Source organism: Neofelis nebulosa, chromosome X, assembly GCF_028018385.1.
Source record: "Neofelis nebulosa isolate mNeoNeb1 chromosome X, mNeoNeb1.pri, whole genome shotgun sequence".
Lineage (NCBI taxonomy): Eukaryota > Metazoa > Chordata > Mammalia > Carnivora > Felidae > Neofelis > Neofelis nebulosa.
The window spans coordinates 59,698,267-59,842,445 of NC_080800.1; the positions used below are offsets into that span (position 1 = coordinate 59,698,267).

General features: G+C 41.1%; 2 protein-coding genes across 10 annotated transcripts; both read left to right on the plus strand.

Moving 5' to 3' along the window:
• Positions 1-5,189: 5,189 nt before the first annotated feature.
• On the plus strand, positions 5,190-16,271 carry LOC131502844 (rho-related GTP-binding protein RhoG-like). Of its 2 annotated transcripts, none has more exons than XM_058713917.1 (5): positions 5,190-5,998; positions 11,377-11,474; positions 11,879-14,269; positions 14,300-15,879; positions 16,123-16,271. In XM_058713917.1, the coding sequence occupies exons 2-3, from the start codon at positions 11,463-11,465 to the stop codon at positions 12,467-12,469; spliced, it is 603 nt and encodes a 200-aa protein (XP_058569900.1). In that variant the 5' UTR covers positions 5,190-5,998; positions 11,377-11,462; the 3' UTR covers positions 12,470-14,269; positions 14,300-15,879; positions 16,123-16,271. The 2 variants fall into 2 exon arrangements, with proteins under 2 accessions (XP_058569900.1, XP_058569901.1); XM_058713918.1 differs by having other exon boundaries at positions 11,879-14,263.
• Positions 16,272-19,513: 3,242 nt separating this feature from the next.
• Positions 19,514-103,166, plus strand: TAF1 (TATA-box binding protein associated factor 1). Of its 8 annotated transcripts, none has more exons than XM_058713911.1 (39): positions 19,517-19,939; positions 21,023-21,137; positions 21,284-21,400; positions 25,477-25,596; positions 26,714-26,955; positions 27,357-27,575; positions 27,971-28,189; positions 28,532-28,739; positions 29,990-30,166; positions 30,660-30,787; positions 30,887-30,994; positions 31,119-31,292; positions 31,751-31,924; positions 32,155-32,259; positions 34,537-34,737; positions 34,911-35,052; positions 35,870-36,000; positions 36,654-36,734; positions 41,078-41,227; positions 41,391-41,510; positions 42,048-42,223; positions 42,826-43,004; positions 44,702-44,912; positions 45,369-45,534; positions 47,384-47,595; positions 51,293-51,401; positions 51,621-51,719; positions 52,019-52,196; positions 59,035-59,102; positions 60,458-60,580; positions 61,354-61,446; positions 61,529-61,613; positions 92,360-92,427; positions 92,767-92,883; positions 96,046-96,174; positions 97,024-97,125; positions 97,392-97,548; positions 98,598-98,775; positions 101,366-103,166. In XM_058713911.1, exons 1-39 carry the CDS (start codon positions 19,760-19,762, stop codon positions 101,583-101,585), a joined length of 5,781 nt encoding a protein of 1,926 aa, XP_058569894.1. In that variant the 5' UTR covers positions 19,517-19,759; the 3' UTR covers positions 101,586-103,166. The 8 variants fall into 8 exon arrangements, 7 of the variants coding, with proteins under 7 accessions (XP_058569898.1, XP_058569899.1, XP_058569894.1 ...); XM_058713910.1 differs by having other exon boundaries at positions 19,518-19,939; positions 44,699-44,912; XM_058713912.1 differs by having other exon boundaries at positions 19,520-19,939; positions 26,777-26,955; positions 44,699-44,912.
• The last annotated feature ends 41,013 nt before the right edge of the window (positions 103,167-144,179 follow it).

The window sequence follows — 144,179 nt, forward strand, 5'->3', positions numbered from 1 at the left end:
GTTGAGCGTCCAACTTCGGCTCAGGTCATGATCTTGCAGTTCATGAGTTCGAGCCCTGTATCGGGCTCTGTTGACAGCTTGGAGCCTGGAGCCTGCTTCGGATTCTGTGTCTCCCTCTCTCTCTGCCTGTCCCCTGCTTGTGCTCTGTCTCTCTCTCTCTCAAAAATAAATAAATATTTAAAAAATTTAAAAAAAAGATAATTGCCCATTTGGGCCAGCAATCACACTCAATTTGCCCAAATGAGCAAAACTTATGACCACACAAAAACCTGTACTTAGATGTTTATAGTGCTTTCTTCATAATTGCTGAATCCTGGAAGCAACCAAGATGTCCTTCAGAAGGTGAACAGATAAATAAACCGTGGTAAATGCAGACAAGCCATCAGTCCATGAAAAGACATGGAAGAACCTCAAAAGCACATTACTAAGTGAGAGAGCCAATCTGAAAAGTCTACATATTTTGTGATTCCAACTGTATGACATTCTGGAAAAGGCAAAACTATGGTGACAGTAAAGAGATCAGTGGTTGCCAGGGATTGGGGGAAGAAGGGAATGAATAGGCAGACCACAGAGGATTTTTAGAAGAGGAAAACTATTCTGTATGCTGTTATAATAGTGGATATATGTCATCGTATATTTGTCAAAACTCATAGAATATACAACACCAAGAACGAACTCTAAATTATGGACTTTGGGTAGTAATAACGTATTAATGTAGGTTCATCAACTGTAAAAAATATGCCACTCTGGTGGTGTGGGATGTTGAGATAGTGGGGTAGGCTATGACTCTTTTGGAGGCAGGGGGTATATGGAAATTCTCTGTACTTTCTGCTCAGTTTTGCTGTGAACCTAAAACTGATGTAAGAAGTGAAGTCTACTGGGGTGCCTGGCTGGCTCAGTCTGTAGAGCATGTGACTCTTGATCTCAGAGTCATGAGTTCATGTCCCATGCTGGGGGTAGAGTTTACTTAAAAAAAAGTCTATTAAAAAATAACTGTTTAAACAAAAATAATAACAGTGTATTGTGGGGTACAAGTAAAATGCATAACAATAATGTAAAATCCAAGAAGACAGAAATTGAAGTACATTAACATAAGTTTCTTATAACTCTTCATGAAGTGGTATAACACTTGAAAGTAGACTGTTAAGTTATGGTTATACATAATAAACCTACAAGCAACGACTAGAATAATAAAACAAAGATGTAAAGCTAATAAACCAATAAGGAGATAAAATGGAATTAAAATAATATCGATCAATCCAAAAGGAGGTAGAAAAAAGAGGAAAAAGAGAACAAAGAAGAGATGGGACAAAGGGAAAACAAAAGCAAGATGACAGACTCAAATTTAGCCATATTGGGGTGCTTGGATGGCTCAGTGGGTTAAGTGTCTGACTCTTGATTTTGACTCAGGTCATGATCTCATGGTCGTGGGATCAAACCCCGCATTGGTCTCTGTACTGAGCACAGAGCCTGCTTGGGATTCTCTCTGCCCTTCCTCTACACCCTCTCTTAAAATAAATACATTAACATAAAAAAACCCTTAACCATATTAACAATTACATTAAATATAGATTGGTCTAAGGGTGCCTGGGTGACTCAGTTGGTTAAGCGTCTGACTTTGGCTAGGTCATGATCTCATGGTTCATGAGTTCGAGCCCTGCGTCCGGCTCTGTGCTGATAGCTCAGAGCCTGGAGCCTGCTTCAGATTCTGTGTCTCTCTTTCTCTATGCCCCTCCCCCACTCATAATTCTCTCTCTCTCTCTCTCTCTCTCTCTCAAAACATGAATAAGCATTTAAAAATTTTTTCTTTTAATGTAGATTGGTCTAAACACCCCAGTTACAGAGTAGAGATGGTAAAGCTGGGTAAAAAAAAAAAAAAAAAAAAAAAAAAAGCAAGACCCAACCATATGCTGCCTATAAGGAATGCTCTTTAAATACAGAGACAAAAATAGGTTAAAAGTAAAAGTATGTAAAAGAGATGTGCCATGATAACACTGCTCAAAAGAAAGCTGGGGGGGGGGGGGGTTGCTATATTAGTATGGAAGAAAGTAGATTTCAGAGCAAAGATACCAGGAATAAAGAAGGTAGGGGCACCTGGGTGGCTCAGTTGGTTGAGCATCTGACTTCAGCTCAGGTCATGATCTCACGGCTTATGAGTTTGAGCCCCTCACGGCTTGTGAGTTTGGGCCCCGCGTCGGGCTCTGCTGACAGCTCAGAGCCTGGAGCCTCTTCAGATTCTGTGTCTTTCTCTCTCTCTCTCTGCCCCTCCCCCACTCACGCCCTGTGTCTCTGTCAAAAATAAACATTAAAAAAAGAAGGTAATATCATAATGTAAAGGGGTCAATAAATGAAGAGAACATTCCTAAATACATGTACACTTGATATAAGAGCTTCAAAATACATGAATCAAAAACAGATAAACTGCAAGGAAAAATAGACATCCACAATTCTAGTCAGAATATTCAGATATTTCAACAGCTTTCTCTCAATAATTGATAGAAAAAGTAAGCATAAAATCAACAAAGATATAGTAGAAGTGAACAACACTATCAGCCTCATTGACCCAATTGACATTTTTAGAACACTCCATCCATTAAAATCAAAATACACATTCTTTTCAAGTGCACATGGAGTATTTACCAGAATAGACCATGTTCTAGGCCACAAAAAAGACTCAATGAATTCAAAAGGGTCAAGACATACAAAATATGTTCTCTAAAAACAATGGAATTAAATTACACATCAACAACCAAAAGATCTCTGGGAATTCCTCAATATTTGAAAATGAAACAATCTACTTCTAGATATCCCATGGGTCAAAGAAGAAATCAAAAGAGAAATTAGAAAATATTTTGAACTCAATAAAGATTTAAAAAACCACACTGTATAATTTATGGTATTTTGCTAATGCAGTATTTAGGGGGTAATTTTTATGTACTAAAAACCTGTATTAGAACAGAAGAAATGTCTCAAAACAATGACTTCAGGTTTCACTTCAGTAAAAAGAAGAGCAAATAAAACTCAAAGTATAGTAACATAATTAATGGAGATCAAAGTGGAAATCAGTGAAATAGAAAACAAAACAATAGAGAAAATCAACAAAACCAGATTCTTGTAAGGCAATATTCATAGCAGCATTATTTATAATAGTCAAAAATTGTAAACAACCAAAATGTCCATCAAAAGATGAACAGTAGCGAGAAAAGTCAAATTCATGGAGACAGACATTTGGTTTCCAGAGGCTGGGGGCAGGAGGGAATAAGGTGTTATTGCTTAATGGATACAGAGTTACTATTTGGGGCGATAAAAAACGTTTTGGACATATCAATGGTGACGATTTTGCACAACATTGTGAATATACTTAATGGCACTGAATTGTACACTTGAAAATGGTTAAAAGGGCAAATTTTGTTATACATATTTACCACAATTTAAAAAATGAATAATGTGGGGCACCTGGGTGGCTTAGTCATTAAGCATCTGACTCCAGATTTCAACTGAGGTCATGATCTCACAGTTGGTGAGATAGAGCCTGCTTGAGATTCTCTCTGTCTCTCTGCCCCTCTCCTGCACTCTCTCTCTCTCTCTCTCTCAGAGTAAATAAAGAAACTTAAGGGGCGCCTGTGTGGCTCAGTCGGTTGAGCATCAGACTTTGGCTCAGGTCATGATCTCACTGCTTATGGGTTCGAGCCCCGTGTTGGGCTCTGTGCTGACAGCTAGGAGCCTGGCACCTGCTTCGGATTCTGTGTGTGTCTCTCTCTGCCCCTCCCCTGCTTGCACTTGCTCGCTCTTCTCTCCCTCTCTCTCTCAAAAAGGAATAAACATTAAAAAAATAAAAATAAATAAAATGAAATAAAAACAAAGTAACCTAAAAAATAATGTAACATACAAAAACTGCATTGAATTGTACAGTTTCTAAAAAGATTTATTGTTATTTTTTTTTCAGTCTTTATTTTCGAGAGACAGAGCATGAGTGGGGGAGGGGCACAGAGGGAGAGAGAGAATGAGAGGGAGACACAGAACCGGAAGCAGGCTCCAGACTCCGAGCTGTCAGCACAGAACCCGATGCGGGGCCCAAACTCATCAACCGTGAGATCACAACCTGAGCCGAAGATGGAGCTTAACCGACTGAGCCACCCAGGCGCCCCAAAGATTTTTTATTTTTAAGTAGTCTCTACACTCAACCTAGGGCTTGAATTTAGGACTCTGAGATCAGGAGTCACATGGTCTACTGACTGAGCCAGCCAGGTGCCCCTGAATTGCAGGATTAAAATTAGTGAATTGTGCAGTATGTGAATTTAGATCTCAACAAAGTTGCTAAAAAAAAGAGTGCATACTATATGATTCCATTTACAGAAAACTCTAGAAAATGCAAATTAATACATAGTGACAGTAACCCTAATTCGTTCACTAGCTCATTTTCTTTTTATAATTTTTTTTAAACATTTATTCATTTTTGTTTTTTTTTTTATATTTTTTTATTTTTTAAAAAATTTTTTTTTCAACGTTTTTAATTTATTTTTGGGACAGAGAGAGACAGAGCATGAACGGGGGAGGGGCAGAGAGAGAGGGAGACACAGAATCGGAAACAGGCTCCAGGCTCCGAGCCATCAGCCCAGAGCCTGACGCGGGGCTCGAACTCACGGACCGCGAGATCGTGACCTGGCTGAAGTCGGACGCTTAACCGACTGCGCCACCCAGGTGCCCCAAACATTTATTCATTTTTGAAAGACAGAGAGAGACAGAGTGAGAATGGGGAAGGGGCAGAGAGAGAGGGAGACACAGAATTCGAAGCAGGCTCCAGGCTCCAAGCTGTCAGCACAGAGCCTAATACGGGGCTCGAACTCACAGACCACAAGATCATGACCTGAGCCAAAGTCGGCCGCCCAACCGACTGAGCCACCCAGGCGCCCCATCTTTTTTAAAATATTTATTCTTTTTTTTTCCTGACAGGCATTTATTTATTTATTTATTTAATATGATTTATTGTCAAATTGGCTTACATGCAACACGAGTGCTCATTCCAACAAGTGCCCTCTTCAATGCCCATCACCCATTTTCCCTCTTCCCCCACTCCACCCTCAGTTTGCTTTCTGTATTTAAGAGTCTCTTATTTATTCTTTTTTAAAAATGTTTTATTTATTTTTGAGAGAGAGAGAGAGAGAGAGAGAGAGAGAGCACGAGCAGGGGCGGGACAGAGAGAGAGGCAGACACAGAATCCGCAAAGCAGGCTCCAGGCTCTGAGCTGTGAGCACAGAGCACGACACGGGGTTTGAACCGGTGAACCCTGAGATCATGACCAGAGCCAAAGTCAGATGCTCAACCGACTGAGCCACACAGATGACCCCAAATGTTTATTTATTCTTGAGAAAGAGAGAGACAGAGAGGGAGACAAAGAATCTGAAGCAGGCTCCAGGCTCCCAGCTGTCAGCACAGAGCCTGCCCCCAGACTCTAACTCACAACCCCGGAGATCATGACCTTAGCGAAGTCGGTGGCTTAACCGACTGAGCCAACCAGGCACCCCCCACTCCCAGAGCCACTCACACGCCCCTCGTTTTCTTTTATCGCCTCCGTTTCTCCTAATACGTCAGTTTCCCGAGCGCCTCCTTATGTTAATATTGGTCTTGAGGAGGAAAAGGGGGCCTGCGGAGGAGGGGGTGGCCTCACTTGCCAAGGGAAAGATGAGCCTTGGGGACCTCTGAACCGAGTAACTCGTTTTGGGGTCCGCACCTGGGGTCTGGAGCTAAGTAATCCTCGATCACCCCCAGGGTTATTTTAGAAGCCTGTGACTGGCAGACAGTGAGGTTGGCCCAAGGACTCCACTTCCCAGGAGGTGTCGGGGCACCGTGCCGAGACTGCGTGTGACGACGGGGTGGGACTCGGTAGCTGCCCGGATGTGGCGCTGAGCCCGCCGAGCCTGCCCACCCCGGGCGAGAATTGCCCTGGAGGCTCTGCCCGCATCGGTGAGCGACGCGGGGAGGACGATCGCTTTGCCAGGTAATCTTTTTGGAGACCCTTCCCCCCCACCGGGCGGTACCCCTCGCCGCCCTTTTCTTGAGTCTCCCCATCCCCGGACGGTTGGTTGCCTTAGTCTGTGAGCCATTCCCTGGATGGAAGGCATTTGAGGGTGGGATGAGGTGTATGTATGTTATGGAGGAGACTGAGCCAGCTCTTCCTGTTTGTGAATCCTATTTGTGGGGCACCTCTCTGTCCCGGGCTCACCACTCCATATGAAGTCCCGGATTCAATTAGCCTTGGTGAAGAAGGATGTGAGGGAAGTGCTGAGTGGGCTCGTGTGGTATTGATGGGTCACTACCACTGCCTCTGGGTTGGGGAGTGTTCATATGGCTTCCTTCGGCCCCCAGTCCTAAAGCCTTCTTCGACTGGACTTGAACCAGAGAAGTCTGTCTTCAATGTGAAAAGGCTTCCCGGATTTAGTAGATAACTAAGTTGCAAAGTGTGGTAAATAAAAATGGGTGGGGCGGGGGGGGGGGCTTCTGCTGAATTGATTTAGTTTCAGAAAGTTACAGAGTGATTTCAAGTACATTAGACTCAGACTTATGGAAAGGGTGAGACTTGGAGGAGAATGTGCTAGAATTACTAATGCTTTTAGCTGCATTCTGGTCTCTGCTGCTATTGGGTCTTTTACATTGTGTTTCAACCTGGGAGAAAATGGACTCCTACGCAGACTATACATGTGAAGAAGGATGCCTTGTCAGAGGACATTGGAAGATTTAGAAGAAACTGTAATTCCAGTTAACCGCGAATGACTAACTCAGAAGGGAACTTTCTGGGGGTGCTGATTTCTGCAGTGCCACACCTCTCCCAATTTCTGATCCTAGAGGCATACCTAAAGATCTCTGAGCTGCTCTGATGTCTACTCCACAGTGCTACTGGGAGGCTTAAGATAATGTGAAAGTATTTGGCACAATGCCTATAATAAGCTCTCAAGTTTTAGATTCCCTTTGCTTCCCCATAGCAACTTTTTTTTCCCCTCTAAGCCATGAATTACTTTGTATTATTATTTGCCTTTTCACAGAAGTTTTGTCTTGACCACAAGATTGTAACTTCTAGCATTCTTTCTTTTTACTTTTTTGAGTCCCTTCTAGTAGTGTGCTGCCCATAGTAGTACCTGGGAGAGTGTGTGTAGATAGTGGTGGTGGTGAGGAGGGGAAAGATGAAGGTGGCTCTTAACAGCACAGCATTGTGCTAGATCCCAAAGCTGAGGTAGACAAACTTGTCTCATTTGCCTTTCTCTTATAACTTCTAGGCTTCTACCAGAGCTCCAAAACCTTGAAGAGTATGTTTGTTTTTAGTAATTTAAACCATTTTTAAATGTACAGTACAGTAGTGTTAACTGTATTCATATTGTTGTGCAATAGATCTCTAGAATTTTTCTTTTTTTTTAAAGTTTATTTAGGGGCGCCTGAGTGGCTCGGTCGGTTAAGCGTCCGACTTCAGCTCAGATAGTGATCTCATGGTTTGTGATCTCACGGTTTGTGAGTTCGAGCCCCGCATCGGGCTCTGTGCTGACGGCGCAGAGCCTGGAGCCTGCGTCAGATTCTGTGTCTCCCTCTCTCTCTGCCCTTCCCCTGCTCATGCTCTCTCTCTCTGTCTCTCAAAAATAAATAAACATTTAAAAATTTTAAAGTTTATTTATTTTGAGAGAGACAGAGAGCACAAGTGGGGGAGTAGCAGAAAGAGAGGGGGACAGAGGATTCTATGTGGATTCCACGCTGTCAGCACAGAGCCCGATGCAGGGCTCAAACTCACAAACCACGAGATCATGACCTGAGCTGAGGTCAGACACTTAACCAACTGAGCCACCCATGTGCCCCAGATCTCTAGATTTTTCATCTTGCAAAACTGAAACTTCATATCCATTAAACAACTCCCCATTTCTCCTCCCCCAGCCTTGGCACCTACCATTCTGCTTTCTGTTTTTATGTATTTGACTACTCTAGATACCTCATGTAAGTGGAATCACGCATTATATGTCTGTTTGCGACTGATTTCACTCAGCATATATCCTCAAGTTTCATCCGTGTTGGAATGTATGAAGATTTCCTTCTTTTTGGGGCTGAATAATATTCATATATATATATATATATATATATATATATATATATATCACATCTTTTGAAGTTTATTCATTTTTGAGAGAGAGAGAGAAAGAGAGACACAGAGGGAGTGGGGGAGGGGCAGAGAGAGAGAGAGGGAGACACAGAAGCCCAAGCAGGCTCCAGACTCCACACTGTCAGCACAGAGCCCAACGTGGGGCTCGAACTCACAAACTATGAGATTGTGACCTGAGCCGAAGTCTGATGCTTAACTGACTGAGCCACCCAGATGCCCTGATCACATTTTTTCTTTATGTGTTCATCCATCGATGGACATTAGGTTGCTTCCACCTCTTGGCGCTTGTGAGTAATGATGCAATGAACACTGGTGTGCAAATATCTCTTTGAGATCCTGTTTTCAGTTTTTTAGATATATTTTTTGTATTATTTTTTAATTTTTATTATTTATTTATTATTTTTGAGATAGAGAGGGTGCAAGTAAGCGAGGGGCAGAGAGAGAGGGAGAGAGAGAGGATCCCATGCAGGTTCCACACTGTCAGTGCAGAGCCCAAAGCATGGCTCAAGCTCACCCGATGCGGGGCTTGAACTCACGAACCGCGAGATCATGACCTGAGCCGATGTCAGATGCTTAACCAACTGAGCCACCCAGGGTGCTCCTTTAATATTATTTTTAAACTTTTTAACCATGGATAATTCCAAACATACACATAAGTAAATAAAATGTATAATGAAGGGTGCCTGGGTGGCTCAGTCAGTTGAGCGTCCAGCTTCGGCTCAGGTCGTGATCTCACGGTTTGTGAATTTGAGCCCTGCGTCGGGCTCTGTGCTGACAGCTCAGAGCCTGGAGCCTGCTTCAGATTCTGTGTCTCCCTCTCTCTCTCTGCCCCTCCTCCGCTCTCACTCTGTCTCTCTCTCTCTCAAAAAAAAAAAACAAATAAACATTAAAAAAATAAATAAAATATGTAATGAACATGCAGGCTGAAGAAATTAGTCTATTAATTGTACAAAGTAACACCCCCAAAACACCTGGGACTTTTCCTGGGCACTCCCTTTCATTGAAAGTCTGCTGTGGGTGAGGATGTTTTGGGTTATGTTTCAGACCTGGGATGTTCTAGCTGCACTTCATCATCTAGGCCCCCAAGCATCAGTGTGACTTGAAAGCCCATCTGCTTACAGAGATGAGGACCTGAGCTTGGGGTGCAAAGTGGTCTTTGTGCCTAAAAGTTTTGCTCTGGTTCAACAACTCCATCAGGTGCACAATTGTCCTGAAGGCAGTCACTCTGAACAGAGATGTTAGACACTGGATGATACCTATAGCAGGCTGGGAAGCTGAGTTGTACAGGCAGTAATTGCTATAGGAATTCAGAGGAGGAAGAAATGAATCCAAACTGGGAAAATCAAGGAAGGCTATTCTCAAAGAAGGTGGTGGTGACCTTACCCTGTTTCCATTGAAATGTATGTATGGGGCGCCTGGGTGGCTCAGTCGCTTGAGTATCCGACCGGCTCAGGTCATGATCTCACAGTTCTTGAGTGTGGGCCCCTCATCGGGTTCTGTGCTGACAGCTCAGAGCCTGGAGCCTGCTTCGGATTCTGTGTCTCCCTCTCTCTCTGCCCCTCCCCCACTCGCGCTCTCTCTGCCTCTCAAAAATAAAGAAATGTAATAAAAATTTAAAAAAAAAGAAATGTATGTTTGATCCTTATGTCTATTCCTAGATGCAAAGAGATTCCTAGATGAAAAGAGCTGATGATCAGTGGATACCCTGGGATGGTTGCCTACTGGAGCTGAATTACACTCTGAACTTTTAGCTGTGGGACCTGTGCTAGTGAAGGCTTCTTGGTGGAATGCCTTGATGGTCAGAATTGGCTGTGCGCGAGGATAGCTGCCTCCAGTGTGCCTGTGTGAAGCATACTCAGAAGGCCAGCTTTTCTTTTTTTTAAGTTTATGTATGTATGTAATCTCTACACCCTACGTGGGGCTTGAACTCACAGCCCCAAGATCAAGAGTCACATGCTCTTCCAACTGACCCAGACAGGCGCCCCAGAAGGCCAATTTTTCTTGATTCTGACCCAAAATAAGGTGTTTTGTTTTATCTATGATATGGGCCTGATGTAGACCTTAGCTAATAAGACAACAAGATGGGGGATGTATCTATTCCCCCAAATTCCGAAGGTGAGAAACTAACAGACTCTCAATTTTTTTTCCATAATCAAATACATATGACAATTTATCCCCATTCCTCCATGTTCTGACACTTGACGAAGCTAATGCTATCAGGATCAGGTCTGAAATTAGTATAGTAGTTAAGAAGCTAAAAGGAAATGGAGTGTTTTGGGGGACACTGACAGGGTAGGGCATTGATAGTAAACATGCTTCTTGGAGATCATCTGTACCTTACCATTAACTTTCAAATGCTTGATTCATGAAGAAATGGATGAGAAAGTATGGTGCTGTTATGACCTATGGTTTTGCTTAGATGGGGTAGGAAGGGATGAGATCCCTGCTTTGTCTAGCATTGTAATCATATTACAGAACTGTTGCCTTCCCCAGAACAGAAGAATTATTATGAAGTCATGGTAGCTTCTAATACTTCTAATGAGTATTCCCTATGTGGCAGGCACTAAGGAGTACTACACGTACATTGTTTCATTTAAAAACGTGCCCAAATTTACAAAGCTTAGGAAAAGAGAGGACTGGGTTTAGACTCCAGGTGGTCTGACTTCAGAGCCTGGACTCTTAACGACTTCTGTAGAGGGCTATGTCTGACTGGCCTACCTTTCTCTCCAGTATTACAGCGTCACTGTTTGTTAGGAACAGAGGTTTCTTTGCTGAGTCCATAGCCACATCCCCAAAGTAAGAGCCATGTCTCTTTTGTTTCAACCTTTAGAACCTTCTTTCTATATCAATGGTTTTTTTATTTTTATTTATTAAAAAAATTTTAATGCTTATTTATTTTTTTTTGGGGGGGGGGAAGGGGCAGAGAGAGGGAGACACAGAATCTGAAACAGGCTCCAGGCTCTGAGCTGTCAGCACAGAGCCCAATGTGGGGCTCGAACCCATGAGCCACAAGATCATGACCTGAGCTGAAGTTGGACACTCAAAAACTGTATCAATGGTTTTTAAAAAATTAGTTCCCATTTATTGAGCACCCACTATGTTTTAGCACCTTTGATAGAGTATATCCAGGTGTCATGACAATGATGTAACATAAATACCTGTGTATATGAATGCTTTTTAATCTTTACGGGCTCAGCCCTTTTTGACAATCTGATGACAGTTTTTGATCTTCTTTCCAGAAAAATTCACTTACGTACATTCACATCATATTGTATACTTCAGAGGTGGCTTCTAGGACCTACTGAAGCTTATTGTCTAGCAGTCCATGGACTCCGCGGTAAGAACCCCTACCCTGTACAGTCTTTCCCAGCTGACTCTTATGTGGTGTTAAGGGGATGGACAGTGTGTGTGTGTGGGGGTGTCTTCCTCAATTTCTCAGAGGGAAAGAAAGGTTTATAAAGCATAGGCTCCCAAAATTAACCAAGCATCTGTGAACACTCTTTCTTCTTCTTTTAAATGTTTTATTTATTTATTTTTGAGACAGAGCATGAGCAGGGGAGGAGCAAAAAGAGAGGGGGAGACAGAGGATCTGAAATGGGCCCTGTGCTGACAGCAGAAAGCCCGACATGGGGCTCGAATTCACAACCCATGAGATCATGACCTGAGCCAAAGTTGGACGCTCAACTGACTGAGCCACCCAGGCACCCCTGTGAACACTCTTTCTTTCTCTCTTTCACTTAGGACTCCAAGGGAAGAATGCAGACAATCAAATGTGTGGTCGTAGGAGATGGGGCTGTAGGTAAGACCTGCCTCCTCATCAGTTACACAACAAATGCTTTTCCTGAGGAGTATATCCCCACCGTCTTTGACAACTACAGTGCCCAGACATCTGTGGACGGCCAAATTGTCAGCCTGAACCTGTGGGACACAGCTGGCCAAGAGGAGTATGACCGACTGCGAACGCTGTCCTACCCCCAGACCAATATCTTTGTCATTTGTTTTTCTATTGGTAACCCATCGTCGTATGCCAATGTGAGGCATAAGTGGCACCCAGAGGTGTCTCATCATTGCCCCAATGTACCTGTCCTGCTGGTAGGCACCAAGAGGGACCTGCGGAATGACATTGAGACAGTGAAGAAGCTGAAGGAACAGAGCCTAGTGCCCACAACTCCTCAGCAAGGCACTTCCCTGGCTAAGCAGGTGGGGGCTGTGAAGTATCTGGAATGTTCAGCCCTGATGCAGGATGGGGTCCATGAGGTATTTTCAGAAGCTGTCCGCGCTGTGCTTTACCCTGCCACAAAGAAGAACACCAAGAAGTGTGTCCTCTTATAGCTTTCAGGGTGCTACTTGGGGCTGCACCTAAGGAGAATGAGGGGGATTCCTTTGATAGCATTTAACAATGCCAGCACAAAGCGATTTGTCTCTTTTCCTAGAACCCGTAAGCTCCAGGTTGTTGGGCTTTTGGAGGAACAAAGACAGCCTAGTTTGTACATGGCTGCTTTGAAGTTTGGTCTGAATCTTCTGGAAGAAGTTTGGGGAGAGAGAGAGAGACTGACTTTTACCTCTAAATTTAGCTTTCCTACTTGTATTTACCATTGAGCAAGTGCCTCACAGAAGGACAAGTTTCTACAGTTTTCAGATCATTGCCTTAAACTTTCTAATATGCTAATTTTGGAAAAGCATTTTATATGTGATTCCTGGGTGTTCCCAGTATTGGCATGTTCTTCCCATTCTTGAGATCAGATATTTTTGCAAAAAAATGGTTAAGCAGCATTTTTCAAAGTTCTGTGAGATACTAATAGATGTTCCTTAAAAGGGTTCTGTGGTCAAGTAAGTCAGGAACCAGTGATTTTTTTTTCAGTTTTTGTTTAAATGCCAGTTACCACACAGTATAATATTAGTTTCAGGTGTACAATATGGTGATTGAACACATCTGCACAACACCTGGTGCCCATCACAACAAGTTCACCCCTTAACCCCCATCACCTATTTAACCCAGCTCCCACCCACCTCCCTTCTGGTAACCTGTGATTTAAATAAAGCTGAATAGGTTCCTCTACTGCAGGAATTTGTAACTTTCAATAAGTAGGCAACATTTCCCAAAATTATTTCACTGAACTTTTTTTGTTTTGGTCCCATGCAACACCTGTTAACATCTCTGGAAACACATTTTCAGAGATACTCAGTTAATAGGTACTAGAAATTCCCACAGAGGCTGCAGGGGGAAAAAAGCATAATGTGATGCTGTTCTTTTTGAGGTTTCCCTCTTTTTTAATGTTTATTTATTTTTGAGAGGGGTGGGGTAGGGGCAGAGAGAGAGGGAGACACAGAATCTGATGAGGCTCCAGGCTCTGAGCTGTCAGCACAGAGCCTGACATGGGGCTTGAACCCACTAACGTGACATCGTGACCTGAAGTCTGATGCTTAACTGACTGAGCCATTCAGATGCCCCTCCCTCTTTTTAAAAAAAGTTTTATTTTGAGAGGGAGAGAGAGAGAGCGAGAGAGAGCTAGAGCACACACAAGTGGGGGAGGGGCAGGAGGAGGGAAGACAGAGAGAAAGAGAGAGAGAGAGATGCAAATCTGGAACTCAAGAACCTTGAGATCATGACCTGAGCCAAAATCAAGGGTTGGCTGCTTAACCTTAACTGACTGAGCCACCCATGTGACCCACTGATGTTTCTTTCCCTCTTTATGCCTTTGAGAGGAGTATTCATCCACTATGAACTTGTTGTTGGTTCCTCTTCCACCCTCAGGAAATGGGTTTGGCACTTAGTCATGATAGTGCCTTGGGAGTGGGGTCTTGATGGTCAGATCTGCTATCAGATTATGATAGCACTATGGGCTTGGTGATGTGGAGTTGATCCCTCCATAAAACTGTGTCCCTGAGGTGTCTCTTAGTCCCTGTTTTTCTGTCAGCTTTCACTTTAGGGAAAGATCACTAAAGGTTAACCCCATAAATAAAAACTAACCAACCAACAAACAAAATGTTCTGGTAGTCATTGTCAGGGAGTTCTTTGATTCCCTCAGACTCCTCAGCGTCCTCTGAGTTACCATAAAGGCTACCTTGCTCTCTTCCTGTTCGTCCCTCCTCTGTACATCTGCATCTGTGTGTGTGTGTGTGTGTGTGTGTGTGTGTGTGTGTGTGTGTGTGTGTGTTTAGTCTTGGTTGCCTTTGAGGTCTTGTAGTTGCTCCAAGAGACTTGGAGAGTATGTTGTATCTCCAGACCCTGGGGCTGTCACATTTGTGGGGATTTTGCTGGAGTTGCTCAGCCTGCTCTGGAGAGTAGGAGTCAGATTCCTTACCCTGGTAGGCCTGCTTCTCCTTATCCTCCCTACTTGTAGTTTTGACCTTCTTCATCTGATATAGAAGGAAAACATAACTTCTCCACCTGGCAGATAGTGGTTGAGAACTCCGCTGTGCACATACTCTCTCACCCTGCCAAAATAAGCATTGGATCTTTGAGAGTCTGGGAAATGGGGTTAAAAGAATCACATCCCGCCTTCTGTGGTGGGTGAAGTGCCTGTGTTTTGCTCTGTGATGGTCTTACTGTTGCTCTTTGACAATATATGATCAGATTAGCCCTCAGGTAACTGAACCTCCTGAATAGGGTTGCCAGATAAAAGGGAATACTTTTTTTTTTTACAAATAATTTTTTTAAGTTTATTTATTTATTTTGAGATAGAGATTGTGAGTGAGGTAGGAGCAGAGAGAGGGAGAGAGAGAGAATCCCAAGCAAGCTCCATGCTGTCAGCGCAGAGCCCGACAGGGGGCTCAAACTCACGAACCATGAGATCATGACCTGAGTCGAGAACAAGAGCCAGACACCCAACCGGCTGAGCCACCCTGGCACCCCTACTTTTTTATAAGTAATTTTTTACCGTAAGTATGCACCATGCAATATTTGGGACCTACTTAGAGTAAAGCATGATTTGCTGTTTATCTGAAATTCAGATTTAATGGGTCATTCTGTATTTTTATTTGCTAATTCTGGCACCCCTATTTTTGGAGAATCTGAACCCTGGAGGTCAGGCAGATACCAAGTATTGTTAGAAGGTAAAAAGTCATGTAAGCTCACTAGTCTAACTCCTTTTCTTCTGGTTTTCCTTTCCCTCACCATGGGCAAAAGTGTTTTGTTTTGATTTTCCTTTATCACTGCACCCTCCATTCCATACAGTAATTCAATGGTGTATATTTTTACACCACTGATTGTCTAAAGCTGTGGGGGATCCAAGATGGATATTGTCTGGTAGATGTCTCCTATCTCAATTTCAATGTACTGTATCTATTTCCGGTGTGTGACCCAGGGCCCCAGGGTTGTAGGGGCTCTGTGTGAACAGGGTATTACCTGGAAGAAGGTGAGGATGGGCCAGTAACACATTGAAAAGTGGGGGTCTGTTAGAGTAGTGTGACTGTAGGAGTCAACTGGATGCTGAGTTTTCCCACAGGCAGCCAAATGAAAGCACCAATTGCTCGAGTGTATTCTAGTCTCAGGATGTTCTGATTGATGCTGCCTGAGGTGCTCACAGGACTTCGTGGTTGAAAGGGGCTAGAAACGTGGCTGACGCTTGTGTCTCTGGGAACTTTCTGTGTAGCTACTGAAATCTCTTAAATTGGCTTTTAATTTAATTGTGGCTCCTGCTCCCACTTTGCCTGGCAAATTCCCAAATGTAAGCCTGGGTTGGGTTTGGTCAAAGTTGTGTCCTCTAATGAACGGAGATTTGATCCACAAGTCTGAGAGTGTGGTTTTGAATTGGGCTGTTTTTTTTTTTTTTTTTTTTTTTTTTAATTTATTTATTTATTTTTTGGGACAGAGAGAGACAGAGCATGAACGGGGGAGGGGCAGAGAGAGAGGGAGACACAGAATCGGAAACAGGCTCCAGGCTCCGAGCCATCAGCCCAGGGCCTGACGCCGGGCTCGAACTCACAGGCCGTGAGATCGTGACCTGGCTGAAGTCGGACGCTTAACCGACTGCGCCACCCAGGCGCCCCTGAATTGGGCTGTTCTGATGGTCCTAAACATACACTGGCATCTTGATTTTTTTTACTTAAAAGGATTTTGTATCAAGACTAACATGCTAATATCACTTTTTAAATTGTTCATAATGGATGGTAATAAACTTTTCTGATTTTACTGGGTCTGTTGCTTTCTAAAGATTGAAGCAATTCCTCCATCCCCCTCCTTTGTTTTGAGTTGCTTCTAAATGCCTTTCAACTTGCAAAGGATGAAATAACTTTAATTGTCATATTTCACGTCGCACCTGTGTGTAACCGTACTTATTTTTCTACCTCAGACAACCAGGGTAGGGAACTGTCTTCCCTGTTAACATTGATTCTCTAGTTCTTGCCTTACCCCAACCACCTTTGTATCTCCATGATTTAGCTTCATTTCCTTTTAGCTTTTCACTAGTGACACACCAGTTAGTTCCCTGTAGGCAATTATTACACTACATCCAGTAAACAATTATCAGACTCCTGGTGTGTTAGAGGTATTACTGTACTAGTGGCTAGGGTTGTAGACATGAGACATAACATTTAATGTCCTTTGCCTCTTCCAGTTATCTCAGGAAAATATCCTTCCTCTGTTTGTCATAAAAATGAATACTGACTTAATTGTATATGGTGCCAATGCACTATTGAGTGGTAAGGAAAAGCAAAACAGGGTTGTGTTTTGTTTTGCTTTGCTTTGAAAACAGATTTATTGAAGTATAATTTACATACCAAAAAAATTCACCCATTTCAAGTGTACAGTTTAATGACTTTTAGTAGTGACTGAGTCCTGCAGCTGTCACCAAAATCCAGTTTTAGAACATTTCCATCACCCCCAAAAGATCCCTCATGCAGTTAATTCCTGTTCCCATCCTCAGCCCTAGGCAATCAGTACTCTACTTTGTCTTTCCTGAACATTTAGTGTACATGGAATCAAACAATACGTGATCTTTTTTTTTTTAATTAACATCTATACCCAGCGTGGGGCTTGAACTCATGTGCCTGACATCAAGAGTTGCATGCTCTACCGACTGACCCAGCCAGGTGCCCCCAATATGTGGTTATTTGGAACTCGTTTTTTAAATTTTTTAAAATGTTTATTTGAGAGAGAGAGAGAGAGTGTGCAAGCTTGGGTGGGGGAGGGGCAGAGAGAGAAGGAGGTACAGAATCTGAATCAGGCTCCAGGCTCCAGGCTGTCAGCACAGAGCCCAACACTGGGCTCAAACCCATGAACAGTGAGATCACGACCTGAGCCGAAGTTGGATGCCCAAGCAACCACCCAGGCACCCCTGGAACTCTTCTTTTATTCAGCATAATATTTTCAAGCTTCATTCATTTTGCAGCACACATGGGTACTCCATTTCTTTTTATTGCTGAATAATATTCCACTGTATGGATATACCATATTTTATCTACTCATAGTTGAGGGAAATTTGGATTGTTTCTACCTTTTGGCTACTATGCATAGTGCTACTGTGAACCTTTGTGCACAAGGGTTTGTATGGACAGGTTTTCAGTTCTCTTGTGTATATACCTAGGAGTGCTGGGAATTCCTGGGTAAACTTATGCAAAACCACATTTTAAGTCAAGAATAGCATCTTTAATATTTATAGTATCTGAATCCTCTTTCCCCATTCTATAATCCTCCATCTACCTCTTGCTGAATCTGCTTTTCCTTAAGCACAAGCAGCCAAGCAGTATAAAGTACATTTAAAAACATATTCCATTCTTCTTTTTTGCCTTAACCATTAGGATAGCAAAAGTATTCTCCTAACTTTTCACTACCAAAGTGCAGCATCTCAGCTACTATGCAGGTTTTGGCAGATCTTTGTCATCTGGCCTAGAAATGTAACTACTGTTCACATTCCAAGGGACGTCCATGCAGTGAAGTACTAAGCAGCCATAAAAGTGAATGAGGAAGAGTGCTATTAAGTGGTACACTGTGATTTCCAGGCTAAATTATTAAGCGAAAAAGCAAGGTGAAAGAGTATATATAGTATGCTACCTTTTGTGTAATGAAAAAGCAGAAATAACGTGTACTCATTTGCTTATTTTTGCAAAAAAGAAATGCAGGAAGTACAAATACCAAATCATTATATTGTACACCTGAAACTAATAGAATATGTCAATTATGCCTCAATAAAAAAATAAACACAGGAAGGATAAACCAGAAATTAATGAATGGTTACTTAAAGGGAGTGGCTGGGAATGGGGTAGAGAGCATAGGCCTGGGAGCAAGACTTCAATGGAAATAGCTTTTTACATAGTTACATACTTATATAGTTACATAGTTTTTACAGTACAGTTACATAGTTTTTACAGTACAGTTACATAGTTTTTACATAGTTACATAGACTTTGAACCATGTCAAAATTTACATATTTTAAAAATTATATAAATGGATAATAAAAGCAAATCATATAGTTGAATACAAACAGAAACAAATCCATAGAGAAAAAAAATGATTCAAGTAATTTTTTTATAAACTATTTTTAATGTTTTATTTTTGAGAGACAGAGAGACAGAGTGCAAGCAGGGAAGGGACAGAGAGAGACACAGAATCTGAAGCAGGCTCCAGGCTCTGAGCTCAAATATAGCATCATCAATACTGGGACAACCATTTGTGCCTTCTGATGGCCAGCAAAATATTGAACCTAAATCAAGTTGAAGAAACAGACGAATTCAGAAAACGGAGTATTTTCAAGACAATTTGCCTGGATTCTTAAAAAAATGTGTCATTTTTTTGAAAAGGCTGGTGTTTTCTGGATTAAGATTTAAGAGAAATTACCAAATGCCGCGCATTGGGAACCCTGAGCGGATCCCGGTTTGAAGTGTAAAATGCTCCTACTAGGACAATTGGGGAAGTGTAAATATGAACTGTATGTTAAGTGATACTGAATTTAAGACTCATCGCACTTAAAGATGCGATAATGGTTTTGTAGATATGTAGAAAAACGTCTATTTTTAGGGCTGGGGAATCCCATATTTGTGTAACCTACTTTCAAATAGTTCAGAAATTTTTAAAAAACCCTGTAAAAATGTTAACAATTAAGAATCCAGGTGGGGGGTCGGCAGTTCATTCCACTCTTTCGTTTTCACATTTCTCGAAAAAAAACGGGGCGGGGGGAGGACTCCACTTCCACGGGGAAATGGTAACTCAAAACAACTAACGTGCAAAGGTAGTTCTGGCACAGTGCAATTCACAGCCAGTTTCTTCTTGACAGGAAACAGCGAAGCGGGACACCCAGGGCTACTTCTAGCCTCCACTTCCGTGTACCCTGTCGTGGACGCCCGCGGTTTACCAGGTCGTGCCTCGTCACCAAGGCAGTTCCCCCTAATTGGAAGGGCCATAGCACTCCAAGGCTCTGAGAAGGGTCGCGTGACGATAAGTGGAAGGGGCGGGACCCAACCGTTCCTTTGACCAACCGCTTGCGAGATATGTAACCTCCTGATCGTGTACTGTCGAATCAAAAGCCGTTAGTAAAGTAGTGAAACAAATTCTCCTTTTTCGTAGGACGGCCGGTCTTTCCGGTTTCCGTCTCCTCCCCCCCCATTCCGCTTCCGGTAGGGCCTGGTTGGATCAAGGAGCTCTCTAAGTCACTTCTGGGCGACTGATATTTTTGTTTCCGGTCTATGGGACCCGGCTGGGATTTGCTGCTACCCGCAGCAGCTAGTGACACCACGACCGCCATCATGTCTGACACAGACAGCGATGAAGATTCGGCGGGAGGAGGCCCATTTTCTTTAACCGGTTTCCTTTTTGGCAACATCAATGGAGCCGGGCAGCTGGAGGGGGAAAGCGTCTTGGATGATGTGAGGGCGTGGGCGTGGGGATAGGGTTGGGGGTGGTGCAGTTCAGGGGAGCAGGTAAGATTGAGGACAGTAGAGGGTGCTTAGGGTAGAGTCTCTGGGAGACGGCGCAGTTAACCTAAGAGGAGAGGAAACAAGCCGGCACTGTCATACTAGAGTGTGCATAACATAGAGTGGGGAGGCTTGGTTCTGTTTGAGGGTAGGGAGAAGAGAGAATGGTAGGCTAGCCCTCGTAGGTCAGGGGCGCTGATGTGGGGGCCTTTGGGGGGTAATATTCATCCTAACAAGGCAGCAGGAAAAATAGCGTAACTAGTGACATTGTTTTTAAACTGTTGCTATGAGAACTTTGAAGATTTTTGAAACTGCATTTCTGACATCATTCACCTGACGTGGTTCTAGAGCCAGAGAATTGGACCTAACCTGCAACAGATCATGTAGTTCAAGCCTCCGTTTTTAGAACAGTGAATGTTCGGATTATTTGGGGCAGACCTCTTCTGGCGCAGTGCACTTCTTAGGTAGTTTCCCCTGCTCACTGACATTCATGGAACTGTTTCCTGTGCCTAAATGAACCTTCCCTACTTTGACCTCGGTTCATTTTCTCAAGGAGAAAACACTGATCAATATTCTTCTGCCATACATGCAGACACACAAAAGGTAGTAAAAAAAAGTTGTCTTCCGTTTCTAATCCAGTGATTTGCCTTAACCTTTTTTTTTTTAATTTTTTTTAAATGTTTTTATTTATTTTTGGGACAGAAAGAGACAGAACATGAGCAGGGGAGGGCCAGAGAGAGAGGGAGACACAGAATCGGAAGCAGGATTTGCCTTAACCTTTAATCAGAGAACTGTTCCATTTGTTTAGACTTGATGATGGTTCTTTGAATAATCTTTTCTTATATTGAAGTATGGTGATGAAATTGGACAGCATATATATATATATATATATATATATATATTCATAAAGATCTGATCAATGTGGAGTTTAGTGGAAGATATACTTTACAGTTCTTGAATGTGATGTTCCTAAGCTTTGTGTGGGAAGCTTAGGTTTAATTGTTATCTTTGACTCTAGTGCTGTCCCTTTTTCAGGAATGTAAGAAGCACTTGGCAGGCTTGGGGGCGTTGGGTCTTGGCAGCCTGATCACTGAACTCACGGCAAACGAAGAATTGACTGGGACTGATGGTGTCCTTGTAAATGATGAAGGTAAGTCTGGGTCATGGGGAGTAAGGTGGAGGAGGAGGCTAGCCACTTACTGTATATGCACTTTTCAATGGGAATTATTGGGAGTGAGAGTTACTTGCTCTTAGTTGAGATATACCTGCTCCCCCCGCCTCCGCTTTTATTTATAGGATGGATCAGGAGTACAGAAGATGCTGTGGACTATTCAGACATCAATGAGGTAGCAGAAGATGAAAGCCGAAGATACCAGCAGACAATGGGGAGTTTGCAGCCTCTTTGCCACTCAGGTGATTCTTTAGTGTCCTCAGTAGAGCATCCCAGGTCATTTTCTTGCTGTGTAGTCCATTTTGTTTCTGTGTATGCTTTCTGCCATTGTTCTTGTTCTCCATCCTTTGCTTCTCTCTCTTTGTCAGCTCAGTTTTACATAGTCGCTGTCCTTTTTGTGTGTGTGTTCTGGGGCAGTGTTATATTCAGGCTTTTATTCCTCATACTGGTTATTCCCAAATTATTGGTGAACGCCAAGTCAGGATGATAATGCTTTCTTTATCATCTGGTATTTAAGTTCATGACACTGTTTTGGATGCTATTTTTTAAAAATTGCTTTTTCATTTTATTTATTTTAGAGAGAGAGAGAGAATGCCAAGCAGGCTCCCCGCTCAGCACGGAGCCCCACGTGCCGCCTGATCCCATGACCCTGGGATCAGGACCTGAACTGAAATCAAGAGTCGTACAGTCAACTGACTGAGCCACCCAGGCGCCCCTGTTTTCAGATGCTATTTAAACACAGTCTTTGCCCTCAGGGACTTGGTAGTTCAAGGAGGATTAATATATACTATGCCCTGTATAAATGAGCATATGTATTTATTGGCTCACCTTCTGTTAATCACTCACCACCTGTATGCTGACAGAATGCACTTAATGCTTGCTCACAATATAGGTTTTTCTCCCTTGTATAAAGTGCTACATGTAGAATCAATCAAAGCTGAAAGGGGTCTTAGTGATTATTTATTCTTAACCTCATCATAGATAAGGAAAACTTGGGCTTTGACTTTAATAAGATGTGGGACTTTAGTAAAAGTTCTGTAAGTTAGCTAATGGCAGACCTTGACGAGTTCAAGTCAGGTCACTAGACATTTATCGAGCACCTGTTATGGACTATAAACTGACAGTATGGTATGAAGATAATAAAATCCACTTTCTGATCTTGAGGAGCTTTCTTCTGTGGTCTGGGACCTAGAGCTACTGATCGTGGTTCTTTTTTTTTTTTTTTTTTTTTTTTTGACTTTTAATTTTTGCAACTTTTAAAGGGTAGTTGACACATATGTAATTCATTGTTTCCACTGCCTTACACTACCTCTCACTGCCTAACATATTGTGTGAAGTTGCTCATTGTTTACCTCTTTGAATCAGATTTCAGGACCAGTTAATGGGCTTCAATGCTGCTTATATAACTGCTTATATAATTTAAGGAGAATTAACTACCACATACACAAGAGGTAACCCAGAAAAATAGAAGATATAGGTCTTACTGTCAGGGATATTCTTATCATTTGGGGAAGATGGAATAAATAAGTACAAAGCATAATTATTCATAATAAGACATAAGCCAGCTACAAGCTCAATTTCTGTATGGAATATTGTATTTCATTTTGAGAGGTTGATATTGTCTAAGACAAATATCATAACTAAGTGCCCTGACTTAGATAGCAGCTCTGATTTTCAGGGATTATTGTAATTTTCAGGTTTGGGTTTGTTGTCTTGGGTAGGGATGTTAAGGAAGAAGATGAGTGGGGGTTTCCTAGTTGGGTTTTATGAGCTGACCTCCTGGAAAAGGGTGATGCTGCATTTGATAGTGTTAGTGCTCTGGGATACTCATTTCCAAGTTGTCTTGTCCAATGAAGGTGCCTTCATCTATGCCCCTAGCTTCCTCCTCCTCTGACATTGGCCCCTGCACATGGCCTGATTTACAATGATGCTTCTGTGGAATAGCTGGAAGTCAGTGGAGGTCATTAGAAGAGATGTCGTGGAGGTGAATTTTGAGCAAAAATTTGAAAGACAGGGTTTCATGGGGAGGGAGCAGCAGGGCATTTTGGTTTGGAAAAATGGCTTGTCTAAAGGTTTAGGAGGTAGAAGTAAGTGACTAGTGTGGGGGGAATTGGCTAGCAGGTTTTCTTAGAAGGAGTGGAGAGCCACTTGGCTGGCTCAGTCCGTGGAGAATGTGACTGTTGATGTGAGTTCGAGCCCCACATTGGTGTAGAGATTAGTAAAAATAAATAAACTTTGAAAGGAGTGGAAAACATACTGCTAGGTAGCAAGAATTGATTGAACAATTTGACAGCACCTTCACTTGGGATTTGATGCCATAAAAGGTTGTAAACCAGCATAGATTGGTGCAGTAAGGGTAGTATAATAAAAAGAAAATGGGGGTGCCTGGGTGGCTCAATCGATTAAGCGTCCGACTTTGGCTTAGGTCATGATCTCGTGGTTTGTGACTTCGAGCCCCATGTTGGCCTCCCTGCTGACAGCTCAGAGCCTGGAGCCTCTTTGAATTCTGTCTCCCTCTGTCTCTGCCCTTCCCCAGCTGGTTCTCTCTCTCTCTCTCTCTCTCTCTCTCTCAGTAAGTAAATAAATAAAGTTGAAAAGAAAGAAAATGGACTTTGAAATCAGAATGATAGCTTCAACCCCCAGCTTCATATTTAGTTTGACCCTGGGAAAATTGCTCAGTGTTTGAGGCTTGGATTTGTAATAATCCTTCAGTTTTCTTGTTTGCAATAAAGATGATAAAACCTGCCTCATTAATTAATAACTCTTTTGTGGGAATTTAAGTTATTATCATGTGGTGTGAAAGCACCTACATAGTACAGTGGCATGGTAGATGCTCTGTAAATGTTAATTGCGTTTCCTTCCTGAGTGGAGATGGAAAGTGATACCTGTGGCTTTGGGGTTTTGATTAGAAAAAGGGTAAAGCGGGGGGTGGGGGAGGGGGTGGGAGCATGGGTGGCTTAGTCAGTTAAGTGTCCCAGTCTCAGTTTCGGCTCAGGTCGTGATCTCGTGAGTTCGTGGGTTTGAGTCCCACATAGGTCTCCGGGCTGCTGGTGCGGAGTCTGCTTGGGATTCTCTGTCTCCCTCTCTCTCTGCCCCTCCCCCATTCACGCTGTCTCTGTCTCTCTCAAAATAAATAAATGAAAACTAAAAAAAGGGTAAAGGGGCAGACAAACTTGGAGACTTCTTGCAGGCTAGATGTCAAGTTACTCTACACCTATGTAAAGGTGTGGAGTAAGGTGACAATTGTGGAAAATGCTAAGCAGAATTAAATTAGAGAGTTGCTGATAAAACATGAGTAGGACTGGGTAAGTGAGGAAGTGCATTGGGGAAGAGTACAAGAGTTTGTTGTTCAGCCAGCCTTGGATTCTAACTTTGTCACTTAAAACTGTGTGATCCTGAGTAAGTCAATTCACTATCTCAGAATAATTCCTACTTTGCCAACGTGGTTGGGAGGATTATAGATAAAATAGCTATAAATACCTGGCACGTAATGGGAGCTCAGTAAATGGAAGTTGCTATAATGACCACTGTTAATGATTGATTGGAAAAGGTGTGTTGGGGGGGGGTAAGAGATTGATGGAGAGGACAGGAGACTTAAAATCATAAGCTGGGAAAATGAGGATGGAGGTGGTGTAGACAGAAAGGAAAGGGAGTTGGAAAGTGGTAAGGATATTCCAATGTGATGACAGATACAGTTGTGGAATATCTGAATGGAAAGGTTCTTTAGGCAGCAGAACGTGGTGGTGTGATTGTAGAGGGGTTAAGTCAGGGCAAGAGCTACAGATTTGGGTTTAATCTGGATATGGGTGATTCTTGAGTAAGGGAACGGAGCTTACTTAGAGGAATAAAAGCAGAGTTTCACCATCAAGTACTGAGTGATGCCAGTGGCTAACGGGCAGTGAAAAGAATAACACAACTGCAGAAGGTAGGTAAAAAATGTGTCAAAGATTTGGGAAGTGAGAAGAGAAAAAGTCCAGCCTCAAAGGAAACTGACAGAGAAGGAAGAAGGTTCAATTGAATTATGAGATGGAGCAGGATGAAAATAAAAAATCAAATAGGATTTGATCAGGAGAAGGAACACATGTTTTTAAACCATTCTTGGGAGCTCAATTCCTGTATGAGGTAGCCATAGTGTTATAGCATTTGGGTATATTATACCGTGACATCTCTTTCTGAAGGCAGAAGCCACATCTCCTGTGTGTTCTTAAGGGGTCTGTATAGTGTTTTCACGTGCTGCTTTAAATTCTTGTGTGATGGAGGAACTCAGGGCTGTTGTGTGACATTCTGGATGTTGAGGTGATCACCTTGGTTTTATTAGATTATGATGAAGACGACTATGATGCTGATTGTGAAGACATTGACTGCAAGTTGATGCCTCCTCCACCTCCACCTCCAGGACCAGTGAAGAAGGATAAAGACCAAGATGCTATTACCAGTGGTAAGTAGAGACTGTCTTCTTTTGTCCAAAGAGCAACTTGCATTCATAGGTCGAGGCTTTTGGCATACCCATAGGGAGCTGTAAAAGTGCAGCTGCTAGGAAAGGGTACTGCTTCTGGAAGTGATTCCTACAATTTCAGTGGTAAAAGAAAGTGTTACTTTTGAAACATTTGGCAACAGTATTTTAACAGGCACTGGAGAAAATGTAGTTTAGGTCAGTGGTTCTCAAATCTGGCTGCCCATCCCAGTCATCCCAAGCCTTTAAAGAAATACAGATTCCTGACTCTCATCCCAGAGTCTGATTCAAAGATCCAGGATAGAGCCCAGGAATTTCAAAATGTTCTCCAAATAACTCCTGATGTAGCTGATCTGTATACCGGTATTTGGAACCGACCTGTTTAGATGACTCTCTTTAAAAGAAATGATTAAATGGGGAAGGCACACTAGAATGTGTATTTATAATCATCTAGAGCCAACTGCCAGATTCAGAGATTTCCAAGGCAAGGGCTTTAGTGATCATCTCACCTTTCCTGTGTCTGCCACAGTAGTAACCCTGTCCTATCCTAGGCTAGGAGATTGGGGAAGAGCAGTGTCTTTTGATTTCCTGTATTTTGGGGATTATGTTAATCTAAATTCCTCCTGTTAGAGTTTTAGCTGTTTCCTTTTTAGTCTACAGGCTAAGTAACATCTGTTAACTTTATGTCATAGATCTGATTTCATGCTACATAATTTCATTATTCTCCTGTGAGCTTAAAAAATTTTTTCAGCTTATGGGCCCCCGAACTGCAAATTACAAGGCCTGATTGGTATAAAAGTGTTATTTAATTTTGCTGTTGGTCATATTCCTTTAACCTAATATATGTATAGAAAGTAGTGAACGTAGTAATAGTGTTTGTTTTCTCTCGTCACAACCCTAGGGTACCAGGTACAAGGTGAGTTGGGGATGGTGGGAGATACTGAGTGGAGTGAGTTTTCTGGGTTGCATACTAGTAATCTGGGTGCTTGGAACTATACCCCCTGCCACCGAGCCATGCATAGAGCCTAGACTGGGTACTGGCTGAGTCGGAGGAGATATGCTCACAGTTACATGCCAAAGGGGTTTCTCTTCCTTGTTGCAGTGTCTGAGGATGGAGAAGGCATCATCTTGCCCTCCATCATTGCCCCTTCCTCTTTGGCCTCAGAGAAAGTGGACTTCAGTAGTTCCTCTGACTCAGAATCTGAGATGGGACCTCAGGAAGCAACACAGGCAGAAAGTGAGGATGGAAAGCTGACCCTACCATTGGCCGGGATTATGCAGCATGATGCCACCAAGCTGTTGCCGAGTGTCACAGAACTTTTCCCGGAATTTCGGCCTGGGAAGGTACTTTCTGTGGAGAATGCCCAAGTTGCAAACCATTGACCTCTTCTAAAATACTGAGTTCTGTTGTTAAGATGTTGAATATCGAATGGATGAGATTTAAGTTTCCTTATTCAGTGACGTTGTATTGGTTCTTTTTTAAAAAAGTTGTATGCATTCATGATAGTACGTGTGATTTATATGGTTCTCATTAGAAATTGTCCTTGTCGTCTTAAAAGAACTAGTCCAAATTATTAAGGGATACTTCTTTGCTTTCTTGGTAGATGTTATAAACCTGAGTTCAGCACTCCTTGGTCCCTCCCCCACGGCTGAGTAGACCCCTCAGGGGAGTTTGCAGACCCAGACACCACTGTTTTCCTATGGGATATGGAGTCTTTGACATAGTAGCATGTTCTGCGTTCTAGGTGTTACGCTTCCTACGTCTTTTTGGACCAGGGAAGAATGTCCCATCTGTTTGGCGGAGTGCTCGGAGAAAGAGGAAGAAAAAGCACCGTGAGCTGTTACAGGAAGAGCAGATCCAGGAGGTGGAGTGCTCAGTAGAGGCAGAAGTCAGCCAGAAGTCTTTGTGGAACTATGACTATGCTCCACCACCACCTCCCGAGCAGTGTCTCTCTGATGACGAAGTAGGCAAAATAGAGTCCTGGGATTGAGGTCTAAGAGAGGAACAGTGGGTTCTCCCTAGCTTATGTCTAAATTGGAAATAGCACCTTAGTAGAGTCCTGTGCCAATTATGAGTGCGTAATCATGAGTTTAGTCTTAGTGGCTGTCCCTTCCCTGTTATAATAGAAAAGTACCGAAGACAGGCACCTGGTGGTACACAAACTGGTGGGTAGGAAAGTTTGAATGATAGGCCGAGGGTGTCACGATATAGCTCCATTATTCACATTCTAAATCCAGTCCTGTTGAAGAATCATCTTTATGGCCCCTCTGACTTCCCCTCCTGACTGTGGACTCCCTGTAGCCTTAGGACATCTGGGATCAGGAAATCCTCCTCCCTTCCTACTCTGTTCTGTTACAGATTACGATGATGGCTCCTGTAGAGTCCAAGTTTTCCCAGTCAACTGGAGACATAGATAAAGTGACAGATACCAAACCAAGAGTGGCTGAGTGGCGTTATGGGCCTGCTCGACTGTGGTATGATATGCTGGGTGTCCCTGAAGATGGCAGTGGGTTTGATTATGGCTTCAAACTGAGAAAGATGGACCATGAACCTGTGATAAAATGTAGAATCATTGAGGTAAGTGACACTGGTACCCGAGAAAGGAATCTGTGCCCAGGGCCCTGTCAGTTTTACTTAACTTTGCTTTTCGGTTGGGGAGGGTGTCTTCGGTGGGAGATGGAGGTGTCGAAGCCTTTTGCATGTTACAGCATATCACCCTGGCAGCTAGGCCCCATTGCAGAGATTCTGTTTGTGGAGTGAGTGCGGTGCTAGGCTAGGTAGAGGAGGAGGAGCCGGTGTTGCTCTATCATCGGGTTCTTCTCTTGAGGACTACATTTATTGTATCTGATGGGGGATTTGGAGTGAGAACTTTGACCGGTGACCGTTCAGAGATTTGTTGTTCCTTCCCTGTTTCTGTAGGACTTTAGGAAACTTGAGGAGAATGGTGGCACTGACCTTCTGGCTGATGAAAACTTCCTGATGGTAACACAGCTGCATTGGGAGGATGATATCATTTGGGATGGGGAGGATGTCAAACACAAAGGGACGAAACCTCAGCGTGCAAGCCTGGCGGGCTGGCTCCCTTCCAGCATGACTAGGAATGCCATGGCCTACAATGTCCAGCAAGGTGTGTTTCTGTGCCAGCTGTGTCTAGCACACTGCCCTTCATCTTGGTCGTCCTGAGTGGGCCCAGCTGTGCTCTGGGACGGTGCCGAGGGACCGTGAACATTCTGGGACGGTGAAATGTTTTCAATCTGAGCCCTGATTCTAGTCCATAATAAATCTTTACAACTATTAACAAGCTAGGGTGGACTCTGATTTCTCATGAAAAAAATGGGAAAACCACTTTGAAGTTAAAGATCTTTCTGAACTAGAACAGTGCTTTATCTCTATACTTTTGTTTTCAAAGCCAGCCCCTCTGTCTTTGTCTTTATCATTCTAGAATTTGCTTTTTCTCTCCTTAAATATGCAAAAAAAAGGTATTCCATGCTTAACGTAGAAAACTTTGAAAATAGAATACAGTGTCAAAAATCACTGATAAATCCTACTATCCAGAGATGATCAATTATTAACATTTTGGTGTACTTCGTTTTTGTTTTTTTGTCTTCTGTGTGTATGTGTAGTTGAGCTCATTTCTTTCATTTTTAAAAAATGTTTATTTTTGAGAGAGTGTGAGTTGCGGGGCAGAGAGAGGGAGACAGAGGATCTGAAGTGGGCTCTGTGCAGACAGTAGAAAACCCGAGCTCGAACTCAGGAACCGCAAGATCATGACCTGAGCTGAGCCAAAGTCAGACACTTAACTGACTAGCCATCCAAGTGCCCCAGTTGAGCTCATTTCTATAGACAGTGTCGTACACTGTGCTTTTCAGTTGGCAAATATCGTATATCATTCAAAGTTCTTCATTAAAATGTCTAATAACATGGGAAACTCAAAAAACATGAAGTGGAGGGTGCCTGGTTGGCTCAGTCAGTAGAACATGAGACTCTTCGTTTTTTTAATGTTTATTCAGTTTTGAGAGAGCGTGAGTGGGGGAGAGGCAGACAGAGAGGAGGAGAGAGGATCTGAAGTGGGCTCTGTGCTGACAGCAGTGAGCCTGATGCAGGGCTCGAACTGAGGAACCATGAGATCATGACCTGAGCTGGAGTCGGAGGCTCAACTGACTGAGCCACCCAGGTGCCCCTAAACTTTGATTCTTCTAAAAAATATTGGAATGAACATTTTGTCTGCAGCTTTCTTTAAAAGTGTGAAATATACTGTGTGCACTAGGTTCCTTTTCAAGTAGCCACATGAATAACTTTACTACCATTTGCTCCTCTTCCCTTTGCTGGAATCATGATCGAAAGGGGAATAAATGTTTTGTCTGTTATTTTGACTAGGTTTTGCAGCCACCCTGGATGATGACAAGCCTTGGTACTCCATCTTTCCCATTGACAATGAGGAGCTGGTGTATGGACGCTGGGAGGACCATATCATCTGGGATGCTCAGGCTATGCCCCGGCTGTTAGAGCCTCCTGTTTTGACACTTGATCCCAATGATGAGAACCTCATTTTGGGTATGATATTGGTAGGGGCCAGTGTTCCCTCTCCATAATTGACAGCTTGCTGCTAATGTCAAAGGGCAGGGGGAAATCAGAAATGTTGGGCAGGTCCAAGACTAGCAGCTTCTTGGGGTACCTGGGTGGCTCAGTCGGCTGGAGCATGTGACTCTTGATCTCAAAGTCGTGAGTTCAAGTCTCACATTGGGTGTGAAACCTACTTGAAAAAAATAAGTAAAAATAAAAAGACTAGGAGCTTCTAGGTAGCAGTTTGAGAGAGCAAAGTTGTGGCTGTTAGTGCCTAGTATTTCTGTTTTGCTTAGGGAAAACTCCTAATGTAGGAACATTGGAAAGTAGTACCTTTGAGATTCTAGGAGTGTAATTCAGTTAGAGTGCCTAGAAGTGGTCTGGGATATGATAAAAGATCTGGGTAGGAAGTGTAAAGGTATCCGTAGGAAAAGGTGAGTCTTCAGGGATAACATCTCCAGAGTGACTTTTGTTTCATCCTTAGAAATTCCTGATGAAAAGGAAGAGGCCACCTCTAACTCCCCCTCCAAGGAGAGTAAGAAGGAATCCTCTCTGAAGAAGAGTCGAATTCTCTTAGGGAAAACAGGGGTCATCAAGGAAGAACCACAGCAGGTCTGTGAATGGAAAAGGGACTTGGGATGTTTAGAAGAACAAAGAAATGCAATGGAGAAGGGTAGCCTGACTAAGGTTTATTTAATGTCCTATCATTAGAACATGTCTCAGCCAGAAGTGAAAGATCCATGGAATCTCTCCAATGATGAGTATTACTACCCCAAGCAACAGGGTCTTCGTGGCACCTTTGGAGGAAACATTATCCAGGTAAAGGTAGCATTTTTTTTCTATGATGGATGGGAACTGCTGCCTTGTTTTGATGGAGGATGTGGGTAAATCTTGTGTAGGCTGAAGTTAGTATTTAATTTGAACTGTGTGTTTCCTGTCTTAGCACTCAATTCCTGCCGTGGAGTTACGACAGCCCTTCTTTCCTACCCACATGGGGCCCATCAAACTTCGGCAGTTCCATCGCCCACCTCTGAAGAAATACTCCTTTGGGGCGCTATCTCAGCCAGGTCCCCACTCAGTCCAGCCCTTGCTAAAGCACATCAAAAAGAAGGCTAAGGTATGATTGAACTCTGGTTACAAAAAAATCGCTATAAAAGACAGAGTACAAATTCGGGGAATGGACTGGATATTAGATGGTATTTGGGAATTACTATTTCCTCAGATGTGATAGAATGTTATTGTGCTCATTTAGGGGAATGTCCTTAATCTTAGGAGATGCACATGAAAATACTTAAGGGGGATGTGTCATAATGAGTGCGACTTTCAAAAATGATTCAGCAAAATCTATAGATGTAGTTTTAGACAAAACAAATAAGGTAAAATGTAAAGTTGTATCTAGGTGCTGGGATAGTAAGTGTTCTCAGTTTCAACTTGATGTTTGAAACTTTTGGCAGTGAAGTTGGAATAAAAGGCAAGGTAAAATCATTTTTGGTGGCACTGTCTTAGAGTGAGCAGCATCAGTTTGTAGTCATTGTGCTGTTGGGAGCTGGACTGTATTCTCTTTGTTCTGGGCAGATGAGAGAACAAGAGAGACAAGCTTCTGGTGGCGGAGAGATGTTTTTTATGCGCACACCTCAGGACCTCACAGGCAAAGATGGAGATCTTATTCTTGCAGAATACAGTGAAGAAAATGGACCGTTGATGATGCAGGTTGGCATGGCAACCAAGATAAAGAACTACTACAAGAGGGTGAGTCTCTACTCAGAAAATCTTTGTTATCAATATAGCTGTAATTAGGTATCCAGCAATAATTCGCAAACGTGTATTTTGTCTTTTTTATACTGTAAATATCTTGAGAAAGAAATGGTATCTTTTTTGTAGCTAGTAATATTAGTGAAATGCCGTGCTCGAGGAATATTTTGTGTAGGCTTATTGATTACATTCTGTGATAGTAGCTGGGTCTTCTGTGTTCCTTATAGAAACCTGGAAAAGATCCTGGAGCCCCAGATTGTAAATACGGAGAAACGGTTTACTGCCATACATCTCCTTTCCTGGGCTCTCTCCATCCTGGCCAATTACTGCAGGTAAGGGATTCTTTCCTGTTAGAATTCTTTCCTAAGGACCTTGACAGGTGAGGCGCTAATCAGCCCAGAAAGAACCAACTCTAGTTGATTGAAGTACTGCTTATATATCAAGTATGGAGATGATCAGTATGATCCCAAATGATTATAATCATCCAGTTTTCTTTTGGTCTATTTTTTTTTTTAATTTTTTTTTTTAACATTTATTTCTTTTTGAGACAGAGAGAGACAGAGCATGAACGGGGGAGGGTCAGAGAGAGGGAGACACAGAATCTGAAACAGGCTCCAGGCTCTGAGCTGTCAGCACAGAGCCAGACGCGGGGCTCGAACTCACGGATCGCGAGATCATGACCTGAGCCAAAGTCGGCCACTTAACCGACTGAGCCACCCAGGCGCCCCTTGGTGTTTCTATTAAAACTGGTTCCTAATAATGTTGTAAACTAAATTTGAAATAGTTTTTTGAAAATATACACTGGTAAGAAATCCAGAAACATCTGGGTGGCATAGGGGAGTCAAAATGGGATTAATAATTTACTGTAGTTAATTAATATTTAATTTGTCTCTGTACATTTGGTATGTTTTTATTGGTGTCATTTTGAGTATTAAACCACACCTGAACCATGCCATCTATAGTCCCTGGCTACGGTGGAAGTATTTTTACCTACCTCTTTGTTCTGATGGGTGTAGAGAGGCCCTCTGGTAACCTAGCTTTATACATGTTTTGTTAAGGGGAAGTACAGAGGCACACACACAATGATGTGAGGACATCTCTAGCACTACCTTGTGTTTTGTCCTCCACCTAATTTCTCTTGGTAGTCTTAACCATTTTCCTTCCTCTTATACCTAGTTGCATTTTTTTTTTTTTTGAGCACTTAAAAATTTTTTTTAATGTTTATTTATTTTTGAGAGAGAGAGAGAGAGAGAGAGATCACGAGCAGGGAGGGACAGAGAGAGAGGGAGACACAGATCCGAAGCAGGCTCCAGGCTCCAAGCTGTCAGCATAGAGCCTGACATGGAGCTTGAACCCATGAACCATGAGATCATGACCTGAGCTGAAGTCGGATGCTGAACCGACTGACTCACCCAGGCGCCCCTAATCCTAGTTACATTCTATCACTACTATTGCTTATTCCCCTAAAGCATCTGCAGAGCCCATTGTTTTCTTTATCCTTGACATTCATAGTCCATTTCCCACCAGATTTTGAGTATTATCTTTATACTTTTCCTGGCTTTCCTTTCCCTGTTCACATTCTGTTGAGATTTTCTACCAATCCCTCCCTTTCTTCTGTGACTACTTTTATAGTCTCTTGAAGATCCTTTTTATCTTCTGTAATGCTGTTTTTCCTCTCCATTTCACACTTACAATTTTCTTTTTTTCCCACACTTAGAATTTTCTATACTCATCCATACATTGAAGGTCTCTCTGTCCTCCTGTCTGATTTTCTGAGAAGTCTTTCCTTAGAGTCACAGGCTTCATGTGACAGTTGATCACCATATGGCTGCTACTTAAAGAAGCTCAAATGTTTCTGTCAAATGTTTCTGTCCTGTGTATTTAGTTTGTCTTTCCAGCATGCCTTCATTTATTTTTGTTTTTGTCATTTTATTAACTTATTTAACAAATGTTTTGATCTTATACTATGTCGGGCTATACTGGGGTCTAGGGTTGTAATAGAATACTTGTTAGTTTATAAGGTGATTTTCATATATAATCACAGGAATCCTACAAGCTATAGGCATTTTAAAGTATCTCTGTTTTGTAGATAAGGACAGTTAAGCTCAGAGATACTCATACAGTGAGTAGCAGAGCCAGTGTCATCTGAATCCAAATCCTGTAGTTTCCCTACTACTCTTTTTTTGATGTTTATTCATTTCTGAGAGAGAGAGAGAGAAACAGAGCACGAGCAGGGGAGGGGCAGAGTGAGAGAGAGAGACAGACAGTCCGAAGCAGGCTCCAGGCTCTGAGCCATCAGCACAGAACCTGACGCAGGGCTCGAACTCACGAACCACGAGATTGTGACCTGAGCTGAAGTTGGAAGCTTAACTGACTGAGCCACCCAGGCAGGGCCCCTACTACTGACTCTTAAAGACAGCCAGTGGGTAAAAAGTTACTGTTCTAGTCCTGTTTGATATTCCATATTACAGTTTGTTTATATTACTGGAGAGATTTTAGATGGCATTATGGGGATGGAGAGCAAACAAGCTTGATTTTCCTTTCTCATTTGTTCACTGAATTTCCTAGGGCTTCTCTGTATATAATTTTTGTGTTTTTACTTTTGTTAGGCCTTTGAGAACAATCTTTTTCGTGCCCCAATTTATCTTCATAAGATGCCAGAAACGGACTTCCTTATCATTCGAACAAGACAAGGTTACTATATTCGAGAATTAGTGGATATTTTTGTGGTCGGCCAGCAGTGCCCCTTGTTTGAAGTTCCTGGGCCCAACTCCAAAAGGGCTAATACACATATTCGAGACTTTCTCCAGGTAAGAATGAGAGAATAGGGAGGGGGTCCGGGTGCACATAATAGGGTATGTGGATTTGGGGGCACATCAGGAAAGATCAAAACACATAGGGGCGTAGCAGGGGAAGGAGCCCTGGCAAAGACTTTTATTTTTCCTTTACTTTGCCGAATGAAAAACGTTTGTTTTTTGGGCAGGTTTTTATTTACCGCCTCTTCTGGAAGAGTAAAGATCGGCCACGGCGGATCCGAATGGAAGATATCAAAAAAGCCTTTCCTTCTCACTCAGAAAGTAGCATCCGGAAGAGGCTAAAGCTCTGCGCTGACTTCAAACGCACAGGTCATCAGTTGCGCCTAATTATTTGTTCTCTTCGCCTCTTTCCAGGAAAAGCATTCAGGCTCACAGTTAAAGGATCAGTATATAACTACCAGAATTAGAAATTGATAGTCATCAAAAGAAGGAAGTAGCAAATCTTCTAATGATGGAGGCTCTGATTACTTTTTGATTTGGCCTACCAAGAAGTTGACTGCGTGTTGGATGTCTTACATGAGATGGAGGGAGCCTAGCAGCAAGGGTGTTCTTTGGAGTTCAAACCATTGCGTGGTTTGGTCTTGGTTTGTTATCCTTCTTTTTTTTTAATTTTTAGAAAATGTTTATTTATTTAAAAAAACATTTTTTTTAATGTTTATTTTATTTTTGAGAAAGAGAGAGACAGAGCATGAATGGAGGAGGGTCAGAGAGAGGGAGACACAGAATCTGAAACAGGCTCCAGGCTCTGAGCTGTCAGCACAGAGCCCGACGCGGGGCTCGAACTCACGGACTGCGAGATCATGACCTGAGCCGAAGTCGGCCGCTTAACCGACTGAGCCACCCAGGTGCCCCAGAAAATGTTTATTTTTAAGAGAGAGACAGAGCATGAGTGGGGGAGGGCAGAGAGAGAGGGAGACACAGAATCTGAAGCAGACTCCAGGCTCTGAGCTATAAGCACAGAGCCCGATGTGCGGCTTGAACTCACGAACCATGAGATCATGACCTGAACTGAAATCGGACGCTTAGCCGACTGAGCCACCCAGGCACCCCTGTTTGTTATCCTTCTTGCTGCCAAGGAAAGGGCCTTAGGAATTCAGTACTATCTCATTCTCTCTGCTTTTTCTAGGGATGGACTCAAATTGGTGGGTGCTGAAATCTGATTTTCGTTTACCAACTGAAGAGGAGATCAGAGCTATGGTGTCTCCAGAGCAGTGCTGTGCTTATTACAGCATGATAGCGGCAGAGCAGCGGCTGAAGGTGAACACTTTCCTCTGCCTATGGATCGTTCCCAGAGAGATGAGGCTGAAGCCTATCCCCACTGACTCAGAAGTGATGGTTACTAGATTATTAACCATTTATTTGAAAATTCAAACTATGTGAGGAACTCGGTGTACATTGGTGCTGAGGAAAACTACAGTGTAGCTGAGTATCAGCGGGAAGGCTTAATGAGGGACTTAGGGCATATTGTTGCATCCATTTAGGTGGTGACTTTAAGCTTTGTTCTTTGTAAGACAGGCATGTAAACAGGGAAGACTTCTCAGTTGTTTTCCATGGACTTCCAGGTAGGCTGAGATGATGATGCCAGACATGTGCTTTCGAGAAGGCACAGTATCCTTATCCCCTAGATCTGGGGTGGGATAGCGCAGCTAGACCACTGAGTTACTGAGTCTGCAGTAATGAGCACCTCTGTCTTCTTTTATGGGTCTTACCTATCCATATATCAGCTGGCAAGTACCCTGAAGTGTAATAAGGATGTAGAATGGTGATAGATACATTGAAGACTTTACAGAATCTATTCTCTGTGCAGAAACTTACTTTCATATGTTCTATACTTGGTACTTAGTGAAACTTGTACTCTGTCTTTTCTAATTTATTGATTGGTTTACATGCGTAGATTTGTGCTCTTTCAGGATGCTGGCTATGGTGAGAAGTCCTTTTTTGCTCCAGAAGAAGAAAATGAGGAAGATTTCCAGATGAAGATTGATGATGAGGTAAGTCTTTACACTGATTTTTATTAGTGTGTCCCGTTTGTCCTTTTCTTTTTTTTTCTTTAGGCATCACGCCCTGTGCAGAGCCCAACGTGGGGCTTGAACTCACAACCCTGAAGATCAGGAGTCCAACGCTTAACTGACCGAGCCACCAAGGCACTCCCCATTTATCCTTTTCTAAAAAACAGCTTTATTGAGATAAGGTTGACATGCTATAAGCAGCACATATTTAGTGTACAATTTGTCTTTTGATGTATGTGTATACCTGTGAATCCTCATAACAAGATAATATATCTGTCATCCCCAAAAGTTTCTTTGTGTCCCTTTGAAATTCCTTTCTTCTGTCTCCTCCCTTCTTGTCACCCTCCTTGTGCCCTGACAACCACTGATGCTTTCTGTCACTATAGATCAGTTCATATTTTCTAGAATTTTATTTTATTTGTTTATTTTTTTAATGTTTATATATTTTTGAGACAGAGACAGAGCGTGAGCCGGGGAGGGGCAGAGAGAGAGAGGGAGACACAGAATCCGAAGCAGGCTCCAGGCTCTGAGCTGTCAGCACAGAGCCTGATGCGGGGCTCAAACTCACAAAACCACGAAATCATGACCTGAGCCATAGTCGGAAGCTTAACTGACTGTGCCACCCAGGCGCCCCATGTTTTCTAGAATTTTAGATAAATGGACTCGTATAATAAGTACTCTTTCATTTTTTTAGTTGTGGTAAAATATACATAACATAAAATTTGCTATCTTAACCTTAAAGCGTTTACAATTCAGTAACGTTCAGTATATTTCACGCCATCATATGACCAATCTCTGGAACTCTTTTCATCTCACAAAACTGAAACTCTGTTACCCATTAAACAGCAAGTCCCCATTCCTCCCTCCCTAGCCTCTGCAACCACCATTCTACTTTCTGTCTCTTATGAATTTTACTACTCTAAGTACTCCAGCTAAGTGGAATCATACAGTATTTGTTTTTATGTGACTGGTTTATTTTATCTAGCATAGTATCCTCAAGGTTCATCTGTCTTGTGACATATATCAGAATTTCCTTCATTTTTAAGGTTGAATAATATTCTATTATATGTATACACCACATTTTGTTTATGCATGCAACCATTGATGGACATTTGGGTTGCTTCTACCTCTTAGCCATTGTGAATAGTGCTGCTATGAATGTGGTTGTACAAATATCTCTTCAAGATTCTATTTTCTGTTCTTTTGTGTATATACCCAAAAGAGGATTACTGGAACATATGGTAGTTCTATTTTTTAATTTTTTGAGCAACCTCCAGACTTTGTTTTTTTCAAAGCATCCGCAGCATTTTATGTTCCTATCAATGGTATATAAGAATTTCAATTTCTCCACACTTGCCAACACTTGTTATTATTTTTTTGATAGTGGCCGTGCTAATGGGTGTGAGGTGATATATCATTGTGATTTTGGTTTTCATTTCCCTAAATATTAGTGATGTTGAGCATCTTTTCATATACTTATTAGACATTTGTAGATCTTCTTTTGAGAAATGTGTATTCAGGTTCGTTGCCCTTTTTTGAGTCAGGTTGTTTTTTTGTTATTGAGTTTCAGGAGTTCGTTATATATCCTGGTTATTAATGTCTTATCAGGTACATGCTATGCAAATATTTTCTCCCATCCTGTAGGTTGCCTTTTCATTCTGTTGTATCCTTTGATGCAGAGAAGTTTTTAATTTTGATACAGTCCAATTTATCTAATTTTTCTTTCGTTGCTTATACTTTTGGCTCCATTTCCAAGAAATCATTGCCAATTCCAGTGTCATGAAGCTTTTCCTCTATGTTTTCTTTTAAGAGTTTTATATTTTTAATTCACACACTTAGGTTTTTGACCCACTGTGAGTTAATTTTTGTATATGGTGTAATGTACAGGTCCAGCTTCAGTATTTTGCACATGGGTATTCTGTTTCCAGTATCATTTGTTGAAGGTATATATTCTTTCTCATCTGTCTTCTTTCCCTCTGTAATTATGTGGAGATTCATCCAGGTTATTGATCATTTGTTCTTTTTAATTGCTGCGTAGTGCTCCATAATATCACAGTTTAGTTGATCACCTATGAGAGGACATTTTGGTTGTCCCCTGTTTTTGGCTGTTATGAATAAAAGTGCTATCAATATTTATGTATAAATTTTGATAGGGACACATTTTCTTGGTTTAATACCTAAAAGTAGAATTACTGGGTCATATGGTAATTCTGTGTTTTACCTTTGGAGGAGCTGCCAGACTGTTTTCCACAGTGACTTGAATTATTTTTACATTTTTATTAGCAGTGTATGATAGTTCCAGTTTTTCCACATGCTTATCGACACTTGTTATTTTTCCTTTTTTAAAAAAATTATCATCATGGCTCTCCATCAGATTTCAAGTGGTCTCTCATTGCAGTTTTCATTTGCATTTCCCTAATGGCTAAGGATGTTGAGCTTCTTTTCATGTGCTTATTTACCATCCAGATATCTTCTTTGCTGAAGTGTCTGTTCATCTCTTTTTTTTTTTTAAGTTTATTTATTTTGAGAGAGAGCGCACGAGCAGAGGAGAGGCAGAGAGGGAGGAAGAGAGAATCCAAAGGAGGCTCTGCACTGCTAGTGCAGAGTCCAGTGCGGGGCTCAAACCCACAAACTGTGAGATCATGACCTGAGCCAAAAAAAGTCAGGAGTCAGACACCTAACTCACTGAGCCACCCAGGTGTCCCTGTTCATCTCTTTAGTCCACCTAAAACATTTTTTTAATGTTTGTTTATTTTGAGAGAGAGGGAGAGAGAGAATCCAAAGCAGGCTCCACACTGTCAGTGCAGACAGGGCCTGATGTAGGGCTCGAACTCATGAACTGTGAGATCATGACCTGTGTCAAAACCAAGAGTCGGATGCTTAACCGACTGAGCCACCCAGGCGCCCCTGCAGTTTGTATTCTTTTGGAAGCTTGCCTCGACTCTTGTCCTCACTCCCACCCTTTACTCATATTGGATCATCACTCTTCCCTTCTTAATGTACAGGTAGCACTTTTTACTTTTCTGTCAGTGCACTGGTGGTGCAGTATTGAATTTGGTTGGTTATTTGTCTCTTCCTCACTAGTAGGAGATCCGTGAGAAGGTAGTGCCTGGAATATAGTAGATGTTCAAAAAATATTTGCTAAATCAGTGAATGATTGTAGTGAGGTCAGAGTGAGTGAAGAAACATAGTCGTGGTGTTCTTTTGAGGTTGGAGTGAAAAAATGAGTGGATATCTGAGAATTTCAGAAATTAAAGGTTTTGTTAAGTAGCCTTCAGGATTGAATCTTGAATAGAAGTGGCTACTTTTTAGCTAATCATGTATATACTCTTAACTGGTCTGTGTGGACAAGCACATTCCTCTTGTCTTTATTTGGCAGCAGTCAGTAAATCCTATTCAGGGTCCCAGAAGAGGACAGACATTTTTGATCAAACCAGTGGCAGAGGTAGAATGGACTTGTGGTTCAAGCACCTGTGGTTTGGTGCTGCTAGAGTTAAGGCCAGTGCTTTGTAAAGCATGCTTATCACTTAATTATAGAATATGTTGGTCATTCTAAAGAAGCCATTTGAGCAATGGGGCAATCAAATGCATCATCAGTGTAACCTCTTTGAGCATCGTGAGGGTGGCTATACTATCTTTGAGAACTCTCAGTATATCCCAAGGGATATGAGACTGAAGGTACCCCAGTGTTCCACATACTCTTCCTTCTGCTGGCTGACATCTTGATTTCTATTTAAATTCCTTTTTTAAATTTTTTAAGTTCATTTATTTATTTTGATAGAACACGAGCAGGGGAGGGGTGGAGAGAGAGGGAGAGAGAAAATCCGAAGCACACACCATGCTGTCAGCACAGAGCCCAACATGGGGCTCAAACTCACGAACCATGAGATCATGACCTGAGCAGAAGTCAGATGCTCCATCGACTGAACCACCCAGGCGCCCCAATTTTTTTATTTTTTAGAGAGAGAGAGAGCAGGCAGGGCAGAGGGGCAGGGGGTGGGGGGAGAGGGAGGGATGGAGGGAGGGAGGGAGAGAGAGAGGGAGAGAGAGGGAGGGAGGGAGGGAGAGAGAGAGAGAGAGAGAGAGAGAGAGAGAGAATCTTAAGCAGGCTCCGTGCTCTGTGCAGAGCCTGACCCAAGTTCCATCCCATGACCCAGGTTCCATCCCATGACCCAGGTTCATCTCATGACCCTGGGATCATGCCTGAGCTGAAATCGAGAATCAGACACTCAGCCAACTGAGCCCCCAGGCACCCCAACCTTCTAAGTATGGCTAGACATAGAGCACATTTTCCATGGCCCTTAGAATCTTTTTCTGTACCTCAGGTTCGCACTGCTCCTTGGAACACCACAAGGGCTTTCATTGCTGCCATGAAGGGCAAGTGTCTCCTGGAGGTGACTGGGGTGGCAGATCCTACAGGGTGTGGTGAAGGATTCTCCTATGTCAAGATTCCAAACAAACCAACACAGCAGAAGGTGAGACTATCTGAAGTCCTAGAAGCTAAAATATCAAGGGAGGAAGAAATGGAAGTTAAGGAGTGGAGGATCTGGAAAACACCTGACAGGATGACTTAGATGCCTGTTATAAGGGATTCTGCCTATTACAGTTCTTGTCTGTTTTGTTTTATGTCTGAGGTAGGATGATAAGGAGCCTCAGCCCGTGAAGAAGACAGTGACAGGAACAGATGCAGATCTCCGTCGCCTTTCTCTGAAAAATGCCAAGCAGCTTCTACGTAAATTTGGCGTGCCTGAGGAAGAGGTGAGTATGGAAGAGGGAAACTTTGAGTTTCCTAAGGGGCTTTGTGTATAGAGGGAAAAGGTGGGAGGCAGATGTAAGGAACTATGTGGATAATTTTGTGGTGTAGGTTGTAGTATACTGGATCTTGGATACTTTTTCAGGAGTTAGCTTTCTCAAAGCTTTCTGTTTAACCCGCTTTGGGTGATTTTTAAACTTCTAATTTTTTTTTTTATATTTGAGAGAGAGAGCGTGAGCAGGGGAGGGGCAGAGAGACGGAGACAGAATCTGAAGCAGGCTTCAGGCTCTGAGCTGTCAGCATAGAGCCCAAGGTGGGGCTCAAACTCACGAGCAGTGAGATCATGCTCTGAGCCGAAGTCAGACACTTAACTGACTAAGCCATTAGGGTGCTCCTGGATGATCTTTCTTTCTTTCTTTCTTTCTTTCTTTCTTTCTTTCTTTCTTTCTTTCTTTAAGTCTATCTCTCTAAGCGTGTGCCTTGGTTTATTCTTTGAAATATCTGATGATTTATGTATATGTGTGTGCCTACCTCTTTTGTAGATTAAAAAGTTGTCCCGTTGGGAAGTGATCGATGTGGTACGCACAATGTCAACAGAACAGGCCCGCTCTGGAGAGGGGCCCATGAGTAAATTTGCCCGTGGATCAAGGTTTTCTGTGGCTGAGCATCAAGAGCGTTACAAAGAGGAATGTCAGCGCATCTTTGACCTACAGAACAAGTGTGTTTGTTTTAGAAAATCCAAGCCGGATAGGGAAGGGGTGTTGGACAGTGTATTATAATGAAGAGGAGATTACCTGCTCATGTGACTAGGGGGTCAGGTATCTGAGATATCGGGTGGTATTTGTTCATAATACTGCTAGGACACCTACTCCTTTCAGAGCAACTCCGCAAAGGTTTTGAATTGGCAAGAGGTGCTAGGTATGAGCTCTAGGTTCCGTGGCAACTTCTGTGGCTTATTCTGTGGCTTCTATTCTGGCAGTCATTACAGTGGTGATAGGGGATAGTGAGTGTTTTTTCTGAAGGCTTTACTTGTGAGAGGGTGGTATTGCACTATTAAAAATGTTTCTCAGGTTTTCTCAAAGAATTCTGAAAGAGTTGCTGTGCTGCTTCATATTTCAAACTGACTTTATTGACAGATGTCTAGGAAAACTTTGGAACCCTTTTCTCTTAAGGCCCCCATATCTTAGTGGATTTGGGGTATTCCTTTTTAAGGTTCATTTCCCAATTTCCTCCTCTTGCCTAAAACCGTATTTCTTCAGCTCTTTATACGCTTTCATATTTTCCCTCCTCTTAGCTTCACGTTGTTTTTTCTCTTTTTAGAGTTTTGTCATCGACCGAAGTATTATCAACCGACACAGACAGCAGCTCAGCTGAAGACAGTGACTTTGAAGAAATGGGAAAGAACATTGAGAATATGTTGCAGAATAAGAAAACCAGCTCTCAGCTGTCACGTGAACGGGAGGAGCAGGAGCGGAAGGAACTGCAGCGGATGCTACTGGGTGAGGGTAGTGGCTTCACAGGCAAGAAAGAGAAGGATCGAAAAAGTGTAACTAACTGCAGACTAATAACTGAGGCAAAGCTGGAGGCAGAAGAAATAGGGGATGAGTGTAGAAAGGCCTGTAGATGAGGTAGAGCGATTACTGCAAGCTGGACTGTAGGTCTGTCTGTGGGGCACAGATGGAAGACATGCTGCCAGTCTACTACCTGCCTCTGGTCAGTCCACTACCTGCCTCTCGTGTGTATCAGGCCTGTCCAAGCCAGGGCTAGCAGTGCTGTACATGACGTGAGCATTCTGGGCATTCCTCCTCGAGAGGAAGAGTTTGTAATACAGAATTTGTGGATGGATTTGGGGAGTTGCCCTTGAACCCTCTGAAATCACATGTAAAATTCTGTACAAGTGTGCCTTTTCTGAGGAGAAGATCCATGGCTTTCAGAAGATTCTCAAAGGGGTCTTAGACCCTAAAAAGAGTTAAAAGTCAACCAAAAATTGCAGAAGTTGAGGGTGGGGATGATTAAGGCCTGAACTGGTTTGGGATAAGGATATTGGGAATGAAAAGAGAAAAATCAAGGTGACCCTAAGATTTCATTCTGGGCCTGCTAGGAAGATGGTGGTCCCATTGATTAAAGTGGTAAATTTCAGAGAAAGAACCAGGTGTGAGAAGGGAAGAAGTAACATGTGGAGTTTGAGATGCCCATGACTTTTCCCAGTACAGGTGTCAAGCAGGCAATTTAAAATTTGGATGTAGATACTGTGAGAGAGGGGATAAAGACTCCAGATGAAGATTTGAATGACTGTTCTCACTCCTAGTAGTGTTTCCTTTGTTTACTCCTCTCTGTAAAAGCTTTATGTAATTTTGTGTTCATACTACTTTGTAAAGATGTGATAAAACCTTTCCATCAGTGTGGTCCTGGACCAGCAGTATCTACATCACATGGGAGCTTGTTAGAAATGCAGAATCTTAGGCCTCACCCCAAACCCTACTGGATTTGAATCTATTTTAATGAGAATTCTCAGGCGATTCCTATTGATTCACATTAAAGTTTGAGAAGCATACTCTAGGCCTTGAGACTCTGGACTTGTTTCTCTGGGACAGTTTTGCCCCCTTGGTGCTTGGGTGCTTTTTTTAATTTAATTTTTTATTTTTTTTAATGTTTATTTTGGAGAGAGAGAGAGAGAAACAGAGTGTGAGCAGGGGAGGGGCAGAGAGAGGGAGACACAGAATCTGAAGCTGGCTCCAGGCTCTGAGCACAGAGCCGGACGTGGGGCTCGAACCCACGAACTGCAAGATCATGACCTGACCCCAAGCTGGACACTTAACCTACTGGGCCACCCAGGCTCCCCATTGAGTGCTTTTCTTTAACGTGAATATCAGCTACTTGCTACTTAGACTTTCTTTTGCTATTCAGAGGACTTCGAATACAGCTACTGTTCTTTTGTCCCCTAAAACAAACATATAGTTCTTTGAGGTCCTTTCAGAACTTCTTGTACTTAATAAAAAATGGGAACATTGGCAGTGGTAAAATGAAGTCAGGAAAGGACAAATCAGTATACCTCGGGCTGGTGGTGACGTTGATGCTTTCTGTAGAACCATACTTTTGTGACATGTTGAGCTTCGAGGTTTCCACTCAACTCCAGGAAAAGGACTGTTTGGGTGGTAGGGGGAATGTGTGGAAATCTTTTTCTGCCTTGCAGCAGCAGGTTCAGCAGCATCAGGAAACAATCACAGAGATGATGACACAGCTTCTGTGACTAGTCTTAACTCTTCTGCCACTGGGCGTTGTCTCAAGATTTATCGCACATTTCGAGATGAAGAGGGGAAAGAGTATGTTCGCTGTGAGACAGTTCGAAAGCCAGCTGTCATTGATGCCTATGTACGCATACGGACCACAAAAGATGAGGAATTTATGTGAGTTTGACTCACCACTTTCCAGTATTATAAGGAGGATGATTAAAAAGAGGTGGGGAAGGGGGATGAGGTAGCTGCTTGAGTTTTAATGACAGGATTTTCTGTACAGTTGTCCTTGGCTGTCTGTGTTGACTGGGTGCCTTTGAGTTTGAACAGAGCCAAACCACAGGGAGAATTTCAGACTTGCTACCAAATAAAGGAATCTTCAGTTCCACCTGGGTCCTTTGCATTGTGGTCGGTTGGCAGAACTCTCCAGGATTACTCAGGATGTCTCATTCTGAGAGAGGTGTCTCCTGTTATGTGGAAGGCTGATGAGCGGGGGAGGTGGGAGTGCCAGGCAGCCGCTTTTATTTCTGTGTGGATGGATGACTTTAGTTGTGAGATGTTTAGCTGTCAGGACAGTCTTCTTGGCTTGTTTGCTTATGGTCCTGTTCTATTTCCCTCCTTGTCATGTAGTCGAAAGTTTGCCCTTTTTGACGAACAGCATCGAGAAGAGATGCGAAAGGAACGGCGGAGGATTCAAGAGCAGCTTAGGCGGCTAAAGCGGAACCAGGAAAAGGAGAAGCTTAAGGGTCCTCCTGAGAAGAAACCCAAAAAAATGAAGGAGCGTCCTGACCTAAAAGTAAGATTAATGTGGCATAATCATAGCTAACAAGGCAAAGGAAGAAAGCATATTTTTTCCCTTAGCTTTTGGCATCCTCCCTAACTGGGAATGAGGGCAGTATTGTGGAAAGCTAGTTTGAGTTGGTGTGGCTGTCAGGCAGGTGTTACCGGTACTAGTGTGACTGGTACCAACAACTTAATCTGATGCCATTGGGTATTAATTTTATACTTCATCAGTTGGAAATATTTCCTAGGAGTTGAGATAGGTTTGGTTGAGATAGATTTTTTTATGTGTACATCTGTGTGTGTGTGTGTGCATACAAAACACATGCACACATACATATTGAAAGAAGTAACAGAAAAAAGCCTACAGTACAGGTTGCTTTCCATAACTTTGGTAGGATTTCAGATATTACTCTACAACGTAACTGTAATGTATACAATAAAATGAGGGAACTACGATATAGTGGAAAGAGCCATGGACTTGGAAACAGAAGATCTGGCTTTGGGTTCTGGTTCTGCCATTTAGTTGCTCTGTGACCTTAACCTTATATCATACGTGTTTTTCTCTTCTATAAAATACGATACCTGTCTCATAGTGTTGTTGGAGTAGGGGATACAATGCATGAGAAGCACTTTATAAACTGTGAAATTCTCAGTAAATGTAAATTGCCAGTAACATGGACCGAGGTCTTTAAATATTTTCAACTTCCTTTCTTTTTTAAAAAAATTTTTAGGGGCGCCTGGGTGGCGCAGTCGGTTAAGCGTCCGACTTCAGCCAGGTCACGATCTCGCGGTCCGTGAGTTCGAGCCCCGCGTCGGGCTCTGGGCTGATGGCTCGGAGCCTGGAGCCTGTTTCCGATTCTGTGTCTCCCTCTCTCTCTGCCCCTCCCCCGTTCATGCTCTGTCTCTCTCTGTCCCAAAAATAAATAAAAAACGTTGAAAAAAAAAATTTAAAAAAAAAAAAAAAAAATTTTTTAATGTTTATTTATATGTGAGAGAGAGCACACACAAGCAGGGGAGGGGCAGAGAGAGAGGGAGACAACAGAATCTGAAGCAGGCTCCAGGCTCTAGGCTCTGAACTGTCAGCACAGAGCCCGATGTGGGGCTTGAACCCACAAACTGTGAAATCATGACCTGACCTGAAGTCAGGTGCTTAACTGACTGAGCCACCCAGGCGCCCCTCAAGTTCCTTTCTTATATATGGTATTCAATAAATATGATAGAGTATTGACCCTATTTTACAGATGAAACTGAGGTCAGTTGCAAAGCTGAGATAGAGACTTGGTATTATCCTTTTCCTTGGGACTGGAAATATACCTTGGGCTTCCAAGAGACTTTCTCCTGCATATTTAACATTTTCATACTTTACAACTTAAATTGAGGGTAGAAATCCTCTCCCTTTTCTTCCTCACTTGATTTTTTTTTAAATGTCCAGTCTCTGGGGGTGCCTGGGTGGCTTAGTCGGTTAGGCGTCCAGCTTCGGCTCAGGTCATGATCTTGTGGTTCGTGAGTTCGAGCCCCTCGTTGGGCTCTCTGCTGACTGCTCAGAGCCTGGAACCTGCTTCAGATTCTGTGTCTCCCTCTTTCTCTGCCCTTCCCCTGCTCACGCTGTCTCTATCTCTCAAAAATAAATAAACATTAAAAAAATTTTTTTAAACGCCCAGTCTCTGTATTTTATTTTTAATGTGTCATTTCCATACACGCTCTTTTTGTCTAGTGGCTTCTGGTTAAAAGGTGTAGAACAGTTCTGTTACAACAGAAGTTCTGCACCTGCCTTTGTTTCTCTCCTGCCTTCTATGTATCTTGTAAAGCGAATCTCATGTGGCCTGTTTACCTCTGACACGCTGATACTTTCCCTTTTGCAGCTGAAGTGTGGGGCTTGTGGTGCCATTGGGCACATGAGGACAAACAAATTCTGCCCCCTCTACTATCAAACAAATGCTCCACCCTCCAACCCTGTTGCCATGACAGAGGAGCAGGAGGAGGAGCTGGAAAAGACCGTCATTCATAATGATAATGAAGAACTTATCAAGGTTGAAGGGACCAAGATCGTCTTGGGGAAACAGCTGATTGAGAGGTAAGAGCACACAGAAAGCTCTGTGGAGAGATCTGTCGGAGGTTGAAGGGGGGCAGGGGTTGATATGATGGGTCCTCTGAAGTGGAACTGAGGGCATAGGCGTTTTGATGGATTTTCCTCAGTGATTGTTTCCAGTAATGAAAATTATGGTCTTTTGTCATAAAGCACTCTTTAGGCTCTCCTGCTTGCCTTGGGGCATGCTACCTAATTTACTGAGTCTCCGCTTCCTTATTTACGAAATAAAACCACCTTTACCAGGGTAGTTGTGAAGGTAAAATGAGAGGTTATATAAGCATGTAGTACAGTGCCTGGCATAGAGTACTTCCAGGCACTCGCTATATTTGTAGTCCTTAATCTCAGTGTTCTTTTTTTTAATGTTTATTTATTTTTGAAAGACAGAGTACAAGCAGGGGAGGGGCAGAGAGAGAGGGAGACGCAGAATGCGAAGTGGGCTCTGGGCTCTGAGCTGTCAGCACAGAGCCTGATGCAGGGCTCGAACCCACAAACTGCGGGATCACCACCTGAGCCAAAGTCAGATGCTTAACTGACTGAGCCATCGAGGCGCCCCTCCTAATCTCAGTGTTCTGATAATGGACCACCCAGAAAGATTAAGGAGACATAAACTATGTTATCCCTACCTGTCTCTTGCTCTCATAGAATGTAACAGATAATCAAGTGGAGAAGTTTTTAAATTAAAAAACATTTTCCCCCTGACTTTTTAGTTAGAAACTTGCAAACCTAAAGAAAAGTTGAAAGAATAAGAGTGTATCATTCCTCTAAAGTTACAGTTAATGTTTGTCATGTTTGTTTCATTTTTATGTATCTAAAACTTTTTTTTGCTGAACTATTTGGAAATAAGTTGCAGGCATCTTCCTGTTTCACTCATAAATACCACACATTGTCTAAGACTAAGGACATAACATACCGTTACACCTAAGAAAATTAACATTGGGTCAGTAGTATCTAATATTTGGTTCTTATTTAAATTTCTCTGGTTGTCTTAGTGTCCTTTTGGCCTGCCCCACCTCCAGTTTAGGATCCAATCCCAGTTCAAACATTAAGTATTTTGAATACTTCTTAATCTAGAACTGTTCTCTGCCTATTTTGGTTTCCATGGCATTGAAATTTTTGAAGAGTCCAGGCCAGTTGTCTCCTAAGATATCCCATATTCTGGATTTGTCTGTTTTCTCATTGATTACATTTGGATTAAATGTCTTTGGCAAGATTACTACATAGGTGATAATATGTACTTACTGCACCACATCAAGAAGCATATAATGTCAGGCTTTCTCACTATTTTGATCATTTTGTTTAAGTGGTGGTCCCCAGAACTCTCTTATAATAAAGGTATGTTTTTCCCTTTGTAATTAGCACGTGGGTGAATATCCTGTTCCCTAACAATCTTTCTCTCCATAGTGTAGCATCCATTGATGATCACTGCCTAACTCAGTTATTACATTGAGGGTTGCAAAACCATGGTTTTTCTAATTATAGCATTCTTTCTACATTAACTGGCATTCTATAAAGAAGAGCTCTTTTTTCCTTTTTGTTTGAGTATTACTATGGATTCTGAAATTCTTCCTTTTGTAAACTTAATGTAATATAATTTATTAACACTATTTTATGTTATTTATTTATTTTTTAATATATGAAATTTATTGTCAAATTGGTTTCCATATAACACCCAGTGCTCATCCCAAAAGATGCCCTCTTTAATACCCATCACCTACCCTCCTCTCCCTTCCACCCCCCATCAACCCTCAGTTTGTTCTCAGTTTTTAAGAGTCTCTTATGCTTTGTCTCTCTCCCACTCTAACCTCTTTTTTTTTTCCTTCCCTTCCCCCATGGGTTTCTGTTAAGTTTCTCAGGATCCACATAAGAGTGAAGACATATGGTATCTGTCTTTCTCTGTATGGCTTATTTCACTTAGCATCACACTCTCCAGTTCCATCCACGTTGCTACAGAGGGCCATATTTCATTCTTTCTCATTGCCACATAGTACTCCATTGTATTAACACTATTTTAATTGTGATCCCCATATTGTCTCAAATTTGACCTCTTAAAGCCAGATCCTGTGTCCTTGTGAGAACTTATTTGCTTTCCAACACAAAATGTTCTAGGCTGTCCTTGAAATTTCCCTGTTCAAGACCTAGAATCAGCCATTTCTTCAAAGATCCCTGGTTCCTTTTATTGGGGAATGGTATTTAGAACCATGATTTAGGTATTAAGTATGCTCATTGCCACTGAGATGTCCTTGCTTCTAGGCTTTTAGTGGACAGAACTAGGAAATAAATATATAGTGCAAGTCACATATCAAAACCTTCATATCAAAACCTCCAATTCAAATTATATCTACAGAGTCTTCCTCTTATTCCCCCATTCATATTTGTTTTTTTTTTTAATTTTTTTTTTTTCAACGTTTTTTATTTATTTATTTTTTATTTTTTTTTTTTAAAGGTTTTTTTTTTTTTTTTTTAACGTTTATTTATTTTTGAGACAGAGAGAGAGCATGAACGGGGGAGGGTCAGAGAGAGGGAGACACAGAATCTGAAACAGGCTCCAGGCTCTGAGCTGTCAGCACAGAGCCCGACGCGGGGCTCGAACCCACGGACCGTGAGATCATGACCTGAGCCGAAGTCGGACGCTTAACCGACTGAGCCACCCAGGCGCCCCTCAACGTTTTTTATTTATTTTTGGGACAGAGAGAGACAGAGCATGAACGGGGGAGGGGCAGAGAGAGAGGGAGACACAGAATCGGAAACAGGCTCCAGGCTCCGAGCCATCAGCCCAGAGCCTAACGCGGGGCTCGAACTCACGGACTGCGAGATCGTGACCTGGCCGAAGTCGGACGCTTAACCGACTGCGCCACCCAGGCGCCCCTCCCCCATTCATATTTGTATCCTTTCTCTGGTTCCTGGCATCAAGATGTTGAATCATTTGCTCTGTCTCTACATCTGTTATGTACAAAATAGTCTGAGAATTACAATACCAGTACCACTAACAACAAAACTTTAAAGTAGATTCAAGGTGTTTGCTCTAGTTTGTTGTCCTTAGGCTATATGCCACTAATCAATTTGATACATAGTTATATTCATTTGTTCTTTTTCTTATTGAGGTAAAATTGGTATATAACGTAAATTTCAGATGTACAATATTATAAATCACTCCTATTAAGTTCGGGACTCTTTTCCATTCTTGGTTTAATTTATCAGTATCTGTAATAGTATGTTTTGAAGCACATTAGAAAAGGAAAATGTAGCCTCTTGATTCTGTGCGACGGAAAGGAAGAAGGTGGATGGTCTTTTAATGATTGAGGGAAACTCAAACTCATTTTTATTTCAAACCAAATTTTAATTTCTTCCTTGTTTCCATTGTAAGTAAGTTCAGCTTCCTAGCCCTTGAACCCTAAAGTAGAATGTTGGAGCTGGAAGGATTCTTGAAATTCCTTTATCCCAGTTCCCTTATCTTCCAAATAGGAAACTGAGGTGAAGTTGTGGCTTGCCTAGTTCTTTATTATTTGGAGATCATATGAGGCCTTGCCTGATCTGAGCCTTAGAATGTGGATATCTGGCCTTTGGTTTGGCTTTTTCCTCCCCTGGCTCATGCTCAGGTACTTTGGACTTCTTCATTGTAGTTGGTTTTTTTCTGGGGACTAGAGATACGGACTTAATGCTACGAAAGTGTTATTGATTACAGTGCAGATGAGGTTCGCAGAAAATCTCTGGTTCTCAAGTTCCCCAAACAGCAACTTCCTCCCAAGAAGAAACGGCGAGTTGGAACCACTGTTCACTGTGACTACTTAAATGTGAGTATCTGCATTGCTGCCTTCTGACCAGACGGGATTCTCATTGATTCCTCCAGCCCTCTAACCCATGGCTCTGGCACAGCCTTGGATTCTCCCTTTGGCCTTGCCCTGAAAATTATGCATACTGTTCATTACAAGATTTGTAGGCTGTAACCAGAAAGTACTATTTTTTTGTTTTTCTTACCTAATGGAGCACTCTGATTTCTCATTTCTCCTTAGAGACCTCATAAGTCCATCCACCGACGCCGGACAGACCCAATGGTGACATTGTCATCCATCTTGGAGTCTATCATCAATGACATGAGAGATCTTCCAAATGTGAGTTCATTACATTCATGTCTACAGTAGGAATGGTAAGGCTCTTTGTTGTGTCTGTGATTTCAGATAGAGGACAGTAGAGTATAGGCCAGGAACTCCTCTAATTCTTTCAGATGTAGTTTTTTGGTTTTTTGGGTTTTTTTAATAGTTTAGTAGAGGAAACAGACACCTACCTGCTTCATCTAGAAAGATTCCTTTGAGAGTTGATGGTGAGGTAGACAGGTAAAATGTGAGTCTTCAGGAATTGGCTCTGGCAAGTGCTCTTTGCTCACGGATTATGCTATTTCTTGTTGGCACAGACCTACCCTTTTCACACTCCAGTCAATGCAAAGGTTGTAAAGGACTACTACAAAATCATCACTCGACCAATGGATTTACAGACACTCCGTGAAAATGTACGTAAACGCCTCTACCCATCTCGGGAAGAGTTCAGAGAACATTTGGAACTAATTGTGAAAAACAGTGCAACCTACAATGGTAAGAATCACCTGTTCTTTGACTGCAAAGGTCACCTTTCAGTGACCTAGTCACCTTACTAGTCCTAAATTCAGACTAGCTTGGACTGACTGAAAGGATCTACAGTGTATTTTGGGGTCAAGAAAATTAGTGCACATTTTTGTCATTTATTATTGCTTCTTTTTAGTCCCACTTTTGAATATATCCTCTGGAGAATTTGGAGTCTATCTTTTGAAATGAAACAATTGCATGGAGATTAGTGGCAGGAGGAAGTGGGCCTAATTAAGTGGAAAGGAGAGACGGTGTGGATGGAATCTGCAGTGTGTGTCCCTGTGACCGTGTTTGTTGTGAGTCTTTGATTTGATCTACAGATTTGTTAATAGGGGCTATTATATGTTCACTTTGCTCAAAAGCTGGAAAGGGAAGGAGAAAGAAATCTGCTCTCTGAGTCTTAAAAGAGGGAAAACAGTACAGCTTCTGCATATAAGGGAGATAAAAGTTTCTGGTCTCCAGTTGGATCCTTGAGCACAGATTCATGTATATAAGCGTGGGGATTAAGAGTACAGCCAGAGAATGAGTCATGGCTCTGCCACTTACTAATTAAGTTACCTTAGACAAGTTCTTAGACAAGTTGCCCTAGACAGCCTCTCACGGCCTCCTCAGTATTGTCATCTGTAAACATGGGACAATAGAAGTACCTAGATTCTGTGACCTTTCATAAGCAGGCCTGACCCGTTTATCTAGTCTCCTGTCCAATGCCTGGCTCCCACACCTACTAGAGATTCCTGCCACATTTCACTAAATATCCTGTTGTCATTTCTTCATGCCTCTTGCACAGTCTGTGCCCTGTCTGGAATGCCCTTTCTTCCCTTTTGGTGATAAATTTCCATTCATATTTTCCAGACCAATTCATATCATCTCTTCATGGAGACTTATGCAGACTGCCCAAAATACCATTTTTTGATCCTCCGTGCTCCCCAGCACAATTAAATCAACTTTTATGAGTCTTACTATGTTGTATACAGTTATTTATATATCCAAATCTCCCACCACTTTGTGACCTCCTGGAGAGACTATGTCTTATTCATCTTTATATTCTCTGGCAGAGCGCTGGACACGCACAAGGGAAGAATACATTGGTTAGGCCCAACTGTCATTCAAATTATAAGGATAAATACTTAAAGACAGTCAAATTGGGGGTGGCTCAGTCGGTTCAATGTTCGACTCTTGATCTCTGCTTGGGTCATGATCCTAGGGTTGTGGGATCGAGCCCTGTGTTGGGCTCTGCATTGAGCATGGAGCCTGCTTAAGATTCTCTCTCTCCCTCTCTGTCCCTCTCCCTCACTCTGTCTATCTCTCTCTAAAAAAAAAAGGAAAAAAAAATCAAATTGAAACAGGAATGGAAAGGTGTAAGAGTCGACTTTGAAAATACAGAGCTGAAGTACCTGTGGGTCATTTAGGTGGAGATGTTAGTAAAAAAATTAGAAGTAAAGATTTTTTCATAGCCTTACATTCCCCCTCCACCCAGCTCAATTCTTTTTCTTCCTCAAACCTGTTGCTGATAATCGTAATAGTAGCAGTATTACCAGTGGCTCCAAGTATTTAACTTGCATTGTTTTATTTCACCTTAAGAAATCTCTGAAATGGGTACTGTTATAATCCTTATTTTTATGGATAAACAGATAAGATAAGCCTGTAGTGTTTATTTTTTATTTTTATTTTTTTTTTAAATTTTTTTATTTTTGGGACAGAGAGAGACAGAGCATGAACGGGGGAGGGGCAGAGAGAGAGGGAGACACAGAATCAGAAACAGGCTCCAGGCTCCGAGCCATCAGCCCAGAGCCTGACGCGGGGCTCGAACTCACGGACCGCGAGATCGTGACCTGGCTGAAGTCGGACGCTTAACCGACTGTGCCACCCAGGCGCCCCTAGCCTGTAGTGTTTAAATTTTTTTTTTTTCCAACGTTTTTTATTTATTTTTGGGACAGAGAGACAGAGCATGAACGGGGGAGGGGCAGAGAGAGAGGGAGACACAGAATCGGAAACAGGCTCCAGGCTCCGAGCCATCGGCCCAGAGCCCGACGCGGGGCTCGAACTCACAGACCGCGAGATCGTGACCTGGCTGAAGTCGGACGCTTAACCGACTGCGCCACCCAGGCGCCCCTGTAGTGTTTAAATAACTTCACTAAGGTGGTCACACTGCTAAAAAGTGGCAGAGATGTGAATCAAGGTATATCTAACTCCAGCGCCTATGCTCTTTTTTTTAAGGTTATTTATTTTTGAGAGAGAAAGAGAGAGAGGAAGGGGCAGAGTGCGAGGGAGAGAAAGAATCCCAAGTAGGCTCTGCTCTGTCAGCACAGAGCCCAATGTGGGGCTCAATCTCATGAACAGTGAGACCGTGACCTGAGCTGAAACCAAGAGTCAGATGCTTAACCAACTGAGCCACCTAGGCGCCCCAGAGCCTATGCTTTTAACCACTATGTTTCATATACTCTTCTCTATTTATTCACTTCCTGTTCACACCTTACAACCCTGAAGTTGCCTTCCACAGAAGTACCAGTAACCTCCCAATTGCTGGATCAAGTGGCCACATTCCAGAAATGCCTGTTTACTTAAACAACTTTATAGAGACATAATTCACGTACTATACAATCTACACATTTACTTATTTATTTATTTTTAAATATTTACTTATTTTTGAGAGAACATGCGTGTGAGTGGGGAGAGGGGCAGAGAGGGAGGGGGACAGAGGATCTGAAGTAGGCTCTGAGCCGAACAGCCGAGAGCCCGATGCAGGGCTCGAACTCATAAACCGTGAGATTATGACCTGAGCCAAAGTCAGATGCTTAATCAACTGAGCTACTCAGGAGCTCCCAATTCACACATTTAAAGGGATCAGTTTTAATATGTCTTACCCACATGGTAGCATGTATCAGTACTTCATCCCTTTTTATCATCACCTAATATTCCATTGTATAGATATACCCCATTTTAAAAATTTGTTTATCAGTTTGTAGACATCTGCATTATTTATACTTTCTGATTAGTACAAAAAATGCTGCTGTGAACATTTGTGTACAAGCTTTTGTGTACACATTTGTTTTCATTTCTCCTAGATATATATCTAGGAGTTGAATTGCTGGTAACACATGGAAGCTCTATGTTTAACTTTTTGATGGGGCGCCTGGGTGGCTCAGTTGGTTGAGCATCTGACTTGATTTCTGCTCAGGTCATGATCCCAGGGATGTGGGATCGAGCCCCATGTTGGGCTTCATGCTGAGTGTGGAGGCTGCTTGAGATTCTCTCTCTCTTTCTCCCTCTCTGTCTCCGTCTCCCTCCCTTTCTGCCCTTCTCCCCCACCCCACTTGTGGGCTCTTTCTCTTAAAAAAAAAAAAAGTTTAAAAAAAAACTTGGGGCACCTGGGTGGCTCAGTCAGAGTGTCCAATGCTTGATTCCGGCTCAGGTCATGATCTCATGGTTCATGAGATCGAGCCCTACACTAGGCTCCATGCTGACAGCACGTGCTGACAGCCCTCTCTCTCTGTCACTCTCCCGCTCACATGTTCTCTCTCTCTCAAAATAAGCTTTAAAAAAAAAAACTTTCTGAGAAACAATCAAATAGTTTTCCAGAGCAACTGCAGCATTTTATAACCCCGTCAGCAGTGTGTAAGGGTTATGATTTCTGCACATCCTTGTCACCACTTGTTATTATTCATGTTTTTTATTCTAGCCATCTTGGTGAATGTGAAATGGTATTGTGGTTTTGATCCATATCTCCATAATGACTAATGACATTGAACATCTTCCCCCCCTGTTTTACTGAGATAGAATTGACATATAGCACTGTGTAAGTTTAAGGTGTATGGCATAATGGTTTGACTTAATGTAGTGTGAAAGGTTTACTGCAGTAAGTTTAGTAAGCATCTGTCATCTCATATAGATACAGTAAAAAGCAAAAAAAAAAATTTCTTCCTTGTGATGAAAACTCTTAGGATTAACTCTCAACAGTTTTACTGTATATCATACAGCAGCGTTAACTGTCATGTAGTCGTCATGCTGTACATTACATCCCTAGTGCTTATTTCTCTTACGATGGGAACTTTGTACCTTTGGACTACCTTCCTCCAATGTCCCTATCCTCTACCCCCTGCCTCTGGTAGCCACAAGTCTCATTTCTTTTTTATGAGTTTTTAAAAATTTTTTAAGCTTATTTATGTATTTTTTGAGAGAGACAGAGACAGCACAAGTGGGGGAGGGGCAGAGAGAGAGAGGGAGACAGAGAATTCCAAGCAGGCTCTGCACTGCACGTCAGCACAAAGCCAGACATGGGGCTCGAACTCACAAAACCGTGAGATCATGACCTGAACCGAAATCAAGAGTTGGACGCTTAACCAACTGAGCCACCCAGGCACCCCTATGAGTATTTTCAAGATTCTACACATAAAGTGAGATCACACAGTCTTTGTCTTTGATGTTAAGCATCTTTGCATGTGCTTAGAAATCTTTCTTGAACTTTAGTGTATTTGGCACTATTGGTCACTTGTTGCTCCTTGATACTCTCTTCTCTCTTTTCCAGGAGTATTTTCTCTAATTACTTCCCATCTTTTTCATTCCCATGACTTCAACCACCATATATCCACTGATATCACTGTCTCCAGCCCATACCTCTCTTCTGAGTTCCATACTCATTTTCCAGTTGCTTGCCAGACATGTCCATTTTTCAGTGCCCTACTGGCAACTCTTTATCTGATTGCTTTATTTAGATTGATGATATTACCATCCTTTCTTAAAGTTTATTTTTAATTTACATCCAAGTTAGCATATAGTGCAATAATGATTTCAGGAGTAGATTCTAGTGATTCATCCCCTATGTATAATACCCAGTGTTCATTGATATTACCATCCTTCTAGTTGTACAATCTAGAAATGATGGTCATTGTTGGTTCTACCCTCTCTTCCCCACACTCCTAGATCACTAAATCCTATAAATTGTATCCTCGATGGTTTGCTGGAATACATCCCCTTCCTTTCAGTCTCTGTTACTCCTATCTCAGTTGAAGCCCTTGTCATTTCTTATTCAACCCTTAGCAGCAGCTTCCAGACTTTCCTTTTGTTGCTTGTCTTAATTTTTCATGCTGTTTTTTTAAATGTTTGAGAGAGGGAAAGCAAACAGGTAAAGGGTGGAGAGAGAAGCAGAGAGAATCTCAAGCAGGCTCTGTGCTGTCCATGCAGAACCGGACACGGGGCTCCATCTCACAAATTGTGAGGTCATGACCTGAACTGAAGTCAAGAGTCGGCTGCTCAACCTACTGAGCCACCCAGGCACCCCAGTTCTTCACATTATTGATAAGGGTATTTTTTCCTAAAACACAAATTTGAAAAATTATTTTCCAGTATAAAATCCTTAGTGTCTTTCTATCACCTATGAGACCTCTATAATATGGCCCCTTCCAAGTTCCATTTCCTATTTCTCCTCCACACATACCTGTATTGCAGTTGTACCAAACTACTTGTGGTTCTTGTGAACTGTGTTGCTTCATGTTTCTATTAATTTGCTTACTTTATACTTTTGTACACTTTTTCTTCTCTCTGGAATGTCTATCTACCCTGTTGTCTATCTGATGGACCTCTACTCTTCATTAATGACAGGACTCATGTCAGTCACAGCAAGCCTTCCCTGCTTCCCAGTATGCAGATTTAATTGTAAAACAACTTACAACACATCCCATATGCAACCCTACCATATTTCATAGCACCAGTGTATTTCTCTGTTTGCACTTATGCTCAGGTTTCTATTTCTCTCTGTAGGTATACATGTACATATACACAGAAGTATGCAGAAGTAGAGAGAGAATAAACCTCAGCACACCTATTCATCTAGTTCAACAGTTACTCTCATATGGCCGATCCCTGTTTATTTAGTCTGTATTTCCAGATGTTTTATCATTTCATGCATAGATACTTCAAGCACTCATACTCTGTCTTGGCAATTATTTATTTTTATGTCATTTGACCCAAGAACTAAGGTAGGAACTGTGTCTCATTTTCCCTTCATTCCCATCACTGACCACATCACACACCATCATTAATCATTTGTTGGATGAATAAACAAATGAATCCTAAATTAATTACTTGAGACTAGAGTTGAGGTTTAGGGTTTGTGGAGGAACACTTACATAAAAGAATAGACAGAGGAAGATCATCCAGCAAAGGATACTTTAAAGAAAGCAGTCCGAATTATTCTAGATGAATAATGTGAGTAGAATTCTAGATGAATTCTTGACTGTCTCTATAACGAGCTTGAATCAGGGAAGCCATAAGTGGGGAGTGGAAGAAATAGTTCAAGGATTTTCTGAAGCTCTTGTTATCGATTTCAGGGAAGCTAAATAGTCTCAGATGGGATGGAGAGTCTTTAATGACAAAGGCTTTGGATTAGCCATATGTTGGGAGGACATCACAAACCATGAGTTCTGTAAACAAAAATTACAATCACAAATTTTATATGCTAAGTATGGAAAGATTGTAAATCATACATTGATCTCCTCAGCCATCCTTAAACAAATTATCATTCCCAATCCACTGTATCATTTTCAAGGTATTAAAGGCAGTGGTATCAATAATAGTGCTGTTGGATATATGTTAATAAGGAAGTTAAAATTAGTTTATTCATCCATGCTGTGTATCTGCCATGTGTTAGCGCTGAAAAAATGGCGATAAGACTGGTATATCTGTATAACCCAGTGTGCCTGGCACATATTAGGTGTTTTAAGTAAATGTGTTAAAAGTCTCGAGTGGTATTGGCACCTCTCGCCTCCCATTTTTAATGGTCTCATCTCTTATTGTTACTCTATACATTTAGGTCCGAAGCACTCATTGACTCAGATCTCTCAATCCATGCTGGATCTCTGTGATGAAAAACTCAAAGAGGTAAGATACTTAAAATGAGAGAAAAGCAGTGGAATTTGAAGGTGGCTAGTAAGCAGGGTTGAGGAAGGAGGGAATGTAATAGAAGGAAGAGTAGAGAAATGTGAGAGTAGTAGATCTTTAGTATGTTAGAGAAGAAGGGACGTTAGAAATCATATAATCCCTTTTTTTGTAGATGGAGAAACTGAGATCCATAGAAGGAAATTACTTGCCCTGGGCATTATGGTTATTAAGTAGTATAGCTAGGATTGAAATCTAGAACCCACATAACTATAGAAAGGGCCAAGGAAAGTAAATTCCCAAGAAGTCAGAGCTAAGAGACTGTGTTTTGGCAGAGAGGACCTTTAATTTTTAAGAGATTATCTATATTCCATTTTTTTACCCCCCCAAATGGTACCTTTATAAGCTTACAAAAATGGAAGTATGATTATGATGTTAATACTGAAGTAGACATTTCATAAAAGAGGATAATCAGACGGCTGATAAACATGGAAAGATTCCCAAATTGATTGATCATTGGGAAAATGCAAATTTAAACTAGGATTAGATACTATTACATGCCCACCAGAAAGGCTAAGTTTTGAAAAGACTAAAAAATAATTTAAAAAACTGACAGTAATAAGTGTTGATGAGGATGTGGAGCAATTGGAACACAAACTTATTCCCAGTATAGTCTGAAATGGATTTATTGGATTAGCTCCCCTTACGTAAAAGTCACTAATCAGCAATATGTCCAGTGTTTTCAGCAACAGTTTTACAGCAAAAACAGTGTGATAGTAAAACCTAACTTGGTGAAGGTGTTTTTGTTGTGGGAACTAAGCTATCTATTCCCAGGGATGTATATTTTGGTAATCTATAAGAATAGACGATAGAATACCTAAAGGATCGATTGGTACGTCCCTTTTGATCCTCTTAGTAGAATATTATTTCTCTTATCTGAAATTTCTGCCTGGAATTGAACTTGACAGTTTAAAGTTAGACTTTTTGAGAAACTTAAGAGAAGACCATCAGGGAAGAGAAGGGAAAAAAAATAGTTACAAACAGAGAGGGAGGGAGGCAAACCATAAGAGACTCTTAAATACAGAGAACAAAATGAGGGTTGATGGGGGGTGGAGGGAGGGGAAAGTGGGTGATGGGCATTGAGGAGGGCACCTGTTGGGATGAACACTGGGTGTTGTATGGAAGCCAGTTTGACAATAAATTATATTAAATAAATAAATAAGTAAATAAATAAAATAAATAAAGTTAGGCTTTTTTGGGCAAGGGCAGTAGGTGACTGAACCATAAATTATCCATAATTTTCTGTGGTGATTATACCTCAAGGAAACCTGTTTTTCCTTTGCTTTGTTTCATATCAGAAAGAAGACAAATTGGCTCGTTTAGAGAAAGCTATCAACCCCTTGCTGGATGATGATGACCAAGTGGCATTTTCTTTCATTCTGGATAACATTGTCACCCAGAAGATGATGGCAGTTCCAGATGTAAGTGGTCTCTGTGCTAAATATTGTGAAGATAGTACAGGAGAAGGGAAGGGACAGGAGGATGTGCATGTTTATGTATGTTGGGGAGTCTGCAAGGTAGTGTTTATAAATTCAAACTGGCGTATAATTTAAAAAACTGACCTTTTTGCTGTATGAGTGCTTTATCATTAAAATCAGAGGCCAGGAATCTGCAGGTATAGCGAGATTTTCTCTTCCTGTTGCTGACATTCAGTATTTGAAAGCTCCCAAATAGCCCTGGAGAGAAATCAGGATGCCAGCTAATGGGAGTCTTTGAATTGAAATGTGCTTCGTGACAAATGACAGTTTATTAATTATCCACTGTTTATTGTCTTGTGTTTGTTTGTTTGTTTTGTCTTTTGCAACTTTATGGCAGGGCTACCACGTTGACTGTATGAGAATCATTTGGTAATGATTCTCCCTTAGGAGTTCTGAACTCAATCTCCTTTTGTGTTGTGGGCACATGTTATATATGTGTTAATGCTATAAAACTTCTGGAGGGGAGTAGGGAATAAGCAGTTTTAACTGTGAGTATAGAACAAAAGTTCTTACACTATCAGGGCATAGTAATCCTTAAAGGAATCCAAGAACCCCTTAAATTATATACGGAGTTTTGTGTGAATGTGTGTCTTTCTGGAAAAAGTGGTTCATAGCTTTTGTTGGAACATTAGGCATATGTGTGACCCAATGAAGGTTGAGAGTCTCTGGTATAAAGAATGGTTTCCATTTCATTTCTTATGCTTTGTGTTTTCTAGTCTTGGCCATTTCATCACCCAGTTAATAAGAAGTTTGTTCCAGATTATTACAAAGTGATTGTCAGTCCAATGGATTTAGAGACTATACGTAAGGTGAGTGATTTGATCTAAAATGTGTTTTTGGAATCAAGTAACTTTGTACATGAATCTGAGTCCCTGGTTCTTTTAATCACAGAATATCTCCAAGCATAAGTACCAGAGTCGGGAAAGCTTTCTCGATGATGTCAACCTTATTCTGGCCAACAGTGTTAAGTATAATGGTGGGTATTTGTCCTTTTTTAAATTTTTTTCCATCTATCTATCCATCCAGTTTTAGTTAGCATTATTAAAATTTAATTGTATGAACAATTAATTAGCCTTGAACAGCGATAGACTTAGTCAACTGACTTACTCTCCTTTTTTTTTTAAGCAGGCACGTATTTCAATGTGTTTTATAAAGTCTGCTAATAACTTTTAATGATGAAAAAGCAAGGTACATTTATTTTTAAACTTTGGAAAGCACAGAAACATGAGAAGAGAATAAAAATTAAAAGGATAATTACTTTGGGCTTTGAGCCATCACTGCTTTCCAAGAGATAGGAAAATTCACCTATGCCCCAGGCCCTTAGATGGAGCTTAAGGAAATGTGTGACTGGAGGCCATAGTGAGCTTCCTTAGAGCATAGAGTTTTTGGTCAGTACATGACCTGATAATATATGTCAAGCTAGTTACTTTTTCTTTATTAATTTTTTTAACATTTATTTTTGAGAGACAGACTGCAAATGGGGGAGGGGCAGAGAGAGAGGGAAACACAGAATCTGAATCAGGCGCCAGGCTCCGGGCTGTCAGCACAGAGCCCAACGCGGGGCTCAAACCCACAAACTTCAAGATGGTGACCTGAGCTGAAGTTGGATGCTCAACCAACTGAGCCACCCGGGGGCCCACTAGTCATTTACTTCTGTGCTGACTACTTAATCTGGTAGGAAAGACAATCCAAGTGATGGAGACTGTTAAAATGCAGCTCAACGAGGTCTGTATTAGAAAGAGTACAAAGCACACTAGAGGAGCAAAACGAACACCTTTGCCTAAGGGTTAGAAAAGGCTTCATAGGTAAGCTAATAAAGATTTTCAAATGACTTGCTTGTTAAGTAAACATTGATTAAGCACCTAATATGTGCTGGCACTGATAGATGCCACAAATATAAAATCAACTTAGGTATGATTCCTGCCTCCACATTGATTAGAGTTTAGTTAGGGCAACAAAAAAGAAAATTTATAGAAGCTAAATATTATGCTAGATGTATGCACAGAATGCCAAAGGGACACAGACAGGATATCTACACCAAGAGTATGATTAGAGGAAACTTTCTGGAAAAGAGTTTTCTTAAGCTGATTTCTAAAGGATCAGTAGAGTTCACTAGGCAAAGAATGTGGAGGAGAAAACATTCCAGGCAGAGAACAGTAGTATGTAAAGACACAGAGGCCTGAAATTATATTATGGGCTTAAGAGACAAGTTTGGGGTTGCATTCACCTGTGCATGTTGGTGAATGACTGGTTTTATGTAGAAGTCTCTAGGAATCAAATCTTAGAGAGCCTTGTGTGTACCATGTCACACTTAAGAAATTTTTTTTAAGTTTGTATTTATTTATTTTTGAAAGACAGAGCAGGGGAGGGGCAGAGAGAGGACAGAGAGAGAATCCCAAGCAGGCTCCATGTTGCCAGCACAGAGCCAGATGTAGGGCTTGAACTCACAAACTGAGATCATGACCTGAGCCGAAACCAAGAGTCACATGCTTAACTGACTAAGCCACCGAGGTGCCCCTAAAGAGATTTTATTTTACCTTAAATGGAAAGACATTGAAGAATTAAGCAGTGAAATGATGATCTCCTATAACTCCTTAAGCAAAAAAGAAGAGGAAGCTAAGGGCATTTGAGAGAATTACCTAGCATACTGAGGTTTGAACTGAAAAATCTACATGACTGTGTGACTTTGCTGCAGCAGTATTCAGCAGCCTAACTAGTGTGGCTGTACATTTGCTAGATAGGAGGGACAGAGAATTGAAGGCAGGAGGTCGAAGGAAGGGACAACCAGAGAGATGAGAAAATGGGCATAGAGAAGAGAATGTTCAATACCAGGGAGGAATGAGAGAACAGGGTGAGTTCAGAGAGCTATACTTGACCAGAACCTGTATATATATCATTAAGCAAAGTGGTAGGAGATGATCCTTCCATTTTTGTTCCATCTGGGTTGGTTTAAAAGAATCAACTTTCTTCCTTGTGCTCATTGGAAATCGGAGTGGAAATGCCCTTTGTCAGGTTAGTTATCTCTCCATTATTGTCTTCTAAAAACACTTAAAGCTCATCAGCCATAATTCTGGTAAAAAAGAAGTGTTTAGGTTCACAGATGTCTAAAAATGATTGTAGTAAGTGATAAGCAAGAGTGTTCTAGAAAGCCTGTGTGGCCTTGATGATGGCTAGCTTAAGATATAAGGCACATTTTAAAAGGAGTTTATGCAAGGCAAAAAGAAAAACCCAGAAGATGCTAAGTGACAAATGAACAGAGGGCAGATGGACAGATCACAGAACACCGACATTAAATAGCTAATGAACATGAATATTCAGTTGCACCCAGTAATCAAAGAAATGCAAATTGAAACAGAGGGAGGTACCTTTTTTCCACCTATTCAATTAACTCAATTTTTTTTTTAATGTTTGTTTAGTTATTTGTTTTGAGAGAGAGAGCACGCGCACATGAGCAGGAGAGAGGCTGAGAGAGAGAGAGAGAATCTCAAGCAGGCTCTGCACTGTCAGCACAGAGCCCGACATGGGGCTGGATCTCAAACTGTGAGGTCATAACCTGAGCTGAAATCGAGAGTGGGACACTCAACCAACTCCAACTGAGCCACCCAGGCACCCCTCAATTTTGTTTAATGCAAGTATTCAATGCTAGTGAGGCGGGTACCCTCACATACTGCTGTTGGCAGTATAAGCTTGTAAGACATTTCTGGAAAGCTCTTTGGCAGCATTTAGAGACTAAAAAATAGCTAAGAGAGCAGACTTTATAATCAAGTAGGCTTGAGTTTGAATATTGGTCCCACCATTTAATAGCAGTGTGACTTTGGGTAAGTAACTTAGCCTTTGCTTTCCCATCTGTAAAATGGGAATAATAATGGTACCTTCCTCAGAGGGCTGTTGAGAGGGTTAAATAAAATAATGCATGTAAGTGTTTAATGTACATGCATGGCATACACAACATGGTATAACAACCTGCCCTAATCAGAGCTGTAGACAAAGATATTCCTGATCGTGTTATTTATATTAAAGAGAAATAACCTGAATGGTTAATGTAGAGGGAATGATTAGTTATTGTGCCATCAGTATGATGAGTTATTATATAAAGATTGAGAACTCTTTTTTAAAAGAAATTAAAGACAAAAGTGCTTACAATGTTAAGTGAGAAAAGCAGAGCACAAAACTTATTTCATCTCAGTTACACTTTTTAAAAAGTGCATATATATAAAGGAAAAACTGGAAGGAAACACATCAATGTGTTAATAGTGGTTATTTCTGAGATGTAGGATTAGGATTTTCTTTGTTTTCATCTTTTGTATGTTTTCCAAGTTTTCTACTAGTATGAAAAGGCAGGAAACTCTTCCTAGAGGTTTTGAATTTTCAGGGATGATGATTATAGTAGCTGATTAAATATTCATCACCTCTCCTCCTGTGCCAAGCCGAATAGTCAGGTAGAGAAGGGTGGGGAAGAAGTTCCAGGAAGAGAGCACAAACAGAAAAGTAGGTGAGGGTGCCTTGGATAGAGAAGTGCAAATAGTTGAGTTTGGCTAGGGTAAAGACTAGGAGCTACTTTTGGTGGTTAGAGAGGAGTTTTTCAAGATAGATGGAGCCAAATCACAAAAGGCCTGGTGTGTCACATTAAGCCTTTAAAAAGGAAAGAGGATCATAGATATTTTAGCAAGATCATTCTAGAAGCTATCTAAAGAACAGATAGGAGGGGAATTAGATATAGAGACCCATAGAGAAACTGTTGACAATAGTCCAAGTTAAAAATATTGAGGGCTTGAGCCATGATAAGTAGCCATAAGAATGGAAAGGTGGGGACAGATTGTAGAGATATTGTGGAGGTAGAATTGATATCTTCATAAGTGGTTGGAAGTTGGGGATGTTGGGTAAAGGGCAGGGAGAATTCAGGATGTTGCCAAGTGCTCATTTGCTCTTGGGTGAAAACAGAAATGGGTACAAACTTTTTAAAGGACTAAATGTTCATCGCCTTTGATCAGTTTCACCTCTAGGGAATGCTCCACACACAGGTTTGCAAAGGCATGTGTATAGATACACATATGTTTATAATTGCAACATCATCCAGTTGACTCTTGAACAACATCAATTTGAACTGTGCAGATTCACTTATACACAGATTTTTTTTACAGTAGAGTATTCTAAATGTATTTTCCTTATGATTTTTAAAAATACCAAGTTAGTTAACATACAGCATAGTCATGGTTTCAGGAGTAGAACCCAGTGATTCATCTGTTACATAAGACACCCAGTGCTCATACCAACAAGTGCCCTCAATGCGTGTCACCCATTTTCCCCACCCGCATCAACCCTCAGTTTGTTCTCTTTAAGGGTCTCTTACGGTTTGCCTCCCTCTCTCTTTTTATCTTATTTTTCCTTCCCTTCTCCTGTGTTCATCTGTTAAGTTTCTCAAAGTCCACATATGAGTGAAATCATGTGATACCTGTCTTCTCTGATTCACTTAGCATAATACCCTTATGATTTTCTTAGTAGCATTGTCTTTTCTGTAGCTTACTTTATTGTAAGAATACATTATATAATACATATGACATACAAAGCATATGTTAATCAACTGTTAATGTTATCAGTAAGTTTTTCAGTCATCAATAGTTAAGTCTTTGGGGAGTCAGAAGTTATAAGCAGATTTTTGATTGCACAGGATATAGGCACCTCTAACCCCTGTGTTCAAGAGTCAACTGTAATTGCAAAAACATGGGAGCTCTTTGATTTTCTAACAGGAAATCAGTGAAGTAAATGACGGTACCTGTATGTGGTGGAGTAGTGTTTAGCTATCAAAATGGTAGATTAGCTAATAAGGTATATTTGTATATGCTGATATGAAAATGTATTCAAGATGTATTGTTGAAAAATAGGTAACTTGACAGGATATACAGAAGAGGTTGCAAATTCAGATCTTATAAAGGCGAGATAAGTATGAATGAAATGGGCTCAAAAGCAACCAATGAACCGGAGAGCACATACTCATCTAAAGGAATCAGTCACTATTTAGCTTGTTTGTTGCCATAGAATAGAATTACTAGGGGTGCCTGGGTGGCTCAGTCGGTTAAGCGTCCGACTTCAGCTCAGGTCGTGATCTCATGGTCCATGGATTTGAGCCCTGTGTCAGGCTCTGTGCTGACAGCTCAGAGCCTGGAGCCTGCTTTGTCTGTGTCTCCCTTTCTCTCTGTCCCTCCCCATTTACGCTCTGTCTCTTAAACATAAATAAAAACAGCGAAAAACATTTAAAAAAAAGAATAGAATTACTAAAGGGAGAGATGGAGGATAATTTTCACTTTGTGCTTGTTTGTGCTTAGATGTTTGAAGTTTTTGTTTTTTGTTTTTTTAGAGTTTATCCAGAGAGAGAGTGAGCATGCACACAAGTCAGAGAGAGGCAGAGAAAGAGGTGGGGAGAGAGAGAATCCCAAGCAGGCTCTGTACATGTGCAGAGACTGATGCGAGGCTAGAATTCACAAACTATGAGATCATGACCTGAACCGAAGTCAGATGCTTAACTGACTGAACCACCCAGGCGTCACAGATGTTTGAATTTTTGTAATTGAGCACACAATACTTTGTAATAAAAAAAAAATTCCACTTTTGGAAGGTTGGATAAATCAGATGACATCTAGAATTCTGACCTGGGTAACTGGTGGTGCCAGTGACTTAATATAGGAAATAAAGGAGGAGTGGTTTGGGAGAAAAAGTGGTCGAGTTCAGTTTGGGGTGTGTTGTATTGAGGAAGAGCATCCAAGTGAAGACTTAGTAGTAGTTAGCTATATACATGTCTGAAGCTCAGAAGGGAAGTCATTACTGTAAATATGGATATTTTTTCAGAGCGGCATATGAAAGTATAAGTAGATGGAGCTCAAATAGGGACTGCAGTATATTCCTTGAACCCCTCTGATGCTGTATGTAAAATATGGTTGTATTTTTTTCCAGGTAGAAAGACCATAGTTTTATCAGATTACTAAAGTTGTATGTGACCCAGAAAAGTTAAGAGCCATTGTTTAGTTGAGGGGAAATGTAGGAGGAGAAGAGACTTGACAAGTTCCAGCCTTTAAGGGATCAGGTAGAGAATACTGAGGAGTGGTCAGAATCAAAGAAGGGAAAACAGAAGAGAGTAAAGACCTGGAAACCCAAGAGGAGGAGAATGGCCAACAGGTTAGGTGCCACAGAGAAGACCAAAGAGGGTGGTTGTTAGAAGAGTTGTTTCAGTGAGGTGGTAGAATCAAAGCCAGACTGCAGAGGATATGAATGAATGGAAAGTGAGGAAGTAGAAACAGAAATTTGCCTATGAAGGGAAGAGGGAAGACTGTAATCAGTATGTGGAAGGGGATGAAAACATTTGGACAAGGGACCTTTGTATAGGTGAAAAAAAAGAAAATTAAGGATATGACAGGAGGTCCTTATAGAAGGTGGGAAGATACACATTGAGAAAGTTTCCGCCCAGTAGCCTCTTATTTTTTCTCCCAAGTAGGAAACAGGGTCGTCTGCTGACAGTGGGTGAAGTGATGGGAGAAGGAATTTGAAGAGAAGTGTTGATAAGGGTTTGAATCATCTGTTGTAGGAAACTTGAAAAGTAGCTGACTAGGAACATTTTAGAACTGTTGAGGAGCCTTCAAGGGTCCAACTGATGTTGGAGACCATTCATTTTTATAGTAGCAGCAGTTGGCACAGTTGTGTAATTGTTGGGGAACTGGGAAGGCAGATGATAGATTTGATTCAGGATTCAGATTTTTTTTCTAGATGTGTTGGAAAGATTGGGAACTGAAGGTGTCAGCAAGGAAAAAAAAAGTTGAAGTTCAAGCTTCTCAAACTTTGTCACCAGAAGACCCTTTATAGCAGATTTATCATGTTTTATCTTTAAAAGTTAATCAGATTTTGCATTTGACTTATCTGTTTTCACATGTTTCATTCACATTTCTTACCAAATTATTTTATATCATCCCCCTACATCTATCTTCAAGTACAATTACTGATGGAGATATACCATATTATGTACATGTTACCTTATTTTTTATTTTTTCTAATTTTTAAGTTTATTTTGGTGAGGGAGGAACAGAGAGAGAGAGAGAGAGAGAGAATCCCAAGCTGGCTCAGCACTGCCAGCACAGAGCCCGATGTGGGGCCCAAACCCACGAAATGGTGAGATAATGCCCTGAGCTGGAACCAAGTTGGATGCCCATCCAACCGAGCCACCCAGGCTCAATTACCTTATTTTTTAAAGCACAGGAGCTGATGAGGGAGGAAACTAAAGCCAAGAGAGGCTTGATAGATTGGGAAATAGGAATTAATGAGCTTATAAGTTTCCTTGAGGTCAGAGAGAATAAAAAAACTGGACAGATAAAAAGCTGTGATAAGAAAGTGGGATATTGGAATTGAAACTTTCAGAAGTGAATCTGTTTTCAGTAAAGATAGCATTCTGTATATAGCCTTGGATATGTTTGGCTAGAGTGGAGGTGCAAACCTTTGGCATGAAATTTACAAGGATTTTGGATGGATAGTACATGTGGACATTAGAGTAACCCACCATGATGGGGAAGGATTTGGAGCCAAGAGGAAAACTCTGCTGCCAGGTGTGTAGGTCCTTGATGAATGTGAGTGAGTTTGTGATGGTGAGTAGAGCTCTCAAGCTCAGGTGGCCTGCAGGGGTCAGGCAAGTAATGTAAATGAGTGCAGTAGGCCAGGTGTGGATTGTAGTGAACTAAAAGAGTATATATTCCATCTAAAGAGGCATGTACTTCATTTGATTGTTGTCCTAAGGAAATGAGCATATAATACAATGTTGCTAGGTAATCTTAATTTTTCAAGAGAAGCTGAAAATGTGGATTTTTGTGTGCGACATTTCCCAATTTTTATGTATTTGCAAATAATTTAAAATTGTTTTAAAAAATTCTCTGGGCCAAACAAAAACATCTATTTGTAGGCCAAGTCTGGCTGCAAGACAGCTGGTTTTCAACCTCTGGCATAGTAGAGAATAAGTCTGAAAATAGGGGAGTTTTTTTCCCATGGGGGAGTAAATAAGGATTTGGCAGCAGTAGTGAACAGTCTAGAAGGCTGACTTTTCCCCCTCTGAAACCAATGGATAAGAGTATAAGAATCTTCCGAGTAGGGCTGTGAGGGTTAGTGGTGTCATGTGATACAAAATGTGACATCTTTTGTACTAAAAGGACATCAGTCATCTAGTTGAAGACCACTTACGAGGTGTTTCCTACTATCAGGTACCATACACCAAATAATACTTTTATTTAAAATTTTGTTGGTTTGGTCTGATTTCAGCATGCTTCTGTTTTTAATTAATAGTAATAGAGTCCATGAGGGTCTATTCCCTAAAAAATTTACTAACCACGGTTAGTAGAATGGTATATCTAGTTAACATTATCTTGACTCTTTCCATTCAGATCCTTCACACATAATATCACACTACATATAAGCATATTTTTGTAGCATTTTCTATAACTTTATCACCTTATCCTATATTATCGTGTGTGTGTGTGTGTGTGTGTATGTATATAAGGTATGTAGCCACGCTGAAGTTAGGGTTATTAGGGGACAAGTAACACTACATATAAAACTGCACCTGGAAGGGTACAGGACATATCAGAGGACTGTCTAGTACTTAAGCAGTGGTGATGGGCTACACCCGAATAATAGAGATCAAGCCCTTAGGCCTTCCACGTACCATGTAGGTACTGAATCAACCTCAGAGCCTCTCTTTCTGTTCAAGTAATATTTGAAAAGAGCATTAATAATCAGGGAAACCCAAAACTTGGGATTGGAGCTGTTTGTGGTAGTCTCAGAAGGCATACAGCACTCCATGTCTGTGAAAGAAGAGGGGCATGTAGATCAAGAAATCCCTTCCGGGGGCGCCTGGGTGGCTTAGCCGGTTGAGCGTCCAATTTTGACTCAGGTCATAATCTCACAGCTCATGAGTTTGGGCCCTGTGTCGGGCTCTGTGCTGACAGCTCGGAGCCTGGATCCTGCTTCGGATTCTGTGTCTCCCTCTCTCTGCCCCTCCCCCACTTGCATGCGCACACGTACACATGCACGTTCTCTCTCAAAAATAAACATTAAAAAAAAGAAATTCCTTCTGAAAAACACAACCCAAACTTTTATAAAACTGTAAGGTCCTAAGTTGTTGATAGAGGTGTTAGTACTTAGTGTTCGGTTGAATTTGAAGTGAACTGCATAGTCTGTTCCAGTAGGTGATGCCAAGCTATTCATGATATTTCTTTTCCCAAAGAATTTCCTAGCAAGTTACTTCTCTAGTCCTCTCCAAACCAAAAATCAACTCTGATGAGAAGCCATCTTCAGGGTAGGCCTAGGATAAGTAGATCCTGTGTCCTAAAACCTGAGACCCTGAAGTTTTAGAATGCTCAGTGGGACCCTAAAACCTAGATAAGATATAAGATAACTTTACAAAAAACAAAAACAAAAAAACCCCACAAAAACCTGGGAAGGTTTTCTTTCTACTTTTGTTTGAGTAACTCCCAACCCTGTGTGAGCTCTGATAGTTCTGTTTATAGGACCCTTTGTGGAATCTCATCCTATACATGTGGAGGTTAGTATTCAGCCAAAGACTCAAGGGAGCCTCTTTGCAGATCTTAACTTATTTTTCTGTGGAGCTCCCTCCTCTCTGGTTCTACCCTGCAATTTCCAGCTGTCTTTGCCTCAGAAACCAATATTCGTCTCTGTGGCCTTGTGAGACTGCTGTGCCTTGCGTGGGTAGAAAGTAGAAAGCCACGGCCAATTATAGAGCCCACCTCCTTTATTTCGCTTCTCCCAGCGATCATAGTCCCACACTTCCTGTTGGTCAGTGTTTGAAAACAGTAGTTTCATAGCAGGCCACTAACAGTTCTTCCATCTGGAAGGTCTTTTAATTTTGTTTGTGGTGTTTTCTGACATAGAGAAACTTACTTTTTTAAATTGATGTGTAATTAATATACAGTGTTATATTAGTTTCAGGTATACAATATGATTCAAACAGTTCCATACGTTCTTAGGGCTTATCAAGATAAGTGTGCTCTGTAATCCCCATCACTCCATCCCCAAACCCCTCTCCTCTGGCGACCACCAGTTTGCTCTCTGTATTTAAGAGTCTGTTTGTGTCTTTTTTCTTTGTTCTTTTGTTTCTTAAATTCCACATATGAGTGAAATCATATGGTGTTTGTCTTTCCTTGACTGACTTGTTTGGCTTAGCATTATACTCTCTAGTGCCATCCATGTCGTTTCAAATGGCAGGATTTCATTCTTTTTGAGGGCTGAATATTATTCCATTGTATCTATATACTACTGTCTCATTTATCTATCTATGGATGGACACTTGGGTTGCTTCCATATCTTGGCTATTCTAAATAATGCTGCAATAAACATAGGGATGCATGTATCTTTTCAAATTCGTGTTTTCATTTTCTTTGGGGTCAATAGACACATGAAAAGACATTACTAAACCTGATGTTTCCCTGATGGAAATGCAAATCAAAACCACAATGAAATATCACCTTACACATGTCAGAATATCTAAAATCAAAAACATAAAAACTACCAAGTGTGTTGGTGAGGATATGGAGGAAAAGGAACCTTCAAGCACTGTTGGTGGGAATGCAAATTGGTGCAGTCATTGTGGAAACAGTAATGGGGTTTCCTCAAAAAATGAAAATAGAATTATCATATGATCCAGTAATTCCACTGCTAGGTATGTACCCAGAGAAAATGAGAAACTTCATTTTTATGTAGTTATATTTTTCAGTCTTTTCCTTTAGGATTTTTACCTTTGGTATACTTGTTTAAAAGATCTCCCCTACCCCTAAGATACCCAACTGTATTCTCTTCTAATACATATCATATTTTAAATTTTTGAATGTTTATTGACTTAAAAAATAGATTCTATGGTATAAGGTAAATATCTAACTTACTTTCTCTTCCAAATGATTAGCCAAAGGGTCCTAAGTTCTATTTATGGAATAGTCTATCCTTTCCTACTAAATGAAATGATACCTTTATCATATGCTGAATTCTTATGTATTCTTGAACCTATTTGGAGATTTTCTATTCTCTTTTATTTGTTTGTCTAATCTGCACTATTACACCAGATAGTATCACTGTGATCATCACTCAGACTTTATAATTTTAAATTCCTTGTCTTTCTTGGCTCAATTATTAAAGAAACTCCAAGATAATTTTTGTTAGATTCTAACTTGACCCCAAGTAAATAAATAGTATTGAAATCTTAGTTAATGTATGGATTAAGTTGGAGAGCGTGTGTATCTTTATAATATTACGTTTCTGTTTCTTCATTTATTCACATTTTTTTTACTCCCTCAACAAAGGGTTCTAGTTTTCTTTGTTTTTTTTTGTTTGTTTGTTTTTTTAACGTTTATTTATTTTTGAGACAGAGACAGAGCATGAGCAGGGGAGGGTCAGAGAGAGAGAGAGGGAGACACAGAATCTGAAATGGGCTCCAGGCTCTGAGCTGTCAGCACAGAGCCCGATGCGGGGCTCAAACTCATGGACCGTGAGATCATGACCTGAGCCGAAGTCGACCGCTTAACCGACTAAGCCACCCAGGCACCCCATTCTTTGGATAATTTCTAGGTATCTTTAATTTATTCCCACACATATATTTTATAGTTTTTGTTGCTATTGAGCATCTTTTTGTTGTTGTTATGTTTATTCCTAGGCAATTTAAAAGTTTTGCTGCTATTGTACATATGCTGTTTTTCTCCTAACTGCTTATTAAATCTGAAGTTTTCAGTCAGTTTGAATATGAGTAGATGATTCAGTATTATTCATACATTAATACAATGCTTAGTATTTATATTTCCATATACTAGTTTCTAAGTCTGTCCTATGAGACTACTCTGTAAAGTTTGGCCAGTAATAAATAAAAAGGTTCTTTTTTATCTGTCAATGACCTTCTTTAGATTGGGGCAAGATATAAATATTCCTATGTGAAGGTTAAGTCTCTCACATCATTGAAGAGAATAAAATCTCTCTCAACCCTGCTTCAGCCTCTTGCTGCCTTTCTTGCTCTTCCTCTTCTTCACAGCCAGACTTCGGTTTTGTTTTTGGTTTTTGTTTTTGTTTTTATTGTGGTAAAATGTACACAACGTAAAAATCTTGCCTTTTAAACCATTTTTAGATGTACAGTTCAGTGGTGTTAAGTATGTTCAAAACGTCGTGTAACCATCACTGCTACCCGTTTCCAGAACTTTTTCATCATCCCAAACAGAAACTCTATATCCATTAAATAATAATCCTGTTCTCCCCTTCCCTCAGCCCTTGGCAACTTCTGTTCTACTTTCTGTCTGTGAATTTGCCTCTTTCAGGTACTTCATGTAAGGTGAATCAGTACATAGAATACTTGCCCTTTTGTGTCTGGCTTATTTCATCAAGGTTCATCCATGTTGTGTAGCATGATCACATTTTTTTTTTTAATGAGTACGTAACGTTTCTCTCCTTTTCTTTACCTACCATTCATGCCTCATTCAGCCTTAATCTGGCTTCTGCCTGTCCAACATACCAAGTGAATAGGATCACATGATTGCCAGATACAGCTGGCACTTTTTAGTCGTTTTCTTGGCATCACCCCAGTATTGGACATCACTGATCATTCCTTTCTTGAAACTGTATTATAATCATTGGCTTCGTAACTTTTTAAAAGTGTTTTATTTATATTTGAGAGAGATCGAGAGAGAGACCGAGTATGAACGGGGGAGAGGCAGAGAGAGAGGGAGACACAGAATCTGAAGCAGGCTCCAGGCTCCAAGCTGTCAGCACAGAGCCCGACGCGGGGCTCAAACTCGTGAACTGCAAGATCATGATGTGAGCCGAAATCGGACACTTAACCGACTGAGCCACCCAGGCACCCCGTGTATTATAATCATTGACTTCACAACTTTTAGCCCTTATATTCCTCCTACCTGTTAGATCATTCCTTTACCATCTCCTTTGCTGAATGTTCCTCTGCCTGTTCCTCTAACTTCAACAGCCACCTCTTTCCTGATAAATCTCAGTTTTATTCTGAGTGAAGGTCTGTGTACCCATCCCCCTGCTGAACATTTCCTCTTGGATGTCCCAGTGGAACTTAAGACATCCCTCACACTGAACGTTCTTCTATCCTTCTCTATTCTAGCTGTTCTCCCTTCATCCTTTATTCAACTCAGTCCTTCACTATTTCCAGTCTGGGTTTAATGGGGACACTAGTGTCACCCAGTAGCTGCACCTAGAAACCTCAGGGTTATTTTTAATTCTTTCCCTTGAAGAATTCTCCAACTTCCAATATATCAGTAAAGCCCTCATTGTATTTTGCCTGGAGTATAACAGCAAATAGTTACCTGGCTAACGTTCCAGCTTCTAGACTTATTAACCTAGCATTCACATTCTTGTCAGATGGACCTCTTTTTTAAAAGATAAAAAAAGTTTATTTTTTATAAAAGGTCAAACAATATGGAAATATATAAAATTTAAAAATTAAAGCTTCTGCCTACCCTCCTAACCCCATCTGCCATAGTTTGACAGTAAAACAGAGGTAACCATTTTAGCATATATCCTTATATATCCTTTCCATGCTTTTTTTTCTTCCATGCTTTTTTTTCTGTACTTACAAAAAGCATGTTTAATAAATTACACATAGTTTTTAAAAATTTATTTTCATAAGAATTGCCATTTTTACAAAGAATTATTTTGTAAGTTGCTCTTTGCTAATAAATATATTGTGATTTTTTTTGAAATAATTTTAGATTCAAGAAATTACAAAAATAGTACAGAGCCCCGTGTACCCTTCACTCAGCTTCTGCCAGTGGTGACATCTTACATAACTTTAGTTCATTATCAAAATCAGGAAATTGGTTTGGTACATTGCCATTAACTAGGTTTCAGACCTTATTCAGTTTGCACTTAAAAAAATCTATATTGTGTGTGTATGTACAGTCCCATGCAGTTTTATGCCATCATGTAGCCACTACTGTTCTGTTACTACCAGAAAACTCCCCAGTGCTACCTCTTTGTATCTGCATCCCCCTACATGCACCTACCACTGTCTTGTCCCTTGGCAACCTCTTATCTATTCTTCATCTTTATAGTTTGGACATTTGAGCATGTTAACATAAAAAATAACACTTTTTGAGATTGACTTTTTTCACTAAGCTTATTTCCCTTGAGATCTCTTTATTTATTTATTTATTTATTTATTTTTTTTTTTTTTTAACATTTTTTATTTATTTTTGGGACAGAGAGAGACAGAGCATGAACGGGGGAGGGGCAGAGAGAGAGGGAGACACAGAATCAGAAACAGGCTCCAGGCTCCGAGCCATCAGCCCAGAGCCTGACGCGGGGCTCAAACTCACGGACCGCGAGATCGTGACCTGGCTGAAGTCGGACGCCTAACCGACTGCGCCACCCAGGCGCCCCCCTTGAGATCTCTTTAAATTGTTGTATGCATCAGTAGTTCATTTCTCCAAATTGCTGAGTAGTGTTCCATTGTGCCACAGTTTGTTCAACCATTCACTCATTGAAAGACAGGTTTCCCGTATTTTGTATTGTAAATAAAGCTGCTGTGAACATTTGTGTACAGGGTTTTAGGTTTTGTATTTTCATTTCCCAGGGATAAATGCCCAAGAGGATGATGGTAAACATATGTTTAGGTTTGTAAGAAACTGCCAAACTCTTTTCCAGTGTGTCTGTACCATTTTGCATTCACAAGCAATATATGAATGATCTCTTTAGTATTTAGTATGATCACTGTTTTTTTTTTTTCATTTTAGTCATTCTTTAATGTCACTGAGGTTTTACTTTGCCTTTCCCTAATGGCTGTTGATGTTAAACATCTTTTCATATGCTTATGTGCCATCCATATATTTTCTTTGTTGAGGTATCTATTCATTTCTTTGCCCCAGTTTTAATTGTTCTGTTTTCTTATTAATGAGATTTGAGGGCTCTTTATATATTTTAGGTACTTGCTCTTTATTAAATGTAAGACTTTTAAAATTTGCATTTTTAAAAATAAAACCAAAATTTTTTTGGAGTATAGTTGACATGTTCTGTTAGTTTCAGGTTTATAACCTAGTGAATCAATTCTATACATTACACAGTGCTCACCATGATAAGTGTAGTCACCACCTCTCATCGTAGAATGTCATTAAATATTATTGACTGTATTCCCGATGCTATACTTATGCTGTATCCCGATGCTGACTTATTTATAACTGAGTGTTGGCAAAGATGTGGAGAGAAAAGAACGCTCATGCACTGTTAGTGGGAATTTAATTGGAGCAACCACTGTGGAAAACAGTAAGGAGGTTTTTCGAAAAGTTAAAGATAGAAATACCATAGAATCCAGTAATTCCACTGCTGGGTATTTACCCAAAGAAAATGAAAACACTAATTTGAAAAGACACATGGACCCCTGTGTTTATTGCAGTGTTGTTTACAATAGCCAAGGTATGGAAGCAACCTAAAGTACCCATCAGTAGATGAATAGATCAAGTTAGATGTACGATTGACAAAGATTTTTCTCCCAGTCTGTGTCGTCTCAGTCTTTTGACACTATCTTTGGAAGAATAGAAGTGTTTAATTTTAATGAAGTCCAGTTTATCAATTTTTTTCTTTTATGGAGTACAATTCTGGTATAACTCTAAGAAGTCTGTTTAACCCCAGGTCACAAAGGTTTTCTCTCATATTTTCTTTTCAGTTTGTAGTATCAGTGTTTCACATCTAAATCCATAATCCACTTTGAATTAATTTTTGTATGTGATAAGAGGTTTTGGTTGAGGTTCATTTTGTTTTGTCTGTGGATGTTCAGTTGTTCCATTTCATTTGTTGAGAAGGCTATCCTTTCTCCATTGGATTGCTTTCCTTTCTCCATTGAATTGCTTTCCTTTCTCCATTGAATTGCTTTGAGCACCTTTATTAAGAATCAGTTGAGTGTGTGGGTCTATTTCTGGATTTATTTTTTTTTTAAGTTTATTTATTTTGAGAGAGAGACAGAGAGAGTGCTGTTTAGGGACAGAGAAAGAGGGAGAGAGAATCCCAAGCAGGCTCTGCACTGTCAGCACAGAACTCGATGTGGGGCTCGAACTCACAAACCGCGAGTTCATGACCTGAGCCAAAACCAAGAGTCGGCCACCTAACTGACTGAGCCACCCAGGTGCCCCTATTTCTGCATTTATTTTGTTCCATTGATCTATGTATCTATCCCTCTGCATTGTACCATGATTACTGTAGCTATATATATATATATATATATATATATATATATATATATATACATACATACACACACACACATATATATATAGTAAGTCTTGTCATGAGGTAGATTAATTCCTCTCACTTTATTCTTTTTTTTTTATTTTATTTTTTAAAATTTACATCCAAATTAGTTAGCATATAGTGTAACAATGATTTCAGGAGTAGATTCCTTAGTGCCCCTTACCCATTTAGCCCATCCCCCCTCTCACAACCCCTCCAGTAACCTTCCGTTTGTTCACCATATTTATGAGTCTCATCCGTTTTGTCCCCCTCCCTGTTTTTATATTATTTTTGTTTCCCTTCCTTTATGTTCATCTGTTTTGTCTCTTAAACTCCTCATGTGAGTGAAGTCATACGATTTTTGTCTTTCTCAATAATTTCACTTAGCATAATACCCTCCAGTTCCATCCACGTAGTTGCAAATGGCAAGATTTCATTCCTTTTGATTGCTGAGTAGCACTTCATTGTATATATATACCACATCTTCTTTATCCATTCATCCATCAATGGACATGTAGGCTCTTTCCATACTTTAGCTATTGTTGATAGTGCGGCTATAAACATGGGGGTGCATGTGTCCCTTTGAAACAGCACACCTGTATCCCTTGGATAAATGCCTAGTAATGCAGTTGCTGGGTCGTAGGGTAGTTCTATTTTTAGTTTTTTGAGGAACCTCCATACTGTTTTCCAGAGTGGCTGCACCAGCTTGCATTCCCGTATTCTTTTTTTTTAATGAAAGGTAATTTTGTGTTTGTGTTCAACAAGTAAAAGGAATGAGGTAAAATATTTAATTCATATTCCAGTAGATTGAATTGTAGGAGACCTTAAAATATGTAACAGGTCAGTATTAACTATTTAAAATAATAAAGATTTACATCAGTTTAATAACTTCAGAGAGGTTATTTCTTTTAATGCATTATAGGCAAACATGAGGTACCTAGAATGGTCTCAAGACATCACCTTAGGGATGGGGAGACTGTCTTGGAAATGGACATGAGGAACCTCCAGAAATCTTCCCCAGTTCCAGGCCATACTTGCAAAGTGGTGAGAGAGAACCAAATGCCCCCTTAGAGGGCTGTGGACATAAATCCCAAGGGAGTGGAGGCCAGGGAAAACTTGAGTACAGGTAGTTGCAGAAGTTTCTGGAAATAAGCAGGAAAGCTTGAAGACCTGCATGCTTTGCTGATGTCTGATAACAGCCTAGGGAGCCCTAGCTTTACCAGTGGATAAATTTGTTTGATCATTTTATATACTGTTTCCTTTCATGTCATCTTTCTCTTGTCCTGTTCAGCTTCTTCTCTTCAGTGTATACTCCTGTTCATAAGCTGAAATTCTTACTCTTATTGTATTTATTTTTTGTTAATCATTGGCAGTTTCCTACTGCTCATTTTATTAACCACACTGTCACTGTTTCCTCTGTTACCTCTTCTGTTCAGACTCCTGTATCTTTCATTTATAATAATCTGCCTTCACAAAAAGATTTTTTTTTTTTTTTAAATTTTTTTTTTCAACGTTTTTTATTTATTTTTGGGACAGAGAGAGACAGAGCATGAATGGGGGAGGGGCAGAGAGAGAGGGAGACACAGAATCGGAAACAGGCTCCAGGCTCCGAGCCATCAGCCCAGAGCCTGACGCGGGGCTCGAACTCCCGGACCGCGAGATCGTGACCTGGCTGAAGTCGGACGCTTAACCGACTGCGCCATCCAGGCGCCCCACACAAAAAGATTTTTAATCATGTTTCCTCTTCATCCCTAATGTGTGTGTATTTTTGTCTTCTCTATCATCTTGATGTTCATTGCCTTCTATTCCTTATCCGATTCATTCATCATTTATTCAGGTTTTTATTTTTCCACCTTCCAGTATTTAAATCCTTTTTTTCTCTTTCCAAATTAATTACTTTCCCTTATTCATCTATTAATGTTTCCACTCTAAAATATTTTGAAAATTATTCTATTTTAATAATATTCAAGGATATTCATACTTTTTCTCTTTATTATTTCAGTCTCCCACACTCCCATCTTTTGTTTTTGTTACTGTGAGTTCCTTTTTTTTCCTCTATCATGTCCACTTTTCTTTCCTCCTTACTTCCTCTGTCCTCACAACTGTTTTGTTGCTTAAATCTTTGATTTTTTAAAAAAAATATTTATTTTTTAATTTACATCCAAGTTAGCATATAGTGCAACAATGATTTCAGGAGTAGATTCCTTAGTGCCCCTTACCCATTTAGCCCATTCCCCCTCCCACAACCCCTCCAGTAACCCTGTTTGTTCTCCATATTTAAGGGTCTCTTATGTTTTGTCCCCCTCCCTGTTTTTTTTTATTAAAAAAAAATTTTTTTTTAACGTTTATTTATTTTTGAGACAGAGAGAGACAGAGCATGAACAGGGGAGGGTCAGAGAGAGAGGGAGACACAGATGTGAAACAGGCTCCAGGCTCTGAGCGGTCAGCACAGAGCTCGACGCGGGGCTCAAACTCACGGACCGCGAGATCATGACCTGAGCCAAAGTCGGACGCTTAACTGACTGAGCCACCCAGGCGCCCCCCGCTCCCTGTTTTTTTATATTATTTTTGTTTCCCTTCCCTTATGTTCGTCTGTTTTGTCTCTTAAAGTCCTCATATGAGTGAAGTCATTATGATATTTGTCTTTCTGTAATTTCGCTTAGCATAATACCGTCTAGTTCCATCCATGTAGTTGCAAATGGCAAGATTTCATTCTTTTTGATTGCCGAGTATTACTCCATTGTATGTGTGTGTGTGTGTGTGTGTATATATATATATATATATACCACATCTCCTTTATCCATTCATCCATGGATGGACATTTGGGCTCTTTCCATACTTTGGCTATTGTTGATAGTGTGGCTATAAACATGGGGGTGCATGTGTCCCTTCGAAACAGCACACCTGTATCCCGTGAATAAATGTCTAATAGTGCAATTGCTGGGTCGTAGGGTAGTTCGACTTTTAATTTTTTGAGGAGCCTTCATACTGTTTTCCAGAGTGGCTGTATCAGTTTGCATTCCCATCAGCAGTGCAAAAGAGATCCTCTTTCTCTGCATCCTCACCAACATCTGTTGTTGCCTGAGTTGTTACTGTTAGCCTAAATCTTTGATTTTTTAAAAATGTTTTTAATGTTTCTTTATTTTTGAGAGACAGAGACAAAGTGTGAGTGGGGAAGAGTCAGAGAAAGAGGGAGACACAGAATCTGAAGCAGGCTCCAGGCTCTGAGCTACCAGCACAGAGCCCAACATGGGGCTCGAACTCACAGACTGCAATATCATGACCCGAGCCAAAGTCAGATGCTTAACCAACTAAGCCACCCAGGAGCCCCCTAAATCTTTGATTTTTAATTCATGTTTCCATTTTTCCATTTACTGTAATAACTTATCTTTCTCCTTCTTGGTATATTTTTTTTTTTCTCTATTTCCATTGCTCTGCCATCCAATTTCTGTCACTTGTAAGGGCTTTCTGGTATTTAGGTTACATGAATTTATATCTAGGTTTTAAGACTTTTTGTTATTCCTATTAGGGAGGAAATCCTTTTCCTCTACCCCCTTATGTTGGGTATGGAGGCATGCAACCCAAGCTGACAAAAGAGTTGAATGGAAGATAAACCCCAAATTTATTCATGTGTCTGTGGGAGTTCACAAAAGTGTAGCTCGTGAATAGCTAAGGTCAAGAGCTTATGCACCTAACTTCTAAAAAAAAAAATGGGAAGAGGAAGAAAGGGCTTCTATGGGAAGAACAAATTGGTTTCTAGGGGAACAAACAGAAGATAAGAAAAGTTTGTGATGATTATTGTCTATGCAGGTGTGAGTGGTATTTTTCATTGTTCTCAAGCTGCCAGTGAAGGGAATTTGTAAGTGTCATTCCCAGAAGTTTCTACTTTTAGTGACATAGGGGAAGCGCCTAGCAGGCTTTCCCTGCATCTGCATCTGTTGAATCTCAAATGTCTTAAGGTTAAAGTAATCTTCTGAGAGTCAGCTGGGTCCCCACAATCCTATCTAATTGTTCTGGTAGCAATTTCTTACTTAGAAAACCAATGCTTCTAAATGAAAACTTTTTTCTTGATTTCCTAAAATCCCTAATTTAATGCTTTCTCATTCTTGACATATATCCTAATATATTTTCTATTTCTTGTTAGGATTAACTTTTTCCATAATCCTTTTTGCACCTGTGCCTTTTTTTTTATTTGCACAATTTTCTTTAGGTTTTTGACTGCCCTCACTTGCTTTCTTTTTGTCTTTTCCTGCTCATTCTGTTCAGCTCATTTCCTGGCTGAGATGGCACTACCTTTGTTCTCTCCTGTTCTGTTCTGTTTCTAGTTGCACTTGTACCTTCACATTCATTGTCCCTCCCTTTTCTTTTCCATTTTGATTAACCATTGTCTCCTGATTTTATTTCTTCTCATTTATTTTAAACATTCTTTTCAATACAGCCTTGTTTTTCTTATTTCTTAGTTTTTCATCCTCTTTTAATCTAACAAGATTTTAGAAACAACTTGTCAAGCTCAGTGTAACAAAAAGGTATAGATTTTGTTGGAAATTGTGTTGAATTTTAAATATTGGTGAGGACTGTCACTTTGTGATGTAGGGTATTACGATTTATAAATGTTCTATGTAGAATATTTTCTTTCTTAACAGTGTTCAACAGATTTGTACAATTTTACTCAAGAAATTCTTGCACAAATTTGAGATTATTTCGTAGTATTATTACAAATCCTAAATTTTCTAAAATTACACTGCCTAAAGAAAATAACTTCCAAAATAATGAGATGTGTTACCACTTTAATACTTTTCTCTAGGGTTTTAAACTTATTTTCAGTGTTGACCATCTTATAATCAGTGAATAATGACAATTACATCTTTTCATTTTCTAGAATGCTTATTCTTTTTTGTTTGTTTGTTTACCACATATATTAGGAGCTAAAATGCAATAAAATGTGTGGACATGATAGTTGGTATAGTTCTAACATTATTGATTTAAAAGAGCATTGGGCTTCATGATTTATTAGTTTGTTCTATGTTTATATTAGCTTACTACCTTGCATAAAGTCAATAATCTCCTTTATGTTTATAATATATTAAGGGCTTATATTTTTATAATAAATGAATATTGAATATAAAAAATTATTTTTGAGAGAGAGCTCAAGTGGTGGAGGGGCAGCAAGAGGGGGACAGAGGATCGGAAGTGGGCTCTGCACTGACAGCAGCAAGCCTGATGTGGGGCTCAAATCACAAACCCTGAGATCATGACCTGAGCCGAAGGCTGACGCTCAGCTGACTGAGCCACCCAGGCGCCCCTCTCCCTTTATTCTTTCTATAAATTTTATTTTTCTTTTGCCTTCTTACTCATATTTTAGAGAAGTCTTTATATACATACAGAGAAGTCTTGCCAAGATTTTGATAAGAATTGAGGTAAACCTGGAGATCAGTTTTGGGGAAAATTGACATGGTTATTGATCCTGTCTTATTGTTCGTACGTATTAGATCTCTCTCATTCTTTTTAATGTATCCCATAGCATAGATATACGTATCAATTTATTTAACCATCCCCCCCCTGTTGGGTATTTAAAGTGTTTGTATAATGCTGGCTTGCAAACCTCTTTTCACTATTTTTATATTTCATTGATATTGTGCACTTATAGGAGTATTTCTATAGGAAATTTTGATATATGTTCTAAAATTGTGTTCTAAAAAGCTGTACCTCTTTATAGTGAAAAACAGCGAGGAGAATGCCTGTTTCCCTACAACTTCTACAACATCGGAATTATCAGTGTTTAAAAATCTTTACCAATGAAATTATTTCTGTAAATTCAAGTATATAACTGAAATGAAATTTTTCCATCTTAAAAAATTACATGCTCCTCAAAAAAATCAAACCATACAGAATTATAAAAAGTGAAAAGGAAAAATTTTCCCATCTTTCTCCTTTTCCCCATCCCATTCTCTAGAGTGGCCACTGCCAGATTTGATGTGAAGCATCCTGGACCTTTTTCTATACATACCAATATACTTTTTTGACAAAAGAAATCACATATTTACATTTTGTTCTACAGTTTGATTTTTTCACTTGATAGTATGTTATGGACAATTTTTCATTCATGTAAGTATGTCATCTTGTTTAAGTGAAATCTATGTGTATATGACTCAAAGGAAAAAGAGCTAGGGGTGCCTGGGTGGCTCAGTCGGTTAAGCATCTGACTTCGGCTCAGGTCATGATCTCACAGCTCATGGGTTCAAACCCTGTGTCAGGCTCTGTGCTGACAGCGCAGACAGAGCTTGGAGTCTGCTTCGGATTCTGGGTCTCCTCTCTCGCTGCCCCTCCCCACTTGCACTCTGTCTCTTTCTCTCTCAAAAAATGAATAAACATTTAAAAATTTAAAGGAAAAACGAGGTGCCTGCATGGCTCAGTCGGTTGAGCGTCTGACTTTGGCTCAGGTCATGATCTCACGGTTTGTGGGTTCGGGCCCTGCATGGGGCTCTGTGCTAACAACTCGGAGCCTGGAGCCTGCTTCAGATTCTGTGTCTCCCTCTCTCTCTGCCCCTCCCCCGCTCACGCTCTGTCTCTCTCTCTCTCTCTCTCTCTCTCTCTCTCAAAAATGAATAAATGTTAAAAAATATTTTTAATAAAAAATTAAAGAAAAAACTAAATGAATGTCATTATGAATGTTTCTGCAAAAGATACTGAAATTGAATTTCTACTCTAAAAAAAATATGCTGTGGCTGAAGGGAAAGGGAGATTGTCCAGTGGTCGCTGCCGTTTGAATTTTCATTTCTATGAGAATACTGCTTTGTTCAGGAATTCAATTTCTACTTAAAATTTGATAGGAAATATACGATGTCTATAACTTGCTAGCCCTCTTGTGTACTGTATTGAGCTAGTAGATAGATAGATAGCAATCTGGTATAAGGCAGCGTCTCCCTGAAGTCTTGTGCTTGTGATGAGTAAGATGGTATAATATGCCAATAAGCAAATATGTACCAGAATATATTAAGGCTACAACAAAGTCCATATTTTAAAAATATCATAGGAGAAAGTAAAGATTCTTACTAGTTACTAAAAGAAAAAGGAGACTCAAGAGAAAAACAGGCTTTCTTTCAGCTCTGGAGTTTGTGTAATGTATTTTCAGGGCACCTCTGTGGTGCCAGGAGAAACCAAACAAAACCTGAACATGAGGGATACAAATCAGTGTTAACTTCCTCCATGTTTATTCTTTATAAGCTATTGTAGTTGATATCATGTAGAGTTGGGCCAAAAGTACAGAAAGAAAAATGGCCACAGGTAGACTTATTGGTCTAAATCTAATAAGTGATTGCTGTAAGCTACGTGTAGACAGGAACCATGTCTGTCTTTTATCCCTGGTGCTTAGGGTAATGTTTGGCACATAGTAGAGACTCAGTAAATATCTGTTGCGTGAACGAATGGCCAGAGGTGGAGCTGCAGTACCAAGAAAGGAGAGTGGTGCTTCAGAAGCCATGGGATTAGAGTTTTAAGGAAGAAGTAAGTATCGGCTGCAAACACAACACAGGGCTTCCAAGGTCAAGTATGAAAAATGTTCACCAGATTTGGCAGTTAGTACATCACTGTTGACTTGAAGAGAACAATTTTCATGAAGTCTTCTTTAACACTGCTTCATTCTCTGACACATTGCTACTTCCTCTACAGTCCCTTATTTCTCCATCATTGAAATTGTGAGTGTATAATCTTCATGAGGCGCTGAAAGGCATCAAGGTCAAGGACCTGTCTTGTTTTTGTTAGTTTGTTCTGTTTTGTTTTTTAATTTTTATCTTTATATCACCAGAACCTGGCACTGTACTTGGCTTAAAAATGAAGAGTTAAGGCCTGTTATGAATTGTACTCTACAGGAAAAGGTGTTTTGAAGTCATTATGTGGTTATTTTTTCCAATGGCTGTAGAGATATGATGTGACTGTTTAGCCAAGACTGTGTTATATGTATTTTTTTTTATTTTAATGTGTATTTGTTTAGCCAAGACTGTGTTACATGTATTTTTTTTTATTTTAATGTGTATTTATTTATTTTTGAGAGAGAGAGAGAGAGAGAGAGAGACAGAGTGCAAGTGGGGAAGGAACAGAGAGAGAGGGAGACACAGAATCTGAAACAAGCTCCAGGTTCTGAGCTGTCCGCACAGGGCCCAACGCGGAGCTCGAACTCGAGAACGGTGAGATCATAACCTGAGCCAAAGTCAGATGCTTAACCGACTGAGCCACCCAGGCGCCCCGTATGTATTTTTTTAAGTTGCTGAATGGAATAGTGGTTCATTTAGGAAAGAAAGAAGCATTTTCAGGTTCTTTAGGGCTTTTCATCAGATAGTCCTGAATGTAAATCATACCTTTGTCCAGTGAGATTTATTACCCCAGTTCCCCTCTAGATAGTTTCTGGCTTCTTGAATTTCTGGTCCAGATTCTGAGTGAGGTTCTGTTACTCCAGTTTGAGAGATCAGACCTCTTATCTTGGAAACTAAACATCTTAATTTGCATTTGATCCACATTCTACATAATGTAAAGAGCCTAGCTACAGTCTCGAAGATTAGATTTACTTCTCTTTTTACCTTTTCTGGACCTAGTTTGTGATAAATATTTAAGAATTGAGAGAGTTCAAGCTCAGTTTCTTTGGGATCTGTGGACCATTGCATAGTTTCTTTAGGAATTAGCTATATGGATTTCTTCTCTCTTTTTAAATTTTTTTTTTTTTCAACGTTTTTTTATTTTTATTTTTGGGACAGAGAGAGACAGAGCATGAACGGGGGAGGGGCAGAGAGAGAGGGAGACACAGAATCGGAAACAGGCTCCAGGCTCCGAGCCATCAGCCCAGAGCCTGATGCGGGGCTCGAACTCACGGACCGCGAGATCGTGACCTGGCTGAAGTCGGACGCTTAACCGACTGCGCCACCCAGGCGCCCCTCTTCTCTCTTTTTAAATCTGGCACTGATTTTTTTTTAAGGGAGCTTTCTACTGCTACTAGGATTTGATTTGATTTTTTAATTTTAATGATTCACATTGGAACACGTGTGTATCCCCCTGCACTGTTCACTGTCAGATAATACTTAGGCTTGTTTTGGTAGAGTACTCATTTTCTTAGGAGGAAGGTTATTTTGGGTATCGACGGAAAGATTCTCAAAGGATATGTGAGCTTGAGAGTGATCACAAACATCCTTTTCTCCTTGGTTGAGCAGGACTGCTCACCAACTTGACTGGTATTTTCACTGAAACCTTTCAGGAAGCAATAATACTTGGTTTCCCTCTCTCACCAGAACCATGAAGCTTGCAGCTTTCTTCTCACATCTCTGCAGAGGTCAATTAACTTAGAAATGACAAAAAGAATTTTCTTGATTTGGGTGGAAAATCAGCTTTCCTGAGCTGTCATTAGAATTACCACTACTTAAGGACATTTGGATTTGAATTCTATATGATTCTGTAGGTTACTGCCAATCCTTATTTGAAATAAGGCCAAGTATAGATTTATTTCCTTGACAAGACATTTGCAATTACACTGCTCTGATTTAAGGAGAGAGAGAAAAGCAAAGTATATTTGGAAAAACATTTCTTTTTATAAACGGGTAGCTTATTCTCCTGTAGGGCACAGTGATAATTCATAGATGGCCTTATCTTTCATTCATTTTTGTGTTGTTTTGGGAATCACTCATTAAAAAATTAGTTCTGGTTTTCTGTATTGTGACCCTTTAGGGACTAGGAAATTGAATTCACTTTCCACTTACTCCTTTTCCCCCTATGATAGCTCCAGCACCTTTATTATTCCCACAGAGGCCCTGTTAGTTTATATGTCTCTTTGCTGGACTCCTCTTTTCTTCCTAATCTGTGAAGCCTACTGTTGGTCATCCTACTTCTAGTAAGCTCCTGACTGCTGCAGAATAGAGAGCAGTATTTTTAGCTTTATGGAAATGGTGTGGTTATAGACCCTTTTGAGAGTCTGATGAAAAACCATGGATCTTCCACCCAGAAAACTGTATATTACATATAGAATTTTGTTTAGTTTCTGTACATTCATGGATCTCTTTATCTCATTACCACCCCATTCAAGAATTCCTGGGATAAGAAAACATCTGGGTGTCTTATCCTTTTGGGGTGGGTATACATTTATTTATTTATTTATTTATTGAGGTGTCTTGACATACAATGTTATATTAATTGCAGGTGTACACCATAGGGATTCGACAATTCTATACATCGCACTGTTCTGAACACAGTAGTGGTGACAATAGTCGCCGTCTGTCAGCATACAACACTATTGCAATATTATTGACCATGTTCCCTATGCTGTAGTTTTCACCTCTGAGACTTACTTATTTTAGAACTGGAAGTTTGTGCCTCTTAATACCCTTCACCTATTTCACCCATGCTCACACCCACCACCCCTCTGGCAACCACCAGTTTGTTCTCTGTATTTTAAGAGTCTGTTTTTTGTTTGCTTGTTCATTTTGGGGGGGGGGGTTTAGATTCCATATATAAGTGAAATCATATGGCATTTGTCTTTCTCTGTCTGACTTAGCATTATACCCTCTAGCTCCATCTGTGTTGTTGCAAATGGCAAGGTTTCATTCTTTTTAATGGCTGAATAATACTGTATTGTGTACGTGTGTGTGTGTGTGTGTGTGTGTGTACACCACATCTTTATCCAGTCATTTCTTGATGACACTTGCACTGCTTCCATATCTTGGCTGCTGTAAATAATGGTGCAAAAAACATGGGGGTGCATGTATCTTTTCAAATTAGTGTTTTCATTTCCTTTGGGCAAATTAGATATTTTATCCTTTTTTGGTCATGTTAAAAATGGTTTGCCAACTCCACCACCATCTTTTATCAAAAATACTTCAAAGCTATTTTGCATTTAGTAGAGTAATAGAGTTAAATAGCTGAACCCCTTGTCATGCTTGAGAGCACAGACTTAAAAACTGAGAAGGCACACAAACAGCTAGCAATCCAAACACATGGACAAGGACAGGTATATCAGCTATATAAATAAGTGTGTGTGTTTTTATATATTTTAGGGTTATTATTAGTGGGTATTTCTTTAGTTACATGCTGCAAAGAAAATGGGGAAGGAAGAGGTCCCATCTGCAAAAATATTTTTAATGTGTATTTTTGATAGACAGAGTGTGAGCAGGGGAGGGCAGAGAGAGAGGGGGAGACATGGAATCTGAAGCAGGCTCCAGGCTCTGAGCTGTCAGCACAGAGCCCAACGCAGGGCTTGAACTTACAAACCGCGAGATCATGACCTGAGCCGAAGTCAGATGCTTAACCAACTGAGCCACCCAGGCGCCCCTAATTTTTCCTGTATTTTAAAGAAGAGCATTGAGGTGTTAAAAGGTTAGTTGAGGTTTAGGTTTCAAAACTGAAGTCATGTAAGGTCTGTATTCTTCATGTATAGGCTGGAATTGTAACTACAAGGCAAGTCCCCATAGGTAGCATTGTCAGCGTACCATAAGCAGTTATTGTTGCATTGGCTTGCAGAAGGAGGCCTGTGGCCTGTATGCAGCCTATTTACTCGAGCATCCTGTATTGCTATCAACAAGAGCAAGCTTATCTGAGAACTTTTGCAGTCTGTCTCCCTCAGTATTTTGAGGACCAGGCTACTGGTGGCCGTAGGAGATTAGAGCTCTGGAAATTTGAGCTGCGGGCTTATCACTGAAACTGTCCTTGATGGTGAGCCAGCTCTGGCTGGCTGTATGTGTGTCCTAAATATCTTGATGGAGGACTTTGTTTTCTTTCTCGTTTATTTTTGTTTGGCACAGTCAGCTTGTGTAAGGATACAACTTTGAAAGAATACATCTTTGAAAGAACACATGGCCTGAGATTTTAACTGAAAGAGACTTCTTTGTTCATATAATAGCTTATAATAATCAGGGTAGGTCTGGCATGAGAATTGCACATATACATATGGTGTATTTTTTAGCCTTTGCATCCTAATAAATACTAGGTTTAATACCCTGTGAAGCCTTTCCTAATTCCTTTTTCCCCTCTCACTTCCCAGAATTGGCCACTTCCTCCTCTGTGCCTCTACTAAACCCTGTATGAATTTTTTCACTTCATTCTGTTGCCCTATTTGTTTAAAACATTTTTTTAATGTTTTATTTATTTTTAAGACAGAGAGTGACAGAGCATGAGTGGGGATGGAGCAGAGAGAGAGGGAGACACAGAATCCAAAGCAGACTCCAGGCTCTGAGCTGTCAGCACAGAGCCCGACACAGGACTCGAACTCATGAACCATGAGATCATGACCTGAGCCGAAGTCGGACACTCAACCGACTGAGCCACCCAGGCGCCCTGCCCTATTTGTTTATATTCTATCTTACTGTACTAGACTTTAAGTTTCTCGAGGATATGGTCTGTATCGTCCTCATTTCTGTCTGGCACATAGAAAGTATTCAAAAATGTTTTAAGAATGAATGAATGGGTAAATGAACAGTATATTAAAGAATAATTAAAGTTAAGGATTAAAACCTCAGATGCCTTCAGGGTCTAGGCATAAATGAGTTAAGCAGACCTGGGCTGGTAACCTGCAGAACACACACCTTATCTAAAAGGGGCAGCTGCTCCTCAGCCCTCGCCCATTGGTGCTTTGTGGGAATGACGGCTCTGTGTGGCCACATCTTTTCATTCTTCAAGAGAAGCCAGACATTTGGGGTTTTACATGAAATTTCTTGCTCATTAAACATTGTCAACTAAGTACGATTTTTTTTTTTTTTTTTTTTTTAAATTTTTTTTTTTCCAACGTTTTTTATTTATTTTTGGGACAGAGAGAGACAGAGCATGAACGGGGGAGGGGCAGAGAGAGAGGGAGACACAGAATCGGAAACAGGCTCCAGGCTCCGAGCCATCAGCCCAGAGCCTGACGCGGGGCTCGAACTCACGGACCGCGAGATTGTGACCTGGCTGAAGTCGGACGCTTAACCGACTGCGCCACCCAGGCGCCCCCTAAGTACGATTTTTCTAAACTTTTTATTGAGGTATAATTTACATACAAAAAAGTGTTTATGTTATAGGTGTATAGCTCAATCTGTCTTCACAAACTGAAATGATTTTTTATGTGGGCTAAACAAAACTGGATTGACTTCCAAGCCACCAGTCTGCAACCTATGACAAAGGCCATGGGGGAACTGTATAGTCTAGTTAAGAATCACCAAATTGGGTGGCTCAGTCAGTTAAGTGTCCAACTCTTGATTTTAGCTCAGGTCATGATCTCACGGTTTGTGGGTTTGAGCCTCGTGTTGGACTCCATGCTGACAGTGCAGAATCTGCTTGGGATTCTCTCTCTCTCTGTTCCTCCCCCACTTGCTCGTTCTCTCTCTCAAAATAAATAAAATAAACTTAAAAAAAAAAAAAAAGAATCACCAAACTGGTAAAAGTGTCTCGAAGCAATGCGTGGACTTTATTTGCATTTTGATTCAAAGAAATCAAATGTAAAAGAACCTTTATGAAACAATTGGGGAATTTAAATATTGACTGGGTATTTAATAATATTAAAGAATTATTGTGAGTTATTTCAGATGTAATATAGTTGGTTTGTTTTTTTTATAAATATAGATTCAATTTTTTAGAGCAGTTCAGAGAAAAATTGAGTGGGAGGTACAGAGTTCTCATATACCCCCTACCTCCACATATGCATAGGCTCTCCCATCATCAACATCCCCTACCAAAGTGGTACGTTTGTTACATTTGCTGAACCTACATTGGCACATTATAATCACCCAAAGCCCATAGTTTACATTAGGGTTCATTCTAGGTGTACATTCTGTGAGTTTTGACAAATGTATAATGATACATATCTACCACTGTAATATCATATGGAGTATATTTTAGAAGAGTCCTCAAAAGGATGCCTGCGTGGCTCAGTTGGTTAAGCATCTGACTTGATTTCAGCTCAGGTCATGATTTCAGAGTCATGTGATTGAGCCCCACCTCTGGCTCTGTGCTGCACATGGAGCCTGCTTGAGATTCTCTCTCCCTCACTTTCCTTCTCCCTCTCTCCCTCTGCCCCTCTCCTGCACACGCATACTCTCTCCCTAGATAGATAGATAGATAGATAGATAGATAGATAGATAGATAGGACCTTTAAAAAAAAGAAGAGTCCTCAAAGACATGTACTAAAACAATTTGTGGATGAAATAAATGAAATGATACTGGAATGTGCTTCAGAATAATTTGGGAGGAGTGTAAACGTTGAGGTTTAAATGAAATGAAACTAACCCTGTATTGGTAATCATTGAAGCTGGGTAATGGGTACATGAAAGTTCATCATATTAGTGTCTCCGTTTTGGTATGGATTTGAAATTTTCCACCTCCAAAATTAGAGCAAGAGTCCAAGTTAAAGCCGAAGCATGATTTGAGGCTAGGATACCATGGGACACTACTGCCAGTGCCAGAAATAAATTTCTGGAACTGAAGTCTGCAAAGGTCATGGCATTTTCCTTTCTTTTGTAGGGCCCGAAAGTCAGTATACTAAGACTGCCCAGGAAATTGTGAATGTCTGTTACCAGACACTGACTGAGGTACGTGGTAGGGAGGGGGTCCCCTTCGGATGTAGCATCCTGGAATCTCTTTGTTCCCTTGGGTGAGGAGGCCTTCCCTGCCTATCTGATTTTCAAATGTAACCTCCTGCCCCCCCAACCTCACCCCTCATCCCTTATTTCCTTTCCTGCTTTATTTTCCTGCCTAGCACTAAATGTTCTTAACAAACTATGTAATGATTTACTGTAATTATCGTATGTGACCTGCCACTGGAAATAAGGTCCATGAAGACAAGGATTTTTGTCTGCTTTGTTTACTTTTATATCCCCAGTGCCTAAGACACATGTTCGGTGAATTCACTAATATTCTTTATTTCTCAGTATGATGAGCATTTGACTCAACTCGAGAAGGATATATGTACAGCTAAGGAAGCTGCTTTGGAGGAAGCAGAATTAGAAAGCTTGGACCCCATGACTCCAGGGCCTTACACACCTCAGGTGAGTTTGAAGACTAAGAACTGCCTCTTATAGTTTGCTTATTAGTTTGGGAAATTGGGAGCATGTTAACAGATACATTTACTGAGATACCCTTCTTCTCTGTCCTTCCTCTTCATATGCCTTTCGTGTGCTTTCTTGTCTTCTCAAAGGCTAAGGTGAGTGAGGGCCATGGGTCTTGGTGGCCTTGTTGAATCCAGAAGAAGCAGGTGTGGGATGAATGAGTGGGGTGGGGCCTTAGTTGTTTAGGCAGTGTTCACAAATACCAGATTCCTGACTGCCATGGCCAAACGTGTCTTCTGGAGTCTCTGGAGTTCCCTTGCCCATGAAATGGGGCTCGAAGACTTCCCTAAAGTATAGAATTCTCAGTTACAGATATTGGCCACGTTGTTCCTGTGCCTTATAGGCCTGATGACTCATTCCCTCTGAGGTATCTCAGTGTAGCTCAGACGTCACCCATTTTCCTGGATTGACTCCTTTTCCTTATAAATTAAGACTGGTAACATTTATAACTTTTTTAAAGTTACATGTCAAAAGAGTAGGGAGCAAGACTAATAAGAAATTTATAGTCTTTCTGTTGAATATATTGAAAAATTTGGACATAAGAGAGTATGTTTCCAGATTTCAAGAATAGGACTTACCAGAATATGGCTGGTGCTTGGTTTCTGTATTGAAGGCACTGTGGTAAAGTGGGAAGTACATGAATTTTGGCGATGAAACACGCCTGGGTTTGAATCTTAGTTCTGCTATTACCTAGCTTTGTGAACTTGGGGAGTTAAGCCCTTTAACTCTGTCTCCACTTCTCTAAAATGTACTTTCTGAGATGATTATAAGCATCAAATGAGTTAATTTGCCTGGCACGTAGTAGACATTCAGTAAATGCTTCCTTGTCTGTATGACAACTGTCTACAAAGTTCTGAGGAGCCCTTTCAAATTTAGCCAAATATTTTAATGCAAAATCCTCCCTGTTCCCACCGGAAAACTTTTTTTCATTCTACTCTGAACTGATACTGCCACCTGTGTGCTCTGTGTTGGACTCTTGCTGTTTGTATCTCATTCGTGCACTCTCCCTCTCTGTCTTTTACTCTCTTTCACCCCAAAACCTAGGTGGCTGAGGGGCCAAGTATAAAGAGCCCTAAGATACTTCTTCCAGGCCCAGAACAAGGGAAGGCTCTTGGAGTATGTGGGCGGATTGGGGCCGGGGGGCTTGGGTGAGTGATGTTGCCCAGGAAGGCCCTTTTTGCTAATAGGCCCACAGCTCCTGCAAGGCCCTTTCTGGTAAGTTAAAGCCTGGGTTTTGGCCGTCATTCCTCAGAAGAGTGTAGCCACTGAGTGGCACGCGGTTTGCTCTAGTCTGTGACAGTGGAAACCTAGTCCTCTGTGAATCAAACCCTTAGACCCAAAGGTTATCTTCCTTTCTTTTCCTCCTGCTCCCACATGGCCTCAGGTGGCTGAGGAGAGCCTGGCCACTGTTCTCCCTCCTGAGCTGGAGCTGTTGCCCAGGCCAGTCACAGGGGCTCCCATGAAGAGTAGGGTGTAGATGGTGCCTCTTCATCACTCCCAAGTCGCCCTCTCGCCATTGCCTTCACTCATATACACATCTTGAAGTGTAAGCCCGGTGCGTTTTCCCTTACCCTGAGGAAGAGGAGTCTGAGTAACTGTCCTTATTCATCACGACTTTCAAACCCAAATGTTACGAAAGCGTGTTTGTGTAAGTTTAACCTGTTGTAATTCTGGTTGTATAGAAACGTAACAGTAATCATATGTTACTTCCGGCCTTAAATGGTGGTAGTCAAGACTGTATTTTCACTCAGCTGTTTCCACTGCTCTCGTGTTGCATCGCACATTCTGCTTAACACTATCTAAAATTGCTCACTTTGCAGTTTCCCACTAGCCCCTCATTCCCTGATCTTCTCTTCTGTTCAGCCACGAGTTTATCTGCTCTGAATGCTTTCAATTCCATTTTGCCTCTCTTTCTCCAAAACTCTCTTCAATCAGCCTTGCTTGTTTGCTTTAAAAAAAAGAAAACCCACAAAGTAACACCAATGTGGGGTTTTTGTTAAACGCAACATGTTCATTGGGAAATAATAAAGGAGAAATAAATTACCTAGAGTTAAGTCCACCATTCAGAAAAGAACCAATCGCTGTGAACATGTTGGTTTGTTTCCTTCAAATCTGCAGTGTGATATGTGTGTGTGTGCATGTGCACACAAGCGTATATAGACACACTTTATTTTAAAGTTTTTTAATATTTATTTTTGAGAGAGACTGTGAAAGCAAGCAGGGGAGGGGCAGAGAGAGAATAGTCTTTGAAAATGTGATTTTTAAACAGCCGCGTAATATTTCTACCCTTTGCCAGATTTTTAGAGAACTCTTTCTTACTTCTCCAGCCTGTTGTCTGTCAGTTCCTCCTGCCCTCCTGTCACTGAAAAGTCCATTTGCTAAATCCCTGTTCTCTTCAGGACAGGGAAGAGGGAAGGGATCTATAATTTATTGAATACCAGGCATGGGGTAAGGAGCTTACACATACCTCTTCATTCTCCCAACAGCCTTAGGAGGCAGACATTATCACCCATGTTTTATAATTGAGGAAACCAAGGCTTAGAGTGATTAAATAATCTCTTGAAGTTACTCACCTAGCAGGTGGTAGAGCCAGGACTCAAACCCAGGATGTTTTGTTCCAAAGCCCACGTTTTTTCACCACACCATTTTGCCTCATAGCATCATCCTCTGATGAGCTCATAAACGATTAACCCACTACATGCTCTTGTTGGAATTGCAATTCCTTTATCCCATTTCCTGTTAGATGTCTCTAAGCCAGTCAAAATTGAACAGGTACGAAGCCCCAGGTCTGAAAACAATAAGGCAAGGCTTAGAAGACACTAGGTTATTGAGCAGAAAGGCTGTCGGGACATAGAATTGCCCCATAGCTTTGATGCTTTTCCACTTCAGGCTTTAGATCATATACATCAGATGCCTCTCTGCTAGAAGGAGCAGCATTTGAAAGATTCCCAAAAACCTGTGCACAAAGCTGTGTCAAACTATTTTCTCTTTAAATGGATTGCTCTGCATGACCTTCTTCTGCAGTGAATGCTCTAAAGGGGAGTTCTGTATTTCTTACTCCCTTTTCCTAAATAGAAGCTAAGTTGTACATTTGTGCCACAGCCTCCTGATTTGTATGACACCAACACATCCCTCAGTATGTCTCGGGATGCCTCTGTGTTTCAAGATGAGAGTAATATGTCTGTCCTGGACATTCCCGCTGCTGCCACTCCAGAAAAGCAGGTGACACAGGTAGGATGTTCTTTTTCTCTTCATGACATTGGTGATATGCTTTGGTGGGGAGTGGGAGAATGGTGGTGATATATGACATGTATCATGGATGATTAGGCCCTTTTGGCCCTAAGAATGAAGCCTTACGAATGTGATTTCAAGGCAGGCTGGTGGCAGGTCACATGACTTGCGTTGTCTTCTGTCTGCCCCCACGGGCAGAGTCAGGCACAACAGAACTTCAGGGAAGGCACAAGTATGAAAAGTGTATGAGGCATCAGAGCAACCTCACAGGTAACTAGAAAGACCGACTAACTGCATTCAGAGACAGAGTTCAAAATAATTGGCCCTGCTACTGTACTGTATGTATGCTAAATCTAAATTAAAATTATTTATGAAATTCAATTAAATTTGAGAGATTGGCCTGTTCTAGAGGTGTCAGAAGATACTCCTCTTCTGAAGCCAAAAATCTTACCAGCTGTATCAGCTGACCTCAGTCAGGAGATTTGTTCCACTGGAGAGTACAAAACCCAGGACAGTTTTTCTGTCCCAGAGAATCCGACAGAAGCTGAGGAAAGCTTCAGTTAGGAAGGAAGAGTCTCCTTGTGATAATACAGCAAGAGTAGACCAAGGACCTTCCTATTCTTTGAGTCTGTTGTTGTTGTTGTTGTTGTTGTTGTTTTAACTCTACCAGTGATTTCCAAAGAATGAATGGGATGAAGCACACATGCCTTGAGCTATGTAAACAGCCCCCACTAGCTGTGCGGTTGGCTGGGATATCAGGGAGGAGCATCCGTCCTGGGTGAGAGCCTTTGGTTAACTCCTCCTACAGGCACGTCCCTCAATGATGTGCTATTTGTGTTCCTTACTCAGATGCGCCAGGGCCGAGGTAGGCTGGGCGAGGAAGACTCTGATGTAGATATTGAAGGGTATGATGATGAGGAGGAGGATGGGAAACCTAAGACTCCAGCCCCAGTGAGTATGCTTACAGAAAGCTTATGGTTACATTATGCCCTTATATGATAGGAGTCCCACTAGTACAGGGCAGGCAAATCCCAGGGTGATACCAGAGAGTCTCCATAGTGAGGCCCAATCCGACTTTAATCCTTGGAATCAGCTAAACAAACTATCCACCACAATTACTTAACTTCTTGTGAGGCAGCAAGGGTGGTGCTGGTGGTGGCTTGTGGTCTCTCACTCGGTCCCTTGATGGGACTTTGACCCCAACTGGTCTTGTTCAGGAAGGTGAAGATGCAGATGGTGATCTCGCAGATGAAGAGGAAGGAACTGTGCAGCAGCCTCAAGCCAGTGTCCTGTATGAGGATTTGCTTATGTCTGAAGGAGAAGATGATGAGGAAGATGCCGGCAGTGACGAAGAAGGAGATAATCCTTTCTCCGGTAAGTCATGTTCCTTGGTTTCTGTTCTGGGTAGCTCACCGCAGCACCCTGAGGACTGGAGAGGAAACTCCCAGCCACATACGCTCTTACCAGAAGCTGCTCTTTTCTTGCAGTCCCATTACTAGACTCAGAGGACTGAGCACTCACTTGTAGGATTACATTCATTAGCCTTAGAGGAGGTGAAGAGATATAACCTAGAGAGTGAAAAAGACGACAGTGGGAAAGGCAATGCCTGAGTAACATCTGTGAGTTGAATACTTGACGAAGATGGGAAAGAAGTATTATATTCTTAACAGGGAAGGAAAATAAGAAAGACCCCGCTTTACTCAACCAAAAGAAAGAATGAGATCTTGCCATTTGCGACAACATGGATGGACCTGGAAGGTACTATGCTAAGTAAAATAAGTCAGAGAAAGACAAAATACCATATGATCACTCATGTGCAATTTAAGAAACGAAACAAAACAAAAAGAGCTGAAACAGACCCATAAGTACAGAGAACAAACCGATGGCTGCCGAAGCGCAGCAGGGTGGGGGGCAGGGAAAATGGGTGAAGAGGAGTGGGAGGTACAGTCTTCCAGTTATGAAATGAATAAGTCACAGGAATAAAAGGCACAGCATAGGGAATTAGTGATACTGTAATAGTATTGCATGTTGACAGATGGCAGCTACACTGTGGCAAGCATAGTGTAATGTATATTGTCAAATCACTGTGTTGTACACCCGAAACCAATACAACATTGTATGTCAGTTATACTTCAATTAAAAAAAGATCCCTCTTGGTTTATTTTGTCAATTACTGGCAGTGGCAGAGAAAAAGTATAGGAGATGATGGGGGAAAAATAACCAAGATTGGACTGCAATGAGAAAAGGAAGTGGTTATTTGGGTCCTGTTTCCAAACTACGGTCTTGCCGATATTGTCCCTAGGCACTCTGAGGTGAGGGATCCACAGTGCCTGTGTGGATATATGGCCGTAACTAGTTTTGGAAGACCAAGCCAAAGATGTTAATTCTGTCAAGCTTATCTCAGGCCCTCCTTCTTTTCACAGCTATCCAGCTGAGTGAAAGCGGAAGTGACTCTGATGTGGGGTCTGGTGGGATAAGACCCAAACAGCCCCGCATGCTTCAGGAGAACACAAGGATGGGCATGGAAAATGAAGAAAGCATGATGTCCTATGACGGAGACGGTGGGGAGGCTTCTCATGGTTTGGAGGATAGCAACATCAGGTAATTGGCAGCAATGTGCTACAGGGCTGTGGCATCAGTGCCCAGCTCTGATGTCAGAGGGCCCAGCATCAGATTAGTTTCATCCAGCAGAGATTTCCTGAGCACCTAGAGCCAGACACTGTGCTAGCCCCTTGAGGATACACAGAGGAGCAAGCCATATCCTGCCCTTGAGGACCTCACAGTCTAGTGGAGGAAGCTGATGCAAACAAAATCATTGGATATAATGTGCTAAGTGCTAAGTTAAGTACAAAGTGCCAAGTCACCACTGAGGAGGGAGTACCTCACTCTGCTTGGAGTGATCACGGAACGTTTTGCAGATGAGGGAACATTTGAACTGGACCTGACAGGCTGAATAGGTGTCTATTAAGGAGAAAAGTGGCAGCAGGTGAGGAAATCCTTAGAGACGGGACAGTATGTTCAGAGGCGCACTGAAGTAGAAGGATGTTCTTGAGTAAAGGGAGGTTGTTGGGAGGTTGTTGGCTCCAGAAGTAGCAGGGGATTATATTGCAGAGGACCTTAGATGGCATGTTGAGACATTTGGAGTTTGGGTAATGGGGATCATCACTTCAAGGAAAGGGAAGGTTTTTGTGTTAAATAACTCTAGGGCAATGGTAAGGATTTCAACTGGGATGTGTTAGAAGCGTGGGGGAAAGGAAGGGACATACAAGAGCTGTTGAGAGGATAGATCAGTTGCATTCAGGAGGTAGGGAAGTAAGATATTTCATGAATGGGAATGTCACTGAGCTAGGAAAGAGGAAGAACAGGTATTAGATGAGGTGGGAAAGGAGGAGAAAATGAATTTGTCTTTGGATACGTTAGATTTAAGACACGTCAGATACATCTAGCCAGAGGTATGTAACAAGCAGTTAGGGTCTTTATTCACTCATTAAGCAAATATTTATATCACAACTTAAAGAGCAAGTAAGATGCGGTCCCTTCCTTCAAGGAGTTCAGGCTACTGGGAAACTTAGAGCAGGTAAATAGACAATCGTAGTGTGACGTGAAAGTGCTGTGACAGGTAACCACAGGGTTTTTCTGGGACTTGGGTAGGATTGGGGAAGGGGAACCACTTAGAGGAGGAAACTGAGCTAACTCAGACTAGGAATTTAGCTAGGTGAAGAAGAGAGCAAAGGGCACTTCAGAGAGCCAGAACAACATAGGAGGCATGAAACAATTCTAGAGAATGCAGGCAGCTCCATGGCTGGAGCTTTTGATCCATGATCCATGTGATGGAACCGATTTAAAGAGGTAGGTAAGGATCAAATCATGACGAGCCTGAAAGTTTGGGGCAGACACTGAATGAGAGGTAGGAGCAGATCTACATTTTGGAACGATTGCTCTGTACCCCAAAAGAAATGCAAATGGCCCATAACTGTGAAAAAATAATGTTCCTAGGAACCAGAGAAAGTCAGTGAAACCACGAAATGCAATATTTTGCCTCTAAGATTGAGAGATGAAATGAGTGATAATGCCCAGGGTTGGAAGAACGTGAGGAAAAACACACCATGGTGGGTGTGAGAGAGGTATAGCAATTTATCCTTATAAACCAAAAACTTTAAAAAATGGGCATTCCCTTTGGCCCCCATCGTTCCATGTCTAGGAAGTTATCCTATGGCAATAATAAAACACCTTCATCAAGACACTTGTACAAGGAGTTTCATCACAGCACTGGTTTTAATAGTGGGAAAGTTGGAGACAGCTTAAATAGCCTGGTGAGAGACTTGTTGCATAAACCCTGTTATAGCCGTATAGCAGAACACCATACAGCTATCAAAATGATGCTCTAGATGTATGTTTATTGATGTGGAAAGATGGTCATTATAATCACTAGTGAAAAAAGCAGATTCCTAAAGGACCTTGTAGAGTATTCCAATTTTGTCAAGTAACAAAATGGTTAAGCATCTAAGTGAAGTACACAGAAAAAAAATTTGGAAGGTCATATACCCTAGTAGATTATCTCTGGGTGGTGGAGTTCTTGATGACTGTTTCTCATTTTTTCTGGTATTTACTCTATCTTTTTTAAAACCAGTGAACGCATTGCTTGTGTGATTTTTTTTTAAAGTAAAATTAAGAATAAACAAAAAAATAAAGAGCACTCTGGCGGAAGTGTGAAGAATTCATTGGAGGAGAGCAGGACTGGAGGCATGAAGACTGAGTTCAGTGGTGCAGGCCAGAGAAAACAAGGGACTAAGCTAAGGCAGGCAGAGTAGAGGTGGAAAGGAGGGGACAGAGAGAAGATCCGTTGAAGAAGTAGAATCTTCAAGACTGTTGACTAATTAGAAACACAGATGAGTGAAGCTAGAAATGGTACATGAAACCATGAGGCTGTCAGAACATGTATGGCCCCGTAAGCTGGCAGTGTGTTGTTTGGGCGCGCTTTAATTCGGGTTCTTAATGTATATTGAAGTTGGCAGGGTGATGTTTTGAATGGGATTGTTTTCCTCTTGGGAACCTGTAGAACAGTCCAGAATGAGTCATTTTAGTGTCCAGGGGAGGTGAAATGGGCTGATCCCTCAGTGGCACCGAGAACAGGACTGGTGATCTAGAGGATGGTGCCCGAGCTTGAGAGATGACATGTTTCTTTTCTCAGTTATGGGAGCTATGAGGAGCCTGACCCCAAGTCGAACACCCAAGACACAAGCTTCAGCAGCATCGGTGGGTATGAGGTATCAGAGGAGGAAGAAGATGAGGAAGAAGAGCAGCGCTCTGGGCCGAGCGTACTAAGCCAGGTCCACCTGTCAGAGGACGAGGAGGACAGTGAGGATTTCCACTCCATTGCTGGGGACAGTGACTTGGACTCTGATGAATGAGGCTTCCTTTGGGCCTCCTTGGTCAGCCTTTCCTGGTCTCCAGCCTAGGCGGTTTACCTTCCCTGATTTGTTTATGATTATATGGTGTCTGATCCTGAAATCACTGGATTAATTTATTAAGAAATAGTAAATAAATCATAATAAGTCACCTCTTCTGATCTTGGGGCAGTGCCACACTGTGATTTAAAACCAAGCAACCCCTTCTCCCCTACCACTGACAAAAGGAGAGCAATCTTCTCTGCTTCCAGCACCCTCCTTTAGCTCTACTTACTGCTCTCGGTACCCCTTTTCCCTCAGGAAGGAGGAGAAATGATGAAAGGAATAACAACTTTCTGTCCTCTTGGTGTCTTCAAAATTTGCCAAGCGTGCTATCATCTCCGCTTTGTAATTTGCAGGCTGGAACGGGTGACAGCCCCCTTGCTGGGACAGAGAATTGGGTTCTGGTGGGCTCTGCGCCCCAGTAAACACATAAACCTATCGGACAGACTGCCCGTGGCTTTATTATTTATTCGATTATATGATGAGGCAAATGGCTACCAATCTTTGAAACGGCCTATATGTCAGAAATGATCCGTTGCCTTGTGAATGTGTTCTGTGCCCCTCCTCCCCAGGGGAAAGGGTTCCTTAGGGCAAAGACTATGTCTTCTGTTTCTTTTCATGCTTAGAACATGGGCCTATGCATAGTAGGTATTAGGTAAATGTTCCCAGAATCATAACATCTTCAAGAGATTTGTTATTGAGCGTCTCCTCTGTGACAAGAACTCTGTCAGATCCTTAAGATGTAAAGGTAAAGACGACACATTGCTTTTGCCGGAAGAGCTCGCCTTCGTGTTGGGGGAGTGGGAGTGGAATTCAAAGCATGTTTATAAATCCTTATGGTGCTCTGCGATGAGTGCAATTAAGAAGCTAGACACAAAGTATAGGGGAAAACAGAGGAGTAATCATGTTCGGAAAAGCCAGGGAAGTCTTCCTAGAGGTAATTTGTAAGCTGACTGTTGAAGAATCAGTAGGAGCTTGCCAGATAAAGAAAAGTCCAGGCAGAGTGTAACATGAAGTGAAAAGGCCGAAGTCTAGAGATAGCAGAGTGTGTTCCTAGATTGATTGATTGTGCCTGCCTTGTCCCAGAAAGGATGAGAGGTGATTTATGCTGGAATGGCTAGAGATGAGCCTGAAAGACGCAGGAAGCATATCCTTGACAATAATAAGTGTGATTTATATATTATGGGAAATGATGAATTCTGGTGGGATGATTGAATCAGATTTGTGTTTTAGAAATTTTCTGTACATTGGATGAAAGAAATTGAAGAACCATATGTAACAGACAAGTGTGACCCCATTTTTGTAAAAGCCCAAACCACGTGTGTATTTATGTATGTGTATATACTTGTATATGCAAAGGAAAAGGTTTGAAAGGAGGTATGCTAAACTGTTCACAGTGATAACCTCCGGGTATTGGGATTGGAGGGGAGGGGGCAATATAGCTTTATGTATACTGGGAGGGTATTGTGCTTTTATTTCTGGATTGCCTAAAATTTTTTTATGAGTATGTACTATTTTTCTAATAAAGTTTAAAAAAATCCAGCAATAGTGTGGAGAGTGGTTTGGAGGGGGACAAATCTCGTTCAAGCAAGGGGAAATGGAGCCCAGTGTAGAGCCATGGCATTAAGATAGGGAGGAGGGGCATGAATTTGAGAGATCTTCAGGGGAGCAGGCGGTGCAGAATCAACAGGACTTAATGACCAGTTGGCATTCAGAGGCAGAAGAAGAGGAATGGAAGATGACAGAATTTTGGTTTGGGAGATTGGGTGCGGGTACATGGTATTCATTCATTTGTTCACTCAACATTTATCAAGCCCCCTGTCTTTATCAAGCAGTGTGTCTGATGCTGTTACAAAAGTGAGGTCTAGTTTCTGATTGCAAGGAACTTAAGGTTTATAATGAGACACAGACATGTAAATAAATAAGTTTAATAAGACATGATCATTGTAATAAATACTTAACAAGGATCTGTGGTGACAGGAAGGAGTTTCCAACTCTGCTTGTGGAGTAAGGATGGGAAGGTTTCACAGAGACCTTTGAGATGGATCATGAAGAGTAGGTAGGAGTTTGCCAGACAGAAGGGAGCAGAGGGGAGAGGGCATTCTTGGCAGAGGGAGCAGTGCTTCGGGGCATGAAGTTGCACGGTCTGTTCATGGAACAATTAGTTGAGGATGGGTGGAGTAGACGGAGCATGTGTAGTATAGTCATTACAAATCTCAGAATCAAATGTTCGTTTTGTTTTTATTTTTTTAATTTTATTTATTTGTTTAATATGATTTGGCAAATTGGCTTACATACAACACCCAGCACTCATCCCAACAAGTGCCCTCATCAGTACCCATCACCCATTTTCCCTCTCGCCCCCACCCCGTCCACCCTCAGTTTGTTCTCTCCCCCTCTCTCTCTCTCTCTCTCTCTCTCTCTCTCTCTCTATATATATATATATATATATATATGTATGTATTCTTTTTTTTGCTGTTGTTCTCTATATTTAAGAGTCTCTTGTGGTTTGCCTCCCTCCCTCTCTATAACAATTTTTTTCCCCTTCCCTTCCCCCATGGTCTTCTGTTAAGTTTCTCAAGATCCACATATGAATTCTTTTTAATTTAATTTAAAAAAAATTTTTTTTAATTAAATTAATTTTGAGAGACAGAGACAGAGCACAAGTTGGGGATGGGCAGAGAAGGAGACACAGAATCCGAAGCAGGCTCCAGGCTGTCAGCACAGAGCCTGACATGGGGCTCAAACTCACAAACCGTGAGATCATGACCTGAGCCAAAGTTGGACACTCAGCCAACTGAGCGACCCAGGCACCCCTTATTTTTTTTAATTAGAGAGAGTGCGAGCAGGGGAGAGGGCCAGAGGGAGAAAGAGAATCCCAAGCCAGCTCCATGCTCAGCACAGAGCCCGACGCAGGGCTCGATTCCACCACCCGGGGATCATGCCCTGAAATCCAGAGTCAGACCCTCAACCAGCAGACACTCAGGTGCCCCCAAATGCTCATCTTAGATCACGCTGGCCACAGTGTGAAAACAGATGGACCAGGGAGGGTGGTTTGATGCCAGATGAGATGATGGAAACAAGTTGGCCGAGGCGTTGGCAGTAGGGGCGTAATGAGAGGGACACTTTGGTGACTGCATAATGGAAAGTGAAAGAGTGGAAGCTTGGTTTCTGACTTAGGTGACTGGGTAAGTGGTGATACTATTCATAGGTTGAGGGTGGAAGGTCAGAGAAAATCAGTAAGTTTGGTTAGAAGCATGTAAGTTTAAAGGAAAATAGGTAGAAAGCTTAGGATTTGTGTAACCTCAGGAGCAGGTTAAGATCACCCAGGACACGTGTTGAGTCAGAAGAGCATGGACAACAGAATTCTGGTGAAGACCAGTATTTAAGTGTGGTCAGAAATAGAAGGAAAACTGGAAAAGTGGTACTTCTCAAACCAAAGAAATTTTAAGGGGTGGGAGAGATCACATGGGTGCCACAGAGAAGTGAAGTCACAGGAAGCCTGAGCGAGAGCCTTTGGCTTTGGCAACTTGGAGGTCCCAGGAGACCCTAGCTAGCAAAAGCAGTTGTAGAGTAGTGAGACTGGAAGCCAGCCAGCAGTAGGGTGGGGAGCAGATGGAAGATGAGGGGAGTGACACTAGAGATCATAGACTACTCTTAAAAATTTTTTTTATGTTTTATATTTGAGAGAGAGACAGCACATGGGGGAAGGGCAGAGAGACAGAGACAGAATTGGAAACAGGCTCCAGGCTCCGAGCTGTCAGACAGAGCCCGACGCAGGGCTTGAACTCCTGAACCATGAGATCATGACCTGAGCCGAAGTCAGATGCTTAACCGACTGAGCCACCCAGGCGCCCTGAGGTCATAGACTACTCTTAAGCTGGGCTGTGAGGGGCACCTGGGTGGCTCAGTCGGTTAAGCATCTGACCCTTGGTTTCAACTCAGGTCGTGATCTCAGTTTGTGAGTTCCAGCCCCACATCGGGCTCTACACTAACAGTTCAGAGCCTGCTTGGGATTCTCTCTCTCTCTCTCTCTCTCTCTCTCTCTCTCTCTCTGCCCCTCCCCAGTTCGTGCTCTCTCTCTCAAAATAAATACAAATAAACTTAAAAAAAAAAAGAAGCTAGGCTGTGAGGCAGAAAAGGGGGAGAGTCTTAAAATTGGAAAGTAAGTACACAAGCTTCTATAAGCTTGGGGGAGAAAGCAATAGAGAAAGGGGTTAGGAAAAAAAACACGGGAGAACTGTTGGGAAGTCCTGTGTGAGCACAGGAGGGAATGTTAGCATGGCTAGCAATCCATTCTGTAGAAGTGGTCTCTTTCTCCTGAGAGAGCAAAGGATAGATGTAGTTTTGTGGGTTTTTTTTAACATTTACTAATTTTTTTGAGAGAGGAGGAGCAGAAAGAGAGGGAGACACAGAATCCAAAGCAGGCTCCAGGCTCTGAGCTATCAGCACAGAGCCCGACGCGGGGCTCGAACCCATGAACCCTGAGATCATGACCTGAGCCGAAGTCAGACACTTAACCGACTGAGCCACCCAGGCACCCCAGGATGGATGTAGTTTTAGATCGGTGTGGAGAGAAGGGAGTTGGGAAGTTGGAGAAGTTCCCACCTTCTGGCTTTGTTTCCTCTGTGAAATAGGCAAGATCCTTGCAAAAAACGTGGAAATGGGACAGGAGCTTGAATAACAGTGTTGAACTACTAAAGGGCGGTCATGAAAAACGGGAAACTTGCTACGTGCCTGACAGTTGCACAGAGATTGAATGAGGGCATAGCCCTTCAGTGGGAAAGCACGCAACTGTTAAAAAAATGAAGAAGATCAATAGGTACTAATGCAGGAAGATATTCTTGAAAAAAATCAGACCAATAATAGGCAATGATGTTTGATTTCATTTGGGGGTATACATCTCTGTGTGCATACTCAAGGAAATGGGGTGGCAAGAGGCACTTTAAGCCATTAGCACCTCTAGCAGTGAGGTGAAGGGGGGGTAGGGCCCCTTATCACCACAAATCCTTCTACTTATATTTAAGTGTTTCTTTTTTGTTCTTTGTTTTCATTTGTGTTTTTTAATGGTCGCTGAAGGACGTGGGTGCTGGAGCTGACGGGATCCAAAAAAAGGATTGCTGGGTGTTGAACCAGCCCAAATGAGGTTAAAGACGTTGACTTAAAATGGTACCAAGTGGGGCGCCTGGGTGGCGCAGTCGGTTAAGCGTCCGACTTCAGCCAGGTCACGATCTCACGGTCCGTGAGTTCGAGCCCCGCGTCAGGCTCTGGGCTGATGGCTCGGAGCCTGGAGCCTGTTTCCGATTCTGTGTCTCCCTCTCTCACTGCCCCTCCCCCGTTCATGCTCTGTCTCTGTCTGTCCCAAAAATAAATAAAAAATGTTGAAAAAAAAAAATTAAAAAAAAAAATAAAAAAAAATAAAATGGTACCAAGTCATTGTGTGATTTGTCTCCAAAGGTACTTAGCAGCACAGCTGTCAGAAAACATAAGGCAGTGTGGGGTGAAGATGCAGAGATAAGAGAGAGATGGGTGGATTTCCTTTCAATCACGATTCCTCGACTGCTCTGCAGCAAGCCCTGTCCTGGGCGCTGAGTACAGTGCTGGAGATGGGCGAGTCCACGCAAGAGTGTAATAAGTGAAGTGATGAGTATGGTGTCCTGTAAAGATAAAGAGGAGGACATGTAACCCCAGCTCTGGAACAGGGGGAGGCAGACCTTCCCAGAAATGACTGGTAGGAGTAAGCCAGGCAAGGAAGGCATTGGGGATGGGGAATGGGCATCATTCCAGGCAGAGAAAATGGCATGTGCAAAGAACATGTGACTGTAAATGGGGATGGTCAGAACGCAGTGCACATGCAAGGGGCTGGCAAGAGCTGAAACTAGACTCAGCACAGTCCAGATCACGGAGAGCTTTGTGTATTTTGCCATTGAGACCTCATCCTAAAGGCAGTAGGGATCTGTGGAAGGACTCGGATCACTTTAGAAGCACTTTGGGATATGGATTGTAGGAGGACAGGATGAAGATGGTTGTGGCAGTCATTTCGGCAAAGCTCTGAGTCAGTCGGTTGTAAAGAGCAGACAGTGGACAGAGGTGGAGAGAATGTAGGAGGTAGTATCTATGAGTGACAGATTAAATGTGGGTGATATTTCAGTCAATTGGTCAATAAATCTTGGTTGAGCCTAGTTAGTGGGTACCAGGCATTATTCTAGGTGCTCTGAAAACAGCAGTGAGTAAAACATAGCCCCTTCCCTCAAAGAGCATACAATGTAGTAAAGATAGACAATAAATAAGTAAATAAGGGTGAGAAGTACTATGTAGAAAAAACGAAGTGATATGAGAGGATATGGGGCGAGGATGCTAATTTAATGGTCAAGGAAGACCTTGCTGGGCTGCTGTTATTGGTGTATAGATACGCATGTATTACTTTGATAAAGTTACAATATATATATATTTTTTTAGGGGCACCTGGATGGCTCAGTTGGTTGAATGTCCAACTTCGGCTCGGGTCATGATCTCGCGGTTTGTGGGTTCGTGCCCTGCATCGGGCTCTGTGCTGACAGCTTGGAGCCTGGAGCCTGCTTTGGATTCTGTATCTCCTTCTCTCTCTGCCCCTCCCCTACTCGTACTCTGTCTCCTCTCTCTCAAAAATAAATAAACCTTTAAAAATTTTTAAATATATGTATATTTTTTAAATCTGAAAAGGTCAGCAACGAAAGAACCACAAAAGATGCTCTAAAAGACTGGCCAGAGAAATAAAACATTAAAAAAGGTGGGGAGGGCGCCTGGGTAGCTCAGTCAGTTGAGCAACCGACTTCAGCTCAGATCATGATCTCATGATTCCTGAGATCGAGCCCTGCATCAGGCTGGCTGCTGTCAGCACAGAGCCTGCTTTGGATCTTCTGCCTCCCTCTCTCTTTGCCCTTCCCCTGCTCGTGCTGTCTCTCAGAAATAAATAAAGCATTTAAAAAAAAAAAAAAAAAAGACTGGCCAGAGAGGTATGAAGAAAACAGGTTACACTGTTTTATGGAAGCCAGAGGAGAATTTCAAAGGATAGAGCAGTCAGCAATGTCCACTACTTGCAGAAAGGTCAATCATATAAGGACTGAAATTTGTCCTTTGGACTTGGTAGTTGGTGAGCCTAGTGCAAACAGTATCTTTGGAATGAGTGATGAAACCAGATGGCAAGCGGGTTGAAGAACGGATTGTGAGGAAGTAGACCCAGAGCTTGATTTCATTAAATAATAGCCGTCATCCACTATGCCTGCCTCTGTGCACAGAGCCTTTCTTACCTGACCTCATTTAATCCTGAGCCACCTAGGAGATTGGTATTACTATTCTCATTTTACAAATGAGGAAACGTGTTGAGAGGTACAAAGGGTAGACAGATTAAGTACTTGGACTGGAGATGGCCCCTTTTAAATCAAGACCCAGAAGGATGGGTGTTGGATATACATAAGCAGTAGGAAGAGCACAAACCATGCCTCTGGGCACTGGAGACCCTAACAAGGAGTTTTCTCTTTATCCTAAAAGTAGTGAGAAACTTCAGTGGGAGTGGAGTGGAGCTGGAGAAGGTAACCTCAGGTTTCTTTTTTTTTTTTAATTTTTTTTTTTTTTTTTTAATTTTTTTTTCAACGTTTTTTATTTATTTTTGGGACAGAGAGAGACAGAGCATGAACAGGGGAGGTGCAGAGAGAGGGAGACACAGAATCGGAAACAGGCTCCAGGCTCCGAGCCATCAGCCCAGAGCCTGACGCGGGGCTCAAACTCACGGACCGCGAGATCGTGACCTGGCTGAAGTCGGACGCTTAACCGACTGCGCCACCCAGGCGCCCCTTAATTTTTTTTTAAGTTTATTTATTTTTGACAGAGACAGAGTGCAAGCATGAGCTGGGGAGGGGCAGAGAGAGAGGGAGACACAGAATCCGAAGCAGGCTCCAGGCTCTAAGTTGTCAGCACAGAGCCCGACACGGGGCTCGAACCCACGAACTGTGAGATCATGACCTGGGCCGAAGTCGGACACTTAACCGACTGAGCTACCCAGGCGCCCCTCAGGTTTCTTTTTCCAAATCTTCAGTCCCTTATCAGTCTAAAAATAGCCAATTTATTTCCTATTGGTAGTGTAAATTTCTTGTGCAGTCCCTGGGTGTTAGGTACCACAGTACATTATTTGCCTCAATAATCTCACTTGTTTCTCCCCCAGCTTTGAAGGTAGTTAAAAACCCTGGTTCCTAGGGGCACCTGGGTGGCTCAGTTGGTTAAACATCCGACACTTGATTTCGGCTCAGGTCGTGATCTCGAGGTTTTTGAGTTCGAGCCCCGTGTCGGGCTCCACACTAACAGTGTGGACTTGCTTGCGATTCTCTCTCTCCCTCTCTCTGCCCCTCTGCCCCTCTCTCCCCTCTCAAAATAAACTTTAAAAACAACAACAACAATAATACTGGTTCCTAGGCTCCAGTTCAGCCCTCCTGAGTCAGAATATCTAGGGAAGAGGACTGGTGGTCTGTGTATTCTACAGACAGCCCAAGTAATTCTGATCTGAGAGGTTTGGGAAAGTGACCCACCAACATTCCCAAAGTAATGTTAGCCTCTGTATCAGCTGTTCTTAAACTAGTGTACATCAAAGTGGCAGTAGGGGTCGCTTAGTGTAAATTCAAATTCCTGGGCTTGGAATGTGCATTTTCAATTACACCTGCAATAATAATCATAATTGTAATATGCCTTTAATATACCTCAAATACTTTAGTGTACCTTAAAGTAATAATAGCAATAATATTAATAATCTTTTGGTAACTCTAAGTGCTTTAGAAGACATATAGAATCACAATTTTTATTTTTATTTATTTTTATTTTTTTATTTTTTTAATGGTTTTTTTTTTAATTTTTTTTTAATGTTTATGTATTTTTGAGACAGAGAGAGACAGAGCATGAATGGGGGAGGGTCAGAGAGAGAGGGAGACACAGAATCTAAAGCAGGCTCCAGGCTCTGAGCTGTCAGCACAGAGCCCGACACGGGGCTTGAACTCACGGACCGTGAGATCGTGACCTGAGCCGAAGTCGGACGCTTAACCGGCTAAACCACCCAGGCACCCCTAGAATCACAATTTTTAAATCATCAGGTAAGTAATGCAAATTTTTCCTTTGCTTTTTGGTTCATAATAATCAAAGTTTTTTAAAAATACTAAATTACCTTTAGTATTATGTGTCTCACCTGTTATTTATGAGTGTCATGTGCAAACTGTAGCAGTTTATATTATATATTAATTAGAAATTCTACAAATTAAAAGATGTAAGACTTTGGGGGCAGCGGGTGGCTCAGTTGGTCAAGTGTCCGACTTCAGTTCAGGTCATGATCTCATGGTTCATGAGTTCAAGCTCTGCATCAGGCTCTGTGCTGACAGCTCAGAGCCTGGAGCCTGCTTCAGATTCTGTGTCTCCCTCTCTCTGCCCCTCTCCTGCTCGTGCTCTGTTTCTCTCTCTATCTCAAACATAAATAAACATTAAAAATTTTTTTAAAAAGATGTAAGACTTTGAAAATCATTTCTTTTGAATTTTACTTATATAGGTTCAGGGTCTCTACATTTTGGGGACTTGAATCGAGTCTTTTCAATCAACTCCATCTTACAACTTTCCAAATTTTTAAAATATCCATTTATCCTGATTTACAATAAAATAAAAATGAACCCTTAAATCCTGTGTTTATGACTCTCACTTATATAATAAGATCTTCTATCAACCATACACTTGACTCAGTTATCTATAATCTATGTAAGAAATGGTCAAATAACAGAGGAAGCAGAATTCAATTACATTGGAAAGTACGGAATATCAATGATCACAAAACTATTTGCTCTTCCTTTGTTTTCTTCTTAAGAAATCAGGAATATTTTAAGGGGAGGAAAAGGCTATATTGGAAAAACGGGAGCAAAAAAATGCTGAGAAGTAGAGGCATTGTTAAATATTTCAGAAGGAAAAAGAATTTGCAGATGAGAAATGGAGATTAGCTAGGGTGCCAGATCTATGTTGCTTCAGTTTTCCCAGCTGTATATCAGAAGAGAGTATATTAGCAGTAAGTGTATTAGATGCTGTGTATTTTAGACAATGCACTTCCTAAATTTCTTTATCCTAAATTTTGACATTCTGCCTCTCTTTTACAATAATATCAGCATAGTGGTGCTTGAGTGGCTCAGTTGGTTAAGCGTCTGACTTCAGCTTGGGTCATGATCTTGCAGTTTCATGGATTCGAGGCCCGCTTTGGGCTCTGCACTGAAAGCTTGGAGCCTGGAGCCTGCTTCAGATTCTCTGTCTCCCTCTATCTTGCCCCTGCTTTGCTTGTGCTCTCTCTCAAAAATAAATAAAGAAAAAAATATCAGCATAGTATTGGGCATATATTATGGCCATGAAAGCAAGAGTTTAAGCCGATCTTTTTGTTTTTTTGGCTTCTTCCACAATACACTGGGAGTTTAAGAGAGAACATTTTCATTAGAAAAAAAAAAGGTGCCAGATTCTCAAGAGGGGTGGTAGTGGGAGAAGGATGTTTTTTAAGCCTCCCAAGTGGTAGGGAGGCCTACCCGCCTCTTCCCCAATCCCTGACTTAGACAATTTGATGAATTTTCCCCAGTATTGCAAAAATTCTTAGGCCTCAGTTCTTAAGTTCAAAACCAACTGATTCCTTATCAACAAGAAAGTTTCACTTTTACCTTTGTTCTGTTTGATCAAGCAGCTTTAAATCTATCAAACACCGGTTAAAATCATGAATCTTAACCCGTTTGGGGGTATGCACAATTTTGAAAATAGGTCAAATTTTCTGCGACCTCTTCAGAAAAAGATGAATATATACATAAGATTCTGTATATAATGTCAGATGTTTCTTAGATTCCTGGTTAAGAAACTAACTGAAAAGGGGTGTGGCCTGAGGTTTAAAGTAAATGTGTCTCCAATTTACTCCAATTTACAAATGACATTCAGAAAATTAACCGACGGAGCCACCCAGGCACCTCTAAATACTCCTAGATCTTAAGAAAGAATCCTAAGCAAGTTACAGGCCAGATTTCCATCTCACAAGAGAAAGAAAAGTTGGAGCAACACATTTTCATTCTCTTGAGGTAAGTTTACAAGTCATTTCACTTTCTTCAACCTTCTACAATGCCAGCTGTAACTCCAGATTCCAATAGAACTTCTTTGTGGACTAGGAGGAAAAAATAACATTTCAACAAAAGCCCACATTTCAGATCCAAATGTGTTGGAAACAGGGTAGTGTGGTGGTTCGAAATACAGGTTTAGGGGCGCCTGAATGGCTCAATTGGTTAAGTGTCTGACTCTTGATTTCAGCTCAGGTCATGATTGCGCAGTTCATGGGATCAAGCCCTACCTGGGGCTTTGTGCTGGCAGCCCAGAGCCTGCTTAGAATTCTGTTTCTCTCTCTCTCTCTGCCCCTCCCCCACTCACACTCTCTCAAAATAGATAAATAAACTTAAAAAATACATTATGAAATACAGACTTAAATGTCATACTGTGGCTTCCACAACTTACTAGCTGTGTGACCTGGAGCAGTCAGCTAAAGTTCAGCCATCTGTCAGGGTTGTAGTGAAAATTCAGTGAGCACATGAAGTGCTCAGCACGGTGCCTGGTACATAGTACACACTCATTAAATGCTAGCTGTGGTTATATATTCTGAATAAACGAGTTCAAGCATTTACACCAATTTTGTGTTTTTTATTTTTTAGATTTTTAAATTTACATCCCAGTTAATTAGCATATAGTGCAATAATGATTTCAGGAGTAGATTCCAGTGATTCATCCCCTATGTATAATACCTAGTGCTCATAGTGTCCACCAGTTTTATAACCCTAACTCCTTAAAGTGAAATCTTACATTCCAAACACCAGTTAGCCTTACTGTATTTCAGACTAAGTAGAAATCCTCAAGAAAGGAAGGTTTGTCAGAATTACCTGAAAGAATTTTTCAAACTCCCATTCCCCCATTGATCTTTGTCCCCACATCCAGATTTGCTTCCACTATCATCCTGAGTTGTATTGTGCCCTTGGCTGAAAAGCAGTACTTTGGTGAGCCACTGTTACAGATGAAAGTGTTTAAAGGTAGAGGAAAGCTGAAAAGCTTCACAACATACTTCATCTCCCATTCTGGCAGGGCCAGAAAATTGAAATTTTCCATTTACTTGATTACCATTTACTTACTTATTTTAAACTTAAAAAAATTGTTTTAATGTTTATTTTTGAGAGAGAGAGAGAGAGAGCACAAGTGGGGGAGAGGCAGAAAGAGAGGGTGACACAGAATCCAAAGCAGGCTCCTGGCTCTGAGCTGTCAGCATAGAGCCCAACGCGGGGCTTAAACTCACGAGTGGTGAGATCATGACCTGAGCCAAAGTCAGATGCTCAACTGACTGAGCCACCCAGGCACCCCAGAACTTTTGATTTTCTGTTATGAATCTCATGATTTGTGAGTTTGAGCCCCACATCAGGCTCTGAACTGACAGGGCGGAGCCTGCTTAGGATTCTGTCTCCCTCTCCCTCTCTCTCTGCTCCTCCCCCCGTCAAAAATAAACATTAAAAATAAAATGAACTCTATGACACAATCAAAATTAAAACATACGCGTGCCTGGTGGCTCAGTTGGTTAAGTATCTGACTCTTGATCTCAGCTCAAGTCTTTATCTCAGGGTTGTGAGTTCAAGCCCCGTGCTGGGCTCCACGCTGGACATGGAGTCGACCTAAAAAAAAAAAATTAAAACACAAATATTCGAGGCTCTGGGCATTCCCAAGTACTATAGTACAGCCAAACTGTTGTACATATGAAAAAGGCATGAGAATTTGTTCACCGCTAACTTTTGTAACTGAAATTTCATTTTAACTTTTCTCCATGTTCCTTGATGTGTTTCCGGAGCTCAAGTTTAGAATAAAAATTTGGGGTTTGAAAAGGTTTGCTTCTCGTTTCCTCTTACGATTTCATTTTTTTTAACTTCAGAATCAAATTATAAGTCATCAGATTTAACTCTCAGATCATCAAGTAAGTATGGCTTCTCTTAACTTTGAGCAATAAATATCAGAGAAGACAGAATTTATTTACCAGAAAATGTAATATAATTCTAAAAAAGGTTGGATGAGATTTCTTTTTGTAATTTTTTAAAATTATTTTTGAGAGAGAGAGACAGAGACAGAGTGTGAGCAGGGGAGGGGCAGAGAGAGGGAGACACAGAATCCGAAGCAGGCTCCAGGCTCTGAGCTGTCAGCACAGAGCCGGACGTGGGGCTCAAACTCACAAACCGAGAGATTATGATCTGAGCTGAAGTCGGATGCTTATCCCACTGAGCCACCCAGGTGTCCCTCAGTATATATCACTTAAGGATAAAAACTTTGTTTTTTTTAAGTTTATTTATTTTGAGAAAGAGCACAAGCAGGGAGGGGCAGAGAGAGGGAGACAGAATCCAAAGCCTGCTCTGCACTGTTAGCGCAGAGCCTGATGCGGGGCTTGAACTCAAACCATGAGATCATGACCTGAGCCCAGATCATGAGTCAGACACTTAACCGAGACACACAGGCACCCTATCTTAAGGATAAAAACTTTAAAATTTAATAACTATCTTCATCACACACCATAAAAATAATCTCTAATACTATAGATAAGTATTATCAATTGATGTTCAAATTTCCCGCATTGTCTCAAAAAATGTTTACATTTAGCTTGTTGAAATAAGGATTAAAACATTGCATTTGGCTCATCTTTTTTTTATGTTTTTATTTTAGTCACCTTGTGCTCATCATGAGAAGTGCACTGCTTAATCCCCATCACCTTTTCACCCATCCTCCCCCCACCCCCACCTCCCCTCTGGTAACCATCAGTTTGTTCTCTATAGTTAAGAGTGTGTTTCTTGCTTTTCTCTCTCTCTTTCCCCCACTTTGCTCATTTGTTTTGTTTCTTAAATTCAACATATGGCTGAAGTCCTATGGAATTTGTCTTTTTCTGACTAATTTCACTTAGCATTTTACTCTCTAGCTCCATGCATGTCATTGCAAATGGCAAGGTTTCATTCTTTTTCATCGCCGAGTGGTATTCCATATCTATCTATCTATCTATATATATATCGATATATATCTATATCTATATCTATATATATATATATCGATATATATATATATCTATATCTATATATATATATATATCTCACATGTTTTTTATCCATTCATCAGTGGACGGACATTTGGGCTGCTTCCATAATTTGGCTATTGCAAATAATGCTGCTATAAACACAGGCGTGTATGTATCCCTTTGATTTGATGTTTTTGTATTATTTGGGTAAATACCTAGTAGTGTGATTGCTGGACCATAAGGTAGTTTTATATTTAACTTTTTGAGGAAACCCCATACAGTATTCTAGAGTGGCTGCACCAGTTTGCATAAGAGCGTTCCCCTTTCTCTACATCGTCACCATCATCCCCTTGCATTCCCCTCACCACATCCTCTTGTGCAAGGCAGCATATAGATTGGGTCTTGGTTTCTTATCCATTCTGTCACCATATGTCTTTTGATTGGAGCATTTAGTCCATTACATTCAAAGTAATTATTGATAGATATGCATTTATTGCCATTTTATTACTTGTTTTGTGGTTGTTCCTGAAGATTTTCTCTGATTCTTGTATTTCTTTCATGGTTTTCTGGTTTTCTTTAGTGATATATTTGTATTTCTTTCTCTCTATTCTTTGCATGTGTATTAGTGGTTTTTGATATATGATTACCATTGGGTTTATATATAACATCTTCTGCATATAGCAGTCTATATTAAGTTGATGGTCATTTACATTTAAATCCATTTTTTACTCCTCTCCTCCCTAAGTTTTAGGTATATGGTATCATACCTTACATCCTTTTATTTTGTCAGTTCCTTCGCTGATGTTTTACAGAAATATTCATTTTTACTGCTTCTGTGTTTCCAATCCTTCATACTGTCATTTTTTTAAATCTCTCCTTTCCACTGAGAGAATCCTCTTTAATACTTCTTGTAGGGCTGGTTTAGTGGTCATGAACTCCTTTAGTTTTTATTTGTCTGGGAAACTATCTCGCCTTGTATTCTGAATGATAGCCTATCTGGGTAGAGTGTTCTTGGCTGCAGGTTTTTCCCATTCAGCACTTTGAATATATCATGCCACTCCTTTCTGGCTTGGAAAATTTTTGTGGACCAATCCACTGATAGACTTATGGGGCTTCTCTGGTGTGTAACTGTATTATTTTGTCTTGCTGCTTTTAATATTTTTTCATCACTGTGTTTTGTAATTTTATTTATTTTTTAATATTTATTTATTTTTGAGAAAGAGAGAGTGTGAGCAGGGGAGGTGCAGAGACAGAGGGAGAGAGATTCCCAAGCAGGCTCTCCACTAACAATGTGGAGGCCAATGGGAAGCTCTATCTCATAAACTGTAAGATCATGACCTAAGCTGAAATCAAGAGTCGAATGCATAACCAACTGACCCACCCAGGCACCCCTGTATTTTGTCATTTTAATTACAATATGTCTTGGTGTGGATCTGTTTTTGTTAATTTTGTTAGGGATTCTCTGTGCCCCCTGTATCTGGATATCTGTTTTCTTCCCCAAATTAGGGAAGGTTTCAGCTATTGTTTCTTCAAATACTCTGCCCCCTTTTCTCTCTCTTCTTCTTCTGGGACTCCTATGATACAAATGTTACTACATTTGATGGAGTCACTAATTCCCCTAACTCTACTCTCGTTTTTCTGTTTTCTTTCTTTTGTTCAGCTTGATTACTTTCCATTACTCTAGTAGGTCACTAACTCATCTCTCTGCTTCTTCCATCCTCTGTTCATCACATCAAGTGTGTTTCTCATTTCATTTCTTGAGCTCTTTATCTGTTATGTTATTCCTTATCTCTGTGTTAAGGGCCTCACTGGTGTCCTCCACTTTTTTCTCAAGTCCAGGGAGTATCCTTATGATGGAGAATTTAAAGCAGGTCAATTTTCTGCTGGGTGGCTTATCTTTATTATCTTTATATGTATGTATATATACGTATTATATATATGTATATATACATATATATAGTTATAGTTATCCCTTATTAGTTATGTAAATTGCAAATATCTTTTGCCAGACCCTGTAGCCTTTTTAAATAATGTCTTTTGATAAACAGAAGTTTGTTTGTTTGTTTAACATAGTCAAGCATATCAAACTTTTATGGTTTGTGCTTTATTTTTTTTTCTTTTTCCTTGCTCAATAAATGAAATTTGGGACAAATTCCTCTGCTTTCTCATTTTGTCTAGGTCACTGTGCCTTTTCTAGGTCACTGTGCCTGTTTCTCTGTGTTAGGAAAGTCAGCTACATCTCTTGTTCTTGAGGGTCATGGCTTTACTAAGAAGGTGTCCTGTGGTACCCTGCAATGTAGTGTCCCTTGTTCCCCAAGGCTCGGCACGCTGGCAGTGTCTCCAATGTGTGCTGCCTGCGCTCTACTTTTGTGCCCTGGCTGCTTTATCCTTCAGGCCAGTCATCTGCAGAGGCTCTCTTTGCTTATAGCTGGCAACGTTTGGTCCCTGGCCTCAATGTGGTGAGTTTTAACTAGGTGTGTTCTGGTCTGTGAAATGAGACTTGTTGCCACTGCCACCAGAACCAAAGTCCCACAAACTTCCAGGGTTGGAAATACAGTGTGGGCAGGGTATGGGGCCAGTCTTTGGTGGGAGGGGGCCTGTCACGCTGGGACTGGGTCAAGTGTGACTTGGAGGGGCAGTTCTTCTGGAGTGGGGGAACTTTGGAGTAAGGCAGGACTAGGTAGAGAGTGTGGGTGCTATGCTGGTTCCCACAGGTGGCCCTGTGCTTATGCTGAGTGGCAGGGGAGGGAAGTTGTGCCCATCAGTTCCTTTGTTCGTGGAGAGGGTCTCTCTATGAATGCTGCTGTCTCTCTGGGAGGCACTCCAAGGTGAACAAATAACCTCCCCACTGTGTGCCCCAGGGGCTCTTCAGATTGCTGTTTCCGCAAGAGGTTCCTAAGCTGTTTGCCTGCCGTTTCTCCAAGAACAGCCCCATTACTGAGCTCTCCCAGAGCCGAGCACACTGACCTTTAAAACTCCAGGCTTTAAGTCCTGCTGGTTGCAAGAACTCACAGAAGTCAGGCTTTCTCACTTTCCCTGGCAATTGCTATGGGGATTCATTTTCCCCTGCACTCTCTTGTGTGCTAGTCTGTCTCTTGCCCTTCTATGCAACCATGGCTCCTTCCCCCACCACTGCAGCCAGGGTCCAGTCCGTTTCTCTCCCAAACCATGTCTCCACACTTTGTACCTTCTTCAGTGTGGCCTCTTTTCTACCTTTAGTTGTGGAGTTTGTTCTTTCAGTCTTCAGATTGATTTCTGGGGTATTTAGGATGATATAATAGTTATTTAGTTGTATTCATGGGATGAGGTGAGCCTAGGGTCCTCCTATTCCACCAGCATCTACAAGTCTCTGGTTCGTCTGTCTTTTAAATCTTTTTTAAATTTTTTTAAATGTTTATCTATTTTTGAGACAGAGACAGAGCATAAGAGGGGGAAGGCAGAGACAGGAGACACAGAATCTGAAGCAGGCTCCAGGCTCTGAGCTGTCAGCACAGAGCCCGATGCAGGGCTCAAACCCATGAACCATGAGATCATGACATGAGCTGAAGTTGGATGCCTAACCTACTGAGCCATCCACATGCCCGCCCCTTAAGTGCTTTCTAATTTTTAACACTCCCATTGTTATCTCTTTCTCTCTCTCTCTTTTTTAAAGGCATTGTTGAGGAAACCAGGTCACTTTGAGTTTCTCACAGCATGGCTGATTGCATCCCCAATATTCTATCTCCTGTATGTCCTCTAAATTAGCAGTTAGACCAGGATGCTTGATTAGATTCAGTTTAAAAAGATTTTTTTCACGGGTGCCTGGGTGGCTCAGTCAGTTAAGCGTCAGACTCTTGATTTTGGCTCAGGTCATGATCTCACAGTTTGTGAGTTCCATCCCCAAGCCCCCCATCTGGCTCTGCACTGACAGCCCAAAGCCTGCTCGGGATTCTCTCCTTCCCTCCCTCCCCTCTCTCTCTCTGCCCCTCCCCTGCTTGCATGCACACGTGCTCTCTCTCTCAAAAGGAAATAAACATTAAAAAAGAGAAAACATTTTTTGTTAGGGAGATGGAGGACCAAGATGCTTCGTAAGTATTGGGGTATGTTATTGCTTCACAACAGGAGGTGCATGGTATCTGGTTGTAACATTAGCCAATTTTATGTTTTTTTAATTTTTTTAAAGTGTTTATTTATTTTTGAGAGAGAGGGAGAGACAGAGCGTGAGCAGGGGAGGGGCAGAGAGAGAGACACACACAGAATCCGAAGCAGGCTCCAGGCCCTAAGCTGTCAGCACAGAGCCTAATGCGGGGCTTGAACTCACAAACTGTGAGATCATGACCTGAGCCAAAGTCAGACACTTAACCGACTAAGCCACACAGGTGCCCCTACATTGGCCAATTTTAATGGCTGATATCATCATGCTGTGATAACCTCATGTACCCGTCTTCTCTGTAGGGATGGATTTGATACCAGAACTTCTCCCCACTAGACAGTGCTGGTGAATATGGATGAATCTGGCCTCTGCTCTGGACTCTCTTATCTGATGCCTTACAGACTTATTCTATTAATACATCATTTTATCAGATGAAATTCATTGTAATTGCCGAAGCAAAAGCTTCTTCTGTACTGGAACCATCAATCCTGTGCTTGTCTTATCTCAAATAAACTTAATTGAATTTGCAGTATGAAAAATTTCATAGATCCCATCCACTGATGACTTAGTTTAGATCCCTTGCATTTTTTCCACTATTATTATTATTTTTTTTTTTTTTATTTTTGGGACAGAGAGAGACAGAGCATGAACGGGGGAGGGGCAGAGAGAGAGGGAGACACAGAATCGGAAACAGGCTCCAGGCTCCGAGCCATCAGCCCAGAGCCTGACGCGGGGCTCGAACTCACAGACCGTGAGATCGTGACCTGGCTGAAGTCGGACGCTTAACCGACTGCGCCACCCAGGCGCCCCTCCACTATTATTTTTTTAACATATGATATAGTTCATGTGTATAAAGGAATATAATGGAAATACTAAATATAAAGAATAATAAAAAAGAATAAAATCTTGCCATTTGCAACTACATGGATGGAACTGGAGGGTATTATGTTAAGTGAAATCAGAGAAAGACAAAAATCATATGACTTCACTCACATGACGACTTTAAGAGACAAAACAGATGAACATAAGGGAAGGGAAACAAAAATATAAAAACAGGGAGGGGGACAAAACAGAAGAGATTCATAAATATGGAGAACAAACGGAGGGTAACTGGAGGCGTTGTGGGAGGGGGGATGGGCTAAATGGGTAAGGGGCACTAAGGAATCTACTCCTGAAATCATTGTTCCACTATATGCTAACTAATTTGGATGTAAATTTTAAAAAATAAAAAATAAAATTAAGAAAAACACTTCTGCAAAAAAAAGGAATAATAAAACCAATAAATGTACCTACTGCCTAATTTTAGAACTTACATTATTTCTTCGATAATTTTATTTTGAAACGATTTTGAATTTATAAGAGTTTCACATTATAGCACAGAGAGTTCCTATATACCCTTACCTATCATCCCCTAATGTTAGCACCTTCTTAAAACTAAGAAATTAGCATCTAGTAACCAAACTACAAACATTTTTTTCAGATTTTACTATTTTTTTCACTTCTGTCTGCTTTCTGTTCCAAGATTCAACCCAGGATACCATGTTGCATATAGTCATCATGTTTTAGTCTTTATGTTTCTTTAGACTCCTCCAGTCTGTGAAAGTGCCTTGGTTTTTCCTTGTCTTCCATGACCTTGAAGCCTTGAAGAATACTGTTGCTATTTTGTAGACTGCCCCTCAATTTGTGTTTGTATGATATTTTTCTGGCTAGACTGGTGTTTATGCTTTTGGGGGAAGAATACCACAAAAGTGGGGTATCTTTCTCATCACATCATATCAGGTGGTACACACAATGTCAACATCACTTCTTACTGATGATGTTAACCTTGATCACTCGATTAAAGGAGCCGTCTGCCAGGCTACTCCACTATAAAATTACTATTTTCCCTTTTCCACATACTGTTCCTCAGAAGCAAGTTACCAAGTCTAGTCCATGCTCAAGGCAAGGGGAAACTAAGTTCCATCTCCTACGGGGAGAAGTAGCCAAGAAGTTGTGGACATATGTTAAAACCAGCACAGTAATTAATAAACTTTTGATAGATCTCTTACATTTTGACTCTTCCTAATTTCATGATCATTACCAATATTGCTTGCACTATCCATCAACCACTTCACATTTCTTCATCCATGAGGTTGTTATGAATTTGTCATCACCTTCTTGAAACCTGCAGGTATTTGTACAGCAGTTTCCCAGACTTATCTGATCATCATCACCACCTGCGGTACTTGCTTAACTATGTTTCCAAGTCCCTTCTCTACACTGTAATTCAGCTTGTCTGGAGTGCGGCTCGGAAAAGAGCTTTAAAGCATCACAGATGATTCTTATTAGGGAACCAAATTTGAGAAACACTGGCTTATGGCATTTCTTTCTTCTCCCTCTTTTCCAATAGTTAAACATGGACACAAAACTTATTATTCTATAGTTCATGTTTATAGTTTCCTTATTTATATAGTTTGTCATTTCCTGGTTTTCCTTGTTGAAATTCATGAAATTTGTACTTTGCCATCCTTCCACAAAGTAAGGATATTTGAATGTAAACTACAAGAGATATTTCCAGTTGGGAAAGGCCTGGTGGTCTCCCAAATCTTTCCCTGTAGTTTTGGTCTTTCTCCTTTTATACTTGAAGCCTCTACTGCTTTTCTAAAAATGCCAGAAAGTTTGTCTTCAAGAGTTTGTCTCTGCTTATTTTCTTTAGGTTTTTGAGGGTTTCTGTAAGGATGCCATTAATTTCCATTATCTTGCTTCCATAATAATAATTTCAATAGCTACCATTTATTAACCATGTAATATGCCAGATATCATGCTTTATATGTTTTAGGTTGAGTTACATGGCAAACATTTTTGTAGATCAAAATGATTGAATGCTGGCAATTTCATGGTTCAACCTCATACATCATCTTCTTTAATCCTCACAAAAACTCTGGGGGTAGGTGTTAGTATGTCTATTTTTACAGATGAGGAAACTAAGGATCAAAATAATTAAGTGACTTACCTAAAGTCACATATTTATACACGGTAGAGCCAGGATTTGGTTATAGGTCTGTTTCTAAAGCCCAGTGTTTTTTAAATGTTTATTTTTGAGAAAGAGAGACAGAGTACGAGGGGGAAGAGGGTCAGACAGAGAGGGAAACAATCTGAAGCAGACTCCAGGCTCTGAGCTGTCAGCACAGAGCCGGACAGAGGGCTCAAACTCAGGAACCACGAGATCATGACCTGAGCCGAAGTCGGACGCTTAACCGAGCCACCCAGGCGTGCCTAAAGCCCATGTTTTTAAAGACAACATTGCTTTAAAGAAAATGTTATGATGAGGATGTGATAAAAAAGCACTGACACACTGTGTGTGGGAGTAGAGGTTGGTAGAACTTTGCTGAAAGCTATTTGATACTGTGCCTCGGGAGCATTAAGAATTTTCATAACTTTGCATTTAGTAACTCCATTGCTAAAAAATTATCCCAAGGGACTATTCAGAGATGAACATAAATATTAATGTAAAATATGCTCATCAAAGCATATTTTTAATATTAAATAATTGGAAACAATGAGTGTTCAGCAATAAGGAATTAAATTCAAGTACAGCCACAAGATGGAATAGGAAAATGTTCATGATACAATGTCAAGTAAGGTAAGCAATATACAAAATTAAGTATGACCACATATTTTGTTTTAAAAAAAAGCATAAAAAACAGTCTGGGAGGAAATGCAAGAAAATTATAACAATGGTTATATCTGTACAGTGGGATAAAGAGTGGTTTTCATTAAAAAAAAAAACTTCCGTAACAAATTTTCTATAGGGGCGCCCAGGTGACTGAGTCAGTTAAGCGTCTGACTTCAGCTCAGGTCATCTCACGGTTCGTGGGTTTGAGCCCTGCATTGGGCTCTGTGTTGACAGAGCAAAACCTGCTTGGGATTCTCTCTCTCCCTCTCTCTCTCTCTGCCCCTCCCCTGCTCTCTCTCTCTCTAAATAAATAAATAAACTTTAAAAAAAGAATTTTCTATAACAAATATATATTACTTTCAGTATAAAAATATTGAAAATAAATTTTGGTTTAAAAAAGTCACCTATAATCCCACTACTCTAACGCAATAATTGTTTTCATTTTTGCATATCACCTCCCAGTCTTCGTTTTGACAATTGTGTAATTTTACCTGAGAGCAGTCATGGTGTACAAAGTATGATTTTTAAAACTTTTATAATTTGCCAGGATTTTTTCTAAGCCGTATGACCTTAACTTGAACACACGATCCCGTGATTAAGAGTCACATGCTCTACTGACTGAGCCAGCCAGGTGCCCCTGCTTTTTTCAACTTAAAATTATTATTGTGTTGGGGCACCTGAGTGGTTCAGTCAGTTAAGCGTCCAACTTCAGCTCAGGTCTTGATCTCACTTTTGTGAGTTCGAGCCCTGAATCGGGCTCTGTGCTGACAGCTCAGAGCCTGCTTCAGATTCTGTCTCCCTCTCTGTCTGCCCCTCCCCCACTTGTGTGCGCTCCCTCTCTGTCTCTGTCTCTCAAAAATAAACATTACAAAATTTAAAATTATTATCGTGCAAGTAGTATTACTCATTGTAGAAAATTAAATGGTAGACATAGCCAAAAGGAGATATAAACCTGTAGTCCCACCACCAGAGAAAATCACTGTTAACTTGTTTTGTGCATAGCTCATTTCCAGGCTTTTTCTTACATACTTGTGTATATATAATGTATATCAAAATTCGACCATCCTTGGACATACCACTTTTTATTGGGCCTTCTAAACATTATATTGTAAATCCTTTTACATGTTTATACATACTTTATGAAGTGGTCACTTTTTAAACATTTTCTTCAATGTTTATTTTTGAGGGAGAGAGAGACAGAGTGCGAGCAGGGTAGAGGCAGAGAGGGAGACACACACACACAAAATCTGAAGCAGGCTCCAGGCTCCGAGCTGTCAGCACAGAGCCCGACGCAGGGCTTGAACTCACAAAAGTGAGATCAAGACCTGAGCTGAAGTTGGACGCGTAACTGACTGAGCCACCAAGGCGCCCCTGAAATGGTCACTTTTAATAGCTAAATAATAGTTTACTGAATTAATTGATCCTTACTTAACCATTTCTTGTTGTACTGTTTCCAAGGTTTCTCAATTTTAGGTAATACAATTAGTGTAATGTTTATAGCTTTTACTTCCATTGAATTATATCTCTGTCATCAGTTTCTGAGTGTGGAATTATCAGGCTAATAGCCAAAAACAATTCTTTAAAATTGCTATATACAGGGTGCCTGGTGGCCCAGTTGGTTAAGCATCCAACTTCGGCTCAGGTCATGATCTCATGGTTCGCGAGTTCGAGCTCTGCATCAGGCTCTGTGCTGACAGCTCAGAGCCTGGAACCTGCTTCAGATTCTGTGTCTCCCTTTCTCTCTGCCCCTCTCCTGCTTGTGCTCTGTCTCTCTCTCTTCCTCTCTCTCTCAAAAATAAATAAGCACTAAAAATTTTTTTTTTACTTGCTATCTATTATTATATGTTTAAAAAATCAGAAGCACTCGGGGCGCCTGGGTGGCGCAGTCGGTTAAGCGTCCGACTTCAGCCAGGTCACGATCTCGCGGTCCGTGAGTTCGAGCCCCGCGTCAGGCTCTGGGCTGATGGCTCGGAGCCTGGAGCCTGTTTCCGATTCTGTGTCTCCCTCTCTCTGACCCTCCCCCGTTCATGCTCTGTCTCTCTCTGTCCCAAAAATAAAAAAAAATAAAAAAAAAAAAAACATTGAAAAAAAAAAAATCAGAAGCACTCGACAAGAATAGCAAGGTTCCTGCCCCAACCCTTCCCCTTTGTTCTCCACTCACTTTCCCCAGAGGCAACCACTTTTATCTGTTAGATATTTATGGGTTTTGATACATAATATCATATTGCTTTCCAAAAGTTTGTACCTGTTTATTTTGCCAGCCATGCTATGTGAACATACTAATTTCACTACAACTTCGTCAACTTTAGATGTTATTTACAAGTTGTTTTGCCTGTTTTCAGTCATTCAATAAATATTTCAGCCACTACCACCTGACACAACTAAGGGTACAAAGAAGAATGAATATAGCATCTGCCCTCAAGTGTCAGAGGTAGCCAGACTGACAGAAGGAGCATAAACCTAAAAGTACAGTGTGATCAATGGGGAATGGAAGTACGTGAAAGGAAGAGGGAAAAGTAATCAGTGTTTCAGGTTATGAGCAGGTGGTGAGAATTTAGGAAAAGCTTTTCGATGCAAGAGACCTTTGAGCTGAAGGGGCACCTGGGTAGCTCAGTGGGTTAAGCATCTGATTTGAGATCAGGTCATGATCTCACAGCTCATGAGTTCAAGCTTCATACTGGGCTTTGCACTGACAGTACGGAGCCTGCTTCAGATTCTGTCCCTCCCCTGCTCTTGCATTTTCTCCCTCTCTCTTTCTCTCTCTCTCTCAAAAAACAAAACAAAACAAAAAAAACCCCAACCTTTGAGGAGGGTGTCTGGGTGGTTCAGTTGGTTAAGCATCCGACTCTTGGTTTCAGCTCAGGTCATGATCCCACAGTTTCATGGGGTTTGAGCCCCGCGTCAGGCTCTGCACTGACAGCAGGGAGCCTGCTTGGGATTCCCTGTATCCCTCTCTCTCTGTCCCCCCCGCCACGCTGCCTCTGTCTTTCTCAAAATAAATACACTTTATAAAAATAAAATATTCACTTCAATTATACACACAAAGACCTTTGAGCTGAATATGGACGGATATTAGGAGGTTTAACAGGTGAGGTGGGGTGAGGATATTCCAGGTAGATAATACATATCCAAAAGCCAGAGCCATGAATCAGCATGGAATATTTGAAGAACTGCAAGTAGTCCAGTGTAATTGGAGCATTGGATATGTGTGGAGGGATAGTGAGGGTAGGGGGAAAATCAGGAAAGGTAGAGCAGAACATGAAACAGATCTCAAAAGGGTTTAGAGACTATGGTGAGGGATTTGGACTTTCTCTTTATAGATAATGAAGAACTTTAAACAGGTGAAGGAGGTTATTAGCTTGGGTTGGGTTTTAGAGAGATTAACTCTGGCGTCAAAGTAGTGAATGTATTAGAGATAAATCCAGGCTTGAGGAAAGGGTACCTGTTACAAGGGGATTGCATTAGTTCAGGTGAGAAGTGATGAGGACGTCAATTAAAGCAATGATATTTAGGGGCACCTGGCTGGCTCAGTTGCTAGAGCATGCAACTCTTGATCTCAGGCCCATGAGTTCAAGCCCCGTGTTGGGTGGATAACTTACTTTTTAAAAAAACTTAAAAATAAAGAATAAGGGGTACCTGGCTGGCTCAGTCAGTGGAGCATGTGACTCTTGACCTTGGGGTCATGAGTCCGAACCCCATGTTGGGCATAGAAATTACTTAATAAAATGTTTTTAAAAAACAATGAGGGGTTCTTGGGTGGCTCAGTCATTTGAGCATCCGACTCTTGATTTTGGCTCAGGTCATGATCTCAGGGTCATGAGATCAAACCCTGTGTTCGTGGAGCCTGCTTAAGATTTTCTCCCTCTCTCTCCATCTGCCCCTCTCCGCTGCTCACACACATACACTCTCTGTCTCTAATAAAAATAAAAGAACAAGACAAACAAAAAGCAATGGTATTTTGGTTGGAGAAAATGGGATAGATTTGGGAGATGCTTAGAAGGTAGGCTCAACCATGCCTTGTGATTCATTATTATATGAGGCAAAAAATAAGGAAGCATATAAGATTCAATAATGCAGTCAATAAATATTTGTAGTGTGCCTATAAATGTGCCAGGCACTGTTCTGGGCTCTAGGGGTATAGAAGTGAAAAACATGGATATAAATCTTTGTTCTCATGGAGTTTATATCTTAGTGGAAAAGAGGTGGACAATAAACAAGCCAACACAAATAAACTTATGTTTGAAATAAAAGAAGAAAATATATTAGTAATTTTAGCTGGATGGGTTGGTCCTACTTTAGATAGGATAGACAGGGGAGGTCTCTAATGAGGTAATGGCATTTTAAGACTCGAAGATGAGAGAGACCCAGCCTTGCACTGAGCCAGAGGAAGATCATTACAGGTAGAGGGAACAGCAAGAACAAAGGCTCTGAGGCAGAAAAGAAATTGGTGTCCTGGAGGAACTGAAGCATTGCTAGAGTAGCTTGGAGTGTAATGATCAAAGGGGAGAGCAGAATTCTTCCAAGTTTTTGTCTTGGGTAACTAGGGAAGGGGGTGGGGAATAACAGAGGAATAATTTCAAATAAGGAGTAGGCTCCGAATTGGGGAAGGTAATGTGTTAAGTGTCATATTTGGTGAGATGTCTATGACACATCCAAGGAGAGATATTCAGTATTTGGAAACAGTGGAGCTTGGGAGAGAGATTGTGTTTTTAGCCCGTGAAGAGCAGATAAATTTATGGATACGAGATCAGGGCCAAGGGCAGAACTCTGGGGGAAAGACCCAATGCTTGATGGATGGGCAAAGGTAGGGGAATCAGCAAGGTGATTGCAAAAGAACACTCAGAAAATGTGTAATCCAGAAGCTAGAAGGGCAAGAGAATGTGAGGAATGAAGGAATAATCAGTATTTAAAATGCAACAGAGAAGTTAAGCAAGAGGTGAAAGGTATCCATTGAATTTGGCAATTAATTGGGAGATCAGTGGAGTGGTCCGAGTAAGAAATAGATCTGCACTGACTTGAATAATTATTGGACAAACATAAATGCCATATAAAAATACATGGGGCGCCTGGGTGGCGCAGTCGGTTAAGCGTCCGACTTCAGCCAGGTCACGATCTCACGGTCCGTGAGTTCGAGCCCTGCGTCAGGCTCTGGGCTGATGGCTCGGAGCCTGGAGCCTGTTTCCGATTCTGTGTCTCCCTCTCTCTCTGCCCCTCCCCCGTTCATGCTCTGTCTCTCTCTGTCCCAAAAATAAATAAAAAACGTTGAAAAAAAAATTTAAAAAAAAAAATAAAAATACATATGCCACTTAAATTAACAAAACAAAGATACCTAGTAATAAATTTACTTAAAGATTTTTAAGACCTTTATGAAGAAAATAATGAACTTTTGCTGAAAGATATTAAAGACGTAAGTAAATGGAGAGACATTCCAGATTCATCAATAGGAAGATTCAACGTTTTTTTTTTTTTTTTTTTTTTTATTTATTTTTTTGGGACAGAGAGAGACAGAGCATGAACGGGGGAGGGGCAGAGAGAGAGGGAGACACAGAATCGGAAACAGGCTCCAGGCTCCGAGCCATCAGAGCCCCAGAGCCTGACGCGGGGCTCGAACTCACGGACCGTGAGATCGTGACCTGGCTGAAGTCGGACGCTTAACCGACTGCGCCATCCAGGTGCCCCGGAAGATTCAATATTGTAAACATGTAAAGATGGCTTCACTTGGTCTATGGAACCCAATGTGTTTCCATCAAAATTCCAATAGGGTTCTTCATAGAACTTGACAAAACAATTCTAAACTGTACGTGGAAGAGGAATGGACCAAAAAAACATCCAAGAAGACAAACAAGATGAGGAAACTGGAACTTCCCCTTTCAGATATCAAGTTATCACAAAGCAGTAATTAAAGGAGTTTGGAATGGTTACAGGCATAGGAAAATGTAACAATGGAACAGAAGAGAGACACTAGAAGATAGGAGTAGCATTGTGAAGCAGTGGGGAAAGGATGGGCTATTCAGTGAACAGTGCTGGGACTGCTGGTTATCCATACAGGAAGAAGAGGAAATGAGATCACTACCTCATACCTCACACAAATATCAATTCTTCATGGATCAAGGCCCCAGATGTACAAGACAAAATTCTTAAATTTTTAGATGGAAATATAGCAGGCTATTTCTATAGCCTTGGTATAGGAAAGGATTTCTTGGCCAAAATATAAAGCACAGTAACTAACTGGAATTTACATTAAAACTTGGGAAAAAAGAAATAATAAAAAAAAGGAAAAAGAAAAAAATTAAAGCACAAACCATAAAAGTTTGATATGCTTGACTATGTTAAACAAACAAACTTCTGTTTATCAAAAGACATTATTTAAAAAGGCTACAGGGTCTGGCAAAAGATATTTGCAATTTACATAACTAATAAGGGATAACTATAACTATATATATGTGTATATGTATATATATATGTGCATATATATAATATGTATATATATACATATATATAAAGATAATAAAGATAAGCCACCCAGCAGAAAATTGACCAAAAGGCATGAATACGTATTTCACAGAAAACAGAAATTACCAACAAACTTAGAAAAGATGAACTACCTCACTGGTAATCAGAGAAATGCAAAGTATGACCACAATGAGATTAATTTTATACTCATCAGGCTGATAAATAGTTTTTAAAAATTTTTAATGTTTATTTTTGAGTGATAGGAAGACAGAGCACGAGTGGGGGAGGGGCAGGGAGAGAGGGAGACTCAGAACCTGATGTGGGGCTTGAACTCCTGAACAGCGAGATCATGACCTGAGCTGAAGTTGGACGCTCAACTGATTGAACCACCCAGGGGCCCCAGACTGATAAATATTAACAAGTCTGATAATACCAGAGGTCGTGCAATGGAAATCCTGCTGGCAGAAATGTAAATTGGTACAATCACTTTGAATACATTTTGACACTTAATAAATCTAAACATGGATATACTCTATGACTCAGCAATTCTACCCCTGTAACATACACTAGAAAAATTATTGCATAAATGTACCAGAAAAGATGTACAGGAATTCAAGTGTGTTCATAATAGCACTGATGTTAATAGCAAAAAGCTAGAAGTAGCCCAAATGTCCTTCAGCAGGACATTGGGCTTAATAAATTGTGGTATAATCATCAAATGGGAAACTACACACTGGTGAAAATAGATACCTATGGTTACAAATATCAACATGATGAATCCCGCAAACATAATGTAGAGAGAGCAAATTCAGAAAAAAAACGCTACGTTATGATTCTATGATGTAAAGCTTAAAAACGCAGGTAAGAAAGCGATGAAGAAAAGCAAAATTCATGATGGCAGTTATATCTTGTGGGGAAGGAAAAGATAGCAATTCAGAAGGGCATGTAGAGGGTTTCAGAGGCTCTGGTAAGGTTCTGTTTCTGAAGCTGAGTGGTGGGTACGTGGGTGTTCATTTTATTCTTTAATTCACACACACGTTTATGATTTTGTTATTCTTTACATATATATGGTTTAAAGCATTAAATCTTCTAAGAGTATATATTATATACTCTTTTGTATTTGTGATACATCTTCTAAAAATGTTTAAGCTAAAAACGTAGTGATTGGAAGGTGTGGATGGGTGCCTGGCTGGCTCAGTTGGTGGAGCGTGCGACTCTTGGTCTTGAGGTCGCGAGTTCGAGCACCATGTTGGGTGTGGAGATTACTTAAAAATAAAATATATTTGTTTTTTAGAGAGAGAGAGAGAGCACGTGAGTAGGGGAGAGGGGCACAGATAAAGAATCTTAAGCAGGCTCCGTGCTCAGCACAGAGCTCAATGTGAGGCTCCATCCCACGACCTTTGGGATCATGACCTGACCCAAAATCAACAGTCATGCTCAACTGACTGAGCCACCCAGGTGCCCCACACACACAAAATAAAATCTTTTTTAACAACCAAAAAAAGAACGTGTGTATAGCTGGGGGAAGATCCTTCCAGGTAGAGAGAACAAGGGCACTGAGACGGTAGAGGTGCTTGGTGTGTTAGAAGAATAGGAAGGAGGCCATCATGTCTGGTGGAGATGAGGTCATAGAGGTTTCCAGGGGACAGATTGTGTAATTCTTTGTGGCATGGGAAGCCACTAGAAGGTTTTAAGCATTGAGTGACACGATTTTATGTTTTAAAAAAGATTACTTAGGCTTTGTGGTACATGCTAGAGGGCAATGATTTTGTGGAATGTTACCAATTAGAAAAACTAGGCAAAGGATCTCTATTATTTCTTACAATTATCTCAATGAAAATTTCAGTTAAAAAAGAATGAGAGATGCATGTGTGGAGAGAGAAACAAAAAACAAAGCAGAAACAGATCCATAAATACAGAGAATGAACTGGTGGTTGCCAGAGGGGAAGGAGGTGGGGGGATGGGCAAAAGAGGTGACAGGGAGTAGGAAGTACAAGCTTCCAGTTATGGAATGAATAAGTTATGGGGATGAAAGGTACGGCACAGGGAATATAGTCAATGGTATTGTAATGGCACCGTATGGTGACAGGTGTTAGCTACACTTGTGAGCACAGCATAACACAGAGTTATAGAATCACTATGTTGTCTACTTGAAACTAATGTAACATTGTGTCAACTATAAATACATAAATACACAAATAAAAAGCAAAAGGGCGACACATGGAGACATGGAAAGAAAATCAGAAGGAACAAGTCACTTACGGGTTTTAAAAAAATTGCAGAATAATATCTATAGTATGACCTCCAAATTCCTATTACAGTCTGTTCTCTGTGTTTATGGGTCCCTTTCTGTTTTTTCATTTGCTTGCAAAACTGTAGCATAATATAACCAGGATATTGACGTTGATAGGCTCCACCAATCTTTATTCAGATTTCTCCAGTTTGTCTCATTATTTTTTTAAGTTTATTTATTTTAAGAGAGAGAGCAAGTAAGGTAGGGGCAGAGAGAGAGAGATAGAGAGAGAGAGAGGAGACAGAGAATTCCAAACAGGCTCCACACAGCACAGAGCCGGATGTAGGGCTCAAACTCACGAACCTTGAGATCATGACCTGACCAGAAAGCTGGATCGCTTCTCAGCCTTTTGGCTAAAATCAAGTGCAGAAACCAAGAGTTGGACGGTTAACCAACTGGGACACCCAGGTGCCCCTGTGTTGTTTTCTTTTACTCTCTATTTTGTTTGTCTCTTCTCTAATCTTTATTTACTCCCTTCTGCTAGCTTTGGGTTTAGTTTGCTTTTCTTCATGATGTAATTTTCTCATTTACCTTGTGCTTGGAGTGGAGGTCCTTGGGATTCTTAGATTAGTAAGTTTATAGTTTTCATGAAATTTGGAAAACTTTCACTCATTGTTTTATCACATATTTTTTCTGTCACTTCTTTCCTTCAGGGACTCCAATTACATGTATAGAAGGCTGCTTGGAGTTGCCCCACAGCTCACTGATGCTCCGTTCATTTTTCCAGTCTTTTTTTCTCTGAGTTTTACCCAGTTTCTATTATTATGCCTTTGGGTTCACAGATAGTTTTCTTCTGCAGTATCTATATGCTGTTAATCCTGTCTAGTGTATTTTTTTAATTTTAGACATTATGTTTTCATTTCTAGAAGTTTGATTTGTACTTTTTCGGTATCTTTATGTCTCTACTTAACATACTCATTTTTTTCCTCTGTCATCTGGACATTTTTTAATGTTTATTTTACATACATATAACTTGAATATAGTTAAAATAACTATTTTGTTGTCCTTGTCTATTAACTTGTCTTTGTGGTGAATTCCACAAAGGCCCTGGTGAATTCTGGACCAGTATAAAAATGTTTTAACTACTATGTATTTAATTATATCTGGTGGGTCAAATGACCATATTATCTATCTGTAAAGTATTTTCTTTGGTTACTGGCTACTGTGGTAGACATATGGCCTCCAACGATCCCCACCTCCTGGTATTCACACCTTTGTATAATCCCCTCCTCTAGAGTGTGGGCGGGACCTAGTGACCTAACAAATAGAATACAGCAAAGGTAATGGGATGTTGCTTCCAAGATCATTCCAAGAATGTTGTTTCCAAGTTACAAAAGATTATGGCATCCATCTTGATGGTACTGTCTTGCTCTCTCTTGCTTACTCACTCTGAGGAAACTAGCTGTCATGTTGTGAGTTGTCCTGTGGAGAGACCAAAATACCAACTCAATGAGACCCTCAGTCTAACAGTCCACAAGGAACTGAATTCTGCTAACAACCACAGAGTGAATGTGAAAGCGGATCTTACTCCAGTTGAACCTTAAGGTGAATGCAGTCCTGGCTGATGACACTCTCCACCTCCTGAGAGCACCTGAGCTGTAGGAGTTAGGTAAGCAGTGCTCAGTTTCCTGACCCATAGGCACAATGAGATAATTATCCCTGGATTGTTTTTGGGGTGTTGGGTTGGGTAAGTTCTTTATATATTTTCGATACTAACCCTTTATCGGATATTTCTTTTGCAAGTGTTTTCTCCCAATCTATAGGTTGTCTTTTAGTTTTTGTTGTTTCCTTCACTGTGCAGAAGCTTTCATTTTGATGTAGTCCCAATAGTTTATTTTTACTGTTTTCCCCTTGCCTCAAGGGACCCATCTAGAAAAAGTTGCTACAGCCAATGTCAGAGAAGTTACTGCCCGTGCTCTCTTCTAGGATTTTTATGGTTTTAGGTTTCACATTTAAGTCTTTAATACATTTTGAGTTTAGTTTTGTGCGTGGTATAAGAAAGTGGTCAAGTTTCATTGTTTTGTAGGTAGCTGTCCAGATTTCCTAATACTATTTGTTGAAGAGACTGTCTTTTTCTTTAAAAAATTTTTTTAATGTTTATTTTATTTTTGAGAGAGCAAGACAGAGCATGAGCAGGGGAGGGGAAGAGAGAGAGGGAGATACAGATTCCAAAGCAGGCTCCAGGCTCTGAGCTGTCAGCACAGAAACAGACACAAGGCTCAAACCCACGAACTGGGAGATCACCACCTGAGCTAAAGTTGGACACTCAACTGCCTGAGCCACCCAGGTGCCTCAGTGTTGCTTTTCTTTTTCAAGACTGCTTGGGCTATTCAGGGTTTTTTGTGGTTCTATACAAATATTATAATTTTTCTAGTTCTGTGAAAAAATGCTGGTGGTATTTTGATGGGGATTGCATTAAATGTGTAAATTACTTTGGGTAATACAGACATGTTAACAATATTTGTTCTTCCAATACGTGGGCATGGAATGTCTTTCCATTTGTTTGTGTCATCTTCAATGCCTTTCATCAGTGTTTTATAGTTTTTTTAAAATTTTTTTTTAACGTTTATTTATTTTTGAGACAGAGAGAGACAGAGCATGAACGGGGGAGGGTCAGAGAGAGGGAGACACAGAATCCGAAACAAGCTCCAGGCTCTGAGCTGTCAGCACAGAGCCCGACGCGGGGCTCGAACCCACGGACCGTGAGATCATGACCTGAGCCGAAGTCGGCCACTCAACCGACTGAGCCACCCAGGCGCCCCAGTGTTTTTTAGTTTTCAGAGTATAGGTATGTCACCCCTTTGGTTAATTTTATTCCTAGGTATCTTATTATTTTTGATGCAATTGTAAGTGGGATTGATTTCTTAATTTCTCTTTCTGCTGCTTTATTATTGGTGTATAGAAATGCAACCAATTTCTGTACATTGATTTTGTACCCTATGACTTTACTGCATGCATTTACCAGTTCTGGCAGTTTTTTGGTGGAGTCTTTGGGTTTTTCTATATATAGTATCATGGCATCTGCACATAGTGAAAATTTTACTTCTTCCTTACTGATATGGACGCCTTTTATTTCTTTTTGTTGTCTGAGGAGAGGGACAGAGGGAAAGGGAGAGAGAATTATAAGCAGACTCCATGCTCAGCTCAGAGCCTGACACATGGTTTGATCCCACAACTCTGCAATAATGATTTGAGCCAAAATCAAGTGGCAGAAGCTCAACCAACTGAGCCACCCAGGGGCCCCTGGCCCCTCTCACTTTTCAAGGCAATTGCTACAGGGATTTGTTTTCCCCTGCTGTCCCCTGTGTGCTCGTCTGTCTGTTGCCCTTCTCCGTGACCCCAATCCCTCCCCACTGCAATGGACATGATCCATTTCTCTCCCAAGCCATGTCTCCGCACTTCCTACCTTCTTCGATGTGGGCTCTTCTTTACCTTTAGTTGTGGAGTGTGTTCTGCCAGTCTTAAGGCCAATTTCTGATGTATTTAGGATGATTTCATAGTTATCTAGCTGTATTCCTGGGAGGAGGGGAACCTGGGGTCCTCCTTCTCTGCTGCCATCTTCCTTTCCTTGCTCCTGGAATGACAGCTTTAAGGTTGTGTAGAGAATTTTAAAGCCAGATGCCATGAGCATTAAAGGAACAGAAATTATTTATTCATGACTGGTAGACTTCACAATGGCGTGCAAGGACAAAGCTCATCCCCTCATCACCGTCTTTGGTGTTCAGAGTATGGAGGAGAAGCCATCTCCTTCTGGAGAAGACTGTAAGAAAGCAGGAGCCTCAGAAGAGGGCCTCAGTTCAGTTAAGGCAAGGGATGGAAGGGAAGTATAGCTAAGAAAGCCAGGGCGTAGTGTAATTTCTTTCTCATGAAACAGGGGCTCCAGAGGGCATAGTGGAAAAGGCTCTGAGAAAAACAAACAGTGCGGAAAACAGGTTGGGGTGTATGTGGACTAAACAGAGCATCTGGGGCTCTAATATGTTACCTCCTTCCCAGCCTCGTGAAAGAGGCAAAACCTCCTCCGTTGCCACTTTTTTCTTTAATGCCATTCTTTTTTTTTTTAATAACGTTTATTTATTTTTGAGAGAGAGAGAGAGAGTGTGAGAGGGGCAGAGAGAGGTGGGGTGACAGGGGATCTGAAGCAGGCTCCGTGCTGAGAGCAGAGAGCTGGACACAGGGCTCAAACTCATGACCTGAGCTGAAAACGGACACTTAACCGACTGAGCCACCCAGGCGCCCCTCTCTAATGCCATTCTTAATGTGCCTCATTGCAACCGATTTTAGTTTCACTTGAACATGTTGCAAACTCTTACTTTCCTTTCTGTTTAAAATCCATAACATCAGATTGGCATGTCTCCAAGTAAATACTCTTTCTAGCGTTTGTGAAATGTCCTCATTCTATAGCTAAAACCCTGTCATTTCAATATCTCATGTCATGACCCCAAAAGCCAAATTGATTTTTCCAACACTATCAAATAGCTATGCATTCACCGCTGCTCATATCCTCCCTGCTCTTCCAAACCCCTTGCGTTCATTGGATGAAGAAATGGAAACACTTCCTTATGGTCCCAAGAGTTTCGACTTTTACCCAGGCACCATTCAGTAGAAGAATTGCTGTTCAACCCTGTGTGAAGCACCAGGAGCAGATAGAGCCAGAAAGTTTGAGAGAATGAATGACATACTCCAGATTAACAATTTCAGAAAACAGCATCTCATACCCTTTCAGCATCACTTTATATATAGTATATAATTTTTGTATACATAATGTATGGTACAACATTAAAATCTACAAACAAGATATGTGGAAAGAGTAAGTTGCCCTTGTCTTTCTTTCCCCCAATTCACTTACCTTCACTAGAGGCAACCACAGGAATCAGTTTCTTGTATATTCTTGCAAATATTCCTTACATTTATCAACACATATCTATGCATTTAAGAAATCCCCCGAGGTGCCTGGGTGACTCAGTAGGTTGACCGTCTGACTCTTGATTTCGGCTAAGGTCACGATCTCATGGTCTGTGAGATTGAGCCCCATGTTGGGCTCTGCACTGACAGCGTGGAGCCTGCTTGAGATTTTCTCTTTCCCCCTCTCTCTGCTCCTCTCCCCCACCTCAAAATAAATAAACATTTATTTTAAAAAAAACTTTGAGAAATCCCCACAAATTGTAGCATTATGTGTCCACTATTTTGCACCTTGCTTCTTTTCACTTAAATAGTACATCCTGGAGTCCTTTCAAAGTCAGTCGAGATAGAATTACTCATTGTTTCTGTGATTGCATAATATTACATGGCTAGTTATACCATAGTGTATTTAACCAATTTCCCACTGGTGGACTTTTGGGTTACTTCCAACTTTTTGCTCTTGAAAACCATGTTTCAGTGACTATTTTTGTACATGCGCCATTTCAAACATATATTTATAGAATATATACAGATATTTCTGTATCTATAGAATATTTATAGAATATATTTATAGAATATATATAGAACAAATATATACACTACATATAGAATAAATAAACATAAAAAAAAATCCCTCAAAGTGGAATTTCTAGACCGAAGACTATAGCACTATCCCTTTTGATTGGTTGGGAAGAGGCTCTATTCAGTGATCTCTTCAACACCGTGGCAGCAAGCCATCCACTTCCACAGAGTCTCTGCTACTCCTTCCAAGGGTAACTGTTTCCACTTCCTTTTGTTTCCACTTACAGAATCCTCCCTCTTCTTCTGTGGAGTATGTGATAAAACATCTTGTCTAGTGGATATGTACAAATCCTTCACGTTGAAAGCTTCATGTCTATGGTGTAAGGTGGCTGTTTCAATTTGTTTTCCTTTTCATATTCTTTTTTTAATGTTTATTTTATTTTTGAGAGAGAGAGCACGCAAGAGTGTGGGGGTGGGGGAGGACAGAGAGAGAGGGAGACAGAGGATCCGAAGCTGGTTCTTCGGTGACAGCAGCAAGCCTGACTTGGGGCTTGAACTCACAAACCATGAGATCATGACCTGAGCTGAAGTCAGAAGCTCAACTGACTGAGCACCTCCCTGCCAGGTGCTCCCTTTTGATATTCTTCTACTTACCATTATAACCTTCATTATGGAAACCCTCTGCTGACCTCCTGGCATCTTCCTTCCCCTTTTTCTCTTTTTCCTATACTTCTTTCTTCTCCTCTCCTTCTTTTCTTTCTTATTCTCTTTTCCCTTTGACTTTTCTCTCCCTCCTCTCCCCTCTTCCTCCTTCTCCTTTGTGATGGTCTATTGATGTGTCAATTTGGCTAGGACAGTCCCCAGGTATTGAGTCAAACTAATCTGGTGTTACTGTGAAGGTACTTTGTAGATACAATTAAAATCCATGACCAGAGGACTTAAAATTTTTTTTAATGTTTATTTATTTTTGAGAGAAAGAGACAGAGAGACAGAGCATGAGTGGGGGAGGGGCAGAGAGGGAGACCAGAATCTGAAGCAGGCTCCAGGCTCTGAGCTGTCAGCACAGAGCCCAAGGGGGGGCTCAAAACCAAGAAGCAGGAGATCATGACCTGAGCCGAAGTCAGACACTTAACCGACTGAGCCACCCAGGCGTCCCATAACCAGTTGACTTAAATAAACAAGATTATCAAAAAAAAGAGGGAGATTATGCTAGATAATCTGGGTGGGCCTGATTCTATCAATTGAAAGGCCTTAAGAGCAGAGCTGAGGCATCCCTGATGAAGAAGAAATTCCTCCTGTGAACAGCAGCTTCAGCTTGTGCCCAAGTGTTCCAGCCTGCCCTTCCTGATGGCCTGCCCTATGGATTTTGGACTTGCCTAGCCAGACCTCGCACCTATAGAAGCCTATTTCTTGCAGTAAATTTCTTAAAAAAATTTTTTTTACCACTTATTCCTTTTTGGCAAAGACAGAGGGGAATGGGGGAGAGGCAGAGAGAGAAAAACACACAGGATCTGAAGCAGGCCCCAGGCTCTGAGCTGTCAGCACAGACCCCAATGTGGGGCTCGAACCCACAAACCGTGAAATCATGACCTGAACCGAAGTCAGATGTTTAACTGACTGAGCCCCCCAGATGCTCCAACAGCAAATTTCTTAATATATATCTTCTACTGGTTCTTTCTCTGGTTGAACTCTGACTAATACATCTTTTCAAATATTTTCTCCATCCAGTCTGGGAAGTCTTCGTTTCATGGATAAGCACAGAGAGGCACTCCCCAAAGACACTCCTTTTCATCTGTACCTCAAGGGGAAAGATCAACTTCAGTAAATACTTACAGAGAGCCATCATTGCCTCTGATGGGAAAGAAAACATTCTGCAGGTCCCAGGAAAGGTTTCCTAGTGTCAGGAACAATGTGCTAGAGATATCAAGTTAAGCAACCTATTATTGCTTGGTTGATGCCAGAGTGCTGTTAATTGCATAAAAAAGAAAATAAAAATGACTGAGCACTAAAATGGGAGTGGGGCAAAGTATAAAATAAAGATCCATGATGGGGTGCCTGGGTGCCTCAGTTGGTTGAGCGTCTGACTCTTGATTTTGGCTTGGGTCAGGGTCTCATAGTCACGGGATTAAGCCCATTAAGAGTCAGGCTCTGTACTATGCATGGAGCCTGCTTGAGATTCTCTCTCTCTCTCTCTCTCTCTCTCTCCCTCTGCCCTTCGTCCCTGCTGATACTCTCTCTCTCTCTAAAAAAAAAAAAAATCCACGAATCCATACTGATGTAAATTAGTGATCGATTGAATAAATAGACAAATGAACAGAAGAGACAAATTCCCATGCAGAAGAATTAGAAATAATTTATATACTGTGCCCTCAAAGAGGTGGAGCATTCATTACATTCTAGTTGTTATGACTGGGTGCACATAGTGACTTCCTTCCAAAGAGTACAGTATAGAAAGAGAGGAAAAGAGTAACTTTATAGTGGAGAAATCTGGAAAACACTACCTCAGTCAGGTGATCAACACCAACAGTGAAAAGTCACATTAATATTATGTATTGTAGCTATGATACATTGAAAATGGCACTTTACATCTGGGCTCCTCCTTCTGAAAACTCATAATCTCAGTCTAATCATGAGAAAAATATCAGAAAAATCCAAGTTGAGGGAAATTCTACAAAACACCCAACTAGCACTGCCTAGAACTATGAAGGTCTAGGGCTCCTGGGTGGCTCAGTCAGTTTGAATATCTGACTCTTGATTTCAGCTCAGGTCATAATCCCAAGGTCGTGGGATTGAGCCTGGTGTTGGGCTGCACACTGAGTGTGAAGCCTGCTTCAGATTCTCTCTCTCTCTCTCTCTCTCTCTCTCTGCCCCTTTCCCCCAGCTCACACACACACTCTCTCTAAAATAAAATTAAAAAAAGAACTATAAAGGTCATCAAAAGCAAGGAAAGTCTGAGAAACCATTACAAGAAAGAAAGAAAGAAAGAAAGAAAGAAAGAAAGAAATCAAGAAATCAAGAAACCATTACAGAGCCTAAGGAGACATGATAACTAAATGTAATATGGTGTCTTAGATGAGATTATGGACCAAAAAAAGGACATTAGATAAAAACTATGGAAGCCTTAATAAAGCATACACTTTGGCTTATAATGATGTATCAATATTGGTTCATTAATTATAACAAATATACCATACTAATGTAAGATGTTAACAATAGGGGAAACTGGATGTTGGGTTCACAGGAACTCTGTACCATCTTGTCAGTTTTTCTGCAAATATAAAACTTTTCAAAAAAATAAAGTTTATCTATGGAGATAATAAAAAGATCAGTGGTTTCCAGGGGTTCAGGGAGAGAAAGGAAGAGAGGTTGAATAAATAGAGCACAGGGGATTTTTTGGGCAATGAAAATATACTGTACGATAGTGTAATCATGGATAAATGTCATTACACATTTGTCAGGGCCCATAGAACATGCAATATAAAGAGTGAGCTCTAATGTAAACTGTAGTCAGTAGACTGTAACAATGAATCAGTTTTGGTTCATTAATTTTAACAAATGTACCACACTATTGCAAGATGTTACTAATTGGGAAAGCTGTGCATGTGTGAGTGGGAATGAGTAGAAATGGAGAGAGTAGGTTGGATACATGGAACTCTATATAATATCCGCTTGATTATTCTGTAAATGTAAAACTGCATTAAAAGAACTAAGTCTGCTAAAATAAATGGACAAAGGACTTGAATAGACATTTCTCCAAAGAAGATATACAAATGACCAACAGATACTTGAAAGATGTTTAACATCACTAGTCATTAAGGAAATGCAAATCAAGCCCACAATGAGATACAACTTTATACCCACCAGAAAGGCTATATATATATATATATATATGTATAGTAAGAAAAATAACAAGTGTTGGCGAGGTTGTGGGGAAATTGGAACCCTCGTGTGTTGCTGGTGGGAATGTAAAATGGTGCAGGCACCGTAGAAAACAGTTTGATGGTTCCTCAAAAAGTTAAAAGAAAATAGATTTACTGCATGATTCAGCAATTCCACTCCTAGGTATATACCCCTAAGAATTGAAAACAGGTATTCAAACCAAAACTTGAACACACGTGTTCATAGCAGCACTATTCACAATTGCCAAAAGTGGAAACAATTCAAATGTCCATAAATGGATGAGTGGAATAAGATATATTATATCCGGGTGCCTGGGTGGCTCATTTGGTTGAGCATCTGACTCTTAATTTTGGCTCAAGTCATGATGCCAGTGTCGTGGATTCGAGCCCTGCCTCGGGCTCTGTGCTAACAGCTCAGAGCCTGGAGCCTGCTTCTGATTCTGTGTCTCCCTCTCTCTCTGCCCCTCCCCCACTCGCACGCACTCTCTCTCAAAAATAAACATTAAAAAAAAAGTTTTTTTCAATATATGAAGTTTATTGTCAAATTGGTTTCCATACAACACCCAGTGCTCATCCCAAAAGATGCCCTCTTCAATACCCATCACCCACCTTCCCCTCCCTCCCACCTCCCATCAACCCTCAGTTTGTTCTCAGTTTTTAAGAGTCTCTTATGCTTTGGCTCTCTTCCACTCTAACCTCTTTTTTTTTTTTCTTCCCCTTCCCCATGGGTTTCTGTTAAGTTTCTCAGGATCCACATAAGAGTGAAAACTGATGAATGGATAAAGAAATTGTGGTTTAAAAAAATTTTTTTAAATAGAGGGTAAACGGGTGGGGGGATGGGTTAATTAGGTGATGGGGATTAAGGAGGGCACTTGTCATGTTGAGCACTGGGTATTATATTTAAGTGATGAATCACTAAATTCTCCTGAAACTGTATGTTAACTAACTAGAATTTAAATAAAAATTTGAATCTTGCTATTTGCAATGATGTGGATGGAACTAGAGTATATAACAGTAAGCAAAATAAATTAGAAAAAGACAAATGTATGATTTCACTCACACATGGAATTTAAAAAATACACCAGATGAACATAGGGGAAGGGAAGGAAAAATTAGATAAAAAGAGAGAGGGAGGCAAACCATAAGAGACTCTTAAATGCAGAGAACAACTGAGGGTTGCTGGAGGGGAGATGGGTGAGGGATGGACTAAATGGATGATGGGCATTAAGGAGGGCACTTGCTGGGATGAGCACTGGCTGTCATATGTAAGTGATGAATCACTGGGTTCTAGTCCTGAAGCCAATATTACACTGTATGTTAACTCATTTGAATTTAAATAAATTAATTAAATACTCTAAAAAAAAAAAAAGACCAATGAACCCTTAAAATGCTATCCCTGAGCTAAATGGGGAAGACCCTGATTGGCTGTTTGCATAAACAAAATGCAAACTGTTTGTCAAAAAAAAACAAAAAACAAAACCGGGGTGCCTGGGTGGCTCAGTCGGTTGAGCATCCGACTTTGCTCAGGTCATGATCTCACAGTTGGTGAGTTCGAGCCACACGTCGGGCTTTGTGCTGACAGCTCAGGGCCTGGAGCCTGCTTCGGATTCTATGTCTCCCTCTCTGCTCCTCCCCTGCTCACACTCTGTCTCTCTCTCTCAAAAATAAATAAAGATTAAAAAACAACAACAACTTGAAACAATAAACAAAGCCAGCAATCCACAAAATGCTAAGTATTTGCAATAGAAAATTATAATGATCATCTACATCACAATAATTACTCAGCTTGTAAGTCTACACTATGTCTTAATAAATTTTATTTATTTTATTGTTTATTTTTTGAGAGAGAGAGAGAGAGAGAGAGATCACGAGTGGGGAAGGCAGGGAGGGAGGGAGACATACAATCCCAAGCGGGCTCTGCACTGTCAGCACAAAGCCCGATGTGGGCCTCGAACTTGCCAACTGTGAGATCATGTCCTGAGCCAAAATCAAGAGTCGACACTTAACGGAGGGAGCCATCCCAGAACCCCTATGTCTTTACTAAATTTTAAACTAAATTGAATGAACAGACTGTGGAATAAATTAAATTCAAAAAGAATTTTAAAAGGCTGTTGAGGAACCCCACAATTGTTGGAAAGGCTGAAGAACAGGGTTGGAGCTAAACTTTCAGAAATAATGCCCCAAACCATTGCACAAGTGGCCAGATGAGACAGGCACCACCCGACCCAGAGCACAGGAGGGAATTGCTACCCCTGCTGCTGCATTGTAGAAGGTCAACCTTAAAAACACTGGAAATTTCCTGATAGCAAACAAAATGGAAGCTCCACCTAGAGCCGGGTTTCCTTTCGTTGCTCACTTCCGGATCGGGGTCTCTGGCAGGTGTTTCTGATGGGAGGAGCCTAAGTTCACAGACTGTGTCCTATCTACAAGGGAGGCTGTCAGAAGAGTTCCGACTCTCACAGGAGGGAGGCAGAGCTCATGAGGTGGAAATTCTTCCATCTATAGAAAGGCGATTCAAAAAATGAGGACAGTCACAAGTATGACCCAGATGGTACTGCTATCAACTAATGTAGAGCGTACAAGAGTTCCGCAGTGGGGATG

Bases quoted from the DNA above. Each gene is read 5' to 3' on its own strand.
- TAF1 (XM_058713910.1), top strand. From the start codon at position 19,760: ATGGGACCCGGCTGGGATTTGCTGCTACCCGCAGCAGCTAGTGACACC. The intron at 35,053-35,869 runs GTCATCAGTTGC...TGCTTTTTCTAG, and splicing joins CGCTGACTTCAAACGCACAG to GGATGGACTCAAATTGGTGG. The intron at 41,511-42,047 runs GTGAGTATGGAA...CCTCTTTTGTAG, and splicing joins TTGGCGTGCCTGAGGAAGAG to ATTAAAAAGTTGTCCCGTTG.